The sequence below is a fragment of the Eulemur rufifrons genome, chromosome 15, assembly GCF_041146395.1.
Source record: "Eulemur rufifrons isolate Redbay chromosome 15, OSU_ERuf_1, whole genome shotgun sequence".
NCBI lineage: Eukaryota > Metazoa > Chordata > Mammalia > Primates > Lemuridae > Eulemur > Eulemur rufifrons.
This window is the reverse complement of record NC_090997.1, coordinates 83,246,387-83,390,565: the sequence shown is the minus strand read 5'-3', so window position 1 is coordinate 83,390,565 and position 144,179 is coordinate 83,246,387. Positions and strand designations below refer to the sequence as shown.

General features: G+C 35.6%; 1 protein-coding gene and 1 non-coding gene across 4 annotated transcripts; both read left to right on the top strand.

Annotated features, from left to right (window-relative positions):
- The first annotated feature begins 48,487 nt into the window (after nt 1-48,487).
- HBS1L (HBS1 like translational GTPase) lies at nt 48,488-134,497 on the top strand. Of its 3 annotated transcripts, none has more exons than XM_069489142.1 (18): nt 48,507-48,652; nt 52,383-52,448; nt 59,737-59,811; nt 62,769-62,963; nt 100,845-100,953; nt 104,961-105,223; nt 105,687-105,852; nt 108,788-108,905; nt 112,255-112,401; nt 114,516-114,590; nt 115,144-115,261; nt 115,887-115,955; nt 118,533-118,637; nt 123,214-123,304; nt 123,706-123,814; nt 129,528-129,628; nt 132,190-132,334; nt 133,853-134,497. In XM_069489142.1, the coding sequence occupies exons 1-18, from the start codon at nt 48,610-48,612 to the stop codon at nt 133,862-133,864; spliced, it is 2,007 nt and encodes a 668-aa protein (XP_069345243.1). In that variant the 5' UTR covers nt 48,507-48,609; the 3' UTR covers nt 133,865-134,497. The 3 variants fall into 3 exon arrangements, with proteins under 3 accessions (XP_069345244.1, XP_069345243.1, XP_069345242.1); XM_069489141.1 differs by having other exon boundaries at nt 59,683-59,811; XM_069489143.1 differs by lacking the exons at nt 100,845-100,953; nt 104,961-105,223; nt 105,687-105,852; ... (9 more) ...; nt 132,190-132,334; nt 133,853-134,497 and adding an exon at nt 64,200-66,341 and having other exon boundaries at nt 48,488-48,652; nt 59,683-59,811.
- On the top strand, nt 61,578-61,684 carry LOC138396133 (U6 spliceosomal RNA). Its single transcript, XR_011235612.1, has one exon. It is a non-coding gene; the product is annotated as a U6 spliceosomal RNA (small nuclear RNA).
- Nucleotides 134,498-144,179: the final 9,682 nt, after the last annotated feature.

The window sequence follows — 144,179 nt, the reverse complement described above, 5'->3', positions numbered from 1 at the left end:
TTTATTTAATTGCAATTTCTCTCCCTATCTCTACCTCCGTCTTAGTAGTGTATCTATGTATCTATGAGAGTAGAGGTATATAGTTGTGCAGGAGAAGACTATTCATAATCTACGTGTGTTATAACTGCAATTTCTAAATAAGAAATTATTCTTGCTGTCTTACCCAAGGAGTGATCTTCAGTTTGATCTTCAGTTAGGATCTAAATTTGAGAACTAGACATGTTGGACTGCTTTCTGTACAAAACAGAAAGTTTGCTAAAGTTAGCAAAACCAGATGGATTACAACCCAGAAAAAAATACTCCAAGTTTGCAGTTACGAATAAGATTAAGAAAAGTAAATTTAAAGAACAGAGAAGATTCTATTGACTATTTTTTCATGACGAGACTATGCATGCACACTTTTTGGTGGTAAAAGAAGATTCTGAGGAGCTCCCAAGGAAGCATCATTGTTCCTTCTATTAACTCGATAAATAGTTGGCTCCTAAATGCAGAAGGAATTGTTCTCCTACCTGGCAAAGCTTGTTACTCAATCCAAATGTGACTCCTTAGTTATTCTGGGCAGAAGGTAATGTTCTCTTAACCCTACATTTGCGAATTACCAAGGAAAGTGCTGTTCCCTAAATATCTCCCTTTACAAATCTTAGACAATAGTCAGACAAGGCCTCCCTCCACCCTCACTGTTGCTGCTCTGGCTACCCACGTGGCCAAATTACTCCACCCTAACCCTTGGAAAGGCCAGCTGAGGTCTTCCAGCTGCCTGTCATTAGACCCCTGTTGTGGCAGCTGGCCAGCATCCCAGGACCGGCATGACCACGAAGCTCTCTGGGGCTGCTCCTTTCCTTTTTGCCAAAACTGCTGCCCCTCGCACCCATATTTGCTATGGACAAAACTGCCCTTTGTCACTGCCACCGTGGACGGTCTCTTTCAGAGACATAGAGATGACTCCTCTGCTTTCCCGCCTTTAATAGAAGAATAAAAGAACAGGAAAAAAAAAATCTGTCTTAAGGGCACACACTTTAAACTTTTCTGCTGTTTTCTCATAGCTAGAACAGAGGGTTGAAGTCAGTTTTTCCATGTCTTCCTTTCTGCACCATGGAAATCTAAGGTTGCCTGGATGTAGTTTTCCTGGCAGAAGTGCTTCTTGTTCTTCCTGAAGGGAGGAACATTCTATAGACACATTTCAATGTACTGGGAGGAGCTTCAACTCTGTCTCCTCATTCCCCACCCTCTTTTTCAACAATCACAAGTCTCACCTTCCAGCACAGGGGAAATAAACTCACTCACCGTGGTGACCCCTGGCCTATGGTCTTAGCATCCTAGGGCACAAGTAAGTCCCCTGTGTGAATTTTTTTGGTCCAGCCTGTGCATATTCTGCTGCTTATGTTAACGTCCATTTTTCATCATTACTAGTCTTTTTTTTTTTTTTTTAACCCTGTACCAGTTACTTGGCATAAATTAGCATCAATTTTTTGTAATTCATTAATGTTTATTAAATAGCTTCTCTGTGTCAAGAACTATAGTGCCAGTGCCAAGAACTATGTGTAGCTCTTTATGGTAGAGATTCAAAGGAAAGAACTGAAAAGGAAAGAAAAAGGAAAAATGAAGGGTGGTGGTCATTAGCTTGGCCAACATCTCTTTCTTCCTTGCTCTGCCTTGTGCTTCCTCATACGCTCTGTCTCTCAGTTGCCACAATCCCACCGCAGCTCGTCCCAGATGGTAGTAGGGGTGGGGTGGGGGATGGGGAGCCGGAATTATTCAACTCTAAACGGCTTTCTCAATTTATGGGTGAATGGATGGGTGATCATGTGTTTGCTTTACTATTTTTGGTGTTTTAGGATGAGGAATAGAAACAATATGGCAACTGCCCAATTTTGATTGGTGACACCACAGATCAAATCACTTCTCTGCTCAAAAGACTCCACTTTCTTTCTATCTGGCAACATAGCGCACCACCATAAGACATGCAACAACAAGGTCTTACTGTGGTCTACAAGGCCCTACAGGTTCTCACTCCCACCCAATATTTTGCCTCCACCTCCCGCCATTTTTTTTCCTTTCTCTCTATAATCTAGCCAGCAACATTAACTTCACTGCTCTTTTCTGAACATGCTGGCACATTCTTACCTCAGGGCCTTTGCACTTACTGTTCCCTCTGCCTGGATTTCTCTGCCCCCAGGTATCTACCAGACTCCCTCCTTCACTTACTCAGTTCTCTGCTCAAACGTCACCTTACAAAGACACTTTCCCCAACCACCCTTGCTAAACTGGTTCCTCTTTCCTACCCCTGTCACTATTCCTGTAACCAGCTTTATTTTTTATAGCGCTTACCATCTTTTGTTATATATTATATGCTTGTTTATTGTTTGTCTCCCCCAACTAGAATATAAACTTCACAAGCTTGGTTTTTGTTTATGGCCTATATTCCTAGCACTTAGAACAGTTCCTGGGACAAAGTAGGTACTCAAACATAGCCAATGCTGTCAGTACCTCCCAGATTTTTTGGATTATGTCTTTTAAATGTGCTCTGGCCAATGTCAAACTGCCAGTTTCTGAATCTCCAAGCTCAAGGACACTTTCTGGAAACTGTAGAAGGCCATGCATCAGGCTTGAGGATTTACACCCACTCCTTCCACAGAGCAGCCCTCAATCAAAGGTTCTCATCATTTGATGCATAAATACTACAGTTGCCTTGCCCTTCAGTGGTGCGGGAGGAGAGTAAGGTACTAGGGCAGGAGGGGAGTTATTTTGACACTTTGGTAGTTGTCTTACTAATACACCATTTGTTGGCTGCCTTCTCCTCCCTGCATGGTTTCCCTACTCTCCTACTAGCTTGCACCTCTTAAGTAAACTCTTTAACCTCAGATTCTTATCACAGGGTCTGTTTTCGGGGCAATCCAAACCAAGACAATAAATATTTGTTATTATTGGATGAATTATTCACAGTAGATTCCAGATACATGTGTAGAAAAAGGCTGGATAGGAGACAGTCATTGCATAGTTTCACAGAAGGCAGAAAGTTGGCTGAGCAACAAGGAGAAGGAGCTACCACCAATTGGAAGGAGACAAGATGGGTGAAAATGAAAATGAATTCTTGGTAGCATCTGAGAATCAGTATCTGCAGTTGAGTCCTAGAAATCTACTAGTCTGAACACAGAACAAATAAGCACAATGCTGACTTCATGGATGTGAAACCTGTGCAGTTGCACAGGGCCCCACACTCAGAATGACCCTGTATTTGGTTTAATGCTCTGCTGTTACCATCTTGAAATTCTTAATAATTTTTGAACAAGGGGGCCTACATTTTCATTTTGCACTGGGCTTCACAAATTTTGTAGACAACCCTAAGCGCACACCATAGTTTCTCATTACCATTTAGAAAGTGTCAAGAACTTCAGGAAGAGGAGTAGAATATTAAGGATTTGGCATGAGAGAATTAAGTTTTATAGAGCTGGGTCACTAATGAATTCTCAGGGTCTTCTTACAGTCTACTTTAGTTAAGAGTGCTGGTTACTTGTTTCAGAAAATTATAGCCATATTGGAAGCAGAAATGAATGATGTAGTAATATTTCATCATGCTAATTACTTAGTGTAAATCATGAAAGCATTTTTGGATGGATGTGATGTATATTCTTAGTTTATGGTTTGCTTTGTTCAGAGAAAAAACATACAATTGGTACTAACTAGAAAACCTCTGATGGAATACTTACCAAAAAAGTCATATTTGTTATCATAATTGACTGGTAATATTCTATTTTTGTGGTATGTGCCCTATTTGCTACTGGTGGCTTTTAAATCAATCATTCCTTTGGCTTTCCAGGTGGGAGGCTGCCAAGAATTTTTAATGTTTCCAGACTGACAACTGGTATGTAAGACGCTGTTTTTAAATGTGTCATTATGCTTATTTCCACTCAAAATAGGGGAGATCAAAACCAGTATGTTTAAATACGAAAAAGATGTCTTCTGATTAAAAAAAAGACAAATAATTATTTGAGAAAAAAAAATATCCCTTGTGGGAGATTTTGAAGCTTGTGGAGTTTTAAGCAGGGAGGCAAGTAAGTAAAGCATTGCAGCATTTTCCACTAACTAAAAACAGATGTCATGTGATGATGGGTGTTACATCTGCAGCTGACACCCACTTCAAAGAACAGGTGCCTCTAGATGTTTAAAAAAAAAAAAAAAAAAAGCAGCTCTTGTACCAGTCTGCAGCAGCCTTCAGGAAGTCACGAGTGGGAGCAGTGGGAAGACTGGCTCCTCGGCCACTCTGGGTCACTGTGTTACAGCGGTAAGTGGTACATCAGGGCAGGTACTAATAGGTTCTCACTGCACTTTCTTCTGGGTGAGCTGTCAATGTCAGAGGCTGAACTGCTAGATGATTACGTTTATTAAAAAGTCATAACTTCACATGCAAAAGCATGAAGTTAGGTCCTTACGCAAATTAACTCAAAATGGATCAAAGACCTAAACATAAGAGCTAAAACTATAAAACTCTTAGAAGAAAGCATAAGGGAAATAACTTCAGGATGTTGGATTTGGGAATGATTTTAAGATATGACACCAAAAGCACAGGCTAAAAAAAGAAGAAATAGATAAATTAGACTTCATCAAGATTAAAAACTTTTGTGCATCAAAGGATACAATCAGCAGAATGAAAGAGCAAACCACAGAATGGAGAAAATGCTTACAAATCATATATTTTATCGGGGATTAACATCCAGAATATATAAAGAGCTACAACTCAACAACAGCAAAAAAGCAACTCAATTCAAAAATAAGTGAAGGACTTGAATAAACATTTCTCCAAAGAATATTCTCCAATAAACACATGAAAAGATACTCAATATCACTAATCATTGGGAAAATGCAAGTTAAAACCACAATAAGATACTACTTCACAACCATTAGAATGGCCATTTTATGTATATAAAAATATGTATATGTAAAATATTTATATATTAATATAAAGTGTTGGTGAGGAAGTACAGAAATTAGAATGCTTGTGCATTGCTGGTGGAAATGTAAAATGGAACAGCTGCTTTGGAAAACAATGTGGCAGTTTCTCAAAAAATTAAATATAGAATTACCGTGTGATCCAACAATTCCACTTCTAGATCTATACCTAAAAGAACTGAATGCAGAGACTTGAACAGATATTTGTACATCAATGTTCACAGTAACCAAAAGGTAGAAATAACCCCAAATGTTCATCAACAAATGGATAAACAAATGGATAAACAAAATGTGCTATATACATACAAAGGAATATTATTCAGTCTTAAAAAGAAATGAAATTGATACATGCTACAACATGAATGAACCTTGAGAACATTATACTAGTGAAATCAGCCAGACATAAAAGGACAAATATTCTATGATTCCATTTATATGAGGGATCTAGAATAGTCAAACCCATACAGACAAAAAGTACAATAGTGATTACTAAGGGCTGGAGGAGGGGGATTTGAGGAGTTGTTGTTTACTGGATACAGAGTTTCAGTTTGGGATGATGAAAAAGTTCTGGAGATGGATAAGAGTGATGGTTGCACAATAATGTGACTATACTTAGTGTCACAGAACTGTACACTTAAAAGTGGTTAAAATGACAAATTTAGTCTTTTCATTTTGTTTATGTTTAACTTAGCTTAGTCAAACACTCTGCCTTCTGTAATACTGTATGGGTGTGTTCTCCCTAACTCTATTCCCACTTACCCTCTCTGGGACCTATTTGTTCTTTCCCTACTGAGCTAATGTTTGAGGATAGTTTTATTCTTTCAATCCACTTTTTTCTGTGGCATAATGACAAGAAGATGAAGGAAGAGAAAGAGAGTGAGCTTAATCTGGAATGGTGCAATTCTTGCTGGGAAACCTTGTTTTTTAGTGTCTTTCGAGAGTGTTAAATGCCCTGTCCTATGGCCCACTCCAGTTAGCCAGAGGTCCTTCCATCTGTGGGCTTTGGCTTACACCTCCAGACAGTGCAGCACCCTGTAAGATGGTGAGTACCAGGAGCCTTCCGTTACAGCCAAGGTTCTAAGTTAATTTTAGGTGCTCTTGAGGAATTTCCCTTGGCTTTTCCCACAGCTATCAGTAAACACCCTTACTTAGCCTCCTCTACACACTTTTTGGCTCATCCTCTTTACGCCTTACTGGTTATGCCTGGGGGAGAATTAGAAGCTGTACAGTGTCATGTTGTGTCCCAATAACATCTTGTTCCCCTCTTATAATTCACCCTTTTTCTAATCGTACAGTCCAAATTTATTCACTTTTCCTAGTTTTGTTGTTTGGAAGGGAGATTCTGCAATCTGCTTTATTCTACATTTTTTTCCCTGAGAAATCTTTTTTATAAAGTCTCCACATTAAAGACTTCTGCATGACCTATACCAACACAATGCAATCTGGGTTGATTAATTATAAAAGATATGATATTTTGAATCAAATGTTACAATAATTAATAACCAATGCCAGGCTATGATGAAATTATGACTACAATTAAATAAGTAGCATAATGCTGGGGGAAACAAAACCAAACCATGGAATCACAGGATTGGAAATGACTGTCAAAGGACACATGTTGATGATAAACTTGTCTCCTAGGGGACACTGGGCTGGTAGGGTGTTTGCAATCTGCTATAGGGAGATTGGATACTTACAACATGAAATACACACACACACCCCCCTTGGCAATAAAAGGCAGTGTATACCAAAGGACAATCTGATCTCAGTTCTCAGTAAAAGAGAGGACGCGAAGGTCTGAAGAGAGGGGAGAAGCCTTTCTGTAATCAAGGGAATGTTAGCTGCAGTTTGAATGTTATGTGGACAGAACTTATATCTCATGATTTTTGAGTTGAAATAGTTTTCTTGGTTCACAAACTACACTATTTTAAATACAGCATGATTTGGGGACTGAATCACAGAGGTCACAATTTCAGGAATATTAACAAAATTTTATGACTAGGTATGAGTCCAATGCCTTATTTTCACGTCTCTCTTCATCCAAATGACTCTATCCTGGAATTAAAGACACTGGAGAAAACAATCTCCAGCTGTCTCTAGTATCACGTTCCATAATTTACAACCTTGTTTCTTTCTACCTATCAACATTATTGCAATTTTAAGCATGTTGTGAAAGAACAATCTCTTCTTAGGTCTCTAATGGATGAATTGTGAATCCTTAGCTATAAAAGTGTATGTCAAGATGACATTTAAATTTATTTGGAAGAAACAGTGAGATTTGCTAAGAAATTTTAGAAAATGAAAATCAATGGGAGATATTTGTCCTATAAATTTTAAAAAAGTAACATAGGGCTGGGCGCAGTGGCTCATGCCTGTAATCCAAGCACTCTGGGAGGCCGAGGCGTGTGGATCGTTTGAGTTCAGGAGTTTCAGACCAGCCTGAGCAAGAGTGAGACCCCATGTCTACTAAAAATAGAAAGAAATTATCTGGCCAACTAAAAATATATATAGAAAAAATTAGCTGGGCATGGTGGCGCATGCCTGTAGTCCCAGCTACTTGGGAGGCTGAGGCAGAAGAATTGTTTAAGCCCAGGAGTTTGAGGTTGCTGTGAGCTAGGCTGATGCCACGGCACTCACTCTAGCCCAGACAACAAAGTGAGACTCTGTCTCAAAAAAAAAAAAAAAAAAGTAATATAAAACCATCATCATTAACATAGTGTGAAATTGGTACAGGAATGAGCAGAGCAATAGTACAAAAAGCCCATAAACAGACACAACTAGGAAGAAGAATTAAAAATGTGAACAAAGTGGCATTTCAAATCAGTGGGGAAAGGAGAAGGTGTTTAATAAACGGTGTTTTGACAAATGACTAATTGTCTAAGGGGAAAAATATAAAATATATAATATACATCCTCCTCTGCAGGTGTCTCTGTGTGTGTGTGTATATTCCTACCTCAAGCAATGCCCCCAAACAGATCCCAGAGATATTATGTTCTCAAATGTTAAAATTAAAATCTTGAAGTGCTAGAGAATAACAGTTAATATTTTTTTACAATCTTTGGGTAGAATGAAAATTTGTAAGTTTGATGCCAAAGGCAGCAGATTAAATTACAAAAATATTAAAGGTAATTTAATTTGGGGGACTTTGGTAAAAAAGGTAATTTTAATGTTTTGGCAAAAACATCAAAACTTACAAATCAAAAGACTGCTAAAAATATTGCTACATATATAACAAAGGAGTACTATATACCGAGTCCACAAAAATAAGTGATTTAAAAAAAAGCCCAATATAAAATTAATGAAGTACATGGATAGGCATTTCACATAAGAAGAAGGTAAAATAGAAGATAAATATATTTTAAAATTTGGGTATCATTGGTAACCAAAGAAATGCAGCGTTTCAAAAACTTAGCAAGATACCATTTAAAGAAAAACAATAACAAATGGACAGATTGTTTTTAGTGATAATATTTATTGTTGCAAGGTTAATTCATTGCCAGAAGCACTTTGGCAAACATTAAAAATCTTTGTCCAAGTGATCTCACTTCCAAAATTTATATTAAGATTTTAACTGTATCTGTGCACAGGAATCTTCATAGCAGTATTGCTTATAATAGTAAGAAAATTGTAAACAACCATACGTTCAGTTAATTACGTTATTATATACCCATACAATAGAATTCCACACAGAATTTTAAGGTGAAGTTGTACAAAACATTTAATGACATGAAAAAATGTCTATTGTAGAAGTAAAATGTAAATATTGCATACACTTCAAAACTATTTTTCTTTTTTTTTTTTTTTAACCTACAGACCTGTGCTTTTCTCAGTGATAGCATTTTTGGAGACTGCCATTACTCTTTTTTTTCTTTGTATTTTCTAAACTTTCTACCATAAACTCCTGTAAGAGAAAAATGTTAAATTTTTTGATAGTAAATGCCAGAAGTTTTTGCCGGTAAGAGTCTTCTGAGGGAACCACCCTGATAACATTTTGTGGTTTTGATATAATAACATCTGCTTTCCAGAGTGAATTTAATCCTGATGTAGTGTCAGCAGAGTTCCTTAATCAGAAAGACCAAATTGCTTTGTTCTCCTGCAACATCACAAAATTATTTTCACAACCAGGCTTAAAAGCAGAACTTTAAAATGATATGCATTGAAAGTATGATGGTACTATTAGACAGATGTAAAAGTCATTGAATTTACCCCAGTTACCACAGAGAGAAAAATAACAATGAGTGTCTGGACAGGCTGGATTAGAAATCTGGAGACTTCGGTTCCAGTGCTATTTATTCCATCAGTTAGATGTGTGCTTTGGGGCTAATGAGAATCATCATCATCATCAAAGAAATTATTATTAATCACATAATACTATATATTACTTTCTGCAGTGCTTTATCATATTATCTCTAATCCTTGCAACTTCTTCCTGAGGCTATTAAATATTCCTATTTTCCTGATGAAGAAACTGAGGTTCAAAGTGCTTGTTGACTTACCCAGGATTACCCAGCTTCCAAGTTACAGGGCAAGGTGTGATGATATTTGCAGTTTGTTTAGTTCATTAAACCTCTGATTGCCCCAGTAAACATCAATTAAAGGCAGCGTCTCTGGTTTACTTTGGAAGCAGCGGCTTCCTGGTGCGGCTCACAAAGAAAGGCTCACTATACCAACCCCAAAATTTCCACTTCTGTCATAGTTCTGTTCAGCAAATACTTAGTAAATGCCTCTAAATGCAATGTGCTTCATTAGTTATGGCAAGAGTACACAATGGTTGAAAACAGTCCTTGCTCTTTAAAAGCTTAAAATCCAGAATGCTGGGTTCGAATCCCAGGTCCTTCACCTACTAGCTGTGTGGACCTCGGCTTTAACTTCACTATATCCCAGCTTTCTTATCTGTAAAATGGGAACAATAATAGTACCTATCTCAACACTTGTTAGGAGGATTAAAAGAATTATATGTAATGTACTTAGAACAATATTTGGCACTTCTTAAGTGCTAATATGTGCGTATTAAACAGCATGTGAATATATGAATAAGCAATCTAGTGGCTAACTATGTAACGTTGATAGCATTCAGTAATAGAAATATAGTACTAGTCTACTTCAAATTTTGTACATGTGTAATTTCTTTTAGTTATATCTGCATTTCAGTTCAGCAAAAGCCCTGTGTATATATTGAGCTAATTTATGCCTTCTTATTATCTAGTCCTCTGCTTGGCTATGTTATCTGAAAAATAGGATCAATAATGTTTCCAAACTCACCAGTTCATTGGCTAAGTTAAATTATAGAAGACATTTGAAGACATTTGAGAACATTTTATGTTAAAAATGTATATTTTTATTAGTAGTAGATCAGTCAATTGTCTTCTCAGTAGCTTTCTGTAAACAGAGACTGAATAGGAAATAAAAGGACTAAAATGATAATTAAGGTCAAATCTGGAATTTATTCTCACAACATGATAGTGTCCTAAGTGTCTGAGACATTGTTTCTTTTAAATATATTCCAGACACATAAGACAACATGAATAGATGTTTTACTAAAATTTTTATAAAATTCTGTGAGTGGCTATTGTTTTAATACTTTAATATGCTTGAACACTAGCCTTTCGATAAGTTTGTAACATCATACAAAGTTCTGATCATGTATCCTTGTCTAGGTTGGCAGATACAAAGAATGTATTCAGGCATTTATAAACTCAGAAAAGACAGCCCTATTCCATAAATAAAAGAAATAGTTATTAAACAATATGAAAAAAGCAGGGAAGTCACTTGGTTAAGCACATGTCATAAACTAATAGCAATGCTAATTCGTTAAATAATGAAATTCTTGGTAAAGTACAGTTTTCTGCCCCCCAAGTCAGATGAGATTATTAAAATACATGTGCACAAACACATACTTCATCTCTCAATTTCATTCATTTTTATATGACTTCCTTGCAATTCAAAAAGAACTTATTGAAGAGCAAACTATATATGTCAAGTACAATGGTAGATGCATAGAATTACAAAAGAGAGCAAGGACCAAGCTCATAGACAGTCTGGTGTTTGGAGGATATGCTTTTTCTATTCTTTAGAGTATGTTAGGTTATTTCCTTATTCCAAAATTATCAGGATTTTAAAACATAAACTCAATTGTTTAATGAAAAGTTCAGTTGCATTCAATCTACCTATCAGATGAATTCACTCATTAAAGAACTAGTAGTGAAAATAGCTGAAATGGTTAGTATCTCATGAGATTCTTAGCCCCAGGCCAGGCCATTTTCATTTAAAATATAACCACAATCATGTACATGTCAAAACTCATTTGCTATAAAATTGATATTGGTTTTGAAATTTGTTAATACTTGTTTAAGTAAAGGCAGTGAAAATATCTTAAAGACTTTCTCCTCCCTCCTTTTCTCTTTTCCTTTGCTAACTTTTAAGTGCTCAATGTTTGAAATACATTGAAATAGCATTGTTATATGTTTAAAATCCTACTTTCTAGCTAACATGGAATTTAAGAAATCTTTTTATTCTTTCAAAAAGTGATCTAGAATGGAAACTCAAAAGACATCCTGTATTACAAAAGTGTAACCAAGGCTCATGTTAGACTTGAAAGGCTCAGGGTATTTAATCTTATTTACATTAAACAATGGAATAAAAATCCAACAAAGCCTCAAGGGTTTTAAAAAATTGTTTTTGGAAATAAAAAAAGCTTAATTTAAGCAGTAAAGATAATTATCGTGCTTAAAAAAATAAGTAGCAGTGAATCACCGAGGACCATTTTACTATGAGTCATAATGATATGTGGTCAGAGTCTTCAGTAGGTATACTTTTTTTTTTTAAGAATACCCTTCGGTGGTTTTCTTCTGCCTCCGGATTTTTCATAATTTGGCATTGCTTTCTGGGGCTGAGACTTTTCATCTCTAGAAGATTCACCACACTATAAACACAGTCCTTGTGGTTCACATGGTACACAAGGTTGATCACACAGATGAGTCCCCCTGAGTGTCACCTACTCAGCTTCTTTCCCCACCCCCTCCTGTCTCATGTGCACACATGTAAAATGTTCAGTTGATAAACAGGATGGCTTAAGGTAAAAGGTGAGAAGGAAAAAAAAAAAAAGGATAATGTGAAGTGTTTTGAGGGTAGAGATACCATGTCTTTGTATCCCCTGCTTGGGACTAGCATGTTTACTCTGCCTGTGATAGGAGATCAATAAATATCTGTAGCCAGAATAAATGAGTATATGAGGGACCTCTGCAAATCATTTGTAGTCTCTTTTATTGCATCTGGAAAAACAATTGACTGACAACAAAGTTATAAACAAGGACATTGGAAGAATAATAACATATACTATCGTGCCTTATAATACCTATAAAACACTTTCACATAGTTTCTCTCATTTGAACCTCACAAAACTCTTGCTAAGGAGGCAGGTGTTATTATACAGGAAAATATAAGGCTCAGAATCAAAAGATGACAATATTTTCCTTCAATATATCACTAACAAAGCACCAGCCTGTGGGAGTGTCTATCTTCTGGATAGCATATCATTAGTTGTGGTCATTGTGGAGAGCAACAAACCATTTTAAAGATTAGAGTTACACCAGTTTAGGGATGAAATAATTAATGCAACGAATAATCTTTATGTATACATGGACAGAGTGGTGGGGGGTGGAATGGGATAGAAGCTTATAAACTAACATTATGTAAATAATAAACATTTAATGGGAATTTACTATGTACCAGGCACTTTGATGGGCCCTTTCTCATACATTTTCTCCATTTTACAAATGAGGAAATTGAAGCTCTTACAGATTACGTGACTTGCCTGAGGCCACACAGCAAGTACATGGCAGGGGTAGAATTCTAATATCCAAAATGTACAGTAAAGGTCCCTATCTTAAAAAGCTTGAAGTTTGGTTGGAGGAATAACCATGAATTACACACAACAACTAGATAGAGATATGGCACAAAACAAACTCAATTGCTCAAACTAAAGATTCAAACAGTGCATACAGCATGAGCTAGAGTGGTCATTAATTTCTTGGGCAAGGTAGAAAATGAGCTGACCCTGGGAAGGTGAGTAGGATTTGGACAGGTTACATGGAAAGGGAAGGTGTTTTAGGCAAAGTGAAATGCATTAGCAAACTGCCAATACAGGGTGATCATAACATAGTCAAGGGACAGTATAAAGCCTGAGAAGATTTTCATGATCAGTAACAACTGGCATCTTATATGATTTAGAGCATGGAACTAGATATGTCAGAAAATTCAGAGAGCCATTAGATATTTGACACAGGGGTCAGAGAGGGCCATGAGGGTTGATAAAAAAGGTTTCACGGAGGAGCTAAATATTGAGCTCAGTTCTAACAAAATTTTAGAGCTTAGATATGCATAAAGGAGAAAAAGACGGGGAGAATGCTCTTTTGGTAAGGACACATTGGGTTTATGGATGTTTTGGTAGTGAGCGATGTTGCTATGGGCATTGGATACCAGGCTAAGGGGTTTGTACTTTTTCAGTCAAAATGTAAAAGTTTGGGGTTGCCTGTTAAGGCAGACAGACATGGATAAGACTTTATTCTAGAAAATCTAGCCATGTGGCTGTTTGTAAGATTAGCTAAAGGAGAGGAAAAACAGCAGCCAGAGATAATTGAGCATCAGCATGTAGAATGGGCAGTGGAAAAGAAAGAGAGGAGAGATCTGAGGACCTACTGGACGTGGATTGGGGAGGAAAGGGCAAAGACAGAGAGGGTGCCAAGGGTTCTAGTCTGGTGACTAGACACCTGAGGACATCTTGGACATCTGTGTAATACTTGGCAATGTTCAACGCTCTTTATTTTTATGATGTTATTTCACCCTTCACCCTTATGATGAACCTGTGGAGTGGATATTGCTTTTCCTGTCTACAAAAAGAAATTAAGAGGTAAAGCCAGGGCCTGTAAGGGCTAAGCACATAAAGCCAGTGAGCTCTGGGAGTTGATAGGAAGTGGTGAGGATGTCGGTAGACTGGAGAGCCCAATTCCAATCTTTCATTTTTCATAGATTCTATTTGTTCACATTATAACATTTCTGAAATTGGGGTGCATTTTATAATATTGTCAATCGTCAGTGAGGTGGCCAGTTGTAAGTAGTTCTCATTGCCTGAGCACACGTGAACTTGGTCATAGCTGTTTGTGTTATGGGGTTGATTCAACTGAATTACGTTCATTGTTGAAACTATGTGTTGAATTTAATTGCCATCTAAGATGTCTTTTAAAAGAGTACGCTACTATTGGACATGGCAAGTAAAGGTAAGTTTATACAAAGAAAGGCATGTAAACAGAGCCATTGGGAAAACATTTGATATTTAGTTTCATTTGTTCTCTATTGTTTCCATAACACTTACACAAACTTAATGGCTTAAAAGAGCACAAATTTATTATCTCGTAGTTTTATGGGTCAGAAGTCCAGTGCAGGTGTCACCGCGCTGAAATTAAGATGTTGGTAGGGCTGTGTTCCTTTCTGGAGGCTCCAGGGCAGAATCTGTTTCCTTGCTCTTTCCAGCTTCTAGAGGCTGCCCACATTCCTTGGTTCCTGGCCCTTTTCCTCCATTTTCAAAGCCAGCAACAGTGGGTAGACTCTTCAGATTGCCTATCTCTATACATATCTTGCTCTGACTCTGACCTTAGCTGGGAAACTTTCTCTGGTTTTAAGGACTCATGTGATTAGTTTGGGTAATTAAAGATAATCTCACCATCTCCAGGTCCTTCGCCTTAATCACATCTGCAAAATCCCCTTTTCCATGTAAGCTAACATATTCCCAGGTTCCAGGGATTAGGACTTGGTCATATATGGAGACCATTATTCTGCTTAGCACACTGAGAAAGCAAAAATCCATCTTTTGAGAAATAACTACAGCAAAGCAACAATTGATATTTTATGGGCCCCCCCAAAGGAAGTTATCACAGAGTAGATGCAACTGTGTTAAATTTTATTACTGAGATATGAGGGCTGTCCAGAAAGTATCCAGCCATGTAGTATGAAAAATATATTAACAATGGCTGGTCACCTTCCGGCCAGCCCTTGTATATGCAGAAGATTTTATCACAAGTCAAGCAGTGCAACTAAGTGAAGGGGAGCTTGTGCAATCCCTCAGAATGGGTATAAGATATTTCAAATCCAAGAGGCTTTCCTGACTCAGATTTAGAATATCAGAGGGATAACGATTTTCTAGACTGTTTAAAATCTGAACCACCTAACTTCTCACTGTTTTAGTGTTGGAAATAGGTTAGCATTTTTTGCCCAGTTAAGTTCTGATGTTTTTCAGCCTGGCTTTGTTAGAACTGTAAGCTGTCCTCTCTTTGCCTCTTGACCTCTTTCTATGACAAAGGTCAAAGGACAAGACAAGCTTTACAAGTCAGAGTATGTGTTATTCCTGGGCAGGAGGATGTTAGTGACAATTTCCAGTGTGGGTGGGTTTGAGGTTCTGAAGGATGAATGAATATTTTCCAGTTTGCTTTTCTATCAACATCAAAGACTCTGTTGTCACATCTGCCCCATTTACGGCTTCAGTCTCATGCCTATGATAGAATATGTTCTAGACCTTACGATCTAGTACAGAGGCCTGTTTCATACACTTAAGTTCATAGCTAATTAAATGAAGGCTTTTTGAGTAACTACTCATTCCAAAATTGTGCTAGAGCCTTCAGTGTGTGTCAGCATGTGGAATTTAATTCCCAGAGTGCATCCAGGAGGTGTACATGCCATCACTGGGGCGGGGCCTCACTTGTTTCCAGCTGTATCCCCCGGGCTAACACTCGTCCATGCTATAGTCTACGCTTGGCTCCATATGATATTGGCTATACCCAACAATATCAAATCCTCCTCAGATGCCAAAGGTTTGCTAACATGTAGGCTACTGAAAGCCCCAAAGGCTCTGGTAGAAGTTAGAAATACTGCAATACTTGCAGAGCCTCCTAAGGCAGCTGCTTTTAAGAAAACAATAGTCATTTAGATAACTGATTTTGGTACTTTTATTTATCAAAAATCAATAATGTTAATTTTTAATTACATTTGTGGGAAAGTTGTGGCCAAAGCTAATCATCTTTTATATCTAAATCCCTAGCCTCTATGGAGTTTCTCAATAAATGTAATTGCTCAATAAATGTTAGCACAAATACATGAGTGAAAAAGAAAATACTAGGCATTGGGAAAACCTAAAGAGAAGTGGCTGGCTAGGTTTGGTGTAAATAAATAACCTGAAGCATAGAACTTGTTTATGCAAACTTCCAATTCCCATTTTGGTCCTCTGCTTCCATCTATTGGGGCCCACCAAGCCTATTTCTGCTGATTCTAATTCTCACTTGTAGTGAAGGTGTTGGCTCAAGTGGCAGCTGTCCATGGAGAACACTCACTTGTACAGTGGCTGTAAAGCCCTAATAAGGTTTAAAAAAAAACAAAGATCAGCACCTCTAATGGTAGAATTTCAGAACTAGTGACTAGGGCAAAAACATGTGCTTGAAGTCCTTCAAATCATCTTCATTTTGTTGTGATTTATTAATCTGATTTTTTTAGCTACTCATTTTCAGGCCCAGATAATAATTTTTACAGCAGACATTATTATTTCACTTATCAATAAAATTCTAAAATCTCATTTTAGTTCTCAACCCATGTTCTCAGGTCATTATTTTCTCCAGAGTTCAAATGTGAACCCATGTTCCATCAAACAGGATCCTAACTGTAATTTCAGTCCTGTGCAGATTAAAAAAATCAACATTCCACTCCCAGTGATGTTGGCTTTTCCTGGCAAGTCATTTGTGTGTGACTTATTTCGTAGGGTCTCTAATTACATGCCACCAGAAGACAAAAGGTGTTGTGGGCTGCTCTTGTGTCTCTAGTTATGATAAACCACAGCAGCCATGCAATATTTAAGAATATCCGTGGGTGTGAGGCAGTGGTATGCTAGTGCCGGTTCAGACTAGCTTGTGACAGCTGATTGTGTGCCTGTTTTCCCCAACACTCAGGATCAGTGACTTCATGTTGGTAGTTGAAAACTGGATATGGTAGGAGTGTTTACACCATGGAGTTTGATAAACAGTACAAATCAGGGTTATTTACTTGTTTATTTTTAGAGAATTGGCTTACCAGTCACCACTAGTGTGGCTAATTTATGTCTCCCAAAGGAGGAAATACACACTTTATTACTCATTTTATCTCAGCTGACACTAAGCCAAGTCAGATGAATGTTACCTTAACAGCATGTAAGATTGCAGGCAATATAAAGACCTGCCTTTTTTAACCAATATATGAATGCCTTCTAGGCACTGTGACAACAGGGGTGACCAAAGTCAGGCACAATCTTTGCCTCATGGTGCTTACACTTTGGCGGAAAGACATGTTAATGAAAGAATTATATAAATAATGTGAAATTCAGCTGAGGTTAAGAGCTAATGAAAGAGAGAGAGTGTGTAAAAGGAGGATTTGGCTATTTGACTTAGGGAAGGAAGGCTTTTCTAAGAAAGTGATAATTGCCTGAGATTTACAGGAATAGCAGGATTTAAATAGACAAAGCTGGGCAGGTGCATAGTGCCCACCCAGCACATACTAGGTGCTCAGTAAAGATAAATGGCGGGTAAATTGTGTTCTGTGGGTATACTGGAGTCTCTGTTGAACTTTGATAGCGATTTCCTGGGAAACATGGGTTTCTTTGGATTTCAAAAGCATCTCACTCTGGGATGAAAGCTAAAATCTTTTAAAAAGTGGTTTTCAGGGACCGTTAACACCTGCTAGCTGGAAGAACTCCAGCTCTGTGTGAGGTCACGTGATAGAAGAGCCGTGGCCTTTAGCTACGCACCAACCACACAAGGAGCTGTGGTTTGCCAAGTTAAAAAAAAAAAAAGGTTATTCTACTTTTGAAGCCCAGAAACTGCTAGCCTCTGGAGTTGTTGTGACGCCATGTGCCTTCATGTCTGGATGTTTGTTCCCATGTGTGTTTCGCTTGAGTGCCGTCTTGTCCGTTTGCTGTGTGGTTTACAGAGGTAACATTCCCTCCAGGAAAAAAAGCACCAAAACCACATGATCATTTCCAAAGTAGCGGAACTTAGGTTTTGAATGCACTTGTATGTGAAATGTCAGAGAAATGTTTAGAGAAATGAAACATACCCGTAATATACAGCAAAGGTGCTTCTTTGGGGGTGGTGAAAGTGCAGGGGGTGGGTGTAGAAACGGAGGCAGGGAACAAGTGTGACTTGGTGACAGCTGTTGGAGGATATGCCAACTGGGACCTGCTGTGGGAGAACCTCGCTGCCTGAAGCACCAAGGCAAGAAGCTCACACTAGGGGGCGCTGGGTTCTAGGATTTATGGGTTGGGAAGGAGGAGGGGGAGGGGACAGGTATCCTCTACCCTCTGGCACCATAAGGTCCAACCGTGTTAACCTAACCATCACTGTCCTCATGTTTAGTCCACAGCACCCACACTGAGTTTCATAAAGGGATAGGAAGTTCTATGTCTTGATTCCTAGGACTGCGCCATCGCCATACCCATAGAAGCCAGCCTTTCAACAGTCATCATAAGTGCCCCGGTCTGGTACTTCTCCACTGTCCATGTTATGAACAGAAGGAGACTGTTTTAATACCAATACCACCTGTATATTGAGTATATTCTGTATAGCAAGCAGTATAGTTCACCCCTCACGCTGTCATCCTCACAACAATGTCATGAAGGAGGTGTCATCTCCCTTTTATAGATAAAGAACTGAAATGTAGTGACATTAAGTAGCTGAACAAAATACACTTACCCAGTAAGTGCTGAACCTGGGATTTGTGTCTGTGTGTGCCTAGAGTCTTTCTACTTTGCTAAAATAGTGTTTTTGTTCCTCTCGGGTTGTTTTGTTTTGTTTTGTTTTTTGCCATAATCTAGTCATTGTGAAGGATTTGGAAGACATTATTTGGTTGCCCTTTCCAAATCTCAGACTAATTTTCTCTAGTTTCAGTAATGAAGTAAGCCCAGTAATAATCAAGTGATGGGGTTCAGAATAAATTTTCTTGTCTTCCTCCAAAAGGGGCTGAAGTTTAAAACAAAGTGCTATAAGCCAGGCACGTTGGCTCATGCCTGTAATCTTAGCACTTTGGGAGGCCAAGGTGCGAGGATCTCTTGAGGCCAGGAGTTTGAAGCCAGCCTGGGCAACATAATGAGACCCTGTCTCTGCAAAAAATTAAAAAGTTGGCTGGGCGTAGTGGCACACATCTGGAGTCCCAGCTACTTGGGAGGTTCAGACAGGAGGATCACTTGAGCCCAGGAGTTTGAGGCTGCAGTGAGATGATGCCACTGCACTCTAACTCTGGCAACAGAGCGAGACCCTGTCTCAAAAAGCAAAACAAAACAAAGAAAAGTGCCATTGTTTTTTTGACATATCATTTGAATGTAAAGATCTTTAAGGGTTTTGACAACCTGGAATGCTCAAGTGAAAGTTACTTGTGTTGAGTTCTTGCTGATGGAATATTTTAAACAGAGCTGCTGAAAATGACTTACAGTAATTATCTTTGAGACTTTACAGTCCAGAGAGTGTATAATCACAACAGTAGTAACAGACACAAGGTGTGTAATATAGAAACACAAAGTTCAGAGACTTCACCAAATTCATAATAAATTTAGAACCCAGTCAATCTGGAAGAAATTATTGCATAAACAAAAATAGAAAACATATAAGAGAACTTCCTTGTGTGAAAGCAAAGTGAAAGCAGTTGAATTTGTCTTTGTATGGTATGCTCGCATATGCAGAAACACTTTAATGCATCAATGCAGTTAGTTGCTCTTGATCAAGTTCATCCCTAATGTCAATCTGTGGCAGCCCATCAGTCTGTCCATATGCAGCCATGGATAACTCCAGGAAGAGGTGTGATAGGGAAGACAAATGGTCATTTTAGACTCTGCCTATGGAGCAGCTTCCCTGCTGGCCCCAAGAAAGGATAAAGTAGGTTTTCTGAAATTGACTAGAAGCTCTGCCTAGGCTTAAGCCAAGAGCTTAATTTTTTAAGTCTTCAAGACACGGAAGCAAACACAAACCTATGGGTTGTTGCTATCTTTTTCAATAGTTGACTGTAGACAGGTGCATAGCTTGTTATTATTATATAGATCATCTACCAAAAATTCCTCTAAGAGCTTACATTCAAAGGCAATTTGATCCAATTTTTACATTCATCGAAAGTAATTTTAAAGTCTGACTTGTCTAGTTGGGGGCGTGGGGCTGGTTATGAGCTTGACTCAAAGACATTACCACTGTTGCTGTTTTTAAAAATGAGCTGTAATCACCATCCTTCACCTCTTATTTACTCTGGATAGTCTTTGCTTTGACAACTCAAAGTCAAACACATAGATTCTTATTCTTTATTAGGGTTTTCTTGGTGAAATATTTCTAATACATATAATTTTTAGAAAAAAGAGCCTTTAAGGCATCCTGTTTTAAATTTGCAGCATACATGATTCCATTCTCAACAGGCTGGGTAGGGTCAAGGTTGAATTTCAGAATCTATCTTATTTATTTATTTTTGCCATTCTTAATCAAATTTTGGTTTCCTATATGTGACTAATACTCTAAACACTACTTCTAATTAAATTTTTATGGCTATTGCATCATAGACAAAATATATTGACTTTTAGTAAATATTTATTTGGGATTTGACTTCTGGATGGATGAAGGGTTGAGCAGTTGTAAATAAAACCTACAATATATTTGAGGAAATATTCATTTTTAAGTCATGATACTTACTGAAATTAGCTGGTTACACTAATCAAATGTATGAAAACACTCAATAAAATTATATTGTAGATTTGCTTCACAGTAAGAACCAAGCTAATATCTTTGTTGATTAGACAGAAGGATTACCTTGTCTATTAGCCCAGTAGATATTTCTAAGAATTTTGAGCACTTACAAGAACACCTTGTAGTCTGGGATTACTGAAGGAGAAATTACTTAGCACTAGTAACTAAGAATATAGTTAGCACTGATTTGCAGTTTATTCTTATATAAACTCTTTGGTTCATGGCAAAAGATGGAGGAAATATAATAAAATATTTCTGAGAATTGAGTTCAATTGTAGAAATTCAGGACACTATAGCAGAATAAGAAAATTTCAGGCAAGGTGGTGTTAGGTAAAGAAAAAATAAGAAGTGGTTTCATTATAATTATAGATTTTTAAAACTGGAAAAAGAACCAAATAATCAGCCTGTTTTCGCCAGTGTGTGCTGTGTTCCTCTCTAACCAAGCCAGACAATACCAGCTCGAAGCCCTTATTCGAAGCATTTTGTCACTGCCCTGGCTTCCTCCTTCTTCGGATGCTTCAAATGATTCTTTATAAGAACATAAGCCATATTCTCTGTAGTTAATGACTATGCAAAAGTGGTTTTTACTTTTTGAGCTTCTTTACGTCTTTGTATTTTTTCTCTCTGCTAGGTCCTCTAGGAAATAGTTGTTCTAAGAATCTACTATAAATCATTCCTTTCATATGTCAACTCTTAGGAAGATAACCACAGAATGCTGTTGATGGCCTTGCAGAAGATAATACTCGTTTACTTTATTTCTTTACTTTTACTTTTCATACAAAAGTATTTGTGCATTTCTCCAAAAGGCAATAAAGTCTATATAGCAATAAAAATAGATGCTTAATATAATACACAGTGATACAATGAATTATTTCAGATTGCATCAAATGCTGAAAATATGAAAGAAGAGGTATAACCTCTTTCAAGATAATGTTTTCTTTGTTTTTGCTTGTTTTATTTTTCAAGGAAATAATAATGGAGGAGATAAATATCCGAGTTTTTAAAAAATGAGTAGTAAGTTAAATAAATACATTGCTGTATTTGAGTGAGTTCTGTTGAATAAGTTATGAAAATTCTTTGGCAATTGAAGAAAAAAAATTGAGTAGCTGTAGCTGTATGCCCATTATGCAAATTTGAAAGGAATGAGAATTTGTTTTGCAAACTGTGGATACCTTTTCTCATAGCAAGACAAAGCTTTAGAAAGAATAAAGGAGGTTCCACTGAAGGGTAATAGATCTTTAAACATTTTTAGTTTTCAGCAAATATATAATCAGATCTGGAAATAAAATATTATTTATGTACTGCATAGTCCTTTGCTGAAATAGGTTTTTCCTATTAGTCTAAGAAACCCATCCAAGCCAGCTTAAACAAAGGGGGGTTTACCACCACTTAACTTCTCACCTATTCGTGATCATTCACTTCATTTCCTCATTTCTGCCCTTACAAATGAAGACTGCAATAAACATCTTTGCACATATATCCTTATACTGACTATGAAGTAGATTCCTAACAGTAAAATTGCTGAGCTAAAACTACATGTGTGTGTGTATATATATATATTTGTTTGTTTGTTTTTAAGAGATAGGGTCTCACTCTGTTTCCCAGGCTGGAGTGCAGTGGTTTGATCATAGCTCACTGTAACCTTGAACTCCTAGGCTCAGACAGTCCCCTCATTTCAGCCTCCTGAGTAGCTGGGACTACAGGGGTGTGCACCATCACTCCTGGCTAATGTTTTAGAAAAGTTTTTGTAGAAATGGGGTCTTGAACTCCTGGGCTCATGTGATCCTCCCACTTCGGCCTCCCAAAGTGATGGGATTATAGGCATGAACCACTGTGCCTAGCCTTGTATATTTTAATTTAAATTTTAATAGATCTACCAAAATGCTTTTTAAAAACATGTTAATAATTCACATTTACAAATACAATTTTCTTATATCCCCTTCCCCTCCAGTATTAAGCATTAATACTTTTAAATTTTAGTCTTATCTGAAAGGGTAAAATGAAATCTACAAAATACTGCTGGAACTAATAAGTGAATTTATCAAGGTTGCAGGATATAAGGTCAATATACAAAAATCAATTCTGTGTCTTTATGTTAGCAACAAGCAAGTTGAAAATAGATTATAATAGCATAAAAAGCATGAAATATTTGTGGATAAATTTAACAATATATTTGCAAGACACATAATGAAAACGACAAAAAAATTCTCTTCAAATTGATCTATAGAGCCAATATAATCCCAAACAAAATATTTGCGTGGTGGTAGTGACCAGATTTAAATCATTGAAAGTAATTTCTCATAATCAGATTGTACCAGAATGCTAAAATATGGGGCTCAATTTGTCCTAAAAGTTAGTAGCAAAATATGAATACCAGTGTTTGATACAATGTAAACTAAGTTGATTGTTTACAATACTTAAACTTGTAAAAGTAGAGCAATCTTATGTCAAAGTTAGCCAGGGACAGTCCCAATTTATGCCTTTTGTTCTTACATAATTATAAGTAATGTCCTCTGTCACTCTAAAAATGACTTTGATTTGAATGATAAATTATGTGGTCACCTTACCTGATAGGAACTCAGTGGCTTAGTTTCACAACCATAAATCAGAAAGATGAACGAAAGTTATAATTACCTGCTTTTGTGTTAAATTGGTATATTCTTATATAACATTTTCATTCCTTTATTGTTTCTTTTATTATTATTTTTTTGTTATTTTCTTAATGGTTGCCTTGGGAATTATAATTAGCATGTAAATTTAAAACAATCTATTTGGGTTATTAGTGATTAATTTAAATAGTATACAAAAATTTTACTCCAATATAGCTCTGTTCCTTCCCCCCATTGTGTTATTATTCTCCTACAAATTACATTTTTGCAGATTGTAAGCCCATCATCACAGTATATAATTGTTGATATGTACAATTGTGTTTTACATCCAACAGGAGAAGAAAAGAGTTAGCCCCCAAAATGCATGTATACTATCTTCTATATTTATTTATGTAGTTTTCTTCACTGGTGCTTTTGTTTCCTCATGTGAATTTGAGTTACTGTCTAGTGTTCTTTCATTTCAGTTTGAAGGTTTACCTTTAGTATTTTTTATATTTTGTTTATGATTTAATATCTTAATTTTTTCTTCTATTTTGAAGGATAGTTTTGCTGGATATTGAATTTTTGTTTGACAGGTTTTTTCTTTCAGCGCTTTGAATATATTGTCACGAGGCCTTCTGGTCTTCATGGTTTCTGAGGAGAAGTCAGAATGCTCCTGTTTGAGGACTCCTTGCACACGCTGAGTCACTTTTATCTCGTGCTTTTCAGATTCTCTCTTTGTCTTTTGACAGTTTGATAATGTATATTTAGATGTTGATCTCTTTGTGTTTATCCTACTTGGAGTTTATTGAGCTGCTTGAATGTGCAGATTCATGTTTTTCACCAAATTTGGAAAATTTCTGACAACTATTTTTTCAAATATTCCTTTTGTTCCTTTTTCTGTCTCCTCTCCCTCTGGTATTTATACTATATTTACTTGGTATACTTAATGTTATCCCACAGGTTACTGAGGTTTTGTTGATTTTTCTTCTTTTTTTTTTTGCCTTTTTGTTCTTTAGGTTGGATAATCTCAGTTGATCTATATTTAAGTTCACTGATCCTTTCTCCTGCCAGTGCAAGTCTGCTGTGGAGCCCTGTTAGTGAAATTTTTGTTTTAGTGATATTGTACTTTTCAACTCTAGAGTTTCTATTTGGTTCATTTTAAAATAATTTCTACCATTTTATTAATTTTTTAAAATTTTATTTATTCTCAAAATTTCTCTCAATTATTTTGCCATGGTTTCTTTTAGTTCTTTGAATATATTTGTAATAGCTGATTTAAAGTCTTTAGGAAGTCCAATATCTATATTTCCTCAGTGACAGTGTTTATTGACTACTTTTTTCCTGTGTATGAGCCATACTTTTCCTATTTCTTTGTGTGTCTTATAATTTTTCTTTTGATCAAAACTAGACATTTAAAATACTATGATGTGGCAACTCTAGAAATTAAATTCCCTCCCCCAAGGGTTTGTTTGTAGCTGCTGTTTGTTTGTTTAATGACTTTCCAAACTAATTCTGTAAAGTCTGTGTTTTTTTATTTGTGTGGCCTCTGTAGTCTCTGCTTGGTTAGTTAGTTTAGTGGTCCGCTAATGACTGGTCAGTAATTTCTTTAATGCCTTGAACAGCATATCTTCTATCCTCTGCTGAAGGGCTCTGTGTGCGTGTGTGTGTGTGTGTGTGTGTGTGTGTATGTGTGTGTGTGTGTTCAGGCACACTTTCACCTCTCAGGCAGAAAGTGTTTATTCTGTAAAAAAGGAATTTCTTTTTATACCACATCTCTTTTGTTTCTTAAATTAAAGACAATGTAAAAATCTCTAAAACATTTTTAAACAACAAAACTTAATGCTGCTTCTTTCTAGTCTTTGCGTAGTATTTGTTTTCCAATTAAAAAAAAAAAGACTGTCTTGCTCTGCTCACACATCCCAAGGACCATGTGGCACTGCTTACAAACACCTTCTTTTCATAGTAAAATACTGCTGTTCACAGAAATAAATGTGTCAGGCTTACATTAGACTTAGAGTGTAAATAATTGAACAGGCAGAAGTCTTGAACAGACTGTCTGCTTAAAGATCATTGTTAGTAGAAGAAATGTTATGGTGAATCCACACTTCCAACAATTCTCTAGAATACTGCAGTGTGGGCTCCAGCATATGGAGTGGCCATGTTTCAGAACATTTAAAAAACTTCTGTTATATTTGATGTCTTTTTGTGTATATCCCAAAGCATGATTAGACAGTTAATGTTCTTTAGAATTAGTAAAACTTCTAAATACACAAACTATGAAAAGCACCCATAAAGGCTTATTTAATCTAATTTAAGATTAAAGGGTTTTAAGGGAAATTCATGGTTACAATTTGGTGGCACAGCTTCTATGTTTCTTTTCAGAGATCTTAGCGCACCACTTTTTAATAGCAAAACATATGCTAATGTAAGAAAGCTGCCGACTTTCTTGTGGTTCCCTACCTGAGAGTAATTGGGGGAATAACCTCCTGAAAAATAAGGGATATTGTGAATATAAGCACAGCATCAAATTAGTGTTATAGTATTAAATTAAATATTAAATATTAAGTTAGTCTCCATAGTTGTGACTTGTACTTCCCATATTTCACATAGTTAGCAATGTCTAATTCAATTAGCACATATTTTAACTGAATCAAAATTTCATACCGGATATTGGATTATTAATGGGTACCTACCTACAAAGGATTTTGAATCTCATTCAAGAGTGTGTGTTATAAGCTGAAAATGCCAGTAGCTATCAATGAATCCCTCACTGAGAAATCAAAATGTAACTTCAAAATCCATTTGTATGGTAGAGAGTAGTGAGGGAAGCATCTAGCATTTGTGGAAAAACTTACCTTCTGAGCTATCCCTTTAACTCTGTTCCCTATTGAACACTTGCTTTCCATGATTTTCAGCATTGCAGGGGCAGCACTGTATGCTGAGCACCACTATATGCAATTTAGCTTTTATCACGACGGTGCGACAATGTGTGCATCTCAGAAGTCGGGGGTGGGGGAGCATTCGTTTCTATACTTTGTGATATACTTTTTCATATGGGATCTCCAGAATATCCCTAGTACCTTGTGTTTTACAAAGAGCCTCATGGCAGTGGTCTCTTAAGACTACTTACAGTCTCTCTCTCTCTCTCTCTCTCTTCCCCCGTAGGGTTCAGAATTTATCAAAGAGACCAGGCTGGAAATTAAATGTCACGCTGTGCTCTTCCTTCGATCTTTCTCCCTAGGCACTTGGTCACCTATTTCCTCCTCCTCAAGCCACTAAAACCTATTTCCTCATCTTTGAGCCAAAACAAAGAAACAAGCAAATAGATAAACAACTAAAATAACAAATAAATATATCAACCTATGAAAATCAACTTCTCTTGGGTCAGTCTCACAGGCTCAGATATTCCTGACCTGCAGCAGTGGACATAGCTGAGGCTCAAACTGAGATTCCTGTGCATACACTGTACCAGCCAGGCAGCGCCCCTCTGCAGAGGCCTGAGTCCTTCCTGTAGGCTTCCAGGTTCTGACAAGCCCCATGCCTTCCTTTCTGCATTTGAGTGGTCGCTGCTTCCTGGAGTTATCTCTGTGTTATCTCAGTGTTCCCCTTTCTTGTTCTCTAACACTTAATCTTTCATTCATTATATTAAATGGCCTCTGTTAATATACCTAGTGTAGTTTTCCTCACTGGACCCTGCTGATACCAGTGTGGAGGCACCATGAGGCTGACTCTGGGAGTGCTGGCAAAGGCAGGAGACATCGCCTCTACGAGTCTGGGAGACTTTTGCTGAGACAACACAAATGGAATGGGAAACTAACGGGAAGGAGCAAATTCTTTCTTCAACTCCAGCCTTCCTGCCTTTCTCCAGAACCTTCTCAGTGATCTCAACTGGACTTCTGACTCATACTGGGGAGTCAGTGGTACTGTGTCAGGCACTAAGAAGAGAAGCATTTTACAGTATTCAAAGCATCATTTTTTTTTTGTCTTAAGTATACAGAGATGTACTTTGTTATTTCTTTCTTTTTTCTTTTTTTCATAACAGCATACCATTGAATATATCTTTTTTTAAATTATTATAGAGACAGGGTCTTGCTCTATCATTGAGGCTGGAGTGCAGTGGCACGATTAGAGCTCACTGCATCTGCCAACTCCTGAGCTCAAGCGATCTTCCTGCCTCAGCTTCTCGAGTAGCTGGGATTATAGGCATGCGCCACCACATCTGGCCAATTTTTCCTATTTTATGTAGAGGCAGGTTCTCACTATATTGCCCAGGATGGTCTCAAACTCCTGGCCTCATGTGAAGTGTGAATATGTGCCCATACTTTCCAAGATAACCTGATAGTTATATAATCTAAAACTAGGAATCAGAAAGTCATAAAGATGACGTTGTAGAACTTTCATTATAAGTTAGAATGGAAAGAGACGTGACAGTGGTATGGACAGCAGGCAGCAAGTTATAACACTGGAGTCATGATACTATCGTATTTTTATCTTTGCTCTAAAAATATTTTCTATTTTACTCTACTCAAAATATTACTCTATTTTAAGTAGAATAAAATGGAATATACTGTATTAAAATATATATTATATATTAAAGTATACTTTTTTCTTTATAAATGTGGAACTGCATCTATTCATTCATTTATTCATTCAAAAAGTATTTATGGAGCATCTACTATGGTCTCCAGGTATTGTACATGGTATTAGGGATATGCTAGCAGACAAAGTCAAGATGTTTCCTGCTTTTAAATCCCCAAAGATAGACATTAAGCAAGCAATGTAATAAAATTGTAGTGGGATGAGGGAGTAAAAAGGAAGGTGGGACAGTTGTGAATGAATTGAGAAGGAGTTAAGGGAAGGAAGGGTGGTGAAGAGACTAGGTCATATTTAATGACAATATTGTTTTCTCTAGACTATAAATTCTTTTTGTATTATTGTATTTTACAATTATTTTTATATTATTTTTCCTTTTTTCATTTTGTGTTTCTGGTTTCTATTGCAAGACTTGTCATATAGCAGGTGTTTAATAAAAATACGAAAAATGTATGAGTGAACCTGTTTTTCCTTTTCCCAAGATATTAAACCTCATTGATTTTTTTGAAAACCGAGGTTCCAACTAGTAGGCACTTATACCTTTAGGTTTAGATATTTTGGTTATAGGAAGCTCAGATTAAAATCCAAAGATCCTACCCCCCCAAAAGAAATACTGCATAGAGTCAATACAGTCAATGCAGTCAGTACATAGGAAATTTTGGAACAATACTAGCATGTGAGGTTCACTGAGGCACTAGACGTCCAAGACTTCTAAAGGGAAAATCAAATGTTATTTTGTTTTAGCATTGCTTACAACATTCAAATACAAAGTATCAATAATATTTGCTCTCTAAAAGGGAATTAGAAAGCATTCATTTAATTTATTTAATATTTTTTATGTTGACATTTTAAGTGGCCGTAGAAAGTGAAAGCTATTTATTAGTCTATACATGAATTTTTCTAACAAAATTATTAAAGATGTGATATGTGAAATTTTATTCTTCTTAATATAATAATATATTAGCATATGAATTATTTCACACTTCCATAGTCAGATCCTAACTGGACTAAACAAAGAAGCACAAACAGATAATAACCAACAAAACAAAAACGTTAAAAAACAAAACAAGTGCTTTAGATAAATTCCTAACTTCTTAACTAGAATAAGTAATGAGAAGAAAGAAAGGAAGGAAGGGAGGCAGGCAGGCAGGCAGGAAGGAAAAATAATTTCTATTCGTGCCACCCAGTATCATGGTAAGGTCAAGCCAAGCTCAAGCACTGGTAAGAAGAGTCAGGTGAAGAGCAATTAATTATGCATTTATAAAGTGAGAATAGAGATCCTGATTTAGTATTCAGTAATTAAAAGAAAATTAAGTGCCAGACATAGTGGCTCACACCTGTAATCCTAGCATTTTGAGAGGTGGAGGCAGGAGGATCACTTGAGGCCAGTAGTTCAAGACCAGCCTGGTCAACATAGCGAGACCCTATCTCTACAAAAATAGAAAAATTAGCTGGGCGTGGTGCTGCACGCCTGTAGTCTCAGCTGCTCAGGAGGCTGAGGCAGGAGGATTGCTTGAGCCTAGGCGTTTGAGGTTGCAATAAGCTATGATGATGCTACTGTACTGTAGCCCAAGCAATACAGTGAGACCCTGTCTCAAAAAAGAAAAGAAAAGAAAAGAAAATTTAACTGTTGAGACCAGTAGTGGACCCAGACCAATATATCAGAAAATACAATACTCTCTTATTTGACTTAACTTGCAGTGATCTAGTCTGTGAGGTAGAGAGAGGCTGGTTGAATTAATTAAGAAAATATGAGAGCTAGAATTTACAAATTTTTAAAAATATTCCTACATTGGAATTGTTTAACTGGGTTTCAAAGGAACAGTTTTTCATGTGAAATTGGACATAGTTAAATTAAAATACCCTAATAAAGTATTAAAGAATATATAAAAAAATCAACCTTCACTTTCAATTACAGGCCATTGAACTTGACCAGTGGTTTTTACAAGTAAAATCAGATTACAAATGTATACACAAATAACTAAATAAAGTCTCTGGGGCAAGAAAATAAGGGGAAACTGGGAAATGGTAGGGAAATAGAATGCAATTTCTGCAAGTAGTATTAAGAGACAGCCCTTCCTTTCCACTAGTATACAAAATTGACTATAATATATGGAGCAAGTAAGAGTTATATTCACAATTTTATTTGAGAATAAGTCAGGACAATGTGTACAATCTCAATTTTAAAATAATGATAATGGCCAAAGTAAATTAAAGATTTACTGATTTTTCAGGCAAATTGAGTTTGTCTGTTTGTACTCATAAAGTCAAAAAAAATTCATTAGACAATTTTTTGCCTGGAACTTTTTTTAATGTTTCTTCCTTTTATTTTGTGGCTAATGTTTTCCTATTATCAAGACTTTGCATGCTTTTAACACCCACCCAGCCCCATCATATTTTTTTTTTTTGGTTGAGGTCTGAGTGACAAGTACATTGATACAACTGAATCATCCTTCTGCAGGCATGTCTTTGTTATCAGATTGGTTTTCAAGTAGATTTATAATTTTAAAAGTGCATCCGTTGAACAAGATTAGTCTTTGCAAGATATGACATTTATCCTAGCAATGGGCAATAGAATTTTACATTTTCGACATGTGAACCAAACTAGATAGTAAGCTGACACATTGTTAAGTAGTTCTTTTCTTCCTGGTTATCAGATGAAGCCACTAAAATGAAGCTGAAAAGAGTGTTATCATGAAAGTTTATTGGAATAGGGCCAAGTTTCCACCCTCCTGTGATGCCAGGATTTTCCAACAACCAAGCCAAGTTAGGTCTTGCCTTAATATAAAGAGAATTCAGAAAAACTGACAACTGAGAGGTGAAGTAAGGAAGCAAGCAGAAGTTGACGTTTTCTTGGATTTCTTTGGTGAGGCTAAGAAACATCCTAAAGACAACCATACAAAATACAAGAAAAGTTGGAAAGATGTGTTCTATCAGTGTAATTTTGAGAAGATACCTCATTGCTATATAAAAAGAATCCTATTAAATTATAATCCTTAATCATAGTCCTTCATAAGTATATATTAATAACATAATAAAGATCCAAAATGTTATTGCTGGGAAAAATGCTAACAACCGAAATTTAAAGAGCCTTTTTTTTAAGAGATATAAAGAGTCTTGTGGACATTTAAAAGTCTAAGAATCACATTATACTGCATAGTATAATAGTGCGAACAACTCCAGACATGTTTTATTAGCTTTTAAGGAAGTGGAGTGAAGTATGACTTCCCTCAATTAAACAGCAGAGGATTTAGGTAGGTAGAATGAAAGTATTTGACTTGGAATTTAACCAGGATGTGGGGATATTAGCACACCTTCCCCTTGAAGTAGTGTGCAATCTTTAGTAAGCATAGATGTGTAAAGGGCCCAGATTTTACTTATTTTCCAGAAAGGGATTCCCTTTTTCTTATTTTTTAATAAAAATTATTTTGCATTTTGTTTAGAATTTTATTGTCTTTCTATTAGTTTATAATCGCTACACTTTGTGGGAGGATTCCCTTTTTCTTGGTGGAAAAATAACATTGGCCTTTTGGAAAGTTCTCTCCCTTACCTTCACACCAGCTCCTCACATCTCCCTTTCTACCCATTTCTCCCAACTTCTCATTTTCTTCTCCAACACCCCCAACACATCTCATTGGCATAAACTACACAAAAACAAATGGTCAAGGATTTAGTCCACAGCTTTGTCTTTTCCCACCTAACTTGCTATAATCTCGACATCACTGGATGCCTGTCCACCTTGAGCACTGGACATGTTTTAACAATCATTAATGACATTTCCCTAGCGGGGGCATATCAACTTTGCAATTTGTCCCCTTTCTTTTTGGGTTAATCTGTCAACTTCCTGTTGTATTTTGGATCAAGGCCCCAACCCTCATGCCAAAGGTCAAAATGCTTTGTTATGCCTGGCTTAATCTCTTTACTGTAAACTCCGTAAAGTCCTTTCCTATCCCGTACTCTCTTTTCTGCTCAATTCCCCATTTATAGCCTATTAATTTCCCAATGCTAAGCTTTCTTTCACTCTCTATTTTATGCTTAAAATGTTTTCCTGCCTTAGCTTACTATTTAAATAAAAATAGAATCACAGACTAGACAGAGTTGCATGAGCTCTTAAAAGGATATCTGGTCCAATCTCTTCCCAAATGAAGAAATATTCTTAAAATTTTCTTAAAGAAAAATTCTTCCCAAATGAAGAAATATTCTTAAAATAATGGAAAATTCACTCTCTTTTAAGATGCTCCACTCCAGTGCTGGAAAACTTCATTTACATTGTCTTCATATTCACCGGAGGCTTTTGTCCTTATGAAGCCCACCGTTCTAGGACGACACAATGTAAAGTGGTTCCATAGCTTATAGGACAGTTCGTATATTTGATAATAGCAGTCATGTCATTCTTTGGTCTTCTCTAGGCTAATTAGTTTCAAGTTATTCAGTCATTGTTTTTTATAACATGGAGTTCATCCTCTTCCATCGTCTTGGTTGCTAACTCTCAGCCTTCATGCCCACTGTGTATAATCACCTGATTCTTGTGGCTCTCTGCCATAGTCCCTTCAGGCTGCTATGAGAAATATACCTTGGACTGAGTGGCTTAAACAATAATCATTTATTTGTCACAGTTCTGGAGGCTGGGAGAGTCCAAAGTCATGGTGTCAACAGATTTGGTGTCCAGCGAGGGCGAGGCCCACTTCCTGGTTCATAGGCAGCCATCTTCTTGTGTCCTCATGTTTCAGAAAGAGGTCTAGGAACCTCTGTGGGATCCCTTTCATAATGATCTTAATCCCATTCATGAGGGCTCCACACACATGACTTAATTACCTTCCAAAGACCCCCACCTCCTAACACTCTCAGATTAGGGGTTAGAATTTTAACATATGAATTTTGGGGAGACATACTCGGTCTCTAACATTTCCTTTCATCAGCTGCCCAGTAAGCATTTGTTTTACCATTAACATTTATTTGGCTTTGTGTTTTGAATGTATCCCTCTGTAATTGAATATATCCCCCAATCGTTCATGTATTGGAAATGTAATCTCTTTTATCATGAACGGCTTAGTGAGGATTCTGCCTTTATGAATGGATCAATGTCACTATCGTGGGAGTGGGTTTGTTATAAAAGTGAGCTTTTTCTGGCTTTCTTGCTCTTGCCCTCTCGCCATGTGATGCCCTCCACCAGGTCATGATGCAGATGCTGGTACCATGTTCTTGGACTTCCCAATCTCCAGAAACATGAACTAAATAAAGTTCTTTTCTTTGTAAGTTCCCCAGTCTGTGGTATTCTGTTACAACAACAGAAAATGGACTCAGGCAGTTATTTAATATAACTTTTGTATTTTATCTAATGTCTAAATTTGTACATATTGCTTATAAGCAATTTTGGAACAGGGATTATGTTGTCCTTTACATTTCATTTGTCTAATATATGTATTACAAATAGAGAGAACTGGGCAAAATTTTCAATTCTAACATAAGTATCAAGACAGATATCAAAATAAGAAACGTTGCAAACAGCTTTTTATACATGGAAATTATAATGTGTAATACAGTTATTTGCTATAATCTATAAGAATTTCCTTATAGAGAGATGAGGCTACACCAGCGTTTTGTTGGCTTTTGGAAGAACTGTATCCTTTAAGCATTAAAGCTAGAAATGTGCTCATATTTTCTGACCTAGTGAAGAACTCTATAGATGTGCTTTCTGCTTTTACATTCAAAGATAATAGATGCCATAAATGCTGCAATTCAGGAATTATGGGAATATTAAACTGGAAAGAAACTTAGAGGGCATTTAGTAAAACCTGTTTAGAAGCAAACAAACAGAAGCAGGCAAGGTGAGTTACCCTGACATAATTGCTATTGATACCTGGAAAAGAACTACAGTTCCTAAATTAGAACCAGATAGTATTTCCCTCCCCCAATCTCCTTAAAAGGAGGCAAAAACAAAGGAGACTTCCAGTGCATTTTTGCATTATAAAGTTTTCTCCAGCTACTGCTTATATTGGTAAATGAAGTACTGTTCTTAGGTTCTTTGGGACACATGCTAAATACTGGAAATTTGTTGGCATGAATGCCAGAAGTCAGTCCTACCATAGGCTCACAAAGATTCTTTCTATATTCCCAATTTTCCCCTTATTCTATCTTGCCTATACTAAGGCACATAAAGAACTTTTAAATCTCTCTCCTTCTGGGACATTCCCTTCCTAAACGTCAGCCTGCCCCTGAAATGTTCTTTTCTCTATGTATAATAGAATGAGCAAATCAGAAGGCAAAATCTCTACACAAGGGATTTGGAATTCATTACGCCAATACTCCTGAGTCCAGAGCTGAGAAGAAAGAGGGACTAATATAAAGGCCAGTCTATGTTTGGTTTTTCCAGTGTTCTTGTTAACCAAATTGTAATTAAAAATTATAATTTCCAATATAATTTTCCTCTAAAGCTTTTTATTATTTTATCTTCGTTTTCATTGACTGTCAATAGGCTATGACTAATGGATAAAGCAATATTTACCAATATAGTAATACAGATTTTTGTACATCAGTATGTTCTGAGTTTGGGAACAAAATTATTACAGCTTTTACCTTATCTAAACCCCTAAAAAAGGAATAATTAATTCTCAAGCATTTTACTGAAGATTTGAAAGCATTCTTATAGAGCATGTTCTGTGTTTATTAAATTTGATTAAGACTATCCTAATGACATACTTCTTATCTGGCTTAATTTCCTGCCCTTTTTCTTATTCACTAATCAAAAAATAATGTAAGGAACAAATAGTCCTTGGGATAAGTTTGAATCAATTACCAACTTGATTGAAATATAATGCTATTGAAATATAATGAACCTATAGTAATTTAAAAAATCATAAATGTCCCACATTAATGTTCCTTGGGAAGAGGACATTTTATCAAAAGTTTCCTTGTTAAGCTGTAATTTTTTTTGAAAAAAATAAAATGTTGAATAAAATATTTGTTCCTTAAAACTTTTCAGGCAATTAATGTGTTGGGTAAAATGTGAAGGAGTGGCAACTACAGAATTTCATAACATAAACTTTCCACTCAGAAAATTAAGTCCTTGTTACACTAGCCTTCCTGAGTCATTTTAGTATAAAATTTCAATGGGATGGAACAAAAAGTTCTTTTGTGATTATTTATGGTATACCTAGGAGGCAATTTTCAGAATTGTGACTAGTGACAAAAGAAAATCTCACTTAAAACAGACTTTCTAAACCTTTATTCTTTCTTGAATAAATGATCACAGTCATTAGTATTTATTATTAACTCTATTTAGCTATCATTAACATTTTTATGAATGATGCGCATGTACAGGCATGCCTTTATTAAAGCATGGAGGTATTTATTATTGTCTCCTGTGAAATGGTTTTGAGTTGATAATTATTCTGGTTATCTATTGCTACATAGCAAATAACCCCAACATTTAGTGGCTTAAAATAAAGACAATATTTATAATTTTTCACAATTCTGCAACATATATAGGATCAGTGAGGATAGATTATCTCTAGTCCACTTAGCACTAGCTGGTGCATCTGAAAGGCTGGGTGCTGGCATTCATGGGCTGACATGAATGCCAGAAGTCAGTCCTATCATAGGCTCACAAAGATTCTTTCTACTAAGGCACAGAAAGAACTTTTAAACCTCTCTCATTCTGGGACACTCCCTCTCTAAAGATCAGCATGCTCCTGAAAGATTCTTTTCCCTAAGTATAATAGAATGGGCAAATCAAGAGGCAAAATCTCTATATAAGGGGCTTGCAATTCATCAAGCCAATACTCCTGAGTCCAGAGCTGAGAAAAAGAAAGAGGGACCAATATAAAGGCTAGTCTATGTTTGGTTTTTCCAGTGTTCTTGTAAACCAAATTCCCTGCACATGTGTGGTCGTAGATGCTGGCTGTCATCTGGAATCTCAGCTAAAGCACAGCAGGAACACCTACAAGTGGCCTTTCCATGTGGCTGTTTGGCTTCCTCAGAATATGGTAGCTAGGTTCCGAGGGTGAGCATCCCAAGAAGCCCAGGTGGAAGCTGTATTAGCTCTTAGCTTTTATGGCTTAGCCATAGCACGCACTTAATGTTGCTCCTACTGTAGTCATAGGTCCACCAGTTTTTTGTATTTTGTTTTTTTTTAAACTGACAGGATCTCACTCTGTTGCCCAGACTGGAACTCTTGGGCTCAAGTGATCCTTCCACCTTGGCCTCCCAAAGCTCTGGGATTATAGGAGTGAACAACTGTGCCCATCCCCAATTTTAAGTGTAGGAAATAACTTGCAATGGAGGAGTGTCTCTCAAAGGAGTATCAGCATCACATGGTAAGAAGATCATGTTGGATGGGATCTACTGGTGTGGACATCTTAGTAAAATAAAATCTACCACAATAGTGATGAGAAATCTATAGGACTAATTATTGTTCAGTGTTCTGCTTGAAAAGGACTAATGCCTATTCTTTTTATCTAAATGCAAACATGAGTCCGGCGCAGTGGCTCACGCCTGTAATCCTAGCACTCTGGGAGGCCGAGGTGGGTGGATCCCTCAAGGTCAGGAGTTTGAGGCCAGCCTGAGCAAGAGCGAGACCCCGTCTCTACTAAAAATAGAAAGAAATGATTTGGACAGCTAAAAAAAAAAATATATATATATGTATATATATATATGTATAGAAAAAAATTAGCCGGGCATAGTGACGCATACCTGTAGTCCCAGCTACTCGGGAGGCTGAGACAGAAGGATTGCTTAAGCCCAGGAGTTTGAGGTTGCTGTGAGGTAGGCTGACACCACGGCACTCTAGCCAGGGCAACAGAGTGAGACTCTGTCTCAAAAAATAAATAAATAAATAAATAAATAAATGCTAACATGGCTAGAAGCCTTCTAGAAGCCTTCAGTGTGATTATGTGTATCTCAACCTGAGTCAAAAGTAACTCTTGCCTCGTTAAGCTGTACCCTAGAATCACAAGTCAGGAGATAAGGAAAATGCAAAGAAATAAGAAGAAAATGATTAATCATACTGAAACATTTCCTGAGAGAAACAGAAATTAGGATCCAAAGTCTTTTAAATGAACTCTGGTAAAATTACATAAAAAGCAAGGAGTGTCAAGTGGCTTCTTCACAGTGTGATTTTTTCCAGAACTGCTAATGGATTTTATGGGATAGTTTGCAAAATCTGTGGCTCACTATACAGGCAGCACTGTTGTGTGACTGTCCCATATCCCAATTTTTCAAGATGAGCAACACCTCCAACTCTAGTCACATATTGAGGTTAGGAAGAAAAAAGGACTTCCCTTCTGCTTTTCCTGTTTTCCAACTTGTCCCTTTTAAGAAAATCTAATAAGAACCATCTCAAGTGGCTTAAATGGTTTTGATTTAAATTATTTTACTCTTTTTCTGAGTTTTTCTAGATTTAGGTACCTATACAACACATTGACACTGTAGCACATCTTCTGCCTTTTCAAAGAAAACAGTGCAAGACAGGGCAAGGAAGGGAAATTCCTCAAGCAGTTCGCTGTTCTAAATGACATCTAATGAGAGCCTAGTTTACCGTTTTAAACCCTTTTATGTTTATGCTTTTTCTGTTTTAAATTTGATTTGCAAATGTTCTTTGCTTTGAATTTGCCCTTGGGATTTAAAAATGCTTTTCTCTTTGATTTGGTCTGTTGGTGCCTTGGAGTATTTTGTACTATGGATACACCTCTTTCCTGTGGCTAAAGGGCCGTATGTGTCCCTAAGTTGCACATACGCAGGGAGCGCTCAAGACGGTATCCAGAAGTGGACCGTTTATAGATCCTGGAAGAAGTCGTGCATGCACTAACAAGGTGTATTTGGTAAGCCTGGATTCAGACCAGGAGGAACCAAGAAAATAAGTATTTCATCTTATCACTGAAGAATTCTCACCTAGCTTGCTTTCTTAAAGAATATTATGTTCAAAAAGGACAGTTCTCTTCAACCTGAGTGTGAGCTGGATGGGCTGGATAAATGTGGGGATATCAGGAGCTGTGATCTGATTTCTTGAGCATAAGCCTGGAGAAGCTGCAAGTCCTTCAAAAAAGGCTCCCACTTGGTATGGTGCAGAATCCGGTGTTGAGGGTTGGGCAAGAGGGTGGAACAGTATTACCAGGGCAGGGACTGAGAGCAGTGATGAAGGGCAGGACTCACTGAGTGTCCCTGCAGCAGAGAGCTGAGAAACACTTGAGAGTCAGCCCTACCAAGGGGCAAGAAAGTGCTGAAAGCTCTGCTGGATCAAGAGACCTGATACAAAGATGGAGGCAGTGGCAAAGTTCAAGGGCATCAGTGGTGATGTCAGCACCAAGGCACCAAACCAGACCAACCTCATCTCATAGCATGCAAGGCCAGACAGAATCTGTCTCACTGCAGTGGAAGTCTTTGAGGCGGAGGGAAAATACAAGCATTGTTGGAGCACTTTCTGTTTGTCAGGAGCTGCCCTAGGTGCTTTCATGAATTAAGCCATTCAAATCCTCATGACTGCTTAAGGTAGGTCAATTTTTATCTGCCATTTACAGTGTGATAACTAAGGCACTCTGAGGAGAAACAATTGACCCAAGATCACACAGTTAGTAAATAGCAGAACAGGGCTTGTGACCACTACAGTAAATTGCCATGGTACAGATATTTCTTCCTCTCTGCCTCCAAGATACAGAAGTTACAGAAGCTTCTCACTGTACCCATTTTTCTCAGGTGGCAGAAACTCTCTGCCTTCAAATGGACTGAATATTTATCTGAAAGAGATTTTTGACTGAAGGAGACTCTTTAAAAAAAAAAAAAAGAGCTTTATTTTTATATAATTAACATACCATAGCATTTACCTAAAGTTTACAGTTTTTAAAGTGGTTTTTGGTATATTTACAGAGTCGTGCAACCATTACCACAATTAATTTTAGAACATTTCCATCACCCAGATGAACTCCCCCACCCATTAGCAGTCACTCCCCATTTCCCTCCAACACCACCAGCCCCCACCCTCAGCAACCACTAAGCTACTTTCTGACTCTATAGATTTGCCTGTGCTGGACATTCCATATTAATGGAATCATGCAATATGTGGCTTTTTGTGACTGGCTTCTTTCACTTAGCTTAATGTTTTCAAGCTTCATCCATGTTATTATCAGTACTTCACTCCTTTTTATTGCTGAAGAATGTTCTACTCTATGGGTATCCCACATTTTATTTATCCATTCATGGACCTTTCAGTTGTTTCTTTCTTTCTTACTTTTTCTTTTCTTTCTTTCTTTTTTTTTTGGTGACAGAGTATCACTCTGTTGCCCAGGTGGGAGTCCAGTGGCACAATCAGAGTTCACTGCAGCCTCGAACTCCTGGAATCAAGCAATCCTTCTGCCTTGGCCTCCCAAAGTGCTGGGATTGTTGGCATGAGCCACCGCGCCTGGCCTGTTTCTACTTTTGGACCATTATGAATAATGCTGTTATGAACATTCATGTACAAATTTGTGTGTGGACATATGTTTTTATTTCTTTTGAATATATACAAAAGACCCCCTTTAATCTAGAAATTTCTACTCATAGCCTCCATTTGCATATTTTCCACTCTCTCTCTCTCTCATTCCTTGCAGTTTCTTTTTCCAGAATCTTTCTGATATTGAGATCTCCAAAGTCATGAACTTCTTCTTACAAATATATCTAATTTTATGTTCTAAATTTATTCAACAAAATTTATTTTATTTATTCCAATTTTGTACCAGCCACTACACTGAGTGCTGGAGATACAAGATAAACTAGAATGTCCCTGCCTTTAAGGAACTTATAGCTAGTTGGGGAAGTAGAGAGGGGTAGAAGCAAACACAGACAATTAGATATTATTAATATGTATTACAGCAGAAACAAATAATATGCTTTAGGGGCACAGAGGAGGAATACTTACTCTGCAGCCAAGGAGGGTGTCACAGCAAGCGGGGATGTGTGATGCAAGCGGGACTCTCCTGTGCAATTAAGAGGGCATGGAGATAGATGGACATTCTAGGCAGAGGGAATAGTATGTGCTAATGCCCTGAGGCAGGGAGAGCATGGCTGGACTTGAAATCATACAAGTAGAAGCTGTAGGATAGAGTGCCCTGGGTGGGGTGGTGGAGAGGTCAAGTAAAGTGGAAAACCAGGCATCGGTGACATCGCAACGGAACTCCCATGTCTTTCTAAGGGTTTGGACATATTTTGTAAATAATGTGGTTCCATTGAAAGATTTTGAACCTGGAGGATTTATTATTACTAGAGCATTTAGAACATGAACTTTTGAAAAAGTGAGTCTCATAAAGAACTCCTGAAATATGTGCATTATTATATCTCACGATAAAGTGCTTGACAGCCGGAGAGCCTAGGCTTGGTGGATGAAAGAACCTACCTGTGGAGGAAGAAGGTTTTGCCCAGGTGTTATTGTTTTGCTGGTATTCCCCATTTAGTAGTTCGTGTCTCAATATAGAACTCTTTGACTGCTATTTTGTTCATGCAGGGAATCACTCTGCCTTATGAAGTTCATGACCCCACCATCACCTTCCTGAGGTTTTGCTGTGTTCTGCATTAAGCTCTGTAATACCACACAGAAATTAAAAATCACCCACTGAGTCTTCTTTGAAGATCTGTTTCGGCTTTTCTGAATACCTTCTTGTTTGTTTGGTTATGCTGTCAGCGCTTCTGTCAAACACAAAATCCCCAGATGGCCTCAAGTCCTTCTGGGACAAAGCTTTGTCTTGATGAAGGACCTGTTCACAGAAACGTGCCAGTTTTTACTCAGCTGGATTTCTGCCTTGAAAGGAAAGAAAGAAAGGAAGGAAAAAAGGAAGGAAGGAAGGAGAGAAAAGTCAAGGGAAATTCCATGGAGAAAGATAAGAATATCATTAGTTCAGACAGAGAGTTATAGAAATAATTTGGAAGATTAGCAGGAAAATAAAGTCATCTGTTTATAAGTTTTACGGATATGTGCTAAGAATAATCAAGACGAATTGATTTAAGTTATCAATGTATAATTACAAGTTTTCAAAGAAAAAATATATCACAGAACTGTAAAGGACCCGAAAAGGATTTTTCCATGCACCCTTGACATTGTATAGTTTGTAGCATAAGCTGTACTTTCCTAGACACTTAATTAGACAATTCTAGAACTTTTCTCATATGTTATGTCTAACGTACAATTAAAACTATCCTCCCTCTTCCTAGTGTTCCTTTCTTAATGACTAAGATCAATTCCTTCATTTCTTTTTAATAATTGTGGATTACAGAAGTCACTATAATTTATTTACCAAAATTCATATGAGTATTTCAGTAGCTACCAAAGGTAGTGCTATTTTAGGAACAACAGAAAAATTTTAATTTAAGTCCAAATGGATAAGTAATTGTTTAGAAGATCGAAAACAAAAACAAGACTGTATTCTGAGAAATAGTGGTGTATTGTTGAATGAATTCTAATCCAAATGTATCAAAGTGCTTAGTTTTTATTTATGTCTTTAAAACAGGATACTATCAGGCATAAAGGAAACATTTGAAATATTTATACTTTTTCACATCAAAGATAGTCATGCAAATTCCAATTAATGATTTTTTGCATTTTTCTTTTTATTTAGTTATTTTGATAGAAGTATGTACCTCAAGGTGCATAAATCTTAAATGTACAGCACAATAAAATTTTACATAAGTATAAAACCTTATAACCTTCACCCAGATCACAATATAGAAATATCCAGCACTTTAGAAAGCTCCCTTTAGTTCTCTCTCCCCAAATCCCATTAATAGCCATCTCAAAAGTAACCACCATTCTGATTTCTGTCATCATAGAGTGGTTTCACTCGCTCCAGAATTTCATCTAAATGGAATCAAAAAGCACATACTCTTTAGGTCTGGCTTCTTTTGCTCATATAATGCCTGTGAAAGTCACCTGTGTTTCTGCATGTATATGCATGTGTGTGAGTATGTATGTATGTGTGTGTATACATATATATACAATTTGCAATATCTGGCCAGACAGTGTAAGTCCTCCAACTTGACTCTTTTTGAGATTCTAGGATCTTTGCATCTCCATTTAAATTACAGAATCTGATTGCCAATTTCCACACACACACACACACACACACACACAAAACCCTGCTAGGATTTTGGTTGGCGTATCATTGAATGTAGATTAATTTTGGGGGAATTGACATCTCTCCTATTTAACATAATAATGCTGATATTTACAATCTATTAACATGGTATAGCTCTCCATTTAATGTGATTTTCTGTATTTCCCTGAGCAATGCTTTCTATAATAGCTTTAGTTTAGGCCTTATACATCTTTCTTTACACTTATCCTAGGTATCCTAGGATGAGTTTTTTAAAAAATCTACCTAGGGTGATATTTTTATGCTAATGTAACTAATTGATTTTAATTTTTATTTTTATACTATTTTTTAATTATATCTGAACTATATAATTTCATCCAATTATATATAAAATTATATTTTATCCAATTATATATAAATTATGTGTTATATATAAATTATATATACATTGTATAATTTTATACAAATTGTGTGATGTATAAAATATACAATTTTTTGTATTGATAGTGCTAATTTATTAATGTTAATAGTTTAATTGCATACCTTTACCTTGACATTTTAAAACATATTATTTACAATAGTATAAAAATATATATGGAGGGAAGCTGAGGCTGAAGGGTTGCTTGATGGCAGGAGTTCAAAATATATATGGACTACTTAGAATTAAATTTTCAAAAGTTGTGCAAGACCAGTCACTTAAATGTAGAAAACATTACTGAGAGAAATTAAAGAAGACCTATGAAAATAGCAAGACATATGATACGCATGTGTTGAAAGACTTAGTGTTAAAATGTCAGTTTTCCCCAAATTGATCTATACAGTCAACAAAATACCAATTAAACTCCCAGACGGAATATTTGCAGTAATTTATAACCTTACTTTAAAAATGTCCAGGACCTAAAATAGCTAAGAGAACTTTTAAAAAGTAGAACAAAGTTGAAAGATTAACACTACCTGATTTTAAGATTTATGAAGCTACATTAATCATGAAAACATGGTACTGTTGTTAAGCTAGATCAGCAGATCATTACATCAATGGATAAGGATATCAGTAGTTCAGAACTAGACCCACATTGGACAACTGATTTTTGGTAAAGATGCTAATGCAACTCAGTAGAGAAAGGACCTTCTTTTCAACAAATGATGCTGGAACAACTGAATGTCCATATGCAAGAAACGAACTTTGATCTAAACCTTTCACCCTACACAAAAATCAACTGAAAATGTATCATAAACCTAAATGTAAAACCCCAATTTGTAAAACTTACAAAAAAGCCAACCAACCAAACCAAAAAAACTAGGAACCAGGCACTTTGGTGTGTGCCTGTAGTCCCAGCTATTTGGGGGCTGAGGTGGAAGGATTTTTTTGAGCCCAGGAGTTTGAGTCCAGCCTGGGCAAAAGAATGAGACCCTGTCTCTAAAAAATTAAAAAAAAAATTAGGAGAAAATTTTTGTGACCTTAGATCAGGCAAAGATTTTTAAATACAACAATAACACAATCCATTAAAGAAAAAGTAACTTGGACTTCATCAAAATGAAAATCTTCTATTCAAAAGACATTATTGGCCTGGCGCGGTGTCTCACACCTGTAATCCTAGCACTCTGGGAGGCTGAGGCGGGAGGATTGCTTGAGGTCAGGAGTTCGAGACCAGCCTGAGCAAGAGCGAGACTCCCGTCTCTACTAAAAATAGAAAGAAATGATTTGGACAGCTAAAAATATATACAGAAAAAAATTAGCCGGGCATGGTGGCACATGCCTGTAGTCTCAGCTATTCGGGAGGCTGAGGCAGAAGGATTGCTTGAGCCCAGGAGTTTGAGGTTGCTGTGAGCCAGGCTGACGCAATGGCACTCTATCCCGGGCAACAGAGTAAGACTCTGTCTCAGAAAAAACAAAAAAAGGAAAAAAAAACAAAAACAAAAGACATCGTTAAAAGAATGAAAAGATGAGTCACATACTAGAAAAAATATTTCCAAAGCATATATCAGATAAAGGAATTGTATGCTGAATATAAAAAGAACTCTCCAAATTCAAAAATGAGAAAACAAACATCTCATTAAAAATCAACCAAAGATTCAAACACTTCATCAAAAAGGATATAGAAATGTCAAATAAACACAACATCTTTAGACCATAGGAAGTGTTAGCAAAGATGTGGAGAATATGGAACTACACTGCTAGTGGGAATGTAAAATATTACAACTGTCAGGTTTCAGTCTGAAATGTCATTCTTGGCATGCTCATGGCCAAAGAATGACCAAATGCACCAAAGTAAGGCAAGCATGAAAATGAGGTTTATTGAAGAGAAGAAGACGGGATTATAGAGCAAGAGCAACATACTGGTTTACAGAGCGTGATACATATGCCACATATGATGACCAGACCCATTGTTGCACAAAGGCAGAGCAAAAGGAAGGGGCAAAAAGCTTCTGGTCATGGTCTGTGTCTTGTTTTATAGTGCCTGGATTGGGACTTCCCCATGGTTCAAATGTCACCATGGAACCATATTGATTGGGCAGTGGGAGTTATCTGACCTGAGTCTTACTATGCCTGCAGATCTCCCATAAAGCCTTTCTGAAAGCCCATTTTGGGGGGGTGGTGAATCACAGAAGCACCCACTTTTGTCTCTAGGAGACCTTGAATCCCTTGCTAACTACCTAACACAACCACTTTGGAAAACAGTTTGACAGTTTCTTAAAAAAGCTAAAGATAACCTATCATAGCATCCATCCATTCCACTCCTAGATATTCACCCAGAAGAGATCAAAGTTTATGTCCATAGAAAGATTTGTAGTGGGTATTCTGAGCAACCTTATTTGTAGTAGTCAAAGTTGAAAACAATCCAAGTATCTATCAATAGTTGGAACAGAAAAACAAATTGTCCTCCGTATATCCATACAGTGGAATTTCCCTCTGCAATAAAAAGGAATAAATATTGATTCAAGCACGAGCGTGGTTGAATTATCTATGTGGAGTGAACAAACATAGGTTAAAAAAGAACACATACTGTATGATTTCATGTATATAAAATTTTAGAAAATGCAAATAAATCTATAGTGGCAGAAAAGTGATCAGTTGTTGCCAGGGGCCATGGTTAGGAGACCATGAGGGGCAGGAGAGATCTTTGGGTATTCTGGGATCTTTTATTGTGGATATAAGGTACTTGAGGAAACCTTTGTGAGTCTGGATGTGTTCATTGTCTTGACTGGGTTGATCATTTGGTGTATACAGATGTCAAAATATACCAAATTGTACACTTTAAATATGTGCAGTTTACTGTTTGTCAATGATAGCTCAATAAAGTTGTTAAAATTTTTTCAGTAATGTAGTTATGCTACTTTCATTCTTAATTTTTTTCACAAACCAATATAAAAATGAATATGTAGTTATTTATGATACTTTATCTCATAGCAAGAGAACATCACTATATTTCTCTTCTTTTATTCATGAATTCATTCAGCAAAACTTAAAGTGCAAACACTTAAAGTGCTGGATATTAGGGTGCTGGAGAGAGAAAGATAAAACTTTCTAATTATAATTAGTAGGGTAGAGAACTAGGATTTATTCAATACCTACTATGTAACAGCTACTGTTTTTACACACATCATTTTCTTTTTAGAAAATAAAAAACACACTTTTTTTTTTTTTTGAGACAGGGTCTTGCTCTGTTGCCTAGGCTAGAGTGCAGTGGCATCATCATAGCCCACTGCAACCTCAAACCCCTGGGCTCAAGCCATCCTCCTGCTTCAGCCTTCTGGATAGCTGGGACTATAGGCATGTGCCACCACACCCAGCTAATTTTTCTATTTTTGGTAGAGATGGGGTCTCGCTCTTGCTCAGGCTAGTCTCAAACTCTTGGGCTCAAGTGATCCTCCCACCTCAGTCTCCCAAAATTTAGGATTATAGGCGTGAGCCACCATGCCTAGCCAAAGACATACATTTTTATATATATCCATTTTACAGATGAAGAAATTAAGCCCATAGAAGTTAACAACCCAAAATAAGTGACTGAGGCAAAGATCTCAATCAATGGAGATTTATTAAGCCAAAGTTTGAGGACACACCTGGGAAAAACACAAACCACAGACACATACATCTGTGGTGCTTTTCCAAAGTGGAATTTGGGAACTCCTGTATTTTTTTTTTTTTTTAAGACAGGGTCTCGCTCTGTTGCCCCAGCTAGAGTGCAGTGGCATCATTATAGCTCACTGTAACCTCAAAACTAACTACTGGGCTCAAGGGATCCTCCTACCTCAGCCTCCCGAGTAGCTGGTACCACAAGCATGTACCACCACACCTGGCTAATTTTTCTATTTTTTGTAGAGAGGGGGTCTCACTGTGTTGCTCAGGCTGGTCTTGAACTCCTGACCTATATGAGCCACTGTGCCATGGCCAATTCTAGTATTTTTAAAGGGAAATGACATACAGAAAGAAAAAGGAAGAGTAGGGTGGGCAGTGAGGCAAATGGTTACATTCTGTGAGGCCCCCCAAAATCTACATTTTACATAAGGTAAGGTGACTGAAGAAAAAAAAGGAGTGATATCCCTGGGTAGATGGAAGAATGATTGATCTTGTTTTGTCTCTGTTCTACACCCGGAAAGATAAACTTATAATCAACATTAAGAGTGTGGAATCAACAGACTTTCATTTTAGGAGCTAGACTTAGTCTGCAGACTCAAAGTTACAATTTACATGTCCTTGTTTATGGGAGGCCAGCAAAGAATTTCCTTATGAATGATCTATGGGGGCAGTCCTGGTGCATAATGTTAGTAAAAGCTATTCATTTGGAAGGGGGTTTTACATGACTCAGCCTCCTGGCTTGACCTCTTTTGCATAAGGAGTTGTGGGGAGAGGTCCTGAGATTTTTTTTTTCTTTTACAAAGTTAACAAACAGCAGCAAAACTGGGATTGAAATCCAGGTTTGTGTGACTTCTAAGTCATGGTACTTTCCATCAAAACACAATACCAAACTTTTACAATCACACCTACAGAGTTCTGGGGTCAGTGGATAAAATTCTGACTTTTTCTAAGGAAGTTGGTAAAGGCTTTGCTATTGAGGCCCTACTACTTGAGATGCAGTGGAGGCTCTCAAGTATTTAGAATTTTAAGGGATGCATTACTGTTGACCCAGAGGGAAATTATATATGATTTCTCTAGCAGAAGTAATGTTGTCTTGTTCATTGCTCCCTCGGCACTTTGCTTACTCATGGTCAATTTATAACTCATTCACTTCATACCTCAGTGAGTTGTATTTAAGCTTGTAATTGACAATTACAGTGAGGTGGAAGCTGCCATTTATATTTTAATAACACAATATTTGTACACACCTACTATGATCTGTGATAAATCCTCTTACATGGATAAATTATTATTCACAACTCTGTGAGTTAGATAGTATTACTATCTTTATTTTACAAAGAAATAGGCTGCAACACAAAATTTCTCTAAAGGTGTAAGATAAAAAAACATTTAAGCCATATAAAATCAGCAACTATCTCTATTTTTTTGTAAAATTTTGTCATGGAGCTACATTAAACAGCAATGATAGTGAAGAACAACCATTTTGTAGTCAGACACATTCAAATGCATGTATAAATTACATTCCAAGCCACTTACAAATATGGATTAAATTTGTATTATTTCTTTCTATTGTGGGTAATAAAAAGCTGAGTAAGCTTTTATTTCTAGACTTTGACATTTGCCTTTGATGTGAAGTATCATTTCAAAAATACAAGCTAAAATTGAAGTGGTTTGTTCAGTATGATAATGAGGTTGGTTTTTTTATATAGCATTATTAACTTTCTGTTCTAAGAAATAAGGACATTTAATAGTAGGTTATAAATTTATGCATCAACAACATTCGTCATTACCACCTGAGGCCAGTGCTATATTTAATACTCAGCATGTTACACGCAATTTTGTGTTCATGGAATGCTCAGTGAATCCTTTATGATGCTGATAAAGATCATTTACATAGCTACAAACTATGTAAATTTACGTGGCTAAGAGCAGATAGTTGTTTTTACTAGAGGTTTTTAATGCAGATCCCATACATAAAGCCATGAATTATACGAAAGCATGGTGACCTATTGTAGCTAGGTTCTCTAATTGACCATATAAACCTGTTTAAAAGTAGTCATTTTTCCTCCCTCTAAAGCATGGACTAATTCTTATATCAAATTTACACGTCTTTTGAATGCTTATCGTGAACTAGACTTCAAAGATGAAATTGTATAAAACAAGGTCCCTGCTCTACACAGTCAGCTTTTTCAATACATTATCAGAAATCAAATTGGAAAACCGGGACGCTGGCGTAGATCAAGGATCCCTGCTCACAATATTTGGCTAAAACCAATAAATTCCAGCCGGCCGGATTTACCCGGTTTGAAATCCCAGTCAGTAGACCTGCCCGTAGGCGGGACTTTCCGATGCACATCGGTGCGCATGCGTCCGTAGGGAGGTTGCTGAGAGGTTGCTGTTGCGCGGTGCGCAGATAAGACGTCGCGCGTGCGCGGGCGCTCCGCGGACAGGCCTGCCGGAAGCTAAGATGGCGCCGACGTGTTCTTCGGGCCAAAGTTGGCTCCTTGTCAGTATCTAAGCGGGGTGTTTTGGAAGGGGCAGAAGCAAACGTCCTCTCCGGCACCATGGCCCGGCATCGGAATGTCCGAGGCTATAACTACGATGAAGGTAGGTGGCAGGGTCATACCGGGACTTTATATACGCTGTTCTAGCTGCGATCCCAGCACGTTGGCATCCACTTGGATCTGTGAGTTCCTCGTCAGTGGTGCCAGGCTGTCATTCGGAGAGGCCCAGCTGGGAAAAATAACCGGACATCTGAGTGCCACCGGATGGCGTTATTTTAAGTCATGATTTCTGCTCTCTGGAAGTGATTTTATTTGGCTTGGGGAGAGGTGCTACTCGGCGTCATATGGGAAGGACATTTGGTGAGATTGGGATCCGGTGATATTTATGCACATAAGGATTGTCACCTCTTCCATTGTTTCCTCTCAGGGCGGGCACTCACGTGCCTGCTTCTAGCTTCTCTCCCCCAAATTCCCTTTCAAAAATGCTCACGAAACTGCTTATTTGTAAAACACAGATTGACTTACATTCAGCTGACCTGCTATAACTGTGTTAGATTTATATGACAAATCTTTTGTTCATGTTCATCCATACTTGGTGCGGAACCTAGCTTGAGCTAACTAATTTTTGTCAACGAATTTAGATTGAAAACTGAGGTGACAGTAGAATAGACACATATTAAATGAGTTGATCAGGTGATCTTGAGATGCATACTCAATTCTTGGCTGGTAATGTTCACTATAAATCAGTTTTAAAATGGAAATAAGAAGCAGTACTAGAGGAAAGAAGGCTTGGAAAAGGACTTTTTGATTTTAAAAAATGAAATAAAAGAAAAAATGTGTATGAACGTTCTCTAGGAGTTAAAAAAAGTTAGAATTAGTTTTAGGAGGAGCACGCCCCTCTTTATGCAATGGATAATTGTAGGCATCGCAAAGCATCATACAAACTAAAAATATAAACAAACATGAACTAATGCAGAAGAGGAATAGATTAAAGATCTATTGCTTTGAGAAGTGCAGAGCATGTAGTGCTTAATATATTGGTGGTTATCATTGACACCCCTAGTAGATTATTCTAGAACATCAGTATGCTCCAACCATAGGGGAGGGCATCTAACACCCTGTGTTACATTTGAAGACTGACCCAGTCCTCTTGGCACATGTTAATTGCCTGGTGTTCACTTTAGAATGGAAGCCTTTTTAAATAATTGCAGTGGATGTGGACCACTGTCACCTGAAAAATGACTTTAGACTGGGAGATATTTTTGGAAATTTGATGCAAAATACGTAAATAGGCCTATTACTCATTAATTTCTTTGATAGTCGTTTATCATTTCCTCAACCAATATTAAGTGCTTAGAGTACTGCTCTAAGCTTTGGGGACTGACAATAAGATGTTTGAGGGTAATATAAAAGGAGGAGATAATACAAGTAACAGATGATTAGAACATAAGAGATGCTACAAAAAAGTACTGACAAAGTGCTGTGCAGGGCTCTGCAAGTGAGAACACTTAATTTAGAATAGGTTGAGGGAGTTTAAGCAGGATTTCTATGTGAAGGAATGTTTCATGGAGGAGAGGGGCTAGGTCTGAGGGAGTGAGTGCTAAATATCACCTTGGCCTCCTGAGGTCAGATTGTCATGTGTTGTGTTTCTTTGGAACAATTGGTGACATAATAACCAAGCTGTTCCTGTAACATAGGAGGTGTAACAGTGGGTGCACTGTTCCTACTTAAAAAAATTCTATTCATTTTCAGGGTCCAGTTTATTTCTCTTCTTCCCAGTTCGGGACTCTTCTTCTCCCCTGGACTCTCAGAATAATATTATAATTTAAAAATTCTCAAAAGTAATTAATAATATAACCTCTTTAGAGAGTGTTTGTTTTCTAAAATCTATTGGTTCCTCTACTTAATGTCTACTTTATTTTTCTCTGTAATTTAGACAGTCTTTACGTGACTGCCTCAGCTACTGATTTAAAAGCCCCAGGAAGGCAAAAATCCATATTTTAATTTTATATTTACTCTGGTAGCTGCCACAATGTTCTTCACATGCAGTAAATACTCCAAAATTTTATTGAGGAAATGAACCACTTTGTAAAGATCACAGGAAAGAATTCTCTTCAACTTTTTATATTTTGGCACTTTAGGGTCAATTTCAGTATTGAAAAACTGACCAAGTAAAAAAAGGTTCATGTTGTCTTTAATATTTAAAAATATTTTGTTTGTGAATGGCCCTAAATTACTTAACTCATGGTTGTGATCTAATAATTTATTGAATGTTACACTATAACAATAATGTTACTATTTTTATCCAATAGTAGCATTTATGTAATCTTTCTCTGCCTTAAGCATTTGGTCTCAGCCTTTGAGCATGCCGTTCTTGCTTCATGCATACCCTCAGAAACTAGCTAAGTCTGTCTTTGGAATTGGTTTGGATATTCTGGGGATCTTTCTCTAGCCATCTCACTCCCAATTCTTGTTTTATTGTTTGTGTGTGTGCCTAAATTGCTCTGTATTTCTCATGTTGAGTACTTGTCACATGGTTTTATAATTGCCCATTTTCTTGTCTGTTCCTTGTCAGATTTTAGCTTTGGAAAGAGCTGGGAAAGAGTTGAACAGTAATGAGCTGGTGTCTCTAATAGACCCTGGCATGGTGTTAGTATTTGTCGAATGAATGACTAAATACATTTATGTAAATATATTTACGTTCCGTGTGGGTTTTTAGTTTTAATTAGTTTGGTGCATTAATTTATAACAAAACGAATATTCGTTTAGTGCCAAATGTTATTATGTGTCAGGTAGTTGGCTAAACCAAGTCTTACCCTGAAGAAGCTGATGGGCTCATGGAGTGAAACCGGTGTAGTGCTTTGAAGACAATACTGTAAATTGGAGGAGTGTTCTAGAGGGTAAAGTTGGGAGGGGGGCTTGCTGTTTTTACCCAGAGTGGTCAGAGAAGACTTCTGCAAAGAGGTGATATTTGAGCTGAAACCTTAATTAGGAGAAAGAGATACCCTTAGGAAAATATGGACAAAGAGCATATTCCAGTCAGTAGGGAGTGAGCACAAGAGAGTTTAGGATAAGGTGGTTTATTAGAGGTTACCTAGCTCTACATGAAGAAAAATTACTGTCATGATCTACTGTGTGTGCTAGTCAGTACTTTGGTTATAAGAGGGCACTTGGAGAAAAAAATGGATAGATGGCTTATTTCAGGTTTCTGTCAACACTGGAAAGACAATTCAAATATATTGTCTATAGCAGTGGTCTCCAGCCTTTTTGGTACCAGGGACTTGTTTCGTGGAAGCCAGTTTTTCTGGGAGTGGGGGGGTGGGAGGTGCAGAGCTCAGGTGGTGATGTGAGCAGTGGGGAGCAGCTGTAAATATAGATGAAGCTTTGCTCCCTCACCCACAGCTCACCTCTTGCGGTGTAGCCCAGTTTCTAAGTTTCATGGAAGACAATTTTTCCATGGACGGCAAGTGGGAGGGAGGCAGAGATGATCCCCAGCCTGGTTCCTAACAGGCCACAGACCGCTACCAGGCTGTGGCCCTGGGGTTGGGAACTGTAGATCTATAGGGTTATTATTTTTCGATCAGATGAGATGAAAACTTGGAAAAACTCAATAAAACCCAATTAGCTTAAAAACTCAAGAACCATGTATGTCTTTATAATTATAGAATGTTAGTAAGTTACTTATTTTGTGGGTGAAAGTCTTAGAATTTTTTTGAAAAGTAGATAATCTAAGTTTCTTTAATTTTGATGAATAATTTGTTTTGGGGAGAATTCAAATACATCAGTGTAAAAAGAACTTGTAAATGAATTTATCTCTTTTGTTTTTATTTTAGATTTTGAAGATGATGATCTCTATGGCCAGTCTGTAGAGGATGATTATTGTATTTCTCCATCAACAGGTGAATTTTAGTATTCCATGAGACTACAATATGTAACATTTAAAAAGATAATTATATGTTAATTTTTAAAGTTATATAAAATAATTTCTTTACCCATGCATGAAATGGTTTTGATTCCATCATTTAGTTTTAAACAATTTCAAGAAAACTCTGAAGACTGGTTTTTCCAATATTCTTTGCAACATATAGTTAATCAAAATGTCCTAAAATGGTAATTTAGTCAATAATGAAATTCTAAAACCTCTGAAGTCGGGCAGCAGTTAATTTTATATCCCTGAGTCTCTTTTTGATATTAGAAACATTGAGGTGTTATGCTTAGACTTCCATTTATTTATTTATTTATGCTATCCTTCAGAAAATGATTCCTTTATATAGTACTTTACTGTTAAACAGTTTGGTAAATAAACCAAATACATGTACTTCAGACTTCTGATGGAGCCACAGAGGGATTAGAGTCTAAGTTTCTGTATGATTCCACATAAGAGCTGCATCTTTTAGCTTGTGTACCTAAAGATTTCTTCTCTATGACCTTATGAAGAAGAGATTCATACATTCTTTCAGCAAGGACTGAGTCTTTGATCCCAATCTTTCTCTCATTTCTCTAATGATACATTTGTCTTTAAATTTTAGCCTACTATATATATACAATTGGTTAAAACGCCCTCCTAAATTTTAGTATGGCATAACAGAGGGGGTACAATTTACCTGTAATTAGGTACTGTATAAATATAATTCATAAAACTCATTTTCCACAAGTTTAAAGATTAGTATAATTAACATTTCCAGCAAAGTCCTCCTCTGTGATCTGAATGTTTGTGTCAAAATTCTATGTTGAAATCCTAATCCCCAAAGTGATGGCATTAGGAGGTAGGGTGTTTGGGAGGTGATTAGGTCATGAGAGTAGATCCTCCTAAATGGGATTAGTGCCCTTAAAAAAGAGGCCTCAGGGAGACTCCCTCATTCTTCTACCAGGTGAGGACACAGCAAGTAGGTGCTGTCTGTGAGCCCTAAAGCAGTCCTTCACCAGACATAGAGTCTGCCTTGATCTTCGACTTCCCAGCCTCTGAATGTGAGACATAAATTTCTGTTGTTTGAAAGCTGTCCAGTTTATGGTATTTCGTTATAGCAGCCTGAATGGACTAAGACATCCTCCTTGTCTCAATTACCTTACAGTCTACTGGGCTGTCCTATAAACTGTACCTGCTTTAATCCCATTTTTACCCTCTGAAAACCAAATGTACTCCTTCTGACTTTTATAATTTTTCTTTATAAAGGCGTTGGTTGCTCCAGAAGTTGTCTTATCCTGTCTACTCTGTCACCTTTTTTCCTGTTACTTGTTATTCTGAAATGCATCTTGCTGTTTATTTGTAGGCATGTTCTTCAGGTCAAGTACTTTCCTGATTTAGCTAATCATGGCCTCTCTTCCTTTAATGTTTCCCTGTTATAAGTCAATATTCTGTTAGGAGATAGAAATTGCACCAATTATTTTACCAGAGAATTTAATATGAAAAGTTGTTAACCATGTATCACAGAACAAAAAAATTCAAAAATGACAACTAAAATATCGAGAAGGTAGTAACTTCAGGAAGCATTTGCCATCCCTAGTGCTTATGGGAATAAATGGACAAGGTTGAAAGTGATGTTTTAGAAACTTATGAGGGCTGCTTGGAGCTGGGACTTAGACCATGAGGGGAGGGTTCTGGTTTGCTGCTTTGCCTCTGAAGTTTATAGGAGGGACTGTGAGCTGGGACTAAGACCTCTGGGGAGGAAGACACTGTGTGACTGATGCTGGTGCCTCTGGCCTCTGAAGAGACCCTTTGAAGCTGAGATTCAGTCTTTTGACCACCCTACTAGCTGGTCATGGTGTCTGGGATGTGAAGAAGCAAGCTGAAGCTGGTTCTGAGAGTTTTGGAAAAACTGAAAATGGATATTAATTGCTATTTACTGAAACAAACTGCTTCTGCAAGGGTGACACTGTTGCTAGGGTGACACTGACCGGAACAAGAAGCAAAAAGGAAGGATCCTGTGCCTTCCTCCTTCAGTCTTCTAGTTTCCCTTTAGCTTCTCTTTCCCTGATCCTAAGAGAGAGCCAGGTGTCAAAGAAGAAATGTGTTTTGCAGAGACTTCACCCCAGCGTCACAAAGCTGAGTAAAGAATGGTAGGTTAGAAGTTGAGAAACGGACTAATTCCTTTAAAGCTCCTTATTCAGGGCTTCAAAAGAAGACATTTTATAGGGATTTAGGAATAAAACAAATTTCACATTTTCCAAGGTACCTCCTGGGCACTTGCCCTTTGGGGCTCCTATAATTCAGCATCACAGTTGACTAGGTAACTTAAATTTTAAAGATGATAAAGTGATGTCTGGTAGCACTATCCTCATCACTCACATTCTAATAAGCACAATAGAGAGCATGGCATGTTTATGGAACTGAGATGATGATGTGGGTATAATGTTCAATTTGAGTTTTAAAATCTACATGGTAGAGAGTGGATTAAAGGTGCTACTTGAATGCATGTAGGTAGACTAGATAGGAAACTATTATATGTATTTATCTAAAGGACATGTATTTATTTTGGGACAGTGTTCTCAAAGTATGGTCCCTGAACCGTCAGCAGCATTTGAGAGTTTATTAGAAATGCAATATTGGAGGCCACACCCAAGAGTCAAAAACTTTGAAAGTGAGGCACAGCAGCTGTTTTAACAAGTCCACTAGGGTATGCTACGATATGCATTGAGAACTGTTTGTGTAGGTCAAGAGTGGTAGCACTGGATTTTGAGGTAAAGAAAAAATTTACAGGAGTTCAGGTTTATAGGATTTGGAAGTTGTTGAATATAGCTTGCTTAAGAGTAGAACCCTTCATAGAGAGAGATATTACTGATACCCTAGTATTGCAGGTTAATGTAGTCATTTATCTAGGTTATCTGTATAAATAACTTTATCTTGAGTAATGAGCTAACAGTACACATGGTCAGATCTTCAGAGGGTGTTTTTCTGAGATATGCATTTATGGCCTAGCTTTCTTTAGGACAGGATCAGAGTTTATCTGTGTGTCTCTCATAGCTCTTGATGTGTGTCTTTTATGTGCTTGTGTTCAAGACAGTTTGAGTTACTTTTGTACACACCAAAAAGTCAACCAACATTATCAAAGCAGGAGATAGTTGAATGGTTTTGAGTTTCTTCTGTGACAAACTGATATTTTTAACAAAAACATGTGACTTTGGATTTTTTATTTTTCAAAACATTTAAAAAATAGCAGTAACAACAGATCAGAAACTTAATTCCTACTTTAGTAGTATGTTTTCTAAGTAATTTTCAATAAAAAATGAATAGTTTTAGAAGAATACTTTCTGTTCTTAAAGAAGCAGCTAATGTCATGGAAGAGCTAGCCAATCATACTCAGGGTGTAATGAAATCTGATAATTGAGTGACTTTACTAATTAATAGGAATTTCTCTCTAAAATTCACCAGCACATGTATATTTTTTTGAATTCGTTAAGTCCAGTTTTCCTGATGGAAAGGCATTTTCTAAATGTTAACTTTTAAAATTTCCTTTAGAAAGATTGACTTTGATATTGAGTATTGAATCTATCTCAAAAGAGTCAGAAGAGCCTATATATTAAACTTTATTTCAATGGTTATGTATTTCATTTCAACTAATATGATTAGAAGTAATCTTTATTTGGTTCATTCCAATTTAAAACTTTTATTGAGCATCAATTTATGTATAAGAAAAACCCTATTCTAATAAATTTATAAATTAGGTTGGTATAATGTAGCTTGTTTAAAGTCTTGTTCAAAGCTTGCTACAGTAGTATGGTGGATAAATAAAATAATCCTGATGAAGGAGTCTGGGAAGGCTTCTTAAAGGAGGGGTGGGATTGGGGCTGGTAAATTTATAACCAAGAATGGCATTCCAGGTATAGGAAACTACATTGCTTAAGCAGTGTCCTCTAAGTGAGGATTGTTTTGGGAGACTCCCAGGATTAGTGCAAATTGAAGCAGGAAAGAGGGCTAGGAAGGGAAATGAGAACCAAATTGTGGAAGACAGTTTTCAATTTTGTGTTTGTAGTGTCCACTTATTGGAGGTTTTTGAGTAAGGAGGGTAGTATTTTGGGCAGGTAACTGATAATGTTCTACAAAGTGGACTACAGGTGGGACAGAAGAAATGAGAAACTTGTAGGCCAATATTTCCTAACCTTCCCTGATGTGAATCATCTGGGAGTGGTTCTTAACAATACAAATTTCCTGCTCCATTGCTGTACCACTTAATCATGGGAAGAAGTGTAGAAAGCTTTATCTTTAATGAATGCCTCACGTGATTTTTATTTTAAGTAGTTTCTGGAATAAGGTTTTGAATTCTTTTAACTTTTATGTTTATTAAAATGCCTTAAATTTAAAAAATTACTGTGGGTGTCCATTTTTTTCAGAAAGCACTTCCATCAAACTTTGTGATTTGAAATTTTAGGGAATAACATTCTGTATTTATCCATTTTCTCACTATTGCATTTCCCTCCATTTTTACTGTATTTCTTGCCTTTTGGGCTCTTATTTCAATTTCAAAGATTTGGACTACTTTTTCTCCCCTAGTTGCTAATTTTATTTTTGCTGGAGGAGTTTTCCTAACCTTCATCCCTCCCAGGCAAACCCAACCATTACTATGGCCAAAAGAGTGGCCACAGTATGGGTTTCTGAGTTGGATTTGTGTGTGTGTGTGTGTGTGTGTGTGTGTATGTGTCGGTGGGCTGATGGTTGGGTGGTAGGTGGGGATTGGGTGAGGGGCAGTAGGAAAACCCTGCAGGAAAAAGTAACTCCTAGGAGGTAGAGTAGAAGCCTGTATGTTGAGAACTTCCTCTTCCTCATCAATATTTTCTAGGGAAACTTGTTGAGGGAAGCATCTGATTTCATGCCTCACTTAGTTTTTTGATTTGTTTTAGGTTTCTTCCTCACCATTCATATGTATGAGAGGAAGTTGGGGAAAGTATTATTTGTTACTTTTAGGCTAAACTGAATATAGTTTATTAAAGCCAAGAAAGCAATTTGTAAATCACCAGACAGAAAATTGCCAATTTATATTTTTTAGTACTCCCACATTTTGTTAAATCTAAGATGCTATGGATTGTAAGGCATATTACTTCATGGACTGCTTTAAAACAAAAGGCTGCCAATCTAAGTATTACATAATACTAAGATGTCATTTGACTATAAGACACATCTCTAATTCTGAGATTTTAACGTGAAAAAAAGTGGTCCTGTTAAAGAATTTATGAAATAGGATATCTCTTTCTGCTATTTAGCCATGGTGACTATTAATATAACACCAGCGTTATGGTCTCCTTGCACAAGAGGGGGCAAATTAGGGATCACACGATATAATATGTGCATTCCCGAAAAATTTCGTGGTCTTTAAAATTATATGCTAAAAATAACAACTTAAGGGAAAAAATAGGATCAGTACAGATCACTCAACCTATAGAGTACTGAGAAAAATAGTCGTCATCTTAATAAAAATGCTCACACATTTAATAAGATACATTATCTTCCTAATACTTTAGTAAGCACAGGACGTTCCATTAAAATTGGTGAAAGCTTCATAGAAGGAGATGTAAGAAAAGGTTAAAACTAATGAGCAGTGTTGCAAAAGCAAAATTCTCACAGATCTTGAAGAGCTAAGCAGTCAGGACCCTCAAAAGAGAGTATGTGGCGAACTGAGGCAAGAGGAAGAATGTGGGGTATGTGGCATTATAGTACAATTACAGCGTGATATTCCTCTGTGGTTGGTGTTAGTGTATCTTCGTTGTATCTGTTGCTGTTATGTGCTGTGATACAAAACGTTGAAGTATTGGGAGAAAAGTTTCATAACCTAAAGTGTCTTCAATATTATATCCTCATCATTCTGCTATTTACCGATTAGTATGAACTAATTTATGTTAAGGAAACAGGCATTATAGTGGATTAGATTCAGTTATCGCAACTGCTTTGTATTTCTCTTATATTCTATTTTCCTTGTTCAAGATTTCTTCCACTTCTTCAGCTTTTCCTACATTGTTACCTCCTTTATTATAACTGCTCCAGTCTTCATTGATTACTTAATTTTCTATGCTTCCACAGCACTTGTTATCTGTATTACTCATTTGACTTTTAAAATATGTCATTTCATTTTTCTTCTTTGTCTTCCCTGCTAATCTTTAAGGCCATTGACTTATATAATGATTAGAATGCACTTATGCTGTGGCCTGCTGAATGTAAGTGTTACACATAGGCCATAGCTTTATATTTTATGTGTTAGCTGTAAATTTTGAATAGTTTTTTTTTTAATAAATAATGTCTTCTGATTACATGTACAAAAGTCAATGGACGTAACGTTTTCTGCTTTTATAGAAAACTAAATAATGTAAAACCCTTAATAATACCTTGCCTTTTGAATATTATGTTAATATTTCTGTCGTTCTTTAGTTGTATTCTTTCATAATTGAACAGTCTCCAGGATTGAATTCTGTGGCCGTCCAGTAGAGGTGGAAGCATGAATACTTTGGGCATGCCTTATGATTTTTGCCTTTGCTCACCTGTATTTCATTTATGATACTTAGGCATGTATTGGCACCTTGACAATCTGTCTTTCCTTCCTTTAATGAAACATGTAATACCCAGTTGTGATGACACTGCCACTATTGCAGTGTAGCACAGATACCTGAAAGTCAAAGTTGGGTATATGACACTAGTTTACAATGTTAGTATATGATTGAAATTATGAGTTATTCAAAGGTTAAGGCCTGTGTTTTCAGTGAACTCTTGGATTCAGGCAAAATTATCAGTTCTTGGGAAGTGAAAATTAATCTTGTGTTTTCTTAATTATGCAAATTATTAAGTTTGATACATGGTTTGAAATATTTGTACCAAAGAAGAGAAAATTTCAGGGATCATAGAATAGTAGGCAAGGATCAGAGTTTTTGAAAACCATGAAGAAAGTAGCTCAGTAGAATGGTCTTGGAAATTATGGGAAAGAAGGAAGAACATTATAAGAGATTAATAAATAGTAAGGACATTTGGATATTGGAGCAGGATTTTGGGTATGATATGTTTTGTCTTAGATTGGTTTTTGTTTCATCCATTGTTACGGAATGTGGGTAACTGACTATAGGTGGTAGATCAGAATCTTTAACTTTTGTAAAAAAAAAAAAAGATAAATGGGAAATGGCTATACTACAGCACATTTTGATCATTTTATATTCTAGCTGCTCAGTTTATTTACTCACGACGTGACAAACCTTCTGTTGTTGAACCTGTAGAAGAATATGATTATGAAGATCTAAAAGAATCTTCCAATTCTCTTTCGAACCATCAGCTAAGTGGAATTGATCAAGGTATAGCAAAAAATAGTGTATCTGTGTTTCTTACCTGAAAATGATTAATAACCAAATACACCGGAATTTATCAATTTTATCATGATTGTTCATAACAGTGACTATACACTAATGATAAAAATGTATCTTATATCTTCAGGAAAAATTTGTTTTATTAAATATATTGTGTGAAGTGTGTATTTAACTGTATGGCTGAAAAGTTGATTGTATGGCTATTGTTTAGTAACTAGAATTTTTGATTGAACTATCATATTCTTTCATTTTTTCCATAGGAAAGAAACTTCAGTGATTTGTTATAGGAATTTTTTAAGACCATTTATTGTTTAATAAACTCTGTGTAGAGCTTATGATTAGAATACAGAAACTCCTTTACTTAGAAAGATGTTAGGTTCCAAAAGGTTTAAAAAAAAAGGTGAAATCTAAAGTAGCACTATACAAGTGTCCTGATTGTTTATTATCTGTGTAAATTAAGTTTCAAGATAGAACTTGTAAATGGTGATGACATTGGTTCTGAATTTGCTTATTTTCAACACTCTTAAACATTTTAACAAAGATACTTATATTTTGGCTTTCTTCTTTTATAAATAAGTTTCAAACATGACATTGCTCAAGCCATAGATTGATAGCAGAACTAAAATGACCAGGTATAACAGTAATGTCATCTGTTGATAGTGAGCAGGGCTGAGCCAATTTGCTTTTTGTCTGGAGTGTGGCTTTGTTCTATAAATGTTTTTAAATTGAAAATTTATAATAATTAATTTGAAAAAGAAATTTACGAATCTGGGAGCTGATCATTGAATGAATCAGTAAAATATATACCAGCTGCTAATAAATTGAGAAAAATGGAGAGAAAGCATAAATATACAAAATTAGAAAAGTGGAAAGGCAAACAACAGGTACAGAAGAAATAAAAAGAATTTATTTATCAACTATGCAAATACATTTGAGAATCTGGATAAAAATTTGAAGATGAGAGGTTGTGTGAAATTCTCAATACTATTTAATTGTATTTTTAAAGAAAAGTGTCACAGTTAACGTTGTGGGTTGAGAGGGTAGGAGTAGAGTAGAAATCTTGTCCTTCTGCTATGCTTCAGTAGACAGTGATAAAGGAGTTATGAAATGCAAAGTTATGTTTGAGAAGGAAAGTTAATCATTCCAACCTGACACATGTAAGTAATTGCGTGATGACAATAATGATGATTGTAGCTAACTTTTACTAAGTACTCTCCAGATACTGTTCTACATACTGTTTAAGTATTAGCATCTTTAATCTTGACAACCTTATGAGGTAGGGCAGTTGTCCTCATTTTTCAGGGGAAGAAAATGAGACACAGAGCAGTAACTTGCCTGAGATTGTACCAGCTAGGAAGTGGCATTAGAATGTCAACCAAGCTAGCCTAATTCCATAACCTCTACTTTTAACCCCCTTACAATACTGCCTCTTTGTGTATGTGTAGAAAATAGTTCCTATAATTAGAAGCGGCCCTCATGCTAGCTATGCTATGTATTCTGTTCTAGTTTCAGTAATTCATGTATTTTTCAAACAGGTATTATTTTTCCAGTATAGCTTATTAGCCTTTTAAAATTAATCTTGGATTGAATCAAAGCAGAATTGCTCAAATATTTGAGGAATTTATTTTTAATGATTAAAAAATAGAGCAATGGAAAAAAAGTATCAAATAATTTTTTTTAAATAAGGAAGGATCTTGCCAGTAGTCTCCTTGTTCAACATGTAAGTATGTAAAATCAAATATAAATTTCATTTTGTGCTTGCTTTGGCAGCACATATACTAAAATTGGAACGATTCAGAGAAGATTAGTATGGCCTCTGTGAATGAGGATGACACAAATTTGTGAAGCATTCCATATTTTGTGTACCCACTTAATATTTTGAAATTAAAAAAAAATTTCATTCTATGAAATGGTTTTGTGGAGTAGAGAGTCTGAAAACCTCAATTCTATTTTGATTATTGCTAACTTAGTAGTGCCATAGTTTTCAATCTCATCTTTATAAGTTAGAATTTGCCTGATATATTTAGCTGGTAGTGTTATGAGGATTACAAAATGAATACATATAAAAGTATTGTGAAAATTGTCAAGTGATATACAAATATAAATGAATATATTCATTTTTATTTATTGGCCCCTAGATACCAGGTACTGTTTTAGGTTCTAGGGATACGAAGTCTTGGCTCTCCTGGATTTTTTATCATGAATAAAAACTAATAATTACTTTTTAAAGATAACAGTTATCAGAAAATTAAAATTCATAAACAGTTTAGATACTTCTAATTTTTTATTTTTAAAATGAACATCCTCCTTTTAATCTACTGATGTCCTTAGTTTTATGGCGTTTTTATATTAGGTTATCTTGCCCATTTTTTAAAAGTCATTAAGGATAATTTAGTTGGCTGGAAAAAACTGAAGTTAACCTAAAAGAAAACTTAAAGTAGTAATTTAAGAAATGTAAGAAATAGACTTAGTAATTAACTGGCTTCACTAACAAGTTAGAAATAGTCCCACACTCTCCCCTCTCTTTCTGCACATGTCTAAAATGATCAGTGCAGATACCGTCATCCTTGATGACTGAATATAAGCGTTAGTATATACTGTGCAATTTACATTTTTTCAAGCATTAGTCAATATTATTCAAGAGACTTTTATCATCATCATTGACTGAAAATAGCTATTTGTATATATAATTTATACTTTTTTAAATCATTAGTCATTATTCAGGAGATATGTATTCTAGTGATTTCTTAATTAATGAAGTTTTACCTGTGGTAAGGGAAGATAGGTATATTATGGATAAAAATATGATCATTATAAATAATTTTTGCCAAGGAGAAAGGAGAGTTGAATATTCTAGTATAGTTTCAAATCTTTCATCAATTTTGAAGATTGAGGGTTCTATCATGGCACCATTTAGTATAGCTTTTGATCATCGTCTGTTTTAGCTCGTCTTTATTCATGCCTGGATCACATGAGAGAGATACTTGGAGATGCTGTGCCAGATGAAATATTGGTTGAAGCAGTTCTGAAGAACAAGTTTGATGTGCAGAAGGCTTTGTCGGTGGTTCTGGAACAAGATAACATGGAGAATTTGAAGGAGAAGAGTGAGGGATCAATGTCTACAGGAAGGATAGAAAAAGGTATGCCTTTACTTGTTCTCTTTTAGTTGTTTTACGTAGTGTTTAAAAAGAGGCTTTAATTTGCTTGAGCCTTTAAGACAAAATTTAATTTGCTTGAGCTGTTAAAATTTTGCATGTTACAGTTAATTCTTGATTATTATTAATTGATCTTCTAGTTTGTGCATTTTTGAGATGAGTGTTCTGTTACACCTTGGTTTTTGGTTATTTCACTACTTGTTTTCATATCTAAGAGAACATAGTGGAAATAAAATTAGATAAAACAACATAAGACTTTTTTTCTTCTTGTTAATAGCTTAGAGGACTTTTTAGTTATTTTGTTTTTAACGCTAATGAAATAGGAAATGGGATAGCTAGCCAATTAATGTTAAAAATTCCTTTATCCTTATATTATTAATATGTATTAATATAATTCCATTTATTTAAATATGATTAAATATAAGTATCATAATTATACTATTCTTGCATTTTATAGACAGATATTTAATTTTAAATTTGTAGGATTTGGTATTAAATTTGGAATTTAGTGGACAAAAGGGGGGAAATGAGGTGCTACCATTATATTAATTGGTTGGTATCTGTCAGTATGAGTATGGTGATTTGTTAGCTAGGTCAATATTTCTTGTAAACTGTGGGATAGATTTTTTGCTACAGCAAGGTTGGATACAGTCTGCTACCATGAATTAAGAGTTTTTTGGGGAGGGTTGGGGAGGCACAGATGCATACTTTTAACTATTATGGGAATGAGTCTGTAATATGTCATCTTATGATAATAGTGTTTCCTAGATTGCAGTAGAAATTACAGGGTGTTATTTGTTTGCTTGTTTGTTTTTAATGCATTAAAATACAGAAGAAAATGAACCTAGTTTTTTCTTTTTTCTTTCTTTTTTTTTTTAGAAGTTTTGAATTTGAGATAATCCTGACTGTAATTTAATTATGGTTAAAATGTCACTTTGTTAAACTCATGAAAATTAGAACATTGACTGGCTTGATACTTATACATTTGTTATTTATCAGTGAACAAAATATGACTGTTACTTTAGATTGTTAAAGGAAGGTAATATTCTAGAGTGTTCACTTAATATTTGGTAATGATCAAGTATCACTTTTTTCATGTCATAATCAAAAGAAGCATTTAGTAATTAAATGCCTCATTTCATGTTTCCTTTTGGTTGCGGTGACTGTCTTCTGCATATGTCAACCTATTCATCTGAAAATTAATGGCTCTTGTAAGGTAAGGAGTCTTATTTTCTTCCTCTGAAGTTTCAGCTGATAATCTTCAAAGTTCTTATCCTCAATCAGCAAATCATTTGGATTGTAGTAGCAAACCCTTTGATTGTTCTAGCTCAATAGCAAAATATGGATCATATCATAATTCTTCAGTTCCAAGTCACTATTTACTTCATAGAAAAAAGAAACTTGACAGACCTAAAAGTGAAAAGAAACTAGAATCATGTAAGTTAACAAAAGAGCTTTCACTAGCTGACCTAATTCATGATATGCCAAGAGATTCTTGTAAACGTCAGCCATCAGTCAGATTATCATCCACAGATAGTCCGGAAAGTCTGCTTTCAAAGAATGTAGATGGTGATTTGTTAAGACCTCAGGCATCGATATGTGTTTCCAAAGATGATTCTGCATTCAAAGAAATACCAGATTTAAAGTCCTTAATGACAAAGAGCACAACACTGAATAATTCTTTATTTGTTCAAAACAATTCACTGTCTGATTTCCAAAACATTCCAGTACAAAACAGTTTAGGAAGTTCAAATAATCCTTTGCACTTAACTAGCTCATTGGAAAATACAACTCTTGATAATCTAAACGCTAGTGAAAAGGCTGAAATTGGAAGTGTTTCTTTAGGTGAAGAAAGTGCTAAGAATTACATTTTAAAAAATGACAACTTGAAGTTTTTCCAGTGTGAAAGTCCATCCCTAGCCGAACTGTTTCAGGAACACAAAGAAAACAGTCGAAGCCAGTGCTTTACTTTATCTGATCTTTGTAACCAGTCATCTGCCAGTTTTACAGATCTAAGTTTGGGATCCTTTCCCCTGTCACAACTAGCAAATCGCTCTCAGTCTTCAGCTGGAATATCAGAATTAACAGGATCTCTGTCATCTTTGGCATTTCATAAAGCTGCTCCCATAAGAGACCTTGAGAATTTGTCGCTTTCTGATTTGATTGCAGAAACGATTGATGTAGACAACTCTCAGATTAAGAAAGATTCTTTTGAGCTCAGTTTATCTGAAATGAGGTCTCCTGGAATAGATTCAAATATTGATCTTAGTGTCCTTATAAAAACCCCAGATTTTGCTCCAAAGCTTTTAGTAGAGCAATCAGTTGCTCCAGCATCAGGAACTAAAGTTCCAGGTTCAAAGTTAGGGAAAAATTCCAGTTTTCCTAAGGATATTAAGAAGAACAATAAAGGCTCTTTGACTAGGAAACCACCTTTTTCTCTCTCTTGGACCAAGTCCCTTGCTGCTAGACCTTCAGCTTTTGCTTCAACACTGTGTCTTCGTTACCCACTGAAAAGCTGCAAGCGACGCACCTTTGACCTTTATAAGACTTTCCTTTATAGTAGACAAGTTCAAGATGTAAAGGACAAAGAAATAAGTCCTCTTGTAGCAATAACACCATTTGACTTCAAATCAGCATCTCCTGATGACATTGTAAAAGCTAATCAAAAGAAAGCATTTACTAGAGAATAGTAACAAAAGGAAAACTTGATTACTGTTGTAGAGCTTTTTATTTTTAATTAAAGTCTTTATAGGATCACTTTATATTATGGGATTCAAGTTGTGATTTTTATATTAAAATTGTCTTAAGTCAGTTGATAACTTCAGTTGGTATATTTTTGCACTGAATTTTTTTTATAATCTTTTAGTGATTACTGACTTTAATGAGTATATGTTTACAAAGTGCATATGAAAACTTGATATTGTAAAATCAAACCTCAGATATTTTTATTTGAAGCATTCAACTTTATAAGTTTTTATGATGAGCTTTTTTTTCTATGAAATATTTTTGTGCTTTGTTCTTAAACAAAAATGCCAGCACTTGGGATTATTATAGTTTAATATGAAGATTATTCTTATGTGGCATAGCATAGCTGAGACATATATTCAAACAGTACTGATATCATTCCAAGTTTCATTATTTTTCTGCAGGGAAATACTAAAATTTTTCTATTAGAAAATCTTAAAATTTCTGACTTTTAAGAGTACCATGGAAGTTGTTAAAGTACATTTTTGATGATGATAATATAAAAATCTTTTAAGGGACCATGTAAATATAGTGGCTGGATAAATACATGAATTATTTTTATACATTTTCAAAACATTTGTCCTAAATGTACCCCTTAAAATAAATATATAGAAAATGTTGTCAAGTATGGTTGCATGTTCTTCAAATAAGCATTTTGCCAGATCTCTTTTTTTCTTTACAATAATTAATGAAGTGTGGAGTTTTCCTTTTTGCTACTGACAGCTGTGTGCCCTACAATGACAAAGTTTCAGCAAAGGTGGATCAAATAAGAGCCCTCTAGTGAGCAGAATAAGTGGGTAGCTAATCCCTTAAAGCAGTAGTCCTTCCCTAGCAATCGTAATCACTGGGGGAATTATTTCAAGACAGATAGTGTGTCTTCACTCCAGATGTGCTGGATCAGTCTCTGAGGGATGGCACTTGGGAATGTATATTTTCAAAATGATCCCCAGGTGAATCTGATGGATACTTCTGTTTGAGAACTACTGCCTTAGAGAAAGAAATCAATACAATGGAATTATTAATGCTAAGAATAGCATCTGACCAACTTGAATTCATACTTTCTAGAAAATACCAAGGGAAATTGCTAATTAGAAATTATGGTCTTTTGCATGAAATGATACAGATATTATTAGTATTCCTTGCCAAAAAAATACAGTATTATCTATAATGTTATTTCTTAATGAAAATAAAATAGCTGGCCTTTTCCCAGTAAAGAAATATTTTTCTCCCATAGCTACTTCAGTATGCATATGGTAGTTTTTTTTGTTCACTTCTTGTTTCTGTTTATTTTCAGAAAGACATTCCAAAATTTTTAGCTCTGTCTGATGTTTTTATATTCAGTATTTTGGTGGGAAGAGTTGAAATGGCATTACGTCTTCGTTGTTATAAGCAAATACTTTCTGATTTCTTGTGATGTCTTCAGGTTTTGTTTTTAACTGCATATTTCAATGCATATAATACTGATACTTAGGAGATCATATAAATCACAAGCTATACTTTCTGATTGTTTAAAATGTGAATTATCCCAACTGCTGAGTTTGTTTTTCTAGTCTTGAACCATTATTAAACATTTTAGTAATTTTGAACTATAGTGTATGAATCATCAACTAGATTTATATGTAGGCAGTCTCCAATTTAGAAGTGAATTATAATATATTCTAAGAGTTTGTAACTAACGATAATTCCTGATTAATTGCTACCTAAGAAAAAGTCCACTTTGCACATGAATCCACGAATACTTAGTTAACCTATATTATAGTTGAATAGTGGCACTATTATTTTACCTTCTTTTATAACAAAGTAATTTTCAAGTGAAAGAACAATACTTCTAAAGCCATATAGCAGACCTTATAGAGTGAACTAGGTCTCCCTTTGTTAGCTGATCAGGATTGTAACTACCATTTATGAGATTGTTTTTGTGGGGAATAAAATTATGTATTGCAGGGTGATAAGGGAAATAACAGTATCTTAAATAAGTTTCCAGCCTTCCTATTTCCCTTGTCTTGGCTATGAGCCTGTCAAGCATGCACATGATAAGCATTTGCCCTTGTTGACCAAGCAAATGTCACAGTCTCTGAGATTCTGAGGGCAGAACCCAGAAGACCACTCCTCCTTCCACCCTTGGCCATTGGCCCTTGGTAAAAAGATGAGTGCCTGCTTGTTCTTGAATATACTCCTTGTGATGATATTGTTTGCACTAAGTGCATATTCTGCACCAGCTGCTGTCTATTGACTGACTGCTGTCTTGGTAGCTCAGGTATGCTGTTTTGGTTTTTATTATTTTTCAGTTCAAATATCAATTTTGAGATGCAAAGCCATTTTTATTTGCGTTACGATCAAGTATATTAATATTTTACTTTAGGAATAGAAATAATTTGTAATTACATTCTAAAATGATATAAAATACATTAAAAATTATCATTTTGTTCTTCACTCTTTTTGTTCTTTAAGAGATCTGATGTTCATGAATGTTTTGTCCTTTTGCATTCTAAAGTCTTTAGTTGGTTCTTCTAGATACAGTTCTTCTTACAATTAATTGCCAAGGAGCAGGGTTTCATTTCTGTACAGAACACTTTCCTTTCCTTTTCTTTTTGTTTTACCTTTTCCCCTTTTCCTAGTTACTAAGCTGGCATTTTAACCTCTTTTCTTCTCTTTAGCTTTGAATTCTTCTTTCTTGAACTTTTACCCTTTTTCTTCTCATATAAGTAGTGATAAGTATTCTCAGTGATTTATATTTATTAATAATTTTTACTACTCAGTGGGAGGTCATGTAACTAATTGTCATAATAGGGATAAAACTAGTAAGGTACTCTTTTTTGTGTATAAAAGGAAGCTCATAAGATAAACACAGTCATAGAGAAAAATAATTCTTATGTGATTATTTACCTTTTAAATTGACCATGAATCTATTTGTTTATTGCAAATAAACAAGTACAAATTGTATATTGAGAAGGAAGTTTGTATCAATAACTTTTCTGTTCACACAAGTATATATTTGGTTATAAAATCAGTTTTATAGTAGCTTAGAAATTGTTTTCTATTATTTATATAAACAGTGGAACATATATAAATAAAGATAATGTTGACTATACAAGGAGGATTAATAGGGATTTCTATACTAGTTTTCTTTTACCTGTATACTTATAATTACATAAAGCTCAGCTTTTGCAGTTGTATATTATAATTTTAATTTTTAGGTCGTAAAAAACTTGTCACATTTTGAGTGTATATATGTGTTTTGTAAAAGCTACATTGAAAGAAATTATAATTCTGAGGTTTTCTTAAATCAAGTGTGAAAACATAATTTACCCATTAGGATTTTCTATATAAACTTGATATGTCTGAATGATTTTTTAATAATTTATGCTGAAGGTATTGTTTTATGTCTTTATAAACAAATTAAAAAAACTCCAAACTATCTGATTGTGAAGAATTTCTTTTAAGATAATTAGCATTTAGAATTCTTCCTTTCCACAGGGTAAAATTTTATGTATTCTTTTAACTTTTTAGGACTTACACAGAAACACTATTAAAGTATAGGTTATGGTGAATATTGGTAATGTGATTGCAGGGATGACAGTGGAAGGTAAAAGAAACGATCAGCTGGGCACAATGGTACGTGCCTGTAGTCCCAGCTACTAGGGAGGCTGAGGCAGGAGGATTGCTTGAACCCAGGAGTTTGTGTCCAGCTTGGGCAACATAGTGAGACCCCCGTCTCTAAAAAAAATGATAAAGTGTACATATGTTTCTGATGTTGACATTCCTGATTTATATTGTATGACTAAAGGAAAGCATTTTAGATGCAGAATGTGTACATTCCAAGATGAACAAAGGTATGATCCTTACCGTCAAAGGAGAGGGGAGATATGCACACTTAAACACATAATTATATTTATTATAGTTTGGCACATATAACATTATACCATCTAAAGCTGACAAAAGCTGACATCTTTGTCTTCCTCATTCAAGTTACTACCTCCTCCTGTTTCCTATCTTTATTACTAGTATTACCGTACCCCAGTTTCTAAAACCAGAAACCTAGCTTCGTCCTTGATTCCTCTCTCCTCACCTACTACTTATAGTTGATTACCATTCTTGTTATTTCTACCTTATAAATAAGTAAATATATGTGTGTGTACACATAGGTATGCATATATAGAGTTGTTATTTGTGGTAGTTATGTTTTATAAAGTCACTGCAAACGCTGAATTACTCGATACTGAACCATTGCTTCTATGAAAAATAAAGGGTTAGGTCCTGTGAGCCTCTAGTCACAATATTTTTGTCAACCAGTCAGTACACACCCTTGCTTTATTTATATGTCATAGATTCATTAACATTGAACTCATGATTAACAGCAGTATAACTCATGCCTTGTCTAACACATCTCCATCTTAGCCTTCTTACGCTTAGAAACACCAGACAACACTTCAGTACTATACTTGCAGGCCATTTTAAACAGTAAAATTACCAACAAAAAGCACAAATAAAAAAATGTGACACTAAATAGAGCATGAAAAGGATACTTGTTTATAGTGTGAGAGAGTTGAAACAAGAAGGCAGAATGTCTCCTGCAAGTGAGTGCAAAAGTGAGTAGTGATTAGGGGGTTACAAATAAACTGTAGTAAGTAGGTGAATTCACAGATGTGGAATCTGGGAATAACGAAGATTGCTTGTGTATTTTTTGGCCCACTACTCTCCATTTTTATTGCTCCTTTTCCTCTTAAAGGCCATTAGCTTTTGACAGAATTAACAATACATCTAACTAATTTCTTGACTTTTCAGTTTATCTCCCTCTAAAGTACTTTCTATCCTATAGTACAGACAGAATAATTTTTCTAAAATAAAGATAGGGATAAATAAATTTTATCTCCCTATCTAAATCCTTTTATTTTCTAAGAGTCCTTATGAACTTCTGTTTGTGTATCCTCTACCTGAAGCTACCCTGGAACACTGAGTTTCCTCTGCTCTGTAGTGCTTGCTTGCCTCCTGGCTAATTGCTCTTCACGTTGTATTTAGATATCACTTTACTCCCAGTTGTGGGTTAGGATGGCCTTCGTGTATACCCATAGTTCACTGTGCTCCTTTTATTACCATCCCATGTGAAATCACGATTCTCTTCACACACATACTCTTTCTCTTGTAACCATGCTTTATTGTTCCTCACAACACTTGTATCATTGACATTGCTTGTATTGTATACATACTTGTTTTATTATGTCTCCTCCCTGCTCCCCATTCCCTCTCCCCCATGTAAATTCTTCAAATGCAGGAATTTTGTGTGTTCACTGCTGTATCCCAACGTAGAATATGTCTGGTACATAAATGTAGGAAAGGCGTTTAAGTAAAAGTGAATTTCTCTCCCAATACAGTCCCACAATTTTGTTCCTTACTGTGGTCCCCAACCTCTGGGCCACGGACCGACTGCTACTGGTCTGCAGCCTGTTAGGGACGGGGCTCAGAGCTCCGCCGGGTCCCTCCACCCTCTGGCCTTGTCCATGGAAAAATTGTCTTCCATGAAACTTCGCAAGGAGGTGGTGGGGCCCGCACGGGAAGTGCGTGAGCCCAAGGGGAAGCTTCTCCGCTCCTCATCGCTGGCATCAACGCCTGAGCTCTGTGCCATACACCCCCATCCCCCATCTGTGGAAAAATTGTCTTCCGTGAAACTGGTTCCTGGTACCAAAAAGGTTGGGGACCCCTGGAAACTTCTGTAAACCACTGTAAACAAATTGTTTCTTTATTCTTCCAGAAACTTTACTTGCATATTACACATATGTGAATGTACATATACATTTTTACACAAATCGTAGAATACTATAATACTTCTATATCTGTGTCACTTAATAAGCATTTTGCAGCTCTTTCTTTACTGGCATATATAGATCAATCTCATTCCTTTTAAAAGCTGTGTAGAATTCTATAACATTGTACCATAATTTATTTAAACAGCCTCTATTGATGAACATTTTAAATGTTCATAGTTGCTATTGCTAATGATAAATGCGCATCCTACATTTCTAGAAATTGAATTTAAATATTTTTGATAGATACTACCTAATTGCCCTTAATGGGGATTGCACTAATTTTCTTCCCATGAGTTTGTGAGTGTTTTTGCCCAAATTCTCACAGATATGGGTATTACTTCTTTTGGTATTATGCCAACCTGATAATTGGAAAATGTTTTTTCATGAATGAGGCTGACTGCCTTGTCATATGTTTAAAGTTATTTATATTTTTCTTAGAACTGTCTGCTCTTAATCTTTGCCCATTTTTCTGCTGGTTTAATCTTTCATAATTTTTAGGAACATGTGTGGATCTATGTACACACGTATACGTACATACATATTTATATACTCAGGAAATTGGTCCTTACAAAAATTGTTATATGCATGGAAAATACTTTTTCTGATTCCCACTTTGTCATTTTCTAGGTCATATTTTGGAAGATAAATTTGAAATTTTCATTAGTCTTTTTTTTTCTTATGGGTTTTTATTTGAAAGTGCTGCTCCACTACAAGATAATTTTTAAACAAAGATTATTCATTGCTTCTTCTAGTTTTTTTGGCAGATGCATATTTTTTATTTTTGTATCTTTGATCCAGCTAATATTAAGGGCTAAATAGGAATCAGTTTGTCCACCAACGTCTTTTCTGTTTATGGAAAGATGATTTATCACAGTATCTTTTGTTGAATTATATGTCCTTTTTTTGGAAATGCCATCTTTGACACTACTAAATTCCTTTCAGTCTTCTATTTTGGGACTCTGTCCTAATAAACTTAAATTATTGTAGCTTTTTATTGCGGTTAAATTTTAATATCTTGTAGGCTGTCTTGTATTTTTCTCTCCTTTTTTTATAGGTTTCCTGAGTTATCTCACATGGTTCTTTTTCCTATATGAGCTTTAGAAATAGCTTGTCAAGTTACTGAAAAAATTCCAGTTGTAATTTTTATTGTGTTTAATGATTTATCAAGAGATTTTTGGAGGAAAAAACTACTGTTTCCATAGATGACAAAGGCTTTAGGTAATATTAAACGTTACATTATCTTAGTAGATTTTCTAATATTGATCTAGTTTTACATTATCTTAATAGATTTTGTAGTATTGATTTTGTCTTATAATAGCTCTAGTTGGTCATGGTGGATTGTTCTTTTAATGTGATGGATTTTATTTGCTAACATTTTATTTAAGATGATTCCATCTATTCATAAAACTAATTTATAATTGTGTGTATGTGCATGCTCTTTGTTGTATTTTGCTTTTTCTTGTGATGGTTTTATAGAAAATTGAGAGCATTTTTCTTTATCCTTGAATAATTTAAATAGTATTGAAATTATTTGTTTTATGATAGGATTCATCTTTCTGAATATTCTGGGGTCAATTTCAGAAGTTTTAATTTTCTTAGAAAACCATCCATTTCATCCAAGGTGACAAATGTATTTTTGTTGAGCATTGTACCAGACATTGTCTTATTCTTCTAGAGTCTTAGGTATTGTTTTCTCTCCTCTACTCTTCCCGTTCCCCTCCACCCAGCTTTTTTCCTTTTTGATTATTACTTTGCAATTTGTCTTGTTTTTTCTTCCCCAAAGATGGGCTCCTAGATTGATGATTAGTTATATTGGTTTTAATTGATTATTTTGTGATTTTGCTTATTAACTTAGTCTGTTTTCTACCTGAGTAGAATATTTAATTTAACTTAAATGCATTTTTAATTATGTTAAAAGTTAGTTTTAATTTATGAAATTTCAAGCAGAAAAATACAGAAAATAATATAACAAACATCCATGGAGCTACTACTTTAACAGAAGCTAACATTTTGTTACATACACTTAATATCTTTCTCTGTTTTAAGAAATAAACTGTTAGATTGAAATCTAGCCCTATCCTTTCCTTATTCCTTTCTACTACCTTAAAGTTGATATGTGTCATTCCCATTTTCTCTTATTGACTTACATCTCTATAGTCATTATTTTTCTTATGTATAATGCATTTGCTGTAGCTTATGGCTTCTTTTAAAGTTACCATTATTTTCTGAATAATAGGCAATTTTGATTTGGATTTCCTTTTTAAGTCCAGAATCTGAGAGAGTTTTAAAATTTCCAGGTTGTTGGGGAAGTTCTGTTTATTATTATTATGATTACTGGTTTTATTATACTGTTAATCAGAGAATGTGGTCTGTACGCTTTATTTTTGAGGTTTATTGAGTTTTACTTTATATAAATTTTGATATGTAAAGATACATGCTCTTTCTATGGATTTGAATTTTTCATTAATATAAAGTTCCCTTTTTGCTAGTTTTATGCTTTTTGCCATAAGTTCAGTTTAACATTAATGTCGTGATTGCTACTTTTTCTAAGTTGTATTTGTCCATCCTTTTGCTTTCAGTATTTTGAGTCACTTTGGTATAGTTGGGTTTTTCAGAGTCTGTTTTAATAAATGGGGTTTTCCCACTGATGGCATTGATATAATACCTTCTGTCATTTTTTAAAAAGTGGTCTTCTGTACTTATTTTGATATATGCTTTATGTTTGTTTTGATCTTTGTACATAGTCTTTGATAACTTGGAAATTTTATAGTTTATAATTAAATAACATACTTTAACTTTTTAAAAATTTGCCAACATTAAACAATATATGTTGATCTCTCACTATAAAAAATGAAGAAATTAACATATTTATACTTCACTTTCTATTTCTCGTAATTTTTGTTAATATTTTAAGTTCTGAGGTAAGGTATTTACCTTTATACCTTTGATAATATGAATATATTCAAATTTCTATTAATTGAATTATTAACTTTTAAAGTTATTTAATGAGTCCTAGCTTTAAAAGTTGAGCTCATCAGAGTTATACTTTCTCAGAGATTTTTCTCCAGAGGTTTTTAGTCATATTAGTTAGTTATTGTCAGGATTTAAAGCATTTTCATTTTATTCTGTACTCACAATATCCTTAGTTTTAAAACATAGTTATTTTAAAAGGAATCTTGTGATTGTGTTTGACTTGGTTTGACATCTAATTCAACTCCTCACCTTCTCCTCCCCCTAAAATATGCATGTACAAAATATTTCCTGTGTTATTTAATATTTGAAAGTGATTTTGTGGCCTGTATTTGCATGACAAATTGACAAATAATAGTTTAGAGTTACTCTCTCTTTCCTGGAGGGCATTGTAGATGTTGCTCTACTGTTTTCTATTACTGCATGTTGCTAGCTAGCCTGATTCTTTCTGCTGCCTCTAGTGTGGCTTTTATTTCCGTAACAGTTTCCTGCTCCCTTCCAATTTTCTCCTGTTGTTTTAGTACTGGCTCTGCTGGCTTACTGCTGTTCAACTTTTTCTCCTGTTGTTTTATCATCATTTCTTTCATCCTCTGTGTCTGTCTTTTAAGTTCTTCTCTTAGAGACTATATTTTCTTTGCTAGGTTTGATATCATAAAACTTAAAAAACCCCTGTTCTTTCTTTTCTCGTTCATCTGTTGTATATTTATCATCTGCTTTTTAATTGTTTTCCTCCATTATTCATTATGACAGTATCTTCCTTTTGCTTCTGTGTCATCCTGGTTGAATATTTCTCATATTTGAAAACAAGTGGAGTTCTTTTTTTGACAGAATATTATGAAGAATGATATAGGGAGAAGTGTGGTGATTGAACTTGGGCCATCTTGTACTCTTGCACTTGCTGCATACTCTGTCCTTAGGTCATGTTTCAGCACAGTTTTCTCAACATCACAAATTTTCCCCCTTTGAGGCAAAATAGAAACTCTAACGGCTGTGAAATTCTCTTTTGAAGAGTTTTATGATTTCCTTGTCCTTGGTGTGGATGTGGTCTGAGATTCTTCTCAGCCTTCACACATCTCCAGATCTTGCTATTTTCACTGTGGCTCCTTGGTTGGGTCCTTCAGAGGTATGCCTCCAACTTTGGAGAACTGTGCCTTCTGGACAAAATCTGCAGTCATGTGTACCCCCACGTGCTCTCAGTTTGATCCAAATTTCTGTTTGGTAGATGCTCTTCCTAGTTTGTTTTGGTGTTATAGCTGGTTCTTACTTTTGTTGAAGGTGGAGTATTCTTCTGTTTCTCTCTTTCTCCCTTTGTTTTTTGTTTTGTAGGTGAGTGTTTTTTTGGGAGAAGAATGGTATAGATACATCTTTGCTTTGGTTCTTTAACTGGGTGTTTTTTTTCCCCAAGGGCTTTGTAGATTAGATAGTCCCTTTTTGACTATGAAACTAAACTGGTCTGAGAGGCTTGTGAATAATTTCTTTCTGGGTATGTGATACGGCAAGCCTTGTGTTAAAAGTTTTATTAGGAGTTTTGGTATAATGATTCCAGTATCCGTATCAACAGTCTGGAACGAAATCTCTTTTTTTTTTTCTCATTGAGAGAATTTTTCAATATCTTTGTATTTTTATCATTTTGCAATGAGAACTTCTTAGTATCTACATAAAAATTAGCCTTTTATGGTAATAAATTAGAACCCTGATTTCTAAAATAATATATTGAATGGTAACGTCTTCTTAATTTAGATAACATTTTAGTTCGTTATGTTAACATGTATTGAAAGTCACTAATAGCAGATACATGTAACCTTAGAATGAGTTATCATTAATTTTGTTATACATTTATGTGATTGAACTGCTAAAAGAGCATATATTTGGGGAGCAAAATTATGGAATAATCTTTTAGTTTTCTGATGTTGTTTTCCTTGCCACCTTAAATCGATCAAGAGAGAAAACACCCCAAAAATTATAAAACTGAGTAACATACTCTTAATTTTTTCCCACAAGAGAATTCAGAAATTAAAATATATATATAGCATTATTATTGTTTTAATAGAAAATCTTGACAGAAAAATTTTATTTATGGGTGAAAATTTTATAATTAAGGCAACCTAACTGGAAGATAAATAGTTTTCACGAGAGTGTATATTACTTTGTCAACTGAAGTTTCACTCTTAAGGCTTTTTCTAATACTGGATTTATTTTGATTCATTTAGAAAAATAGTTAATGTTAAAAGAAAGTAAATAATGAGAAAAAATAGTTGGTCGATAAATCTGGAAAAGGAATCGTGTAATTTAAATTTAACATTTTTTACAGTTCTCAAAATTGATATTTCCATTGCCTCAGAAATAAAGTAGCTGATAAATGTCTATACAAATCCGATCATTAAGAAAATTGATTGTTTAAAAGTGTTACAGGGTTTGAAGAAATAGACTTCAATATTTTACTGTATTACTGAGCTATTTTTGATAAGATTTGCTTTAAGTAATACTAGTTTGCTCATACTGGTTAGACGTCTATTATATATCATTTTACTTTCCTTTTGAATTCCATGTAGTTTTCCCTTCAAATAAAGCTGTTATTTAGAAAATAGAGCCTAATTTTATATAATGAAGATATAGTTATTTTCTAACATTGGTTTGCTATTTTTTGTAGTGTTAATAGTCTATTAAACAAAGTATACAGTATATTGGTATACTACTGTTTGAATATCAGTACAATATTATTTATAACTATACTCAGATGATGATTATCATATTTTTGGGTCTTAACGGCAGGTTGTTCCTTAGACCAGATTCAAGAAATTAATTAAAGAAAAAAAAAAAAGGGAAAGCAGAGCTGTAAACACCTGGAACAAGATCACTTTTTTCTGCTTGCCTATTGTGCTGTATTTATCTCTTTGTTAGACTTTACCAGTGTAACTAAATTTAGATACAGTGATGTTAGATTTTTATGAGGAGATGCAACCTCTTCTTTCTCCCTTCTCAGATCAAATGTATTGTGAGATTTTTATCCTTATCCTAGAAATTAAATCCTATGATTAACTTAAAGTCTATATTATAAGGAAGATTATTAATATGAGATATTATGAAAACTATTAAATCTGTGTGAACTTTTCAATAATACTCTTAAAATATATATTTCATTTTACTTTAATCCTTTTTATCGAGTTGCTAAAATAGGTGTATTGAACTGCAACTTTTTTGTTTTCCCCTTTAGTATATTTTTTCTTGAAAATTTTTTTGGTAATTTATCCATCATTGATTATTTTTATTTAAGCAGTTAGAGGAATTTTATACTTATACAGATAGGTTCAGAATTAATTGGTTTTCTGCTTAAAATTATGTGGGTTTTGTGAAAGGAAGTGGTTTATTTCACTGAAAGAACTTTAGTAGTTCAGAATGTTCTCAGATATGTTTTAAGATTCTCTTTGTATATACACCTACACTGGAAAAACTGAAGCACTAATTGCTTAATTTAAAAATAATTTACTTTAGGCTCTCAAAACAGCTTATCTTCTTTATGAATAGCCAGTACCGTATGTGAATTGCATGAATGTCAAATAGTTTCCTTTTAGTACTAATTACTTTGCTTTTTTTAACCTTACAAATTATAATCAGATCATATCTATTTGTGTATACTTTCTTGTTTTAGTCTAAGGCACTTATAAGTTCTTTTAATAAAAAATAATTTTTAAGTCCTTGTTATGTGCTAAGCATTGCTGAGTAGTGTAGCAAGGGATAGAATGGAGGAAGACAACAAATAAAATTCAGTTTAGCCAGCATTTATTACATGCTTTGTTTTTTTAAAATCAGAAAAATGTACTAGGCACTGGGACACAGAACTAAGGCAGGGACTTTTCTTAGAGCGTTATAGTAGCCTCTCAGGGGTTAGGTCTCAGAGTTAGTAGAAGCACCAAAATACACCAAGTGCTTTCACTCTGAACTTGTTGTTGCTTCTTTTTCTTGGTTTTATGTAAAGTTTTCTGTTCTGGGAGCTGCTACCTTTCAAGGTAAGTTAGGGAAGTGAATTAATATATTGAATGTCAACTGTGTGTCAGGCTTTGTATAATCTTGTTTGGTGATAAGTATCTTAAGGATAAATTGAATCCTTTGTTAGGGAGACCAGCTTTGTCATTATTGGGATATTTAAAAATTATTTTAAGGTTTTTTTCCTGCTAGTATTACTTAGCTAAGGGACTTGTTATTTCTGAATAGAAAATTGGTATTAATTTTTAAATTCTTGCAAATTAGCAGTCCTAAGAAATAAAGTCATTTCTTAGTCTATTTAAATTTTAAATCACTTTGTGGTCTTTGACTTCTTACTTAAAGCAACAATTCTGTTTATTTAAAATACCATAGGATTTAATTTTTTTTATAGTTGCTAGCTTGGAGCCATTTTTAAGCACAAACTTAAATAATAGTGTTTATTGAGACAAATGAGAAAATTCAAATGAACCAAGGTAAGAAAAAGCACACACCTAATCCTATTATCTAGAATTTTGAACTGTTTAGCAATTTTGATGCATTTAAGCATAATAATAGGCAGTATTAATGACAACTTACTGTACTCCAAATGCTGTACTAAATGTTTTATATCTGCTATCATTCAGTATTCATAATAATCATATAGAGTAGGGATTATTATCCTAGATTTCTATCTGGAGCATGTGAAGCTCCAAACTACCTAAACATCTTATCCAAGTCCGTAAAACTAGTAAATGGTGGAACCAACATTCAGAGCAATATGTTTCTAATACTAAAGTCTTCATTTTTATACTTTGTGTATGTTTCTACATATGAGGGTATATTAGTCCTTTTTTAAAAAAATGGGCTCATACTTCCTTTTTTAGCCCATTTTAACTTAATCTTGCCACATTAAATAACTACTCCCCATTTTTCCCTCCCCACATCCTCTGGTAACTATACACAGACCGTTTTTTATACTGATAATTTCAGATTTCGTAGTATTCTGTTTTCTAGTTGTCTGACATTTTATTTAACTGAACACCTATTATAGGAATTTTAGTTAGTTTACTATTATAAAAAATGCATCAGTAAACATTTTTGTGCATCTTCAATTATATAAAATATGTGGTTCTAGAGGGGTATTGCTGGGTAAAAAAGGATGGATATTTTTAAGGCTTTTAGTACATAATGTGAAGTTACCCTTCAGAAAGATTTACTTCTTACATTTAATTATTAATCATAATGGCATTGATAGTATTATTTTTATAAGGAATAAAAGAATATAAATATAAATATCAGTGTCTAAATAGCATTGGTAGCATTATTTTATACTCCATGGAAGGATTTTATATTTGTATTGAAGTTTTCATTCATTAATGAGTAGGTAAGAGTAAAATATAAATTATACAGTTTTTCTTGGGCCTGTTGTGATGGCAGTTACCTATGTGTCCCTGAAAATTGTGTCCATGATATATTGAATGGGTTGACATTGCCAAAAATACCATTTATCCATGAGAAAATAGTATTTACATGTTTCTAGAAGTAAAATAACCTATGTGACACAGTTAGCCCATTGTCTTGCCCTTGGAAAATGCCCAAGAAATGATAAACTGAACTTAGTTCAAAGCAATAAATTTTTTTTTTTAAATCATTCATAATGTTTTTATGTAGGCCTTTTTGGGATATTGCCTGCTGCCCTTTTCTCTACTTAGCTATTTTTAATTCCGGTGTATATTTTTTCCCATAATCATATATAAAAATAGACACATACATATAGGGATTTTTGATTATGCTTTTGTCAATAAAAGGTATGCTGTATTTTTTATTTTCCTTTTTTTTTTTTTTTGGTAATACACTGTCAACTAGAGTAGTTCCAACTTTTTCTTTTGGTGATCATATACTGTTCCTTGATATGGCTATACTATAGTTTATTCAAGACTTCCTTATATTGAAGCTTATTCATTTTATTTTCAATTTTTGCTTCTGTGAACAGTGCTATTCACAGAATATCCTTGTACATGTCTTTACAAGGTAGAGATTTTATGAGATGGATCCCCTGTAGTGGAATTGCTGAATCAAAAGATGTATTGTTCACTTCCAATAGATGAAGTCATTGCTTTATGAAAAGTATTGTGGTTCATTTCTACTCCAAAGTAAGTTTCATTACTTTTTTTAATTTTGGACAGTCTGACAGGTAAGAAGTTAATGTCTCATTGTTACTTTAGTGAAGTTGAATATTTTTTCATATATTAATTTGTCACTTCAATTTTCCTATCAATTGCTAATTGTATCCATTGCCCATTTTTTATTGGATTTTTTCTTATTTTAAGCCTGTTTATATTACAGATATTAACTTTTATTCATCATATACCTTATAAATAGGTATCTTTTTATTTTTATTTCCCAGTCTTTTTATTTACCTTATTTATGATTTTTTTTTTTTTTTTTTTGTTTGAGGCAGAGTCCTGCTCTGTTACCCTGGCTAGAGTGCCATGGCATCAGCCTAGCTCACAACAACCTCAAACTCCTGGGCTCAAGCTATCCTCCTGCCTCAGCCTCCCGAGCAGCTGGGACTACAGGCATTCGCCACCATGTCCGGCTAATTTTTTCTATATATTTTTAGCTGTCCGTATAATTTCTTTCTATTTTTAGTAGAGATGGGGTCTCGCTCTTGCTCAGGCTGGTCTTGAACTCCTGAGCTCAAACGATCCACCTGCCTTGGCCTCCCAGAGTGCTAGGATTACAGGCGTGAGCCACCGTGCCTGGCCTATGATCTTTTTTCTATAGGAAAATTTGAAATCTTAATTTCAGTCTATCTTTTATAATTTACTGGTTTCTAGCCTTGCATTAAAAAAGCAACAAACCTGAACTTCAAGGTTATACATAGTCTAAATTTTCTCTTGAGAGAATTACTGTATACATTTTTAAAATTTAAGTATAATTCCTATAAAATCTATTTTTGTGTAGGGCACAAAGAAGGGTAGAACTGTATTTTCTTTCAGATTTTCATTAGACTTTTAAGAATTCATCAAGCATGTGTGCTGTGACTGGTAGTATGTGGTATAGTAGAAAGGATTGATAGCTTTGAAATTAGATCAATATTGCTTTACAACCTAGCTCTGCCATTTGCCGTCTGCATGACCTTGGTGAGTTATTGGATTCCTCTGAAACTTGATTTCTTTGGGGGGAAAGGCGGTACAGGAGCAACGTATGTAACCTGCAATTCTGTATCCCCCATAACAAGATGAAATAAAAAAAAAAATGTTGATAATATTCTCTACCTCATAGTATTATGATGATTTATCCTTTAACCTAGCATCTACTACATGTATATAGTAGTCCCTTAAAACAATGTTAATGACCCTTTCCCTTTATTAATTGCTTTAAAATTCATTACATTTGTTACTATAGAGTTATTTCTGGATTTTAGTGTCATTACCAAGTCGTCTTAAGGCATTTAGGAATGACTCTTGGTCCCAAATATGAATTCAAAATCGTGTTTGGAAGTAATTTATTGTATCTGGAGATATATACAATGATCTATTTGATATCTTTTTAAAATTTAAATTTGTTTAAGATTATTCAAATAGAGCAGTCTTTAAGGTTGTGTTCCTGAAAATCCCAAAGGTAGTATTTCGGAGAGAAGTTGAAGACTAGGTTAAAATAAGGACTAGGTTGAATCTGTGAAGGCCCGTGTATATGTATTTTATTGTCACTAAAAACAGGGTAAATGGCACCTAAAGAGAATATTAATAAATTTTGGTGTCTTTTAAATTTGATTAATACATTTTAATTTTCACTTATCATCTCTTGCTATTTGGAACCCTTTCTTGAAGTTTTCAACAAGGTTCTTGTAAACCTTTTTCCTTATTTCAGCTCGTGCATGCTGTGAAATTTTTATTTCTCCTGAGGCTTTTCTTCTCTCCAAATGCTCACTGTTTTTCTGATTTTATGACCAGAGTTGTTGATTTCTCACTGCTAGTTTCTACAGTAATTTAGAAGAGCACAGGTACTTGTGTTAGACTGCTTGGATTTAGATTTCAGCTGAACCAACTACTAGATGTGTGACCTTTAGCAAATTACTTAACACTATACCACAGTTTCCTCATTTGCCAAAGTAGGGTGAGTATTCTTATTTTTTAGGGTAGTTGTGATGTTAAATGAGGTCATATGTATTAAGCCATTATAGCATTTCTTGGCACATAGTAGGAGCTCATTAAATTTATATTATCCTGCGTTGTTGAGGAAGTATTTCTCAAATATACATTCTTAGCTTTGCCTGTAATAATGTCATGCCTAAGCTTAAGACAGAGAGGATTAACATGGTTTGCTAGGGAGAGACTCGAGTAGATGATTCCAGGGATGGGGATATAGATGAAATCTCCCAGAGAGAGTTTAGAACAAGTGAAACAGGAGGCCTAGGGCAGAATGGTGAAAAATGGTGTATTTAGAGCTTTTTTTTGAAGGATTTATACTGTTTCATTCTGTGAGTAAAAAAGGCTTTATTTTGTAGGATGTGCTATTTCTAGTGTAACAAACAAAATTTTCAGTCAGAGCAATAATATTTACTAATAAAATGTAAATGATTCTGTTTTTTAAAAGGAAAATTATTAGTAATAAGAATTCTTACTGCTATAGAATGATTATATCATAATTTCAGTGGATTGCATGTATTTGGTTATGAATTTTATAACCTTTTATGAATACCTCAAGGTATATAATCCAATCTAATACATGGGTTGAAATCTATCCATTTAAATTTTTTTAATTTTTAAAACTTGCTGATTTAGCAATATTTAAGTAAAATTATAGTGTGGTCCCAGTGAATGTTTTTGGTTTTTTTTCTTCTGTGTCATAGAAGATGGATGCTGTATGATGGATTTGATGAGGCAAGTTATGCTATAATGGTGCTTTAAAGTGAAAAAATAAATCATGCCGAATAAGTCAGTGTAGCTATACTATCGAAGGAAGTGGTTTATTCTCTGTAGCCTAGTTGGTGTACTTTCTGAATGTACATCTGGTAACTAGAATTTAAATCTTTAGTCAGATTCAGTGAAATGATTTCATATTTTAAGTAGTTTTTCCATCAGAAATTTTACACTGATTTCTTTGAAATTTTGAAAATCTTAATTTGTGTGTATATGTGTATATCTATATGTACCAAGATATTGAAACATTTATAGGAAAAATGATGATGATGGCAAAAAGTGTACGTACTTGGAAAACCCCAGGCTTTTAAAAAATAGCTTTAAATGATTTTTAAACTCAAGGTGTTTTGATCTGAATGACTTTAAATTATAGATTTGTCTCATGTTAAAAAATCTATTATGAATTTATTTTGAATGTTTTCAAACCATATAAATATAAAAGAAATTTTACTTTTGAAGTCTTTCAAATCACCCTTTTGCAATGTCAAAGTAATATATTTTTAACGTAGTAAAAGTGAAAAAATTCACTCATGATTTCTTACCCAGAAAGAGCAATCATCTTTGTGTTTTGCCATATTTTCTTTTAGTTTTTATCCTATGCATTTTTATTATATTACTAAGGTTGTATTGTACATACAATTTTCTATTCTGTGTTTTCCTTCTTTTTATTATACATATAGTTATTAAGTATGAAATGTCTGATTTCCTTAAGTATTAAGTTTGACAATTGATATCTCTGACATTTCACTTTAATACTTCTAGTTTTATTTTTATTGAGAAGATACATCCTCAGTCTTGCAAATGCATGTTTTGGCTTGTGATTATCTGTCAAATTTTTTTTTAGAGCAATTTTTGTGAAACTGTGGAGAAGTCAAAAATTCATTTTATTTTCAAATATGAGTTCCATTGTGAAACCAATGCAGTGCAGACAGCTTGAAATATTAATATCAACAGAGTATTTGGGAAGGATGTGGCTAAGGAGCACAGTACGTTGATGGTTTAAGAAGTTCCATTCTGGTGATTTTAATCTTTAAAATGAGCCATGTGGGCAACCTGAGACCAAGGTGGATGATGAGCTGAAAGCTGTAGTGGAAGCAAATCCATCTCAACCTATGTGTGAATTAGCACCCAGGTTTGATGTTAATATTCCAACAATATTGGACCATTTGAAACAAATTGACAAGGTGAAGAAGCTGGTTAGATGGGTTCTGCATGAATTAAATGAGCGTCAGAAGAGAAATCATCTTGAAGTTTGCCTTTCTTTGCTGTCATGACATAAAGGTGAACCATTTCTACACCGTGTTGTTCACGTGTGATGAAAAATGGATTCTTTTTGACAATCACAAGCTTTCAGCCCAATGATTGGATAAAGGTGAAGTGCTGAAACACAGTCCAAAAGCAGATGTTCATCAAAAAAAGCTAATGGTATGTATTTGGTGGTCCAGCGCTGGTATTATCCACTACAGCTTCATGAAACCTGGTCAATTGATTACAGTGATGTCTACTGCAACCAACTGGACAAAATGATGAAGATGCTTGTGATTGAGTAGCCAAGATTGGTCAATAAAGACAGGCCAGTCCTCTTGCAAGACAACATTTGACCACATGTTGCACAGACAACACTGTTCAAACTGCAGAAGCTGGATTTGGAAACACTGTGTCATCCACCGTATTCACCAAACCTTGCACCAACTGACTACCACTTCTTCACGCTTTGGACCACTTCTTGCAAGGAAAAATACTCAATTTTCAGCAAGCTATGGAAAATACCTTTCACGATTTCATTGCTACTCGCTCTCCAGGCTTCTTTGCTGCTGGCATAAAAAAGCTACCTTTAAGTTGGCAAAACTGTGTCGATGGTTTAGGTGTACACTTTGCTTAATTGTACTGCTTCTTGTTTGAGGTATAATAAATTATACTTTTGATGTGAAATCGGACATTTCATATTTACTGACCTAAGCACACGCGTGAGAGAGAGAGAGATACACACACACACACACACACATATATATATACACACACACACACATTTTTAAATATGGAATCAGCTTTTGGATCTTAATTTGATTCCAAGAATATTTTAACAACTTTGATTAAAAATTATAAAGGCATTTTTAATCTAAAAGACTAGTGTTCTGTATTAGTGTTTTCACATCTTTATAGGTACTATTCAGATTTGAAATTACTTAATGTCACAAGTTTACTTTTTGAAATCACCCCTTGTAATTTTTCTCACATTTAGTTGAGAATTATATGTGAATGGAAAAAAACCACCTTGGTGGTTTTGACTGGGGTTTAAGAACATTTATTAGACAACAATTTTCATTTAACTAGTACCTTATTTTATGTCAATGATACTATTAAAATGTTCAAACATTTTGTAGTTGATATCATTCAGAGATTAATGATCTATATGTGTGTAGAAGGGATTCTCACTGAATAGACTAAGTAGATATTTTAAAAATAGGATTATAAGGGCCTGAACTTTAAAAGGTCATCTGAATTGGTGTCCTGACTTGAGGCAGGTAGTCAAATATCTTTTTATTTATTTATTTATTTTTATTTTTTGAGACAGAGTCTCACTTTGTCACCTGGGCTAGAGTGCAGTGGAGTTGTCATAGCTCATTGCAGCCTCAAACTCCTGGTCTCAAGGGATCCTCCTGCCTCAGCCTCCTAAGTAGCTGGGACTACACGGGCACACCACTATGCCCGGCTAATTTTTTTATTCTTTTGTAGAGATGGGGATCTCCCTGTGTCATCCAGGCTGGTCTTGAACTCCTGTCCTCAAGTGATCCTCTTATCTTGGCCTCTCAAATTGCTAGGATTATAGGCATGAGCCGCCATGCTGGGCCCAAACATCTTTTTAGTTAGGAACCTCAAACCAGTCAAGTGTAGGTGGTTACAATTTGCAAAGAATGTTAAACTGGTGTGGACAAATTGTTTAATTTACACGAGCCTTACTTCTTCATCTATAAAATTAGTTTTATACCAGATAACTAGCTCTAAATCTTTTTTTTCTGTCCCAGGACACCTGAGAGAGCATTTGTCAGTATCAGTGTCTTCCAGTGATAGTGATTTTCAAAGGGGGAGGAGCAGGGTTGTCCCTGTTCTTTTGATTCACCTGCTTCTCCCAAGCTGGGAATTATTGGATTAGAGAATATGTTACTTTTATCCATATATAAAATTACATAATTTCATGAAATAGTTGAGTACGTGGTATGTACCAGGCACTAGATTGGATGTTGTGGGAAATATCAAAAAGTCATCTCCTGGAGCTCATAGGTTAGTTGTAGAGGTAGGGCACATACTATATATTGATATTTTACAATACATACAGAAAGCAATATATGCTACATTGGAACATACAATAAAAGCATCTGATGTTCAAGTCATCATTTTGGTCTGGAACTATCATTTTTAGCAATTTGTGATTATCACGTGTGACCTAAAATTGATAGCATTATGCTGTGATTTATGCTTTAAAGCCTAAATATTCCTTTTTCACCTCCTAAAGTCAGCATGAGCAGAAGGTTAAGAAGATAGTATGCAGGTGTTTGTTAATAGAGGGGACTATCCTAGCCTTCTAGTTTCCCAGTGGAAATTAAAATTGTATTAAACAGAAGCTTTTCTGTTGTTAAGCAGAGAACGATCTAAGTGCTAGCTTTTAACTATATATATTCTTAAGAGGTTTTGAAATGCAAACATTAAACCTTATCAGAATGATGGATTTTAGCAGTAACTCTTATTCAGAATTATCTGAGTAGATATTAATGAAGAATTAATTTAGCCCCACTAAACTCACAAAATCATGATCTGGACAAAGCATTAACATTTTTAGAGGCACTTGGTTAGACGTTTTTGTGTACATTCACTTCAAAATGACCCTGCTTCGGTTATCTTGAGAATACCCACTCCCTGAGGTCCTGAGGAGATACAGCCAGAAGACACAGGGTGAAAGGGGAGGGTGCCTTGGAAGCAGCCTGGAGAAAACAGGAGCAAAAGTTCCATTAATCAGCCATGTGATCTTTGGAAATTTATGTAAATTTTCATCTGTAAAATGAGGGACTGGACCAAGTGACCTTTAAAAATATGGCCCCTAAATTGCAATGGTATATGAATCTCAGTTCTATTTAAGGACTCTTCAAGGAAGGTGAATACTTATATTGTCTGCCTTCCTCTTTATTGAGTCTTAAAGTTCCTTCCTTGGCTTCCTTTTCATCCTTCTTTTCTGTAAGCTATCCAGATCTTGAGTTACTTTTATGTGTTTTAATGGTGCTCACATTTCTTCTGTAAGCCTAATTATCCACCTGTTTTCTGTGGATTTCTATCTATATGTCTTGAATCTCAGACCCAATGTGTCTGTATTCTTTAACAGCATCTGGTCTTAGCAGCCATTTAGGCTCCTATTTTTTGCTTTCCTAACATTTAATTCTTTACCTTGTTCTCTTAATGTATTTTATTTAATGCTTGTCCCCTCTTCTTTCTTTCCTGTGCTATAATACCTGTTTAGCTACAGTCATAGTCCTTGTGGTTTGCAAAATTCTCTTAATTTCCCTGTTTCTTTTTTCTTTCCATCTTGTTTATCTTGATGTTCATCACATATGTTAGAATGAAAGCTGCCTGAAAACAGAGGCTGTTAGTCATCTTTATGTTCTCAGTGCCAAGAATATGTTATCGTTTAACCAGAAAAAACTCTAAAAGACCCGCGATAGTATCTAAGCACTGTTTAATAAAATAAAATCTTTGGTGACAGTTCCCATTTAGTTAGGAGGAAGAAGTAGAGTTCCTCTGTGGACTGCTATCATTTTGCACTGAATGAAAGGACTGTCCAGGATAAACAAGATCCTGACCAGCAGACTTCTCTTAGCTCCCTGGAAAGTATTGCCCATTTGCTCATCCCGCTGCCATCCATCCTTTCTTTCTTGGCAGAAAATCTGGTGACTGCTCTTTCTCTTACCCTCTACATCATTCAGGTATTAAGGGTTCCTAATTTTACCTTGCACAGTTGTCTGTCTATATGGGCGGGGGATTGGTTCCAAGATACCCTACCCCAGGTTCCTGATGGGGTAATGTTTGCATGTAACTTAGGCATACCCTCCCATATTCTTTAAATCATCTCTAGATTACTTATAATACTAACACACTGTAAATGCTGTGCAAATTGTTATAGTGTATTGTTCTTTTATTTGTATCTTTTTTTACTCTTGTATTTGATTTTTTTTTTATTGTTTTCTTTTTCAAATATTTTCAATCTGTAGTTGGTTGAACCTGTGGATGCAGAACCAAGGATATGGACGGCTGACTAATACCTTTTAGAGATCCCTTTCTTCATCTCCATTGTTTTTATCTTAGGTCAATCCATAGAATTTCTCACATGTATTTGTATAAAAATCTACCTGTTCTCCTTTCAATCTTGCCTCCACGACCTGTTTTTCATTCTGTGTGAGTTTCAAAAGTATGATATAATTTGTCATTCCAATGCTTAAATTTTTTGTATTTCAGTGGCTCTTTTTATATTTCAAAATCAAGTTGAGTGCCCTAAATGTTACACATGGCCCTAGACGAATTACCTGCTTTTCTAACTTTATGTATCACCTTTTTGTCTCCTCAGTTATGTGCATTGTGTCATATTCTCTGATCCGTTTTTCCCTTATTTTTTTCTCCAAGATTCATTAGGAATCTTGAAGGACACCTTACCTGATTCTTCCACTGTGAGGGGGTTAGTACCTTTACTGTGCACTCTCATTGTGCCTATATTATAGCAGTTCACATTTTAATAATATGTTTGAGTGATAGCTCTATTCTGATTTGAGTTTCTTGAGGATTGGAATCATGTCTTGTACTTGAATCTATTTATCTCAGTATGTAGTACAGTGTCAAATAGTTGGCATTTTTCTCCTTCCCATGATGGATGAATATGTGATTGCCAGAGAGTAATTTGTTCAGTAAGTTCTCCGGTATCTAGTGAGGAAAAGGAGATGGAAGTTGATTTTGTGATATCAGAGTCACAGACTGTGTGCTTTCTGTTAGTGATATGAAACACTGTGTTTCATATGCCAGACATTTCTCTAAGCCCTTTACATGTATGAGCTCATTTAATTCTAACATCCTTGTTAGGTAGATACTATTATTTTACAGATGAGGAAACAAGGCACAGAGAGAAGTTTATTCACTTTAGGTCATGTAGTGGCAAGGCATGGCTTCAAACTCTAGCTATGTGGTAGCAAAGTTCATGTCTGACATACTTTGCTAACCTCTGGATGGTGAATTGAAGGTTTTTGATGTGGAGTGGGTATTGGGGTTCTCGTATGAGAGTATGCATGTAAACTTAAGTGTACTTTATTCTGTTGCTATTTACATAGGGGAAACTATTCAGTGGTCTTCACCTCATAGCTCTTGGTAAATCTTTGTGGAATGAATCCAAGAGTCTTTGATAATACAATGCTGAAGATGACCTCTGCCATTCATGTGTTATCAAGAAGCCTTGGCTTCCTTGTATTAACCGAAAATGTTTCTGCAAAAAATTAAAATATAGTTTTCATGAAAGTAATGGCATGAGCTATGGCCATGCATGTGAAAAAATAAAAGAGCGTTTATGCCAGAGAATCCCAGTCTGCTTATGAGAATAGCAAGGAAAAAGATAGATGTTAAAGGGTGAGTTCATGTCATGTTGCAAAGGACTATGTACAAGCAGATTTTTCTTCTTCTGTACAGAGCCACGGAGTATACTTTAGCAGGTAAATGAGATTATGCAAAGCCTAGTGGATGGAGGTAGGACGTGGTTTGATGCCCTAAAGATGGAAAGCAAAGAGGCACCATATTAGACACTGCAGGTATGAGGTCCTTAGGGGCTGATCTAGGTAGGTGGGAAAGGAAAGGACAAATGTGAGAAATATTTATGAGGAGAAAGTTAATAGAATTAGTATTAATTGGATATAAAGGTTGCAAGAAAAGGGGGAATCAGATAAACAACTTTGACGTTTTAAGCTTGACTGGTTAAGAAAAGAATATTAAGAATTGCTGGTTTTGTGGATCAGAGAGTGAGTTTAAGAGATTATGTATTTGGAGTGATGGTTGTAGATAGTATGTATTTAATTCTTTTGCTAATAACTCTTAAGAGCAGTAGTTCTCAACTGGAGGCGATTTTACTCCAGATACAAGGGACATTTAGCAGTGTCTGAAGACATTTTTGGAGTGCTGCTAAACATCCCACAACACAGAAGACAGCCCCCCAACAAAAAAGAATTATCCCATCCAAATTGTCAATAGTGCCAACGTTGAGAAATCCTGCTTTAGACAAACTGATGAGTGCAGGATAGATTTTACTATATAATTCTTATTTAGTAAGAGGATGTATGTTCAAAGAAGTCACTTTCACAATTTCCTTTCAGTTTTCACTGTCATTCCTTCAGGAATTTGTTAGAACATTGAAAGAACTATCAAGAAATGACTTTGTTTGTTCATTTATTCAGAATTTGGCAAACATGTATAGATGCTGTATGATATATCAAATACTTTGGTTGCTGAAATAGAGAAATGCAAAAGTTATAGTCTTTACTGTCAAGGAGCCTCAGTTTAAATGGGAGCTGCTTAACACTTGCAGCATTATTACAGCATTCTGAATATAAAGTTGTGTTGAATGATCAATTGGATGAACTTTGTACCTTTGTTTCAAAGCATGAACTTTTCAATGGGTGTTTTTAGTAGTATGTGGTATTCAAGATCACTGGAAAAAGTTTAAGTTGTGGTATACTAATTCTAAGTGTATCGTTAAGTAAGGTTTTACCTTATTAACATAAGAAAAATTGAATCTTTGAAGAATAGCATAGAAACAAGTGTTTAGCATTTTTTTTTTTAAAGATATGTAAGTAAAATTTATTTTATCCTTTAGAAAGACAAAGAGAATGAGAGAGATGGGGGCAGGGAAGAGAGCAGGGAGACTGGATTGGCATCCCAAAGAAAGAGAAGGAGATGCCCCCAGTGTTTAGCATTTTTAAATGTTTGTTTTAATATGCATGCTTTTCACTTAAAAACATTTTTATTATAAAAATAATGTATAGTCATTGTAGCATAGAAGTATATAAAATTTGAATTGAAAAGTCACCTCTTCTCTTTCCTAGTTTCACTCTCTGGAAGTAATCACTTTTAAAAGTTCACTTTTTAGGCCAGGTGCTGTGGCTCATGCCTGTAATCCCAGCACTTTGGTAGGGTAGGTGGCAGTGTCACTTTAGCCCAGAAGTTTCAGGTTGCAAGTGAGCTGTGAGGATGTCACTGCACGCTAGCCCAGGCAACAGAGCAACAACCTATCTCAAAAAAAAGTTCATTTTTTAAAAATCATCTCTTTTTCCTAGTATCACTCCCTAGAAGTAATCACTTTTGAGAGTCTTGTGCACTTTTAAATGCCAATAACATACTGATATAGGATCATTGTTATATAATATTGCAGTTTTTTCCACTTGCTGTGTCGTTATCTTTTTATACATGTAGATCATCTAATTCTTTATGTGTGGCCTACTGTTCCATTGTTTGGATGCATCATAACCATTCTCTTAAGTACATCTACAATTTTTTTTTCATCATTTAGAACAGCACCACAGTAACCAATCGTGTTTACATATTGTTGCACAGCTGTGTTACTATTTCTGTAGACCACATTCTTAGAAGTATAGTGTACATGGTAAAATTTTTGACTTTATCAAGTTTCTCCCTGCCAGAGGTTTCTCCAGGCTACACTCTTGCCAACGTGTCAGACAGCACTCTTCTCCCCCTTTCCCTTGGCAACGTTAGTTAGATACTAATTAAAAAGTAGAAATACTTCTATGTATTTCCATTCTACCCTCTCCTCTTCTGTCCTCCATCTTCCATCTCTTCCTCTTTTCACTCTCTGTCTACTCCTCCCCTCTGTGATCTCCTTTTCCCCTGTTTTCTGTTACACCTTTCTTTGACTTGTATTTATTGTCCTAGTCAATTTATTGCTCACTTTGTTTTTCTAAGTTTTCTTTTTCCTTACTGGTTTGTAGGAACTCTTTCTTATGTATGTTAACTCCTTGCATGTATTTTCCCCACATACTTTATGCTCACGTGTGGTATCCTTAATCAGAGAGAAACTTTTATGTCAAATTTGTCAGTCTTTCTTACTTGCAGTTTGTAAATATATTTTTATGTTTTCCTTTTTACTTTATGTACATATCTTTAATCAATAAGGAATTTATATATGATACACCATAGACATGTGCTAGAGCCTTTTCCTCAAATGAATTGCCAGTATTCCTAGTACTATGTGTTGAATAACCCATCATTTTCCTACTTATTTGAAACACTACTGCATATACTGAATTCCTATTTATAACTATATATAATGTATATATTCCTACATATCTTTCCATATGTTCAACTCCTAGTCCCATATATAACATACATATAAATACATTCCTACTAATTGGTCCATTTGCAGATGCCCTATTTTAATTCATTGAGCTACTGTGCCATTACCACTTTTAAATTTATTCCAGCTTTATAGGAGGTCTTGATATCTGGTAGTTTAGGTCCTCTATCATTATTCTTAATTTAAAAATTTGATTGGTCATTCTCTCACATTTACTCTTCCAGATGAACTTCACCATCAACTTGGCATCTTTCCCCCCAAAATAGTCCCATTGGATATGTACTACCAGATCATTCTTTTTTTGTTATGTATTCTTGAAACTTATTTGCATGACACTTAAATAGAAAACACTGGGTTCAAGGCAAGGTAAGGTACTTCCTGTTACTGTCTATCTGTGTCTAGGTGCATGTTTATTGTAGTACTTCTCGATCCCATAATCACCTAAAGTCACTTAAACTACAAGAGGTCAATGGTTGCAAAACTATCCAGTCATACTAAAAGCATTGCAGTAAACATGTACTGACCACAAACTTTAGCAATTATTTTTAAGAATATTTCTTTCAAGGATATTTAATTATAGAAACAATAAAATAATTTTATAAAATAAAGGTCGGATTTTTTAGTTTGAGAATATTTTTTAATGCTTTTACATATATAATATGTATTACAACATTACTGTGGGGTAGATGGTACATTTTGCAGATCGGGTACACTCAGCCTCTGGAATATTTGATACTAAGTACAGGCCCAAGTTCTGTGAATTTTCTGGTGGCAGAGCCTTATATTCCTAGCCATACTAGACTAATTAGAATTGATTGCCCATGGCCAGGCGTGGTGGCTCGTGCCTGTAGTCTCAGTGCTTTGGGAGGCCCAGGCAGGAGGATGGCTTGAGGCCAGGTGCTTGAGAGCAGCTTGGGCAACTTGGTGAGACCCTGTCTTTACAGAAAGTAAAAACATTAGCCAGGCATGGTGGTGACTGCCTGTAGTCCCAGCTACTGGGGAGGCTGAGGTGGAAATTCTTTTCCCTCAAGAAAAGAATTGATTGCTCCTGGGTACAGGAGATATTTGTAGAATGTAAATCCTAGGGCTGAAACTTGGGGAATGCCTCATTAATGACTTAGAAGAAGTAAGGAATTATAGACTAATGAGATATGACAGCATATTTTGTAGAGAAATCATCATTCTCCCATGTAAGTTTTTATGGTTTTTCTCTTAATCTGGCTTTCCCGTTTCAGTAATTATCCTTTGTAAGAATATTTAATACTACTACTGTTTTACTTATAAAATGAGGAAAGGAGTTCTTGAACTTAAATCTACAAAAGATCTTTTTTTTTTTAAAAAAAAGAAGAGGCTTTTCATTCAAAACTTCAGTTATATAGTCTAATTTAAAAGTTTATTGATCAGTTCCTAGTCTTTTTCAGAATTTTTGCGCCACCGACTCCTAAGCATGCCTTTTCTTATTTTTGCCTTTTTTCTCATTTCATTTGTTTAGCCTTCTATAATTGTTCAGGTACATACTTTGAATTTCTCTTGCTTATTGTCTCTATACCTCATCTCCACAACTTTTATCATTTGTCTCTCAGCATAGTGTATAAGCTTTTTGAGAAAAGCCATCATGTGATTCATATCTTTTTTTTTTAAATCTAGCTATGTCACAGGCCAAGGTTGTATGGCTTCTGGCAAATCAACCTCTCTGAACCTCAGTTTCTCTAAAGTAAAATAGGTATAATTATACCTATTGTGCATGGTTGTATGAAGGTAAAGGACTGTGTAAAACACCCGGCAGAAGAGCATACTAGAGTGCCCATAGCAAGTGCCAAGCTGACTTTCTAAAGTCTGTATCTCAACATTAGGAGATGTATTAAGTACAAGAAGTAGGGAAAGTGCCTGAAGAAGAGATCAAAGATAGATTGTACAGATCATAGAGGTCAACTTGTGGTTTCAAAATTTAAACCGATAAGGGTTAATCATTAAACTGTTTTTATTGATTGCTTATTATGGGCAGAGCACTGTGTCTTGTGCTATAATGTCTTTAAGGCACTGCCTGCCCTCAAAGAACTAGTAGTCTGATAAGGAATGTGCTTGAAGACCAAAGGAATGAGTCAGAAGTGGGTAAATCATTTGGATATGCAAGCAGAGGGTTTCATTAAATTCAGCGTCTGTATCAATTGTGTGATGCTAGAGCGATCTAGCTTTGCATCCTGTGCAAAGGAATACACATTGAAAAAATATCTTCAGGACAAGAGACCTAGACTATTTCATGTTCAAGAGAAAACCTTGGCTCTCTTCTATTTAGATCTTAGCCCCAGAAGGGATACAGTGGAGCGCTGGAGGAAGCAGCTGGTCAAGGGGTAACCACTAGGACAGAAGAGGGCAGTTTCTAACTAAGCTTTGCTGCGGAGATAACAAGAGTATGAGAAAGGTCAACTGGACAGGCAGGTGAGATGGTTTGGTTTAAGTGCAGGCTCTGCCACTAAGGTGTAGTCACTTGTTTCTTTGTCTGTAAAACTATCATAACAGGTTAGATTTGATGAACTGGTTAGCTGTTGTTTCCATCTGAATGGAAAATCTAACAGATGATTGATTCTTCTCTATTCTAGAGACTGAACACTAGTCACTAATGTATGAATCTTCAGAGTGACCATAGTTTGGTGGGTGGGTTTTGCATGGCTTGGGAGAGGACATTGAGAATCTTCCTTTGGAATATTGCATCTTACTTTTATCTCATACTGGACTACTTGATTTAAAGGACATCTTAGTGATTTGGGAGTCATAGACATGCATTCAGAGAGCTAGCAATCATTTAATTTACTTCATTATATGAAGTAGAAACTTCATGTACTTCATAGAAAATGTCAGAGGAAGCTGTAGTTAGTGAAATTAAATGAACTGCTTAAGCTGAAAGGTAACAGCTAATTAGTGGCAGGGCAGAGGCCAGAATCTAAGCTCCCCCTTTTTCATCCAGTACTCATTTCTTGCTGCCATATTTTGAGACTTAATGAAAATTTAGGGTTCAATTTCTTGAGATTGTTATGCAGTGAATGAATTTCCAGTTGTTTGGGAAGGGTGGGAGAACACAGTAAACATTTTACATTGTTTTCGAAGACAGTGGATTTAAATACTTATATATGTATCTCTTACTGACCTGTGACTGGTTTAGTTTTTAGTCATAACTGACCAAACTGTGAGGAGAGTTTGCCTGTCTTCCAGAATGTTGCTAGTCTTGGTGATTGGATAAGTGGAAGCACATCATGTTACTGTTAACAACAGCTCAGTGGGTAATTTACTGAATGTACATTTTTGTCTTTTACTGTGGTTAACATCATTAATTTGAATTAATATATTTCCAAAATAGCCTGAGCCAAGGTTATCTCTCAGAGGAAGGGTTCTAGAGTTGGACTTACTGAACTTTTTGAAATAGTGTGCAAAATTTTATATGTATGGTGCGTTTTTCTGTCAAGAATGTTCCATGGTTTCTGTCAACTTTTAAAGGGGTACCTGGCTGAAAAAAAGATTTTAAGAATCACTGCTTTAGTTGGACATGGTGGCACATACCTGTAGTCTCCCAGCTGCTCTGTAGGCCAAGGCAGAAAGATTGCTTGAGCCCAGGAGTTTGAGGCTGTAGAGAGCTATGACTGCGCCGTTGCACTCCACGCTCCAGCCTGTGCGACAGAGACCCGATCTCTTAAAAAAACAAACAAACAAAAAAACACTGCTTTAATGGCTGGTATTCAGAGCCATACTTGACTTTCCCCCTCTACTTTCATATAAATAACCAAAGTTTTGAAATGTTGCATCTTGGGCTTGATGGCCTGTGGATAAAAATCACCAAAAAGAAAAGTAATACAATATTTATTGTATCCCCAGAAATATTTCAGGATCACATTGTGATTTTTCTCTGCTTAAAGACCTTTTATGCCATTGTATGACCCACATGCTTTTTAAAAAAATTCTAAATTACAGTATTTTTGTGTACCAAATGTATAAGTGGGTCAGGAAATTTTTTACATGCAAAATGGTTGGAAGATAATAAAATGAACTTTAATGAGAAGTTGGATTTAGTCCTGTGCAGCCTGATTGAGACATTTTCATGCTTTATGGGTTTTCCCCTATTCTTTTGTCAGAGGCCAATATCTTCCATGCCTCTTTTCCTTGTTTTAGTCAGTCAGGGTGTCTCCTCCCTACCTCCACACACACACGCCTGTACACACACATGCATTGTTGTCATCATCATCATCATCATCATCATGCTCTTAAATGTCCTCTTTCCATATGCCCTCACTCACCTCTCACTCCTCTCCACTTTTACTATAACCCGAGGAACTGCTTTTTTAAGGAAAAGCCCATCCCTCTATAATTTTCAGTCTGCTTCCATAGTGTTTTTTCCATGTCTTTACATTACTTCATAGCTTCTGAAACCTCAGCCTGTGGGAAGCCAGCTTTTTTCTCTTTCCTGCCTTTCCAACATCATCGTCTCTTCATCCTCTCCCCACCTTGATCTCTGCTCTTTTGAAGTTTCTTGTATTTTGTCTGAACCAGCCTTTTGCTAGTCCTTACTGCTGTCATCTAGTCAGGAACCTGGTGGCCACTTTTCCTGATTCATCAAACACTTTGGCAGCTGGCTGATGATTTTCTTCTCCACCCGAAGCTCATCATGATTGTAGCTTACTAATGCATCTATATGGAAAACCACCAACAAGTCCAATACTTTGGACTGTCAGTTTCTTAACTACCTCATTTACAGTGACTTTCACCTCGCATCAGAAATTCACTAAAATTTTCTCTCCTTCAAAATCACCAATTCACACGTCCCATTCTGATCACAGCCACTTCTAGTTGAGCTTCTCATACCATGATCTTTTCTTTACCTATAGACCCTTCTACTTTCTCTTAGTGCATCAGTACTCTCCTGTTTTATTTATTTATTTTATACAGTTTAGATTTCATGATTTAACTCCCTACACCCCTTTTTGGACCAATATCTTCACTTACCTCGTTGCTTTTACTTGCACCTGTTCACCTGTTGGGTAGAACCTTAACCCTGAATGAAGCAGTTAATGCCTTCTCTGTACCTCTTCCTGAATGGCTGAATATTGCTAGTGAAAGTCACACAGAAAGGCCGGTTGATTCTGCTATAAATTCATTATCACAAATCTTAAATGAACCCTCAACACTATCCAACAATTCCCCTGATTTTTTTTTTTATAATGATGTTGTGACACCACAAGTCCTTATTTCGTGTGTGTGTGTGTGTGTGTGTGTGTGTGCGTGCGCTCAACTCATTCTCCTTTGTGCAACAATTATTGGAAAATTTGTTTACTTGTCAAACCTTTTTACATTCCTGTCGACTCTCAGTTCTCAACAGGTAACTAACTAGCTGCCATATTTCACAGAAAACAGAAGTCATTTGTTAGGAATCTTTATCTCCCGGCTTTTGAACATACAGATATGCCTTCTCTTGCAATGAAAGAGCCTTTCTCCTGTTTCAGTTCAGTTTCTATCTGTGCTTGGATCCTATCCCTTTCTACCTTCTCAGAAACTCGAAAATATTAGTAATCACTTCTATTGTTAAGATATCTAACCATGACCTCTCAGTTTAATATTTTCCATCAGCTTGATTCCACATTCTCCTTCTACTGAGTCTACCACAGTCTGCCTTTTCAGCCAGACTTCTTGAGAGTCATTTTCGTATATCTACAATCCCTTATCTAAAGCCTTTGGGGCCAGATTTGATTCAGAAGCCAGAGTTTTTTGGACTTAGAAAAGCATTATTAGCTTGTTTATACCATGTATTATACCATCTGTAGCATCATAGCCCCAGTGAGTTGTGGAGCAGGTTCCTGTAGTCAAACACTTGCTATTTCTACCCTGAAATGTGTAGCTTTTCACTTTAAGTGGGATAAATAAGGGCTATAAATAAATAGCCACATGTCAGTCCATGTCAGATTTTGCTTCCAAATGAATTATTAAAATAACACAAAATAAAACTTTAATATTTCATTGCTTTTGGATTTTGAAATTATAGATAAGAGGTAGTAGGCATGTCTCTTTTCTCATCTTATATTTTTTACCCATTCTGGCTTTTATTTCCCTCACTTCTTTGAAGTGACTTTTGCTAACTCTACCAATGACCTCTGTCTAAAGAGATCATGTCACCAGTGAGTGTTTGCAGTCCTCATCTCGGTTGACTGGCCAGCAGCCTCAGATTCTGGTGGTGCAGCAGTTCCATCAAACATTTTCTTCCCTTAGCTCCCTTGACACCATGCTCCGCTGGCTCTCTTTCACCTTTTTGCAGGCTCATTGTCCTGTGTCTTGTGATTAAATGCTGGAGTTCTTTCAAAGCTTTGTCCTAGAACCACTTCTCTTCTTACTCTGTACTCTTTCCCTTGGTGATCTCACGTCTGTGTCTTCAGCTACAATTGTGTGCTGATGAATCACAAATACATGCTCCAGCTCACATCTCTCCTTTGACTTGACCACTGCATTCAACTGCCTTTTTGACATTTCCTTTTGGAAGTCTCCAACAGTCCAAATTCCTAATATGTCCCAATCTCAAGATTTTACCATCCCCAATCTAGTTTTCAGATCTCATCCCTTTATCCTTTGCTTTCTCTTTCCCCTTCCCCATACCTGCTTACCTCTTTTTTGGTGGCTTCCACTCTTTTAGAATAAACACTGGATCTTTGGTATGGCCTACAAGTCGGTCCTGCATTGGCTGGCCTTGCGCACTTCTCCAGCTTCGCTTAGCACCATCTGCTTTTACTCCCTCTGAAGTAACGCTGCTTACTCCTACAACAGGGCTGTTACACAAGCCAGTCTCTCTGGTGTGTTCTTCCTTCCTGTGCTAGTTAATTTCTACTTATATTTTGCATCTTAGCTCCAATTCTCTCTCACTTTCTTAGGAAAGCTCTCTAGCTCGTGTGCTATCTTTAAAGCTTATGGCACCATATACAGATTCTTTTTTTTTTTTTTAAACTTTCAGACTGTTCTTTATTGTTGTTATACTGACAGGTACAGTTTATTAGAGGAAAGGATACAGATTAAAATCAGTAAAGGGAAAAAATACGTAAGGTAGAGTCTGGGGAATTATCTAACACAGAGCTTTGGTTCTCATATACAGATTCTTTATAATACTTAATAACACTTTTTGATCATTTAGTGTGTTTTCCCCACTAGACTCTAAGCTTGTTTAGCATATTATATTTGCTCTTTTTCACCATTGTATTTCTTACGTAGTGCCTGGCATATAGCAGCAAACAGCAAACATTTTGAATGAATTTTCTACATTAATTTATCTTTCCTTTTTTAGTAGTTTTTGTATATGTTTTTACCTATGTAGCACACATGGTTTCCATAGTTTTGTGTGGATCCAATCTTGATAGTACTCTTTTTGAAAATTTTACAAATACTCTTAAGAATTCAATGAATTACATATATAAGGATCAAATGCAAAAAGCCTTATTTTGATTTAGCTCCTAATTTGTCTTCCATGTTCTTAATTAATTTTTTCTACATTGACCTCTTCCTCCATATTCTTTTCAGATATCAGATATCTTACTAAATCTAGTGTTGTGTGCAAGTAAAATATATGCAGTGTTCGGGCGCAATTCAGCAGATTCTCAGCTTGTTCATCAGTTTATAAATCTCACAGGATTAAAAATAGTTTAACCATCTGTTAACTGACCAAACAATTTTAGTATTGTGAAAGGGTGTGGTAGGAGAGGGAGGTATGGAGTCTAGGTATAATATCAGAACAAGGCTCAGTACAAAAACCACCTTGTGACCTCTTTAATACTGAAACTTAACAGTCAGTTCAAAATTAGGAAGAGATTTGGTGGAGGTTAAGCATAGGAGACTGCTGACAATAGGGGATTTCCCAGAATAGAAGAAGAGTGATAGAAGAATTTCTTTCAGCATTTTAATATCTCACTAATTTTTTTTTAGAGAAAAGATATGTGTTTTTAAAGATATGAATTCTGTGAAAATTATCATCTTTAATTTATATGCATAATATATATTTCTAGAAATCAACTTTAATTAATTAGCCTTTTATATTTTCTTCTTTAATTAGGAAAATCAGTAGGTTCCCAGTCATCTCGAAATGAATCTGAAATTGTGCCAAAAGTTGCTAAAATGACTATATCTGGAAAGAAGCAAACTATGGGATTTGAAGTACCTGGGTAAGATTTTAAGTAATCCCCTTCCTTCCCACTTTTTCAAAATCCGTATTGTCTCCTGTCTGTAAGAGACTCTTTCAATTTTGCATCATATATCATTAGTGTTGAAGTATCACATGTCCTCGGTATAACTCAGTACAAATAGAAGGGGATAAAAAATTAGGCTTAATTCTAGCCTTATCTCTGTGTATTATTTTATGTCACTGTCAGTTTTCTCACATAAATTAAATAATTTATAGCTACTTTAACATTAAAAGCCTATGATTTTGTGAAATCTAGTATGGTAAGATAGGGAATTCTTAAACCACTAGGTGGCATAGGTAAGCAGGGTTTGGGAGTTAGATGTAGTTAGTGAATCATAGAATCACTAATTAAATTTTTTAATAACTAAAATATTATCTTTGAAATGTTTTATATTTTCATATTGAATAAAATGGATCATTGTAGCAAAGACATGAAATGAAACATACCTACAGTTTCAAATATCTAGTGAAAAATGGTAATAAGTCATACCTTAGTAGCACTTGTTTGCTCTTTCTTATCAGTCTCTAGAATTCTTTCAGGAGTTTTCATAGACAAGGGAAGTGGGTTGCTTGAGGCTCAAAAGCACAATTTGAAAACATTAATTTTTAACCTCTTTATAATTTTTTAGAATTTTCAATCATTCCATAACTCTATTACTTATAAATTATATGTATACTGTCTGCCAAAATGATGGAGAAGAAATACTGTTACTAATTATAAGCAATAGAGGGATTTTTAAGAAATGTAAACTCAGCAGCCTTATTTTTTCTCTCTAACAACATTCTTTTATCTACAATACTGGAAGTATCATGAGTCTTGGTTGGGAAGAATGTTAATGACCACTTAGTTCAATTTCTAGCTTTTATAAAAGCAAGACTTTATTCACTAGATTTCAAATTCAGTGAGAGAAAGGACTCTGTATCTAGGACATGGTAGACATTTAGTATACATTAATGATTGGATGAATGAAAAAGTTTTTCTCCTGAGTAATTTTTTGTTTTTCTTCCTTTCTTTTTTTTTTTTTTGAGACAGAGTCTCACTCTGTTGCCCAGGCTTAGAGTGCCATGGCATTAGCCTAGCTCACAGCAACCTAAAACTCCTGGGCTTAAGTGATCCTCCTGCCTCAGCCTCCCTAGTAGCTAGGACTACAGGTGTGTGCCTGGCTAATTTTTCTATTTTTTATAGAGATGGGCTCTCACTCTTGATCAGGCTGGTCTTGAACTCCTGAGCTCAAGCAATCCTTTTGCCTCAGCCTCCCAGAGTCCTAGGATTATAGGCCTGAGCCACGGGGCCTGGCCCCCATCTTGAGTAATTTTAACCCATTAAAATAATTTTGAATTCTGATTCAGTCACAAAAATCTTAATGTATGTTTTTTTTCCCTCTATAAATTAGTATTGGATTGTCAAAATCATAAATGCCCTTTTAATCTTTATGTCTTGAGTGCCATTTAATCCTATTATGGGATTATTTCCATTAAGAGAGATCAAAATGAAAAGAATACATGATTTCTTGTTCTAAGAATTTTATAATTTTAATGTAAAAGATTTTTCATAAGTCTTGGAAAGCAACATGCAAATGAACCCTAATTAATGTACCATATTAGAAGTAAATGCATAGTTATCTAAATGAATAATTATAAAAATAATGGGTAATAATGACCATGTCTGTACTTTGTAAGTATTTAATACAGTGCAGGCCTTTCAGAATTTTACAAGACTATATGCTTCATGAGGACAGGAACTGTTTTTGTTCATCATTGTATTCCTTTCACAGAATAGTCATTTAAATATTTATTGATCAGAGTCCTTGGGGAGACACATGTTATTTTAAAAATAAACTTGCAAATAGTATAGAGGTAAAAAGAAAAACCACTCGTGAGTCAATTCATGTATAAGTAATGCCACTTTTGGAAAAGTAGTTTAGAAAAAGAGACTAGTTATTTCATAATATTAGATAAGGTTACAAAATTATACCAGAAAGCATCTGAAGAAAATTCAGCTAACTCTCTTTGTATTTATACCAGTCAGTGGTTATAGGCCTGAACTACAAATGACCATATCTTAGAGATTTTTCAAATCTTAAAACCCTGACTTTTATTTCATAATAGGCAGAAGTTTTTAGTAAGTGCAGACCTACTTAGGGTACTTTTCTGATTACTTTGGTCACTTCCCTCTAACGCTGTACAATTTTAGTGCATTAATTTACAGTTTACCTAAGGTTTACTTGGAAGAGAGTGTTATCCTGAAAGCCAGAGGAAACAAATCTTTTATGTAACTGTAAATGAAAGGACCAAGTCAGCCCCATGTTTTGTAAAGCTTCCTATTCCAAGCAGCCCCTTTAAGTGCTTCCTGGATTGTGGGGTGAGCTGCGCTTCAAGCCCTTGGCCACTCTGTCCACCTTGGCCATCTGCTTTTATCTGTTTTCCATATCAGATTTAGTGTAATCTTCCCTCTGAAGAAAAGATTTTGTAGCTAAAAACATATTTGAAGCCAAATATTGTGATTTCTCCCAGGTCTGGTCAGAACCAGAGCCTATGTAGTCATTCTGGTAGAATACTTTTATTGTAATTTGTACCTTATTTTTTACTTCTCTAAATGCAGAGTTGTCATGTTTTGGTTTTAGAACTAGCTGTGGTCATATGTTTGCAAAGATAGTCTAAGTTTGATTTCATTTAATTTAGCCTGTTAGAATCCTTTAAAAGTGCAGATACATTTTTCTAATTACTAAATTTTTTTCCTAGTACAAGATTCTATCTAAGCAGTACTCAAAAATGAACACCTAAATTGGTTAGTGGAGATTTGGAAAAACAAAATGAAATGAGAATGGATATGAGGTTTTTAATGAAGTTGCAAATATAACTAATGTGACTCTTTTCCTGAGGCGTAGGATGAAGGATTAATGTCAAGCATATAAAAATGCCTGAGAGGGAAAAACTAATCTGCTTTTTGTTACAATGGGCAAAAAGAGAATAGATTTACTCTCCTTACACATTCCAATTATATTGCAATCTTAAGTGATTATTATAAACTGTTTTCTATATTTAGTTCTTCTCTGCCAGCTACACATTGAGTTGGATATAATTGGCTTTATTAATAACTCGCAATTTAACCTGCTCTTTGTCCTAATTCTGTTTGTTTATGGTTGTTAAAGGAAGTGTAAGGCATGTCATAGTCTGGTTGATTAGGTCACATTCTTTATAGCTATCCATAGGCTAGCACTAGTACTGGTTTCCACAGGGAGTAGTCAAAGAGCTAATAAAGAACTCAGATCAGTATTTATTTTTAGAGCCATGGTCATTGCCAAGGAGAGGATAAATTAAGCTAGGTAGTATTGTTTCTATTTTATATATCTGAGTCCCATACTGATTGTAAACTTTTGAGAATGGTAGATAACTTTTTCATTTCTGTGCCTTTTTTTCTTCTCAACATTAGTCCCTAGTATATGTTGTAGTTTTCAGTAAATCAAGTGTTTGTTGAATTAATGAATTAAAGCTCCATTGTGTAATATATTTACAAACTACATTTAGAGATATCTCCTATAAGGTTAGAGTGAAAAAGATCATAAGTCTATCTCTCATTGGAAGGATGAGTTGGGGTAAAACTATTTTTTAATACTAATTTATCTCTAGTAACACATTTGATGCCATTTTTGCAAAATACCTCCTTTATGCCATTGGTTTTGATAGGATTGATTATATGGCCAAGGCCATAGGCTTAGACTTGGAATTTCAGATATTTTATAGGATAGTTTCTTCTTATCTTAATTTTTGGTAAACTGTTTTTTTCTTGGGATCTTCCAAGTCTGTATTTGTGTGGTTTAGTTCTAGCTACTTACCATTTCTACCTTAACAGATTCTAGCCACTTAGCAGAGATCATTTTTGGTCTGGAATACAAAGAATTATGAAGAGAACTTCTCTGCCCTTCTGACATTATGGGACGTGAGTCTAGTTGGTTTAAAGCACTTTTTCCTATCTGCTTTCTGTAGAGGAACTTCTGAAGAAAATGATCATAGTTTCCACACACCTCAAAAAGGACCGCCTAGTGAAGATGCCAGCATTGCTACTTCTGATGTTCTTGAGATGATATCTAAATCAGCAATTCCACCTCACACCATTCAGGCATCAGAAGAGCAGAGTTCAATACCAACGCCAGTGAAAAAGTCTGGCAAGCTGAGGCAGCAAATAGATGTGAAAGCGGAACTGGAGAAGCGGCAAGGGGGGAAGCAGCTCCTCAACTTAGTGGTCATTGGTAATGCCCCTTTTTCCTCTGGGTTGTCAGTCTCCTCTGCTTTAGCCTGCCAGCCGTCTGATGGGAGCGTGGAAACTCTTGAGTTTCTATGTGGGTGCAATGGACATAAAGCAAGAAGGCATTGCATTATAATGCTTTCTAGTCACCCTGGGAGAAATAATGCCAAGTTCCCAAAGGAGGTCATTAGATGTGGTTGTGGCATTTTCATTTTGTGAACATTTTGAAATTGGCGTGTTTTTTTGGCAATTTTAATTTCCAAAAATCAGGGAAATTTCCCCACTCTCTAAAGGGACATGTTCTTTTTTTCCCCTCCATTTAATGCTTTAACTGTCGTTTGATAATAATTGGCATTACTACTCTAAACACTGACATGAACTGTTGAATTACACATTCATGCAATGCCTCGATGTGAACAACATCTGGAAATGTACCTAATACTAATCCTGAAATCCATTTTCCTTAGGTCATGTTGATGCTGGGAAAAGTACTCTGATGGGCCATATGCTTTATCTTCTCGGTAATGTAAACAAAAGAACTATGCATAAGTATGAGCAAGAGTCTAAGAAGGCTGGCAAAGCTTCATTTGCATATGCATGGGTCTTGGATGAAACTGGCGAAGAAAGGGAAAGGTAGTCACCATATTTCAAATTTTCATTTTGAAATGATACAGTCTGTAATATGTGTTGAATATATGAAACATACCATGAAATACTTTAGAGACTATTTTTAGAAAAAGGCTTTTAATTATCAGGGAAATATTTTTATTATATTTATCATTGTAAGCTACGTATCTTTTTCCTCTTCTGAACTCTGTAAGAATGGATTAAAAGAATGTTTATCAAAAACAAAGTAAGATAAAACAAAAACCATGTGGAAAGAAATAGTAAAAACCCTAAACTAATTATGGAAGAAGTTTTATTTGTCACTTCCCTAAGAATATATCAAATTGTCTTGATTTTGAATTAAAATTATGAGTAAGACTCTTAATTTTATATCAGCTTAAAAAGGAAAGATAACTCTGTAGTAAACTCTCTTCTGTCTGGAATCAAAATAACCAGTAAATTCAAATTACCAGACTTAATTCATTTTTATACTTTACATATTATGTTTTTATGAGACAGGCAACAAATAAGTAATTAAGCCTATATCCTACCATATAGATAGAATTCAGTCAGTGACTCCTTCTGTCTCTGTCACTGTGTTCAGTGCTAACTTTGGGGAGATTCTAGCAGGAGAATGCAGCTACTCATATATCTCTGGCCAAAGAATAGTGTTTCTTTTGAAGTCTTTTTAGAGTGGCAATATATATTATGTTAGGGCTGCTAGGGATGGGAGTGCCAAAGGACACCTTAATAATTAAGTGAAATGGCAGATATCTCAACTGTGTCAAAATAATGACTCTAAAGACCTTGTGAAGTCCTGTGAAAGTCCTTCTAAATTAACAAGGAGATTAAACTATGTTCCTTGATGTCTTTAGTCTGAATATGATTAGAGAATGTATCTGAATTTTCATACCTTTTTACAAATGTGTGTTAATTTTCTTGCAATCTTAGTCTAACTTATATAAGATAATGCTCAGTAAAGCAGGTCACAGTATTCCTTAGCTCTTCTGATAAATAGAAATTTGTATCATAGTGGGGTATTTTCCTTGTAGGTATCTTTTAAATTCTGTACAGTATTACAAACCTGTTTTCTAGCAAGAAAAATTAGCTAGATAGTTGCCAGTTTTTGGAAAGCAATGGAATTGTGTATGCTGTCAATATTAGAAGTCTAAATAATTTTTACCTATTAGTTTAACAAGTATTAATAGATTATTAAAGCATTTGGCTTTTTAGTTTTCTTTGTGTCATCTAGTAAGTAGCTAAAGAGATTGAGAACAGTGTAATTTAAGTGAGAATAATTTGCTTAAATTTACTTAATATCTGAATTGAGCTAGCAAGTGAGCTAATAATCCATTTGATTCCTATAATGATCAATCATTTTAGTTTTTTTGATAATATATCTGCTGGTTGGCTGCCACATTTTTGCTGCTGCTAGTTCACTATTGCTCAGCATGATATAATTTTTAGAATTTCCCTTCATTGTTTAGATAGTAAAAACTTCCAGATACATAATGGGAGTTTTAACTCACCACTATGTGTTTCTTAATAGCATTTAAAAAATGTAATATGTGTAATATGTTGCTTGTCTCTCCATGTTAAATATTTATAAATTCTCTGTTTCTCTCAGATACTGAAGAACAGAAATTAGTAGAGTGATATTTCATATCCTTAGGGTTACAAATCCAGATCACAGCTGGGTCAAAAGATTATACCTGGGTAAAAGCAGTCTAGGGAGGATCTCAGAATAAGTCTTAGTTCACCACTATTCTGAAGGTACCCATGGTCCCTGGATTATTTGGGGGTTATTAAAATATTAAGCATCATTTTGGCAAATTTGAATGGCCTATCTTTTCGAATTAAACTCCAAATACCTTAACTAAGGAGTCCCCCTTATTGCTAAGGTGAACCTGTAGTTTATTATTATAATTGTTGAGATTATTCTTTCCTTTGGATGATCTTGAGGCAAACCCAGTTTATTGCCCACATGATTTCCCCTTCTGAATTTCTAAGATTTAGAATGACTAAGTGCCCTTTGTAGACCTCCATTGGGCTTTCTTATACAGGTTGAGCATTCCTGATTCAAAAATTTGGAATCTGAAATGCTCCAAAATATGAAACTTTTTGAGTGCTGACATGATGCCACAAGTGGAAAATTCCATATCTGGCCTCATATGATGGGTGGCACAAAATTATTGAAAATGTTGTATAAAATTAACTTCAGGCTATATGTGTGTGATATGGGTCTCATCCCCAAGATATCTTATTATATATATGTAAATAATCTGAAAAATCTGGAATTGAAACCACTTTTAGTCCCAAGCATTTCAGGTAAGGGACATTCAACCTGTAATCTGAATCTACATTTTTGTGACTGAAAAGAGGCACTGTGTTGGTCTTCAAGAAGGATGAAATGAGATATGAAGCAAACTAAATCTCTCTTAATTTTAAAAAATTAGACATCTACTTTGAAATCTTATGCTTTCAAAGTATGTAACTTACTGACCAACCTTGCAAATGAAAATTTTAGAAGTTTATTTCTATAATTAGTGAAGCATAAACACAGAACATGAAGAAAATTATGAAGAAAAACGATAGTGGTCATGTTTCATTTTATCTTTTCTTATATATAGTATTTATTTTTCCCCCATCTAGAGATGTCCCCAGATATTTTCTTTGTTCACAATTTATATTATTTCTTACAAAATAATAATAATTACAAGGTAATGGGAAATAACTATCATTTTGACTGAGTTCTTGCTGTGTCCACAACCTTATTTTAAAGCTATATGGATATTATTACAGCAGAAATTCCAGCCCCAGTTGATAATTATTCAAAAATAATGGTCTATAAATAAAATTCCCATGATTACTTAAGAATTTAGGTTGTCATTTAGACTATTATTAATTTGATCCATAGCTCTGATTATACAGTACCTTCTAACCATTTTATGTTTTGTTTAAGGGGAGTAACAATGGATGTTGGTATGACAAAGTTTGAAACCACAACCAAAGTTATTACATTAATGGATGCTCCAGGCCATAAGGATTTCATTCCAAATATGATTACAGGAGCAGCCCAGGTACCACATATTTTCTAAATTACAGTGCATGATTGTACTGTACATAAAATTTCCTGATGCTGAGGTTATAATTCTGGGACTTTAACTTTTAAAATATTTTAAAATAAAAAATTTTAACCTTTAAAAAGTTTGAAAAAAATAGAGAACTATTGTATTTTTCATGATCTTTTTATCTGTACATTGTAACACCTTTTGTAATTTCTTAGGAAGAAGCAAATGTATAAAAGCTATGAATTTCTTTATAGCAAAAATAATGGTAAAGTAGGTATAGCTTTATATTTCACTTATTGATAAGTTGGCGTGAATATTTCAAAGTCTGCCTTATTACTCTATTTATATTCAAGTCCTATATCTTTTTAAAGAGCTAATTTATGTAGAAATAATGAAGCTTGGGGCTTCCGCCCCCAGTGGTTTATTTGCTTTCTTTGTAGTATTAAAAAATAGTTGCAAATTGTAAACATACATAATTCTTAATAAGAATACTGAAAAAAAAAAAGATATATATACTCGTGCATCCCTTAATGACAGGAATTGAGAAGTCCGTTGTTAGCCGACTTTGTCATTTGTGAGCATCATAGGGTGTACTTACACAAACCTAGATAGTGCAGAAGCAATAGGCTATAGAGTATACCTAGGCTATAGACCTGTACTGAATGCTGCAGGCAACTGTAACACAGTGGTAAGTATTTGTGTATCTAAACATATCTAACTAGAAAATACAGTACAAAATACAGTATAAAAGATAAAAGATAAAAAGTGGTACACTTGTATAGGGCACTTACCATGAATGGAGTTTGCAGGATTAGAGGTCACTCTGGGTGAGTCAGTGAGTGCGCGGTGAGTGAATATGAAGGCCTAGGGGGTGGGGAACCTGCGGCCTTCTGATTTCAAGATTGTTCTTTTTTTAAGCACCAAAGAGGTAAGAAAAGCTTCATCTTTCTCTGCTGCACCCCTTTTAATAAAAGGATTTGTTCTGGCCGGGCGCGGTGGCTCACGCCTGTAATCCTAGCACTCTGGGAGGCCGAGGCAGGCAGATTGTTTGAGCTCAGGAGTTCGAGACCAGCCTGAGCAAGAGCAAGACCCTGTCTCTACCAAAAAAATAGAAAGAAATTATCTGGACAGCTAAAAATATATAGAAAAGATGAGCCAGACATGGTGGCACATGCCTGTAGTCCCAGCTACTCGGGAGGCTGAGGCAGAAGGATCGCTTGAGCCCAGGAGTTTGAGGTTCCTGTGAGCTAGGCTGACACGATGGCACTCTAGCCTGGGCAACAGAGTGAGACTCTGTCTCAAAAAAAAAAAAGAATTTGTTCTGTAAAATTTGGATGCAGTCAAAAGGCTGCATTTAAGAACCTAGAAGGCCACATGTGGCCTTAAGGCTGCAGGTTCCCCACCCCAAAGGTTACTGTAACTTTTTTACTTTATAAACTTTTGATTTTTTTTTTTTAACTTTTTGACTCTTGTAATAACACTTAGCTAAAAGAACAAACGCATTGTACAAGTGTACAAAGCTATTTCATTTCTTTATATTCTCATTCTATAAGCTTTTTCTAACTTCAAAACTTTTTGTGTTTTTACTTTTTAATTAAAAACTAAGACACAAACACAACATTAGCCTAGGCCTACACAGAGTCAGCATCATCAATATCATTGTCGTCCACTTCCACATCTTGTCCCACATCTTGTACCACTGGAAGGAAAGTCTTCAGGGACAATAACACACATGGAGCTTTCATCTCCTAAAAAGATGCCTTCTTCTAGAATACCTTCTGAAGGACCTGCCTGAGGCTATTTTACAGTAAACTTTTTTTTAAATAAGAAGAGTACATTATAAAGTAGTGATAAAAAAATATCATATAGTAAATACGTAAATCACTAACAAGGTCATGTATTATCATTATCAAGTATTATGTACTGTATATAATTGTACGTACTGTACTTTTATATGAGTGGCAGCTCAGTAAGTTTGTTTACACCAGCATCACCACAAACACTGGAGTAGAGTGTTGCGATGGCTACATCACTAGGTAGTGGGAATTTTTCAGCCCTATTATAATCTTGTGGGACCACGATGGGTATATGTGGTCCACGGTTGACCGAAATGTCGTTATGCTGTGCATGACCATAACTTTAAATAATTAAAACAATGAAAGTAGCACTGCATATATAGGGCACTGATTTCTTTCACAATGGATGATTTATTGGAAAACATGAGGAGTTTAAAAATTTGGCTCTATCATGTGGCAAAAGTGTGACTTCAAGCAATTGACCATTTTCAGGGCTCCATTCATTAAAAGGGAATTTTAATATGAGCATCTGTCAACCTAAAAAGGATATGGTAGGAATAATTTAGAATATATTTAAGGGTAAATGAGAAATTATTTGATTCCATTTTAGAAAGTTGATCTGTAATTTTAGAATATTTAAGATTTATGGACTGAATGTGATAAAAGATTGAAATGTAATAATTATCACTGTTTATTGTGTACTTAATATGTACTGGGCACTATACTAGGTATATTATATATATTTAGTTTAATATAATCTTTATAACAACTCTGTAAAGTATATAGTATCTTCATTTTAAATTAATATACAGTTGGCCTTTGTATACATGGGTTCTACATTCATGGATTTAACCAACTGCTCATTGAAAATATTCAGGAAAAAAAAAATTCCGCAAAGTTCCAAAAAGCAAAACTTGAGTTTGCTGCATGCTGAATACTACGTTGAATCCATGCTGATGAAGTGATATGTGGACATTATATTAGGTATTATAAGTTATCTAGAGATGATTTAAAGTATACAGGAGGATATGTGTAGGTTATATGCAAACACTATATCATTTTATATATTAAATAAGACAATTGAACATCTGTGGATTTTGGTATCTGCAACGGGGTTGGATTTGGGCAGGGGGGTTGTCCTGGGACCTATCCTCCATGGATACTGAGCTTGCTTGTTTTCTACAAAGCTATGTCTGGGCTTTTTTTTTCCTTTTTGGTAAGGACTTTAGTAAGATTGTAACTTTTACCTCATATGTTGCAAATGTTCATTTACTTATTTTGTTCATGTTTTTCCACATTTGCCTAGATATTTTAATTGCTATATAATCAAATATGGACAATTTTATTGTTCTTTATGTCATTATTTTTGGTGTTACGCTAGTACATATTTTTTATTTTAAAATTTTAATCCACCCACGGGATTCTTTTGATTTGCTTTGGTGGTTGGGGTCAGGTTAGGACTGCCTTTAAAAATCTAACCAACACAATTAATTGAGTAATCTGTCCTTTGAATTAAAGTGCTATGACATTATTTCTAATTTTGATAATTTTTTCTTCCTTAGGCGGATGTAGCTGTTTTAGTTGTAGATGCCAGCAGGGGAGAGTTTGAAGCTGGGTTTGAGACTGGAGGACAAACACGAGAACATGGCCTCTTGGTCCGTTCTCTGGGAGTGACGCAGCTTGCAGTTGCAGTCAATAAAATGGATCAGGTATTGAAGGGCTTTGTGAGAATTTGTTTAAGATGCTAATTAAGATATTGTTCTGCCCATGTAGATTACCTCAGGTGCTACTAGCATAAATTTTATTAGTTAAGTTGCAATGTTTTTAAAAATAAATTCACTATCCTGATGCTAAGTAAAAGAGATATTAATAATTTTAGGCAAGAAGATGTCTTCCTATTTTCAAAATGTTTTTAAAACTTAAAAATCATTTTAATTATAAAAAAACATGTTTATTATAGTAGAATGAAAATATGAAAACCAGAAATAACCTATATTTCCAACTCTCCTTCCCCCCCAAAAAACTTACATTTCATTTTATACATCCATCCAATTTTTATAGATAAGAATTTTTTCTTTTATAACATTAGATTATAATCTTTTATTATCTCTTTTTAAAAAAGACAATAGTCTCATGCGTATTTCCAAGTAATTAATAATTCTTGGATAAAGAGGTAGTTTTTATGGCATTATTCTAGTCTATATTAAGGATATAATTTATTCAAATAATCGCCTGCTTTTGAGCATTTCGTGTGTGTGTGTGTGTGTGTGTGTGTGTGTTTAGAAATGTTTATTCTGTGGAAATTTCTGGGCTTATTAAAACTTGCTGAACATGATTAAAATGCCCTTGAGAAAAGTTCTAGTTATTTACTGCTGTTACATATGGTGTATTCACTTTCCTAAACTCTTATCAACACTGCTGTTATTAAAAGATTGTTTTCCCATTTGATATACAAAATGTTACTTCTTTTTTAAAAACATTCACTCTTCTATGAATGTTAATATTTAAATATATTTTGTATATTAACCATTTGGGTTTTTTTCCGCCTCTGGGGATTACTTATATAATTTGTTCATTTTGAAACTATAATTCTTTCTTCTCAATTTATAAACATGCTTTATTTATTAAAGATATTACCCATATTCTCTCTTTTAGATTTTTTTCCAATTTATTATTTTACTTTTAATTTTGTTTAGGATATGTGTTGGAGATATACACAAATTTATAAATAGTTCCTTTTGACTTCTGTCTTTCTTACCCTGGGATCAGATAAATATTCACCTACATTTTCTATTAGTTTTTTTATGATATCATTTATTTTGATATTTATGATATCATATACTTTTTACTTTTTTTCCAGCATTTTAGCATGAAAAATTTCAAATATAAAGGAAAGCTGAAAGAATTTTACAGTGAATATCTGTGTTATACCCATTACTTAAGATTCTGCCTCTTACTTGATCACATTTTTGTCTATCTACTCCTATATCCATTGATTAATCCATTTCTTTGGCATGTGTTTCCATGTAAGTTGTAGACATTAGTACACTTACCCCTAAATACTGCAGCATACATGTTGTTTATCTAGAGTTCATATTATATGCACCTTTTTAGTTTCTTTGGCTTGGGGGGGAGTGTCAATAATTTTATTTATTCTAACAATTGGTCCAAGCATAGTTCAGTAAATTATTCTCCCTTTTCCCCAAAATTTGAAATCACCGTTACCATATATGAGAAATTCTAAATATATTAGAAATGTTCTAGGCTTTTTGTTTTAGGAAAAACTACTCTTAGGTCATATTTGTAGCAATATCTGATATTCTTTTTTTTTTTTTTTTTTTTTTTTTTTTTTTTTGTTGAGACAGAGTCTCACTTTGTTGCCCAGGCTAGAGTGAGTGCCGTGGCGTCAGCTTAGCTCATAGCAACCTCAGACTCCTCGGCTTAAGCGATCCTACTGCCTCAGCCTCCCGAGTAGCTGGGACTACAGGCATGCGCCACTATGCCCGGCTAATTTTTTCTATATAGATTTTTAGTTGTCCATATAATGTCTTTCTATTTTTAGTAGAGACGGGATCTCGCTCAGGCTGGTCTCGAACTCCTGACCTTGAGCAATCCACCCGCCTCGGCCTCCCAGAGTGCTAGGATTACAGGCGTGAGCCACCGCGCCCGGCCAATATCTGATATTCTGAGTTTTAATTTTAATAGATTTCACATTTAGTAGATTTTATATTTATAGTCTTGATTAGTTATATTTTAATTGCAGAAATTTAAATTTTATGTATCATGTTCTGAAGCATAATTTAAAAAATAAATTGGATCTTAGGTTAATTGGCAACAAGAAAGATTTCAAGAGATTACTGGAAAACTTGGACACTTTCTTAAGCAAGCAGGTTTTAAGGTAAGATCATTTTAATTCACTTGTTACTACTTTTCTTAAGTCGTCTTACTGATATGAAAGAAAAACACTAATACTTTGATATTTTTATCTTACTAAATTTGTTGAATTCTTTTTGCTTTTATTTTCCCCTGGTATCATGTATGTAATATATTGTTTGGATTATTTCACCTTAGAATATTGCATATGTTTAATATTTGGCTTGGTTTTTATACAAGTAAAAGAGTTTTTTCCCACCTATTAAATTAGATGGGATAGGTTTAGGGAGGTCACAGAAAATGTGGAAGCTGGTAGAGAAGAATTTATCTGGCAGAATACTGCAATATGCCTATGTCACTATGTAAAAATGCTTGAGTGTTTTGTAATAAATTTGCAAGTTTCCCACAAAATCAAAAAAGTTGAAAACTGTTGGATCAGATAACTTTGGGGCTGTAGTTCTATGATTGAAGTCCATTGTTGTTTTTGCAAACTTGGTGCAGTTATGGTAATAGAGAACTTTTTAACTTTTTTTAAAACAACATTGTGTTAAGTTTCATATATTCAATCTTTTTAACAGGAGAGTGATGTAGCTTTTATCCCTACAAGTGGTCTCAGTGGTGACAATCTAATCACAAGATCTCAGTCAAGCGAACTCACAAAATGGTATAAAGGAGTATGTTTATTAGAACAAATTGGTACGTATACTGCCGTTCTGATTTTAATACATTATAAACTTGATGTTATTATTTAGCATTTTTTTAATGGGAGACAATCGTGTGTGTGAAAAAGCATAGGATTTGTACTCAGAGGAGCTATGTAACCAGTTACATCATGTGCAATATTTAAACTTTCTAATACTCAATTTTCCTCAATAAGACTAGTGCCTGCCCTACCAATCTCATAGACTGTTGTTGCAATTAAATGAGGTAACATGTTTGAATATATTTTGTCAACTGCAAAGTATTACAGGTTGAGTATCCCGTATCTGAAAGGCTTGGGACCAGACGTGTTTCGAATTTTGAATTTTTTATATTTTGTAATATTTGCATTATACTTATGGGTTGAGCATCCCAAATTCAGAACTCCAAAATCCAAAATGCTCCAATAAGCATTTTGAGCCTTATGTCAGTGCTCTAAAAATTTCAGATTTTGGAGCTTTTCAGATTTGGAATGCTCAACATGTATATGAATAACAGTTTGCTATTAATATTAATGAAAAGTAATTACTTTCTAGGAGAGGTGGGACTATAATGGATTTAATGAAGTGAGTCAAAAATTACATTTTAAATTAAACCTTGCCTTTTGCCATTTTTTTCCCAGATTCCTTCAAGCCTCCCCAACGATCTATTGACAAGCCTTTTAGATTATGTGTGTCTGATGTTTTCAAAGGTAAGTGCTACCTTGGCAGTGCTTTTTCAGTAAGACCCCTTCTTTCCCATTCTTTCCTAACCTCCTTTCCTGGATGGACACATTACAGTATATTGTCTGCAGATTCTCCCTTCTCTACACCAATCTAAGGAGCACTGTCAGATTAATCTTTTTTTTTTTTTTCAAATTGATCTTAAAATGCACAGTTCTAGTTACTTAGCTCCCCTACACAGAAAAACCCTTGATTTACTCACCATTTCTCATCTTTCAGGCATGAGAAAACCTTAACCCTTATCTTTCTAATCTCATAGTTTTTTTCCTCCCATTAGATCGTCTTAGTTTCCAAAGCCACTAACCAAACTGGATTGTTCACAGTTTCTTAACCACATAGGGCATTTATCGCCACATGTTTACCTGTTTTGCTCTTCTTTTGCTTTTCTTGTCCATTTCCTACCCATCTGCAGCAGTGTGAGTCCAATGAGGAGTTTGATGTCACACATAAGTAAAATGGGAAATTTAATATAAAGAATTATTAACTGATAAAAGTAAAAGATATCCAGATACGCTATATGGTACCTTAGGGCTGAGGAAGGACAAACTTAGAAGAGGTTCAGACCTTGTTGGAGAAGATATTGTATTAAATACCTAAGAATATATCTACTTAATGGGTATAAGGCCCTATGTAGAAAACTATAAAATGGAAATAGAATAAAAGAGCTCAATGCATAAAAGGATATAACATATATATATTAGAATAATAAATACCGTACGGATGTCACTTGTCTCCCAAATGTATCTCACAGAGCAGGCAGAGGGCAAGTACTGTCTCTTCTAAACCTTTATCTACAGGACCCAGCCCAGTGCCTGGCACATAATACATGTTTAATAAATGAATAAGAAATGAATGAATGAAGGTGCTCTGAAAAAAATCATGCAATGAAATTGAAATTTATTATCATTATTAGCTTCCAGTGTACCAGTAGTAGAGGAAATATGGTAATGATTTCCAAAATGTCCATTGTCTATTAAAAATACAAAGGGTGGTTACTTTCTTTTAATTAACAGTGTTTGCTGACTGTGCTTTCTTCTTTCCTGTTCTCTCTTCAAGTTTCTTCCTGGCTTCTGCCTACACTGCTCCTCTCAGTGTGTTCCTACCAAGGTCACCAAATGACCTTTTGGTTGCCAAAGTCAATATGCACTTTCAATTCTGTCTTACTTGAATTTGGCATTACTTCTGATGTGCTGGAAGCTACATCCACCTTGAAACTTTCTCCCTTGGTTTCTGTGAGCTGCTTTCTCTTGTAAACCTGCCTATTTCTCCGACCTCTCTATTTCTTCTCTGTGGGCTCCTCATTTTCTATCTTTTAAATGGTGTTCTGTTGGCTCCTCTTCTTATTACTCTACATGCTCCTTTTGAAGTGACATCTGTGAGTTTCTCTACCTTCTGCATCTTGATGATTCCCACATCTGTATCTTCAACCCACAACCCAAACCTGTTTGCTCACTCTCCAGACACGAGTCTGACTGCTGCTGGACATTTCCCCCAAGAGTGTGCTTCTAGGAGTACCATTCTCATGGAATTTCGTGTGATTGGTCCCCCCCTGGAATGCAGCTTCTCCACCTGTGTGTCTTGCAGACACTTCAGATTCACCAAAGCTAAAAAGGATCTTGTTCCTTAGTTTCCTATCTCACAGTTAATGCATCATCATCTCAGATTTGGTCGTTATCCTTCATTTGCCTTATCACTCCAGACTTGTCATTCCTTGTTCTCAAATTTTTGAATTTATTCCTTTTCTGTAGTCAGTGTGTGCATTTCCAGCAGTCTCTAACACTGAAACACTATCACATCACTTCTCTGGTCACAGTTCTTTGCTGGCTGCCCATTACTTAACTGTGGGATGAAATTTAAACCCTAAGCATGATTTATGAGATCCCTTTATTATTTCTGTCTTGCCTACCTCTGTTGCTTCTGGTCTTGCCTTTCCTTCATTATTACATGTGGTACCCCCCACCCGCATAAACAACACATGGCTCTTAGCACATCCCATATTTGGTTATGCCTTTGCACATGCAGTTTCCTGGGTCAACAGTGTCTGCCTTCTTCCCCCTACCCATACATACAAGCTACCTGGTAAACTTCTATTCCTTCTTCTTCAAAATGCACAGATAAAATGTCTGTTCTTCCCATCATGGATTCTTTGGTACATCTTTCTCTGTTTCCATTGTATATTTTAAGTAGCATTTGTCTCTTCATTAGTGTAAAATCCTTATGGGTAGGGAATTATATTTTCATTTCTTTATCCCCAGAGTTTAGTATAGTGGCTGGTACTCAAACACTCATTATTTTTCAATAAATAATTGAGAAAAGAATGAATCTCTACTTCTTGTAATATGAGTATTTTTATTTGCAACTAAAAAGAGTAGAGTTTGATATGTCATATTTAGTAGATATGTTAATTCTAAAATGATCATTACTTAATAATGTCTATTGAACTCTACTGGTTTTATATAACTACTTGGGAACTGACTATAGTTAACAGTGTTAATCATCAGATAACTTTGCTATATTAATCTTAAGATTTTTGGCTTATTTTGTAGATCAAGGATCTGGATTTTGTGTAACTGGTAAAATTGAAGCTGGTTATATACAAACTGGTGACCGACTACTAGCAATGCCTCCTAATGAAACTTGTACTGCGAAAGGTATTTACCTGTAATATTCTTTTGCTAAACGAGCCTTAAGTTGAGACAGCAGATTTTTTTCAAGTAGTTTAGTTATAACTCCAAAGTAAGTAATCTCTTACTGAAATTGTAACTAACTGTCAAAATGATACCAACTGTTGAACATTAAAATGTGAAAACATTAAACGATTTTTTTCTGTTGTGACTGTGTGTGTGTGTGTGTGTGTGTGTATATATATATATATATACACACACAAATAATATTCAAGCTCTGGTAGCATTCTTTTTTTGACACTGATTCAAGAAGCCTGTCTAGGATTTAACCAGATACCTTGCAGATACATTTACAATCATATTCTGTAGCAGAAATTAAATCTAATCCCAGCTTGACACTAGTCAGTGGCAAAGCAGCCTGCTACAGTCTGTTGTTTTGAAATGTGTATTTCAGAGTAAGTTAACAGCTTTGATCATGTTTATACCAAAAATATATATGTATTTTATAGGAAGGCCTAGGTAAGAAAGAAAGATGCAAATGCAGAAAAACCCAATGTTGAAAAGAGAAATTGAGCTAGTTTAAATTTCCGCAGTCACTGTTTCTGCACAAAGATCAAATGTGTTTTCTCATGATGGCTGGTAATTTTCTGTCTTCTAATCATTCATTTATATGTATACATGCTATTCTTTTCCAAATTCTGATTAAAAGTTTATAATATATATACCTTCATCTGACTTCCAATTAATCCACCAACTTCAACGTAAAATTGAAGAAGAATTTTATACTAAAAGTAACATTTATAGCAATTTTAAGCTGAAGTATATATAACCTATTAAAAATGTAAAAGAAAAATTTTTTTTTCTTTTTTTTTTTTTTTTTCCTATTTTGAGACAGGGTCTCACTCTGTTGTCTTGGCAAGAGTGCAGTGGCATCATCATAGCTCACTGCAACCTCAGACTCCTGGCTCAAGTGATCCTCCTGCCTCTGTTTCCTGAGTAACTGGGACTATAGGCACATGCCACCATGCCTAGCTAATCTTTCTATTTTTTATGGAGTATGGCTATATTGCTTAGGCTGATCTCAAACTCCTGGGCTCAAGTGATTTCTTCTGCCTTGGCCTTCCAAAGTACTAGGGTTATAGGCATAAGCTACCGCAACTGGCCAAAAATTTATTTTTTTTTATTTTTTGTTTTTTAATTTTTTTTTTATCAAAAATTTTTTAAGTTTTAGTATTTTTCCCTTTGTTATTCTTAATTTATAGTTTATATCTAGAGTTGTACTTGACTAGTTTATAAATTTGGATATACATTTTCTTTGAATTAATTTGTTCACTTTACAAGCAGACAGACTTCTTGAAGATTATATGAAATTAGTATCTATTTAGGTAGCATAGTTTAACCTACATTTAAAGATGAATAAGGAAATGAAAACTGAAGTTATTTCCATTTGACCTTTTTTCTTTCTGCCTGCCTGGGAATCACGAAATTTCTGTTTAGATAAAAAGTAACATGCACTTTATTTTTTATTTTTTGAGACAGGGTCTTGCTCTGTTGCCCGGCTAGAGTGAGTGCCATGGCGTCAGCCTAGCTCACAGCAACCTCAAACTCCTGGGCTTAAGCAATCCTACTGCCTCAGCCTCCCGAGTAGCTGGGACTATAGGCATGCACCACCATGCCCGGCTAATTTTTTCTATATATATTTTTAGTTGGCCAGATCATTTCTTTCTATTTTTAGTAGAGATGGGGTCTCACTCTTGCTCAGGCTGGTCTCGAACTCCTGACATCGAACGATCCACCCACCTCGGCCTCCCAGAGTGCTAGGATTACAGGCGTGAGCCACCGCGCCCAGCCATAACATGCACTTTAAAACTAGGGGCCGGGAGTGGTGGCTCACACCTGTAATCCTAACACTTTCGGAGGCTAAGAAGGAGGACTGCCTTGAGGCCAGGGGTTCAAGACCAGCCTGGGTGACATAGTGAGACCCTGTCTCTCCAAAAGAATAATAAAAAAATTATCTGGGTGTGGTGGCACACACCTGTAGTCCCAGCTATTTGGGAGGCTGAGGCAGGAGGATCCCTAAAGCCCAGGTGATTGAGGCTGCAGTGATCTATTATCTCACCATTGCCCAGCCTGGGCAACAGAGCAAGACCCTGTCTCAAAAAAAAAAAAAAAAAAAATAGTGTTGTTTTCCATAGATCTGTTAGTTGTTTGCAAGTACACCTCTGCTTTTGTTTTTTAACACACTGATTGCCACACTAGGAAAAAAATTTTTTTCCCTGAGGCCATAGTGTGTTATACGAAAGTAGAATAAAAACTTTGAAAACAAAACAATCCTTTATAATTTAATGAAAAATTTGTTTTTTTTTTATTGTTTTCTGTGTGAGTTATATACAACTTGAAAAATAGTTCTCGAAGCTCCCAAGGTGAAGAGATGTGAGTTACATATGCTTCACAAGGCTCAGGGCTCAAAACTAGCCTGAGTTAAATATAACTCACATGGCAGTTAATGTACTAAAGTGACCAAGAGCTATCATACTTTTGAAATAATAATTTATTTGTATGTTAGTGAGCTTTTTTGAGAATAAGAATTTTTTCTTAATAATCAAGAGCTGTGAATTAAAACCGTGATCCTAAAATGATCACAGACCTTAAGATTGGCTCCCTTGCGACCTCTAAAATCCTTAGTCACCTCTGAAAGTCTCACATTCTTTACCTTTCTCTCCTCTATCCCTTCTACACAGAGAAACTCCAAGCATTATCTTTAATCAGCGGCTCTTAAAAGAGAAGTCTTATCAGAAGCACTAGGGAGGAAACACCCTATTCACTGAGAGCCATACTTCTAACTTAACAGAGAGGTTCTCAGTCCTCAATTTCTAACCCTATTGCTTTTGCTTGGTTTATTTGATTGTTTAATGCACTCTTTTTGAACTCCTGACCTCAAGCAATCCTCCCTCCTTGGCCTCCAAGAGTTCTAGGATTCCAGGCATGAGCCACTGTGCCTGGCCTAACGCATCCTTCTATGTGAGCACTGTAGGTGCTGTTGTGGCTCTCTAGCCAGTAGTGTTCCACAAGAGAGACTGACTGAATCTACTTCAACAGACAGAAATTCTAAATTACTTTTCCACTTTATTAACATATCAAGCCCATGGAGTATTTAAAAAGAGTATCTTTTTGTAATGTTTATCCAATAAGAAAAAGTCTTAGGAAGATACATATCATATGTGGGACAGTATAACATGATTGGGTGAAAGAAGAACCAGATAATATAATTACCTTTGGAAAATTTTATATTGTTAACTGAACTTGTAGTATGAAAGCTCTTCAAATTCTTAAGCCAAAGGCAATATCTATTGCATTAAGTATCTAGTTCCTGTTTTCAGTTTCATATTTCATAGCAAAAATCAGATGGTTGTTTTTAGATTTATATTTAAAAATTAAATTTGATTAGTTGATATTTAACAAACACTCCTTAATACCATAACTGTTAACATTTTTGGAGTCAAGAAACTCTTTGATACTTGAGTTATGCCCTCTCTTCTCACCTTCATGCAGATGTCCACATACATGAAATTTTGCATAAAACTGTAGATTGTCTCAGAGCCCTTAAAGCTCTCCTTGAACTCCCTGAAAGTCAGAAATTGTCCCTGATGCATGGGAAATGAGTATTTTCGGAAAGATGTGGGTGAATTATAAATTTTTACAAACATGTCAACATATCAATCAAGAACTATGCCACAGTGGTTGAGCTACATATTCTTCCTCAAAAGGCCCAAATTCCTAGGGAAAGGAACTTAATCCATAAATTTATCCCATAAAACCAGAAAACATGGGATCTCTTTTAAAAGCTTTTGAATATAGTAGCTGAGTATTGCTCTTGGGAGCTGCTCTTATGGACTACCTTGAGGACTGTCTAGGTAAATAGATGTATATTTCCAGCTATATAGCAACACCTGGGGTCAATTTTATATTAAATTTTCTTATCACTATTTCCTTAACGTTTTTCTTTTCATATAACCAGTCATCATTATGCAGATCTCTCTCTGGGAAGTTCTTTTGAGCCAGAAATAGTTAAGGGGCCTGCTGAGGGAACCATTTGAAGTTCTAACTGAGCACAGTTGTCTCATGGATTATTTGGAGAACAAGGATTACTTGTTCAGGCAGTTGTCTAATTAAAAGCAAAGCTCAAGAAAACAAAATACTACGAGGCATCTTCCCCAGTCTCATCTTTTATGTCATTATGAATAATTTGAACTGTTTTATTATGCCTGTATCCATTAATATAACAGAAATATTTGAAGGGGGCATGTTTAACGAATGTAACAATTGTATAAGTGAGTTTAGAAATCTTGATTAAATAAGCAGAAGCCGGCCTTTTATGGGCAAATACAAGTCACTTTATGTTTAGCGTGCTGTTCTAAAAGAGTCAAGTCTAGAGGAAGTGTGTTTTCCTCAACAGTCACAGTTAAATTTCTCACTCTCAATCCATTCATATTGAAAATGATGAGTAGTGACTGATGAAGCACAAATCAGCCATACTCTCTTGGTTGTTATGGTTTGATATCGAGGTGTTTCACTGTATTCTTTGGTTCTTACTCATTTCCAGGAATCACTCTGCATGATGAACCTGTCGATTGGGCGGCGGCGGGCGATCATGTTAGTCTTACTTTGGTTGGGATGGATATCATCAAAATCAAGTGAGTGAGAAAATGAGTTTAAGTAACCGTTGTTTTGGATATAGGACCTCAAAACGCATACATTTTGCAATCTACTAGTTCAATTTTGAATCTCATTTGACCAAAAGTAGATAGTTGTGAAGGTTTAGGCAAAACCTACTTAAAAGTGGAATTAATACATGTCAGCACATGAACTTGGCATGTTCTTTGAGCGAAAGCTGCAGTGTGTATGAAAATGATGTAAGGTTAATAATGGGTTGAAGCCATGCCTTAACTCAGAAGGGAATATTTTTAAAAAGTCCCTAATTTACTTAATTGTTTTACTTTCTTTGTAAATGGTTTTAGAGGGGTATTCCTATTTGATGTAAATGTATTTGTCCCCCAACTACCTTCCTCTTGTTTTCTTTTTTTCTTTGCTACAGCGTTGGCTGCGTATTTTGTGGCCCCAAAGAACCCATTAAAGCTTGCACTCGTTTCAGAGCCCGAATCCTCATCTTTAATATTGAAATTCCTATCACTAAAGGATTTCCTGTGAGTTTCAAAATGTTTTATTGTTTTTATTTTTATAAATTCAAAGTGACTTTGTCCTAAAAAGTAATAACTGTCTTTGTAAGTGGTGATGCTATATTTCTTTTTAATTAACATCTTACTACTCTAATCCAGAAAAACATAAAATTAGAATTTGAAAATTATTTTTGTTTTTTATTTTGATCCTTGAGCCTGAGAACGTTTTCAAAGAGGCATTGAGAAGATATTTCATAATCAATAGGATACAAAGTAATGATAATAATGAAACTTGAGGCAGGGCATTAAAACAAATAATAAAACTCATTCAGGGAAGATGATACATATGTTTTCACTGTGTTCTGAAGTTTACCTGACTAATCTTTTTAGATTGGATCTTTCTGGTTTTTTGTTTTGTTTTGTTTGATATGCTTATTTGTAGTTTTTCTGATTATAAAAGTAATAGATTGCTTTAGAAAATTTTGGAAAACAAAAATACAGAAAATAAAAAGTGCCGTGTACTTGTATAATACAGAGATATCTACTCTTTACTTTTCAGTATATTTTTATGTGCACATATTATCCAGTGAGTATGTATACATATTGATATCTACTGGGTGTATTTTGGGTATACTTGACACATGGTAAACTTTAATTGTGCTGAAGTAACACATTGAGACCCTGCATGCTGTTAGGTTGGTTTGCAGGTCATTGTTGACCAGCATCACATTGAACCAGTATCATATTGAATGTACATGTTTTATGGAGAGAGGGGGATTTTATACTGCAGTGTTACTTATGCAGAAAAGATTACTTGTGAATAGTTTGGATTCCTTGTTTTATGTGTAATTTTTTATGTATATATTTGGGACCATACAATAAAAGTAGCACAGTAATAGTAATAGACCTTTAAACTTTTTGATGTTAGTGATAGTGCTTTAGAGGTTGGGAATAAATTTATTTAGCTCATTTAAATCCATTTTATAATTATACCCTTATATTTGAGATAACCATGTACTTTGCTTATAATTCTTTATAATTATTTCTATATAAATTTGATCATATAAACATTATATTTGTAAGATACTATTTAGGTACCTTACTTTTATAATTATATTCCATTTCTTACATATACTAGAAAAGGCAGTAAAAGTGTCTTTCAAAAAAAATTGTGATAGCTGAAAATATTTAAATATTCAAAATTTATAATTTGGAAAGTAACTACAAATTCATTGTTTATGAGTGAATGGAACTGATTCGTAGAAAACAGTATGTCCGATGGGGAGATGGTGGAGAGGTTGGTTACTGCATGTTTTTACTCATGCAGTAATAATCTTTGCCAATGGAGAGGTAGAGAGGTCAAGAGGTCAGTAGTTACTTTGAATAGCAATACTGTCTTCCTGTCTACTCTAGTTTCTTAAAATAAGCATGAATTAAGGGTTTTTCAGTGTGCTTTATGAGATTCTACCTGTGTGTGTTGATTCACGAATACCAGGATGAAATTTGTTTCAGAAAAAATGGTCATACTTTGTCAATGAACCTGTTCCCTATGGGAGGAAAACTTCAAAAAAATTTTTTTTTGACCAAGAAAAGGCTTCCTAAGCAATTAAACTTTCACTATTTGTTAATGCTACATAAATATATTGAAATTTCCCGTAGTTTATATGGCAAAATCTCTATATTTTTTAAGAGGAAATAATAGAAAAATGGATTTGACTTTGAATTCCTATTTGATTTTTTTTATTGTGATGAGTTATACATAACATAAAACTTACCATTTTAACCATTTTTAAATGTACAAGTCAGTGGCATTAAGTACCATGTTATGCAACTATCACCACTGTCCATCTTCAGAACTTTTCATCATCCCAAACCGAGAATCTGTACTCATCAAACAATAACTTCTCCTTATCCCCCGCCTCCTATCATCTGGGAACCATTATTCTACTTACTTTCTCTGTGAAGTTGCCTATTTTAGGTCCCTCATATAAGTGGAACTATGCAATATTTGCCCTTTTGTGTCTGGCTTATTTAACTTAGCAGAATATTTTCATGGTTCATCCATGTTGTAGCATGTATCAGAATTTCATCCCTTTATAAGGCCAAATTAACATTCCATTATATGTGTATATACACCTTTTGTTTATCCTTTCCTCCGTTGATGGACATTGGGTTGTTTCTATATTTTGACTATTATGAATAATGCTGCTGTGAACATGGGTGTGCAAGTATTTATTTGGGTTCCTGCTTTCAATTCTTTTGGGCATATGCCTAAGAATGGAATTGTTGGATCGTGTGGTAATTCTGTGTTTAACTTTTTTGAAGAACTACTAAACCATTTTCTACAAGGGCTGCACCATTTTACATCCCCACCAGCAGTGTGCAAGGGTTGTATTTTCTCTACTTCCTCATCAGCACTTGTTAGATAACAAGTTTGGTGGGGGTTGTGAGAGATTTTTTTTTTTTTTTTTAATAATAGACAAACTAGTAGGTGCAAAGTGGTATTTCGTGGTTTTGATTTGCGTTTCTCTAATGATTATTGATGTTGAGCATCTTTTCATGTGCTTATTGGCCATTTGTGTGTCTTCTTTGGAGAAATATCTTTAAGTTCTTTGCTCACTTTTAAATTAGGTTGGTTTTTTGGTTGTTGAGTAATAGGAGCTCTTTATATAACATATTCTTAGTATTAACCCCTTATCAGATAGATGATCTGTAAATACTATCTCCTATTCTCTGGGCTGCCTTTTTACTCTCTTGATATTGTCTTTTGCTGTCAAAAGTTTTTAATTTTGATGAAGTCCAGTTTATTTTTTCCCTTTGTTGCCTATCCTTTTGGTGTAATATCCAAGAAATCACTGCCAAATCCAAAGTCATGAAGCTTTTGCCCTATGTTTTCTCCTAAGAGCTTTATAGTTTTAATTTTTATGTTTAGGTCTTTGATCCATTTGTGTTAACTTTTGTATATGGTGTAAGGTCAAGCTTCATCTTCATTCTTTTGCATGTGGATATTCAGTTTTCCCAGCACCATTTGTTGAAAGTACTGTCCTTTCCCTATTGAATGGTTTTGGTACCGTTGTTGAAAATCAGTTGACCTTATATTTGTTGGTATTTGAAAAATACAGGTTGCCTAGAGGTTTAAGGAAAATAACTTATTCTGCTGCCTAACAGATCATGTAGCCCATTATAGTTTATAAAATACTAGATAATTTGATTCTTATAACCCTATGTGAAATACAGAATCCCAATCTTTACCTGAAATCCTTTAGGCTAGTATGTTTCAGAATGCAGGAATGTTAGGATTTTAGAAAGGTAAATGACACATGCAGATTTTGTAAAACCCCTAACAGAGAAGGGAACAACACCCTGTTATCAAACATATTAATGACTCTGTACCAAAACTTACTAATATTAATATTAAGTGAGATAAGTAAGAATGGCAAATTGCCTGACTTCAAGTCTGGTTTTGCTGCATAAATGGTTTTATAACAGACTTAGGAAAAAACTTTAGGTTTTCAGTCTTATGGGATTTTGGAACTGCAGACAGGAGATTGTAGACCTGTGTTAGTATTGTACCCATTTACAGATGAGGAAGACTCTGAGAGGTTCGTGACTATATGAATAATAAGTAGTTAAGCCTGGACTCATTGATTCATTATTTTTGCCCTGAAATCCAGTACTTTTTTTCCACTATCACACATGAAACAATGCTTCAGATTGCTTTGAATATATGAATCAAAATGTTTGTGCTGGCATTCAGTCACTTCCCTCTTATTTGCATACAGATATTTTTCACTCATGTGTTCAACATATATTTTGTTTGAGCTACTATTCGTAAGATGCTGGGAAGATAGAAAAGCAAATAAAACCTAACCCCAGACTGCCACAACTCATCCTTCATCCACTCTGATTTTACCCTGGAATCCACATGTAGCTCACAAAGGGTGGGTTTGTGTGTCTCTGTCCTTTCAAATTTGGCAAGCCATGGAGACCAGTTCAGTTCCTTAGTCACACCCAAGTTGAATGAAGCAAATCCTACTTGTTTGTTATAAAAGAGATGTTTCTTAGATATTTAGACTTATATTTATATTACATTGGTACTATTTAAGACCTGAGTCCACTGAATACACAGAAGTGTTTCTCACCACTTTACCACGCATTGTGGCAGGTTTTGGAATGTTTCCACTTCACAATTATCAGGTGCCATTGAAAGAGAAAACCACTTTGCCTTTTCAGATTAATTCAGTTATCTCTTTTTTTTTTAATTGAATGACTCAGTTTAGAAAGTTCCCAAAGTCTAGGATTGTGCCTCCAAGTCTCCCTGACATTTCTGTTTTCTGAATGTGCAGACTATTTTGGCTGGGAAATTCCAGAGTAGAAGAGCCAGTGCTTCTACAAACAGCATAATATGGTACTTACAAACCGATTAAACTTTGATAGCTATACCACTTCCTGGGAATTTGGTATTTCCATCCATTGTACCCAAACTATAGACTTATCTGACACTTAATGCTTATTATTTGAATGAGAATAGTCAGTCTAACTATATTCTGGTTTGTATTAGAGTCTATTGAAGCCTTAGCTGCTGGTTTTATAAAATGAAAAGTTCCATTTATGTGATTTCTATAGGCCTCTCAGTAAGCTGAAGTGGGAAGAGCTTGGGATTTCTAGCCTAAAATTCAGCTCTGACACACAGCACCATGGCCACATTCAATGACTTAAGCTTTTTGATATTAATTTTCCTTACATATAAAACATGATCAGTAATAGCTAATATACAACTAAAATATAAGGTCATCAATTAACTGAATTTTTACCATGTGCCAGGCACCACTTTAAAATTACATTATCTGATTTTCTTCATTTCAGTGATAAGGAACCTGAGGCTGGGGATTTGGGGGGTAGAGGATTATTAAAGAACTTGCTCAAAGTTCACATAGCTAGAAAGTGATTTGAACCCAGGTCTGTCTGACTTATCTAAACTCTCATATAAATTAGATTAAATTGTACATGTAAATCATATCACACAATGCTTGGCACCCAGTGGAGCTTAAAAATGTTATTTTCCCTTTCTCTTTACCTCTATATTTATAGTATTTTATTCTCATTATCTAACAATGAATACATTAATTACTGCTGAATGTGACATTATCCCCCTTTGCTCATTTATATAATGAAAGAATTCGCTTCATATTTGTTGAACATTTACTGTGCCAGGCACTGTGTCTGATCCTATTGAATTCTTATCACAACCCTGTAAAAGCCTACCTATTTTACACCTGAGGAAACTGAGGTACAGACAGATTAAAGTGAAAGAATGGGGATTCAATCCCAGGTTCATTCCGTGTTATTCCTTATAATAATAAAAAGAATGCAATAGTAACAATAGTAACAATCATTGTTCTAAATGATAAATTCTCTTACTCAATCTTTATAACAACCCTAAGATAGTCTTAATCCTTCATCTTTACAGAGGAAAAAGCTGATGGGAGGGTTATACAGTTACTAAACTTTACACAGCAAGTGGTGGAGGAGATATTAGAATTGCCTCTCATGACCTTAAACCCTAGTAAGCTAAGTAACCACCTGATTAAAGTGCAGGGAGGTAGAGGAAGCAACTGAAGATCCTGAAAGACTCCAAGCAGTAGTGCTGAATTGGAGATAATTCAATGTAAGTGCCAAAAGGAAAGGCTGGAGATGCCATGGTGAGCAGTTTTTTAGTGTTAACAATTTTTTGTTTTAGGTGCTGTTACACTACCAAACTGTCAGTGAACCTGCCGTTATTAAACGATTGATTAGCGTCTTAAACAAAAGCACGGGTGAAGTCACAAAGAAAAAGCCTAAGTGAGTGTTCTAATGCAGAAATCATAAACACAAACAGTTTAAGCAAATTCCTTACAGATTAACTCATTTGTATAGTATTTGTGTTGTGGTAAGTGAAACCCATTTTTACTCGTTCCAGAAATTATTCTTTTAAGGATTAGATTTAAAAAAACATAAAAACAAATATTTAAGTTCCTGTTTAGGTATGAGTACTAGATGTAATTTCTGTTATGTATGGTGGTGGGGGGTGTGAATTGTAAATAAATGTAAATATGAATTTATATATATATGTATGTAGATATCAAGCCCTAGATACCTAAAGTGATGTAAAAGTGAGGGCATTTCAAAAACTGGTCCTACATTTTTAAAGGTGAATTTAGATTATGTGTAGCCACTGGTTGCAAGTTTCAGCTGCATGCTTTTGCTTAACTTTCTTGTCACCTCCTTAATGAGATCATTCCCTATGCTAAAAAGAAAGTGATCTACACCACGCTCTGTAGTGCCTGGTTTTTTCCCACTTGGAAAGTATTTTGCTTTCTGCTCGAAGTTTACCTGGAGCCTTATGCTGAGGTGATCACCACCATATTGGTCCCCTCTGGGTACCATTAATATCCAGATCCTAGGTGTGGAAACTCCCCTTTGGCTGAGACAAGGTTGGAATTTTTCAAAGGAAGTACTTCCTAAGATACTAAATATTACAAATAAAGACAAAATACAAAGGATTAGAGATGAATATTACAAAACACAGATTTCTTACCCTAATTCAGCTTAAAGCTAATCAGAGTTTGGCTTGACTGCTTCAGCTTTGGGGTTTTCCTCAACTTCAACCCTATGGGGAATCCCGCCCAAAATCCCCCCTTTTCAGTCCTTGGGTGTTCCTTATCTTCTGCACCTGCAGAAGAGGCCAAAGGTGGTTGGTTAGTGGGTTAATGGGTTGGCTGCAAGCGGAAGAGAGAATCTCATACTGCTCTAAACCCATGCTGTTTCTCTGTTAGTTAGGAGGTGAGGGCTACTTACCTCTCTTACAGGTGGTTCCTTATTTTAACCTGAATCTTTAGGTTACAGCATGAGTGTTTGCCATAATGTGCTGAGAAACGTGATACAACTGTATGACTAACATTTCTTGAGAGCCACTATTTTCTAGACTCTATTGTGGATGCTTTCACATGACTGCTATTCTCAGCAGTTGTGTGAAGCAGCTAGCAAAGCGACACAGAGCCAGCTCGCAGGTGGCAAAGGCAGGATTCTAACCCAGTTAGTTGGTTTGCATAAATTCTATTTTTTGGTGTAGAAGCCAGGTGATTTGACCCAGACAATTGATTTGGAGACTTTTCAATCTGAAATTGGCTCATTGTACCTAATCCTGAGTTTTCCCTTCTCTGCTCCTGCTACAGAACTCTAGCTCAACGGTGCTAGGGTTTATGTTCTCACATTAGTTTTCCCTGTCGCCTTATGTGTAGCTTTGTCCTTGCCTCTTATTTTGCACAACACCATTTGTCCTTTCTCCACTCCAGTTCAGGCACATCGTAGACTCTTGATTGCTTTATCAGATTGGAATTGAGCTTTCTAGAAACTAAATAAAGCATAAGTCATGAATATATCAGATGCTCTCTTTTCTAAGGCATTGAACTTTGGGCCAAAATCATCCAAAGCCAATATTTGGAAATTTTGGTATATTTTTTTTAGAAACTTGTTTGACTTTGTCCCTGAACTAATCTTTCAGGGGGACAGTTTATGATTTCTATGCTCTATCCTTTGAGAGTACATCAAAATTAAATTAGAAAACATTTCCAAAATGTCCCCTTTTGGGTTCTGCCTCTTTCAGTAAGTCTGGGTGGGACTCATACACAGGGAGTTTTGTTTGCTTATTATTTGTATGAAACTATATACAGTCTGGCCTGTGCCCTATCCTCCTTTATATCCTACAAGTATCATATTATGGAAAAGCTTCTTACTTGGTTGTTGTCCTAAACCCCTGATAAAGAGACATTATTCCTAAGAGAGAGAGAGAGTGGGGTGGGGAGGGAGGGAGGCAGGGAGGGTTGATTGAAATTGATTTAGAGTAGTCTTGGCACTAAGAGATTATTCTCTTTAAAGATAATTTCCTAACACATATGCCACAAATCAGAATTTTACTAGGAAAGTACATAGGATAATTATATTCTACTTTTAAAGTGCAAATATCTCTATATAGGATTAAGCCTTAACATCACTCTCTTTATAAGGTAGTTGAACTTCTCAATTTCTTGAGGGAATGAAAGGGAATGTGTGATCAGGAGGGACTCTGAGTGTTGTAGGCTACAGTGATCCCCCAAGGGGTAGAATTGTATTTGGAAGATAAGAATGTGTATGTGAAGTACCTAATGTTTCTTAAATCTAGGCTTACTCCTCTAATTTCTTTCAACTAACCCAGAAAATTCAAAGACATACATTTTCATTTTTAAAAAAATCTTTTTCTTTTTGGTTTTTGAAAGACTAGGTTGATTTGTCAGGTGAATGTGAAATATTTATTTTTTTCAGTTGTTATTACATTTGTTTACCTCTGTCATATACCTGCTTGTTCCCTTTTTTTTTCTTAACAGGCTGTTGACTAAAGGCCAGAATGCATTGGTAGAGCTGCAGACACAGAGACCAATCGCCCTTGAGCTCTACAAAGACTTTAAAGAGCTGGGGAGGTTCATGCTGCGTTACGGTGGTTCCACAATAGCTGCTGGTGTCGTCACTGAGGTATTTTAAAGTGACTGATTATTATCCGTGATTATGATGTCTTTTCTTTTTTACGTTCTAAGGCTGAGTGTTGATATTTTATGACTTAAGGGAAACACAGTCATGGAATTAAAATATGAAATGAAAATTTATATTAAAAAATTAAAAGAATGATGGGAAGAAAATTTTTGGTCTTAGACCTTCTCATAGTGAGACTTATAAACTGTATTCTCTAATAGAGATATTGCTCAAAATTAAAGGAAATCTGTTGAGAAATAGGTCTGTACTTATGCAATCCAAATTATGAAGGTATAGACTTTAGGAGTCAAATGAATTGGAAGTAGTGATTTTGTTTAATAGAAGAGACTTCATTAATTTTTTCTTTACATAACTGGCTCTGAGTACATTTGAAATGATTTATTCTTAAAGTTCCATTAACACAGTAATGCTTCTGTATATGTATTATATAATGTAAGGTGCAGTTGAATTTTGGAGAAAATAGCCAGAAGTGAATCAAAAAATTTCAGTACTTTAAGTTTTCTTCCACATTATCATAATTGATATGAATCTTGTGATATTTTAAAGGACACTTCATTACTTTATTATTCTTTTCTTTGTAAAACTAGTTCATTTCATTGGATATATACTTTGAACATGGAGCTTTAAGTTACATCAAAATTCAGTTACATGTATAAAAACTTTTTTTTTGGAGTCAGAGTCTTGCTCTGTTGCCTGGGCTAGAGAACAGTAGTGTGATCATAGCTCACTGCAGCCTCAAACCCCTGGGCTCAAGTGATCCTCCTGCCTCAGTCTCCTGAGTAGCTGGGATGACAGGTGTGTGACACCACACCTGGCTAATTTTTTTAATTTTTTGTAGAAATGAGGTCTTGCTGTGTTGCCCAGACTGATCTTGAACTCCTGGCCTCTAGCAATCCTCGTGCCTTGGCCTTCCAAAGAGTTGGGATTACAGGCATGAGCCACCATGCCCAGCCTTATTTTAAGTTTCTATAGTACCAAGAAATTTTATGTACATCATTTATGTAAAACATATGCAGAAGGCATTGTAGAATGGAGGTGAAGAGAACAGCCTCAGAATTAAACTGCCTCTTTATATTCTTGCTCCACCAACTTACAGCAGCATAAATACATTTCTCCTTCAGTTAATGTATAAAAATGAGATAATAGAATCTACCTTCTAGAGTTGTTGTGAAATGAAATGATCCATATGAAGCACTTGGCATAGTAGTTGGCATTTATAAAGCATTTAGTAAATGGTAACTCAGATCATTGTTATCAATAACACATTTAATTGTCAAGGCATTCTTAGTAAAGGAGCATTATAAAAATAATATAGAATTTCTTTTGGAAAACAATGTAGAGATTATAGTAAATCTTAGAAATAGCATGACTAGAGAAGGAAGAAAATTGCAGGAAAAAGAAAAGCATTTCCTCTCGATATAATGATTTCACTGTCATTTTTTGTTGTTCTTATAATGTGATTGATTAAATTATAGCACTTATCTTTGTTTTTCTTTACAGATAAAAGAATGATGGGTCAGAATTTCTACGATGTGTCCAAATGCAATGAAATCACTAACCTCTGTTTTAAAGAATCCAGTTATTCAGTCAAAAGAACAACATGAAATTCATATTTTTTTAGATGAGAGGGAAAATTAAAGCTAGAATTAGCTGCAAGAAAGTGTTAATAATCACTCTTGCAAAAATTTCAAGTTGCCAACTGGTAAAGAAAGGCTAATATTGTCCTTTCATTTAAAAACCGGCATTCTCTTTGAAATGTTAGTAAATGGATTTACTTTCCTGGGATTTATGGAGAGTATCAGAAATAGTATTACAAGATATTGCATCATCGTGAAATGAACTCTACTTCCAATCAAACCACAAAATATTTGCAGTTTTCCCTTTTCATTCAACTATACTGCACATTTTAAGGAAAAGTAACCAAATTGGGTTTTTAAGGTAGTTGATATTTGACTTGAGCACATTTTTAGTTAATGCTACGAAAAGATCTGCTGAAGGTTGTAATGAAGATATTTTGTGTTGAGCATAAGAATGTCCCTCCTCCAACAAGTAAACTTTTGAAAGCTTAATATGGAATTAGTGGAAGCTGTTACTTTGGTAACCAAGATATTATTTAAGTTGTAAACCCAGCTAATAAAATGCCTTAGTTTGAGCATAATGCAAAATGTGTTTTGTTCCTGAGACATTTATGAGATTCTCTGCCACTACCACTAAATATGATTTGGGAATTTTGTGGGATCTTTTTCACCTGAGGGTTTCCTGATTCTTTCACATAAATTCTTGCTTTTTATCCTACCAGCAGATCAAATTCAGTCTCATCCATTTCTAACTAGAACTTGGTTTTCCTATTCTCACTTTTTGACTATATCTTTGTCTTGCATACCGTACAGCCTGTAAGTCCCCTACAAGTCAGAGTTGTTTTTCTTTACAGTTTCAGACTTCAAGATTTACTTATTTAATAAATATCTGTTGAGCTGCCACCTGGGTACAAGAAGCTTAAGAGTAGATTTTGTCCTCAGCTAAGCCTGGAACTCTGATCTGATGGGCTATTTGACAAACTTTTTTTTATTAGAAAACAATGTGATTTGTATATGGGTGGCTTACCACATGCAACAGCATAGCATTTCTTCTTCTTATTTGAAGAATAACATCCATGTGGGAAACTGCACAGATCATAAATGTGCTGCTTGGTGAATGATCACCAGGTAAACTCACCTGGTACATTTCTTTATTAAAATGTATTTGTATAATTGTCACTTCAGAGTAAACTTGCTGAGGTAAGAGTGTTTTATTTATGTATTAATCAGGAATTTAATAGATAGATGTGACAGAAACCTAACTTCAAATGACTTAAGCAGCAAAGAAAATTTTTTGACTGATGTTACTGAAAAATTAGAGGTAGCTCTAGCTTCGAATCAATCTAGATCCTATAGTTCACACATTGTCAGCAAGGACTTATCTCCACTGTGCCCTCTCCAGTGCTGGTTTTACCTTCAGAGCCTGTACAAGTTCTTGGCAGGATATGGTGATTCTACACTTGTATCCTCAGACCCTCCAAACAGGGCAAGGACAGGCTAAAAGAGCATGTCTTTTCCAGAAATGCTAGAAACATCTCATCATTGACTATGATTGAGTTTTCTTTTTTTCCCTGGGATGGCCTGTGATTGGGTATAAACTGAATATGACCCAAAGCACATAGCTGACAGTTGTGAGAAGGTTGGAAATTCAGGGTGTTATTAGGGAGGGGAAATAGATTGGGGTGGAGGAGCAAAACCAAGAAACCATCTGCTCTGTGTGTGTGTGTGTGTGTGTGTGTACACAAACACACACACATATATATAATAGATATGATAGAATTAAGAATTTTAATCAAGAATTTAGCATCAACAAATAGTAGTGGTAGAGATGAATTTCTTCCTTCTTTAATTGTGATGAAATGCAGTCTTTTTATTTGCCTACAATCGATTGTTGCCAAAGGGAGTGGTGATAGCATTAAGAGGACCACTGTGGGAGAAGAGTGTTGGCAGTGGAAGGTTGGGGTAAAGTAAGTGACAAAGACGTAGAGCAGCTGCCCTTGATTATGGTCTTGTTTCCTCACCCTGATACTTCCATCCATACTCAACAGTACATCCATTTTGTGTCATTTTGCTTCAGGTATGTCTTGTCTTGACTTCTTCCTTATTATGGTTTCACTGTTTCTTCACACCAGTGGCTTTGTCCTCTGACCTCGACTCTTTGGGAGGTTCTGCTGATCAATTACCTCTAGGGTAACTTGGCTTAAAAACATTACAGGACCGTGTTTTGACTTGTTAGTGTTATTTAATACATTCATTTATGACAATATTTGAGCCTCTCTGTATCATGAGAAATGTTTAGAGATCAATATCTAGACATTCTCTTTTTCTGCCAAGAATATGCAAATTAATAATTTTAACCATCATTTTAATTGAATCATATTCACTTTGGAAAATGTGAAAAATACAGAAAATATAAGGAAGAATAAAATTCATCTATAGATCTGTCACCCAAAGATAACTGCTGCTAATGTTTTGATATATTCCTTTTTTTGTCTTTCCAGAGCATATTTATCTTTTTATATAGTTGTCAAGATCTTTTCATTTCATAATGCAATCAAGATTTTAAAATAGAAATGTTACAAGTGTTTTTTTATTGATGTAAATAACAAAATTATTGATGTCTAGAAATTAGTCAATGTTGTACAGTTTTTTAAAAAAATCAAGATAAAATATTATGGGCCCAACACAAAATACTGGGTCATTTTCCAATTTTCCTCTAAAATATCTATAGAGATATATGAGTAGAAAAGCATTCATTCCTTCCTCCCTCCTCTAACTATGAGTCAGCTGTAGTCCAGGCACAGGAGAAGGCTCCAGGGCCCAGGTCTTCATAGGGCTGATGGTCTATCCAGCGGGGTTCTCGGTTCTCAGAACCATGAACTACAAAGGAGAATCCACAGGGCAAAAGCATCCAGGAGGAACATACCCTAAAGGCAATGCAGAGGGTCCAGGGGAGGAGGAAGCGCCATTAAATGCTGATGTAAAATTTTACTTCTGTAAAAGATTCTCCTGAGTCAAAGTAATTACACTTGTAAATAACAATCCCTTCTCTGCCAGTTCAGAAATATAGGGGCGTGAGAGCTGGAGGCAGGGTTACATTTGCAAAATCATCCAGCAGGGCAGCATTTGGCCTTCAAACTGCCACTGTTTAAAATCCCACCAACAGTGAAAACATTCTTTAGAACACATCCACCTCCAGTAAAAAGAGCCACACACCCATGAGACTCTAGCAGTGGGACCAAAGGGTGGATTGGGTGCTGTCAGAAAGTGAGGGTGATCTCTACCTATTAGGTACAGCGTACACTCTGACGGGTACACTGAAAGCCCTGACTTCAGCATGATACAGTTCATCCATGTAACAAAACTTGTACCTCCTAAATGTTTTGAAATAATAAAAAAAAGTGAGGGTGATTTTGCAATTGGGTATCAATTTTTAAGTTAAGGAGTGGGAGGACTGGGAGGAAGCAGCAGTCAGGTTAGCCACAAGAAGGATTTGGTTAATCATTGTTACGGTTTACGCAGTGACTTTTTTTTTTTTCAAATTTTTTTATTGCGGGAAATTATGGGGATACAAACATTTTGGTTACATGTTATAACTTTGCCACATCCCAACCATGATTTGTTTTTGACCGTGCTCAGGCATGATTACAGTATCTCACTTATCAGGATCACAGAGTGACCTCATTTGATGTCGGAGATTAGGGAATTGTTAATGTTCAACAGGAGAACACCATGGCCTAGCTGCGAGTGCCAGGCCAGCTCTTAGCTGTCAGAAGCTGCTTTTTCTCTCTCACGTTGAAACCAATGAAATATGCAAAAGTAAATTGATAGTGTAAATATAGTTGTAAAATACAATGCAAAACAAAATAATGAAATAAGTGAATTAAATTATAGCTCCAAATATGGGGATGTGATGTAAAGGAATAAAAAGCATTAAATTACTTATAGCCCATAAAAGGACTACATTATTTTGTTTGTCATTCTGATAATCACATAAAACGTAAATCATATAAATCATAAAAAAATTTTCAGAATGTTTAGGGCAGCCACTAATGGAATTAGTAAAACCGTTCATATCAATGCAAAAGACAAATACAAAGAAACTTAGTCTGTACAGCAAACGATGGAAACAAAATTAATCAAATGAAGAGAAAGGTAGCAATTATTATAATAAATGAAAATAGCTTAGATTTTTCTCTTAAAAATGTAGACTTAAGCTGCAAAGCTAATGATATACTATTTGCAAAAGATATGCCTAAAATGAAACCATAGATTGAAAACAGAAGGGCACAGATGCACTAGGGAAACAAAAATAACTACAGTCAGTTGGGTATCTACAATGTGCCAGCAATTTTCATACAATAGTTCATTTATGAACATATGACATTTGTATAATTATGTGAGGCAGGCATTATTAACTTCAGTCTATGGTTGAGAAAACTGAAGCCCAGAGGGGTTAATAAAAACTCGTAAATCAATCATGGAGCCATGATTTGAATTTGGATTTAAGTCTGATTGAGGCATGTTCACTACAATGCCTTTCTAGAAATTAGGAGTAGCAATATTAATATTGGACTAAGAATTTAAAGCAAGCAAACAAAAAACAGAAAGAAAATTTCATAGTGATAAGGGGTACAATGCACAATGTGTACAAAAAGGAAACAATATACCACATAGCATAAAAATGCATGGTGAAATTTTATTAGAAATTTAAAATTAAAGGATATAAGTACAATTATTAATGAATTCTCACAATACTGCCTTATAGATCATGTGAACAAAGATCATAGAAGACTTAAAGCAGAAAGAATGAACATATTTGCAAAGAGAATACACTGTTAAAAGTCAAGTTTTCTTCAAGAATTTGATGATAAGGTAAATAACACTGCTCTGGAGGAGTTATGTTGTAAACTCAATTCAATGGATCAGGCCATAGATGTAAGAATTATGTTTCAACTTTGCAATGGCTTAAACAGTTTAAACTCCCCACCTTGGATTACAAATATTGCAGTTATTGGCTGCAGAATGTATTAATAAAATAGCTGGGTGAAATATTTAAATCTTTAATATGTACTTAAATAAGAGGTGAAAATGTGAGTAAGGAAGAAGAGACTATAAAAATGACCAGACAGGTTTTAAAATCAACCAAGTACAACTTTTTAGAAGTGAAAAATACAATAATTAAAGCTAAAAACTGAAATTTAGATTAAGCAGATTAGATATAGCTAAAAAAGAATTAGTGGCTTAGAACATAGATCAGAAAATTTAGTCCATTATGCTGAGCAATTCTTTCCACTTAATATTATCAGTGTATGGTATCATTTTCTCTGATTATCCTTGGCCATTTGGCCCAGAGCAACTGCACCTAGATGGATTCTAATGTCTGATCCTCGCCAAGCATCCAGTCACAAGTATCAATCAAGGGACTGTGGAGTTAAATGGTAATAGCTGCTTCCACAGCATGTGACCTTTGTAATGTCAGCTTGATACCCTGTTAACTGGGTTTAATTTTTGTAATCCCAGAGCAGTGTCCCCATGCTGGATGAGGCACACACCTTTGCCCTGTGAAGCTCCTATCTTCCTCCACTGGCCATAGCTTTAAGTCTTCCCTCTAAGTGGGGCACTGGGCTTTCTCCTTCTCGGTTAGGGTACTAGGCTAGGGTTTCATCATCAACACGGTGTGTAGCACCTGCAAGGACCCAGGCATTTGGCCATGTCCTTTTCTTTAAGGAAAGGAGCCCCAACTCCTCACAGAGGGCTCTATCCATCTCTAGATGTAGGGTCTGTGCCCAGGGACTGGTGCCTGCAGGGCAGAGAGCATCAATGAGAAATTTTGGTTGGCTAGAGTTTTATGTTTGCTAACCATGCTATGCTGTGATTGGTTAGAAATGGGCCTCCAAATACAGTGGCATAGCAAAACATGCTTATTTTATGCTAAGCATCACCATACAGTATAACTGTACTCCATACAGTGACTCAGCAGTCCAGGCTGACTGAAGTTCCTCATCCTGTCCCTGCCACCTGGAACACACAGCCTCCTTAGTCTTTGTAAAAGTAGGAGAGACAGTGGACCATCCCCAGCAGGCTTTGCTTCTACTCATAGCCCCTGGCTGGAACTATCCTCATGGCTCCACCTAATTATAAGGGGGCCGATAAGTGCTCGGGAGGAGAACTGGATATTAGAGAACATTAGTGGTGCCCGCCACAGGGGACACCTAGCATTTCCCCAGAATGGCTGAGCTTAATGTAAGCATATGTGTTAGGGTGTTACCTGTTTACATTTAAATCCCATGTAGATACTGCTTGAACTTCTCTCTTCTATCGTGTTCCTCTCCCCTCCTAGTTTTTCTAGCCTTCAGCTCTCTCTTGGGGGAAGGGGGTCCTCCAACCATTACGTCACTATTCCTTATGGTACAGGCCAGCTGGCCCCATCCCAAGACCAAGGCCAGTGGTCCCATTCTGAGCTCCAAACTAGGAGGGCAGGTGCACATCCCCAAATTCCCCAGAGTGGAGCACTTGCAACCAAAGAAACACCTGGTGTTTCATATTGATCATCTTTCATAACACAGTTTTTATATGTGATTGTCCTAGGACTTCTTCCTCCTAGGAGTGAGGCTAAGAAGGCAGTGGGTTTGTGAGTGGTATGTGACAACATCTTGCCACATATAAGTTAGGGTAGTTATTCCTATCATGACAACACTTTCATGCTCATTCATTCTGTGGGAAAGAAACATTAAAGACACAGGACAGAAGGGCATGGGGAGGGTCTTTTAAATTTTCATTTAACTTTAATTTGTTAAATTATATTGCTTAAATGGTATTATATAGGAGAGGCTCATTTAAAGGCTGAAAGAGCCAGGAGAGAGGCGGAGGAAGAGTCAGAGAGAGGATAATTCAGTGATCAAGGTTCTTGTGGAGACAGAAGATGGCATCATAGAACAGGAATTTCCTTGGCCTGGAATTACCTTCTTCCTGTCTACCTTTTAACTTCCTCCCTTTGCATCTTTATCCATCCTCCCTGGTCCACCTGCAGTCTCATCCTCTAATAGCTTCATTGCACCCCCATGGAGCTCTCCATTCCCTACCTGGTGTTTCTCCCCAGTGCAGTGTGTCCTTCCAGGGGTGCCTCAGGCCACCATATTGAGATGCTGGTTTGCCACTCCGTCTCCCCTAGCAGAAGGTGAGTTCTTCCAGCATCTATTGCTCATATCTTTCCTCATGGATCCTGGCATACAGGAGGTGCTCAATTAAACTCGCTGCCCTCCCTGGACCTGCAGCCTACCAGGATAGTTCAGAGCTCCAAAACACTCAGAGCTCCCTAAGTCAGGATCGCTTCTCCCATTTCAAAGAGAATAACTTGTGTCTATGAAGTAAAAGCACCTTATCCTCTTCTGGAATAGTCTAGAAGTACTAGTTCTCTTAGAATACCAGTATAGTTAATACCTCACATTTACAGTTTTTCTCAGTTGAGCTCAAGGTCCTGAGTCCCCTACCCTCACTGCGCAGGGCCTGGCAGTCAACCCACCACGGGGATGTGGTTGGGGGCAGACCGGTCACTGCTCGTGGGTGAAGATGACATCCCAGGGCATGGCAAGAACAGACCAGCGAGCAGCAGGGCGTGCTGGACAGCAGCTGGAGCCAGTGGGCGAATCCAGGAGCAGGTGATACCCAGACGGACAGCGAGGCGGCGGAGCTACGTGGAAGTCTCAACCCCCAGGCCCAGATACAGGATTTCATGTCTCTTCCAGGGAGACAGACAAGAGAAAGGTTGGTACCAAGTGTAGAGAGAAGGCGTTGAGGGCACGTCGGAGCTCAGGCACGAGGACCGCGGTCACAGGACATGGCCAGACTCTCTGCGAGGCCCGAGGCTGCGTCCTCCAGGGTTGGGGTCTCCCCTGCCCCAGCCGAGCTTCGGTTCCAGCGTCGGTTCCGTGGTTGATCTGCAAGTGGGGGTCAGGTGGATGCACGGTGGACAGAAAAGGGCTGACAGGGCAGGGGAAGGAGGGAACGGCCGGTACATTGTGGAAGAGAGCGGAGGTCCAGCTCCAGTGGTAAATGGCACAAGGAGGCCACTGCGGAGAATACCCGCGCCTCAGCCCGGGCTGCTTCCCGTGGGGGTTGGGATGAGCACCGGGCACTCTCGAAGGACCGTGCCCCGTTCCGACTCTCTACTGCGGTTGCGTGGCAGAAAACTCCTCTCCCCAGGGACCTTGGAAAGCTCTTTTCTTCAAAAAGGTCTCCCTTCCATAGTCCTCTCATTAGAATCTTTCTGATTGCTAAGAAATATGCAAAAAGACAAACAGTGAAAAAAAAATCAACATTAGTCTGCTTCAGGTATATATTCAGATTTCTTTTTCTCAATAGCCTGGGTGAGATAAATCTCAGCGAAGTGGCTGCGGAAAGGGAGAGTGGTGTGTTGCTTTGGAGCACGAAGCGGCTGGGAGAAGGGCGGGCTTCTAAGATGCTCTGCAGGGGCAAAGACGCCCTCGGGAGCTGGGAGTGGGAGGCCCAGGAGCCGGGCTGCAAAGGCCTTGTGCACAGGCTGGGTGTCCACCCACTGTTTCTCGGCTCCAAGCTCACTCCTTGGTACTTTGCTCTGTGGTGCCAGGGCTGGGATCTGCAACCCATGTTCCTTACCTTCCGTTGCCAGCTGGCTGTCGCCAGTGGGAGGCACTGGAGAGAGCCTGGAAGGAGGGGAGGGAGAAGAGACTGCCTTCCTCTCCAGCAACAGGTGATGCGCTGGCCTCCAGCTGCTCTTGGTCTCCCTGCATCAGCCACACCACATGTCGTCAGAAGTGCCAGCGCCAGCACCAGCGTCAGCTGGGGTGGCAGGTGGGAGGCTCTTCTGCCAGCTTCGGGGTTCTGGCAGCTCACCTCTTCCTTTCTGTCCCTCAGGCTAAAGAATGGTAGTAGCTTTTTGCATTTGCTAATCTCTGGGTTATCTCGGCAGCCCTTGCAGGCTTTTTCAGCCTCCAACATCTATGTAAACATTTCCCGGTACCGTTGAAACATCTATGTGGTTTCTTTTTTCTAAATGGACCCTGACTGTGTACATTATTGTATTTATTTATCCATGTATGTGCATACAGTCATGCCTTGCTTAATGATGGGGATGCATTCTGAGAAATGGGTTGTTAGGTGATTTAGTCGTCACGTGAATATCACAGAGTGTACTCACACAGATGTAGATGGTGCAGCCTACGACACACCTAGGCTACATGCTAGAGCCTGTTGCTCCGAGGCTACAAACCTGTACGGCATGTTACCATACTAAATACTGTATGCACTTGTGACGTAATGGTAAGTATTTGTGTGTCTAAATATATCCAAACAGAGAAAAGACACAGTAAAAATGCAGTATAAGAGATAAAAAATAGTGCACCTGTATAGGACACTTACCATGAATGGAGCTTGCAGGACTAGAAGTTGCCCTGGGTGAGTCAGTGAGTGAGCGGTGATTGCATGTGAAGGCCTAGGATGTTACTGTACACTACTGTAGACTTTAGAAACACTATATTACATAGGCTACACTAAATTCATAAAATTTTTTTTTCTTTCTTCGATAATATGTTAACCTTAGCTTACTGTAGCTTTTTTACTTTATAAGCCTTTTAATTTTTTAAAAACTTTTTGACTCCTTTAGTAACGCTTAATTTAAAACACAAACACATTGTATAGGTGTACAAAAATATCTTCTTCATTTATACCTTTATTCTGTAAGCTTTTTTCTGCTTTACTTTAAAAGTTTTTATTTCATTTTTAACTTTTTAAAATTTTTGGTAAAAACTAAGACACAAACACACACATTAGCTTAGGTCTATACAGGGTCAGGATCATCAATATCACTGTCTTCCACCTCTTATCCCACTGGAAGTTCTTCAGGGACAATAACACATGTGCAGCTGTCATCTCCTGTGATAACAGTGCCTTCTTCTGGAATGCCCTCTGAAGGACCTGCCTGAGGGTATTTTACAGTTAACTTTTTTCTTTTAACAAGTAGAAGGAGCACATTTTAAAATAATGATAAAAAATATAATATAGTAAATACATCAACCACTAACATGACCATTTATTATCATTATCAAGTATCATGTACTGTACATAATTGTATATGCTATACTTTTATACGACTGGCAGCACAGTAGGCTTGTCCACACCAGCATCACCACAAACACGTGAGTAATGTGTTGTGCTATGATGTTAGGACAGGTACGATGTCACTAGGTGGTAGGGATTTTTCAGCTCTGTTA

Bases quoted from the DNA above. Each gene is read 5' to 3' on its own strand.
- HBS1L (XM_069489141.1), top strand. From the start codon at position 48,610: ATGGCCCGGCATCGGAATGTCCGAGGCTATAACTACGATGAAG. The intron at 48,653-52,382 runs GTAGGTGGCAGG...TTTTTATTTTAG, and splicing joins AGGCTATAACTACGATGAAG to ATTTTGAAGATGATGATCTC. The intron at 114,591-115,143 runs GTAAGATCATTT...TCTTTTTAACAG, and splicing joins TTAAGCAAGCAGGTTTTAAG to GAGAGTGATGTAGCTTTTAT.